We start from the raw sequence: 144,179 nt of genomic DNA, 5'->3' as shown, positions 1-144,179 counted from the left end.
AAAAAGAAAATAATATTAAGAGCTAACAGTTAAGAAAAGCCTTACTCTGTGTCAGACACTATTGTAAGCACATTAACTGTTCAACATACTTGTCAAACACAACAATCTTAGGAAATAGATCTTACTCATATTCCCATTTTAGAAATGAAAAAAAATACAAGGCACAGAAGCCTAAGAAACTTATCTAAGGTCACATAGGTAGTAATTAGCAATGTCAGTATTCTTAATCACTGCACTATCTTGCCTTATACAGGTTAAAACACTGTATGTACGTAAATCATTACTATTATTTGGAAGAAATTAGCCTGGGAAGTTTCCATGTTATTGTGATTTAATAACTATTCAGAGGTGGGTTTTCTTTTAAAAAGTAGTATCTTTCAGACACAGAAACTTTCAGGAACTATTCATGCTATTTGGTACTTTGAACCAATGACTTCAATTCTCTGATTTCAAATACTTCTATTACCTAGATCCAAATTAACTTTTACAATGGTTCCAGTTATTCTGGATGATTGACAAAAATATTTCAGCTTTTACAGCTGCATACAGTGTCTGTCTCTGTTATGCTCCCCCCAAAAAAGAAATGTCCATATGCTGATGTCTTTACTATCAGTAGAGTCAGTAAATGATCTACACAGAGTTCACATGAGAGCTGTAGAGTTGGATAAGATATGATCACATCATCTAAAATACATGCAGGGTCTGCTTTTGCAGCTGTAAATCAAAAAGACAACACTTGTGCAGCCGGTTTCTCCTTGCAAGAGCATCTCTAAATTTCATGTTAAAATTATAAGCTGCTTTCTCAAGGTGATTAGAAAATCAAATTTTGGTGAATCCCAATGTTTACCCAAGGTATCCCCAGCCCAGGTTGGAAAGTTGCATATTAAGTTTTTTCTCTCCTTTCCCTTGGCCTTCCCTGCCAAAGAATGTGTCAACTTTTTGCTAAAGGAAGCACTCAAGGGAGAGAGGTTCTTTCCTCCAGGCTATTCAGTCCCCTGTGTCTGATATCGTACAGAGTGATAATTATTGGTGGAAATCTGTTAGGTGAAGTTTGTGCATTGGGCAGCTTTGTACAAGGAATAGGAAATGAAATTACCACTTCATTTCAGATAAATATCAAGTTGTCACCAAGCAGGCAACAATTAATGCCAACTTCAGATACGAACTAGTGGCTTCCTGGGAGCATGCTGGCTTTAGATGTAAGTTAAGAAGTGTGCTGAGATGGGCAAAGAAACTAAGCTGGCCAGAAAATGCTTTCTCCTCTTGCAAGATAATATCAGAAATTCCATGGTTTGAGTTTCACTCCTTAGTTTAAGACTTTGCTAGGTTGAGTTGCAATTAATCTAAGGAAAGGAGACATTTTAAATCTCATCAATTCTTTGTATCTTATTTGCATGAGTTTCAGATCCTGTCCTGTGAGTATGTCTCAGGAATGGAAAGAAAGAATAAAAACACACCCCAGGAAGGAGAGATGATCGACAGAAGCTTAGAAAGAACCTAATGTTGCTCAAGTCCTGCCTTGCAGTGTCATCTCTGACTGCTCAGTGTCTCACTGGGACACTTAGTCACTGAACCAAAGGGAAATCTGAGAGGCCTGGCCACCCCACAGGAGGAATTGGACAGAATTCTTTCACAAAAAGGAAATCACAGCAGGCCGCTAGTCAAGAGGGGGGAAGGGAGGCCACAGTGACATTGTATCATCATACGCCCTCATGTTTGATCAACCATAGTGGAGTAATTGCATTCAGCAAAGCACCAACTTCAAGGTGGTAAAGGAAGAAAAATGCAATGCAATAGAAATAGAGGAACAAGTTGCCACTATCCTTTGAAAATCCAGTGAGGGCAAGTGTATAGACACACAAAACAACAGCAATTCATTTAAAAAAATTTTGTTAATGTTTACTTATTTTCAAGAGACAACACAAGCAGGGGAGGGCAGAGAGAGAGAGACACAGAATCTGAAACAGGCTCCAGGCTCTCAGCTGTCAGCACAGAGTCCGATGAGGGGCTAGAACCCATGAACCGTGAGATCATGACCTGAGCTTAACCAACTGAGCCACCCAGGTGCTCCCAAGCAACAGCAATTCAAAGCAACATGTCTGTTCACACAGGTTACTAACACAAAGGCACAATAAGTTTTATCCTCACTAGTTCCTGACTCAGTCGGCTAGTCGATCCTATTTATAAGATGTCTAATATTCACTTATGTGCTGTTCCTCTCAAGAATCTCATGATATGAGTTTCCAGGTGAGCCTAATGTTTCTGTTTTCACTCTCTAAAGACTGCCCTGATGATTTTTTTTTTCCAGGAGCTTGAAAAATAAAGTTAGCCATCAAAATAATTAGCACCAATTATTCATCATCTTACCCTAAACAGCCCTGAAATTTTTCTAAGAAGAATTTGAATAGAAAAGTAAAGCATGCCTTAAGCTTATGAAATAAAAGAACGAGGGTAGATAATTGACTTATCAGATTGCAGTTGTCACAATTCATTGGTGATGGATACAGCAATCTCTCAAAATGCAGACTTGTAAAACAGAAACCATTAAAAGCTGTGTAGCATTTTACAGATTAACTCTTGATAATCTCACAACCAACCCATAAAGGAGACAAGACTCGTACTGATGATGTGACAGATGATGAAATTTGGGGGAGCTTGTGTTTTTTCTCTTCTTCCTCAACTCTCTTTTATGAAAGTTTTCAAATAAAGTCAAAAGAAGAGTACAGGGCACACCACCTAGATTGCACCATTGTTAATATTTTGCTAACTTTGCCTTATTTCTACATACATAAAAATATTTCTCTTTTGCTGAGCCATTTGAAAATAAGTTGTAGAGGCGCCTGGGTGGCTCTGTCAGTTAAGAATCTGATCTCGGTTCAGGTCATCATCTCATGGCTCATGAGTTAGAGCACTGAATGGGACTCCGTGCTGACAGCTCAGGCCTGGAGCCTGTTCCGGATTCTGTGTCTCCCTCTCTCTCTGCTCCTCTCCCACTCACACTCCATCTCTCTCTCTCTCTCTCTCAAAATTAATAAACATTAAAATGTGCATTTATATATATGAAAATAAGTTGCAAACATCATAAACTTTATCCCTAAATATTTCCAAATTCATTGGTTAAAAAAATAACAGTTTTCTTTTATAGCCATAATATCATTCTCACCCTGAGAAAATTAGAAATTATTGCCCAATATTACCTAATATTTGGACTATGTCCAAATTTCCTCAATTGTCCCCTTAAAGGTCTGTTTTGGGTTTTGTTTTTCATTATTATAGCTCACATTCCATAAAAATCATCTTTTCATAGTAAACAATTTAGTGGTATTAGTATACATCATCATGAGGATCTAATTCTATATTTTTGTCCCTTCAAGGAAATCCCTTACCTGTTAGCAGTCACACTCCATTCTCTCCTACCCCCAGCCCCTGCCTAGTACTAATCTCCTTTCTGTTTCTGTGGATGTGCCTAGTCTGGACATTCCATATAAACAGAATCATGTAACAGGTGGCCTCTATAGTTGGCTTCTTTCAAGGTTGATTTATGTGGTAGAATGTATCAGCACTCCATTTCTTTTCAGAGCTGAATGATACACCATTGTATGGATATACTGTTTGTGTATCCATGGAATGCACATTTGGGTTGATTCTAGTTTCTGCCTTTTATGAATAATGGTGCTATGAACACAAATGTGGATATATATTTTCAACTCCCTTGAGTCTAGGCCTAGGAGTCCAATACTGGGACATATTGTAACTATTGTTTACATTCTGAGGAACTTCCAAAATATTTTCTAAAGTAGCCGAACCATTTTACATTCCTACCAGTGATATGTGAGCATTCCAGTTTCTCCACATCTTCACCAACACTTGTGATTGTGATCATAACATCTGTAAAGTGGTAGTGCATTGTGGTTCTGATGCACATTTACCCAATGAGGATGATGCTGAGAATCTTTTCCTGCACTTACTGACCATTTATATATCTTTGGAGAACTGTCTATTCAAATCCTTTGCTCGTTTTAAAATCAGGTTATTTTATTTTATTCTTGAGTTGTGAGTGGTCTTTGCCTACTCTGGATTTCAAAGCCTTATCAGATTCATGATCTGCAAATATTTTCTCCCATTTTGTGAGTTGCAGTTTCACTTTCTTGATTCTATTCCCTGAAGCACAAAATTTTCAATTTTCATGACATTCAATGAGCCTATTTTTTCTTTTGTTATTTGTCCTTTTGGTGTCACACTTAAGCAATGACTGCCCAATTCAAGGTCACAGACATTTGCCTCAATACTTTCCTTTAAGATCTTCATAGTTTTTGCTCTTCTGTCTAGGTCTAGGATAAATTTTGGATCAATTTTTGTACACAGTGTGGAGTAGGGGTCAGACTTCATTTTTTTTTTTTTTGCACATGGATATTCAGTAGTGTCAGCATTATTTGTTGAGAAGACTATTCTTTCCCCAGTGAATTCTCTTGGCACCCTTGTCAAAAAGCAGTTGACCATTAATGTGTGAGTTTCTCAACTCTCACTCCTATTCATTGATCTCTATGTCTAAACATATGCTAATTGTATGCTAGTCTTCATTATTGTAGCTTTGCAGTAAGTTCTGAAATTGTATACGTGTATGTCCTGTGTCCTCCAACTTTCCTCTTCTCTTTAACATTGTTTTGGCTTTTCTGAGTCCCCTGCATTTCCAAATGAATTTTAATATCAGCTTGTCAGTTGCTAGGGGTGTTGAGAGAGACTGTGTTTCCTATGTCGAAAACTTGCAGAGTGACTTTTAGAGGATAGCCAATAAGTTTTCCTAAGCAAAGAGGTTTTTCAAGGACAATCACTTTTAACTATTTTAATTGTTTCAGAGACTAAATGTGGGGTATTTATTCTCATTTTTTAAAGAACTTCATTCATTTTGAAGGAAAAATGCATTAAATACATGCAAAACTGAATTTCAAAGGGTGTTCATGAATAAAGATGCGTGCAGCCCAGTGATCTACAGCACTCTTACCAAGAACTAGTGCTCTTTAATCAGCAACTTTTTTATTTTTTTAAAAAAAAGATCATTTTGCATGGGATTTTTTTTTCCTTTTGAAGAAATCTGATTGCCAATTATTAAAGAGAGTACTACATAGCTCCAACAGTTAAGTGAGAAATAGACTGAAAGATAAGTTTTCAGCGAATGAAAATTCAAACTGCAACAACCTCACTTCAATCTGTTAGTGTAAGCTCTTAAAATGTGACTTTATAGGAGCCTGATTGCCTGGGATTTCAGTTAGCAATGCTGTCAAAGAAAAAAATTTAAATATGCTTCCTTATGAGTTTGGTGCCAAACCCTTGCAACTGATTATTTTTTCCCCTGCTTTTTCTCCTCCTCAATGCCTCCTCATCACTCACTTCCATCTCCTCCTCACTGACTGCTTCCTTTTTTTGTTTTGTTTTTTCCAGGGAATTTTAAGTACAGATTTTTTTTAAGTATCTTAAAATAAAATTAAAATACATGATTACTTGGGGCGCCTGGGTGGCTCAGTCAGTTAAGCGTGTGATTTCAGCTCAGGTCATGATCTCACGGCTCGTGAGTTTGAGCCCCATCTTGGGCTCTGTGCTAACAGCTCAGAACCCGGAGCCTGCTTTGGATTCTGTATCTCCTTCTTTCTCTACCCCTCCTCAGCTCATGCCCTCTCTCTCTGTCTCTCAAAAATAAATAAACATTAAAAAATTTTTAAAAATACATGATTGCTTAAGTAATTGATTTTCTTACATCGAGGTCACTGTGAACTCATTCTACAACAAATTCTTGGGTTCTATCCTAAGAAAGTGGCAGGGGTTGGGAGTTTGTGCAGATCAATTCAGGTGAGTATGTACATGAATACTGAGATACAATGCTCTCCACCCTCTACTCACTGTACAAGGCAGACTTAGGCATACAACTTCCTAATAATAAAAACATTGTTTGGTGTTTCTAAGACAAATTCATCTTCAACAGGACTCAAACTTGCTTAGACAAATTATATGGTTCTCTAAGACAAATACTAACTATGTAATAGAAGAAATATTCCTCAAATATATAAATATATATAATATATGTCATAGATGTGATATATATATCATATATATATATCATAAATGTGAACTGTGTCAGCTGCAAAATCTCTTATAAAATAGCTACTTCATAGATTATATGAGACAAAGTTTAACCTCAACATAGCAACTTTCAATCATTCGGTTTCTGAGTCACCTATTTACTTACCTCTACTGTTAGAGTCGCTCTTCAGAAGAGGAAACTCATTTTATCATGACTATATAGGAAATGGATGTAGTGAAGTAAATCTAGTAAGAAAACTCAAGTGTCATATTCCAAAACAAATACAAATGATATTTTTCTTATCTAGTATTTTGAATTCTCTGATCCACCAGCCTCCCGTGTATTATCCTAAATTGCCACAAGATGAACATATGTGGATTTAATGTGTTTGGGCTTCAAAAGGGAACATATGTTAAGTCAAATAACGACTCACACACAGATACATTCACCCTCACTCAGTTTACTAAAAGATTTAACTGGCTAGTTTAGGTGCACTTTCTGAGAATATCTTGTTTAGTCTAGTTTGAAACAACCCAAGCCTGAGCTTTCCTTGCTATAAAATCCTGGTGAAAAATTATTATAATAAAGTACACTTTTCTAAAGAATTGGGATTTTAATGCTTCCAAACTTTTAAACTCTATGATAGTAGCTGGTAGTGGTTTTGAAGCTTAAAAAAAATTTTTTTTTTTTAAATTTATTTCTGAGAGAGACAGAGTGAGCAGGGGAAGGTCAGATAGAGAGGGAGATACAGAATCTGAAACAGACTCCAGGCTCTGAGCTAGCTGTCAGCACAGAGCCCAACACGGGGCTCGAACCCACGAACCATGAGATCATGACCTGAGCCGAAGTCAAACGCTTAACCGACTGAGCCACCCAGGTGCCCCAAAGTTGTTTTTTTTTTTTTTTAACTCCGACCACATAAAATAGAGAGAGAGAGAGAGAGAGAGTGTGTGTGTGTGTGTGTGTGTGTGTGTGTGTGTGTGTGAAATGACAGTTGTTAATGGAAAGGTACTTACCCTGACTACATGCTAGGCATTCTGAGATTTTCTATTCTATTTCTTTAATTTTGTAAAAATGCTGAGTAATCCACCCAACTGATTTCACAACTAAATGATGATTCCCACCCTACAGTTTGATAAACACTGTTCAGAGAAAGACAATCCTATCACAACAGAGTAATCCAAGAATCAGACTTCAGTTTGTGGTCTGATAACCCCAGGTTTGACTCAGCTGTTACCTCACTTGGAGTGACAGAGAAGGCTTCTATTCTCTGCTGTTGTCTTTCTTCCATAATAGTCTTACACGTCACGTATTGCAGGAAAACACAAACGTGCAAAGAGATAACACTGAGCAATCCTGTAGCGTCAGTCACAGGCTTTTTAAAAAAATCTCTCGTCTTCAACATTACAATCTGTAAAATTGGTGATTATGTAATCAGCAATCAAGACAAGGGCAAATACTAAAGGAGACATAGACCCACAAGAGCAAAATACGTATAGTGTTAACATTCTCCAAACTGTCTCTCTCTAGACTCATTTCTTATCCTCTGTCCTCTGTAATGTCAATTTTTTGCTCCGTGGGTAGAATACGGTTGCCTTCTTTGCCCTAATGTCTGCTTTTTTCCCAGAAAGTTGCTTTTCTCTTAGACTCATGGCAGCCTTCCATACAGTCTCTCCCCATCCTTCCCTAGCACTCACTGAATAATGGAAGCTCTTTTATTCAATCCAGGGCACTAGCTCTCACTTGACTCCTCACCCACTAATCAATCACTCATTGCCCAAGGATTCCCAGTAAACTCTGGCTCCCCTTCCTCCCCAGCCAGCACATCTTTCCAGCTTTCATCCAACAAAGGCCCATGATTAAATAGCCAACCTAGATAATAATAACACAAAACAAAAGATGGATTAAAAAATTTTACATTACAGACGAAATCATAATCTATTGGGTACATATTAGTCACTGTATCTACCTAGCATAAAACAAAGGTTTTATTTTAGTTGTCCAGGGAGTAGGTGAAATTAATTGAGCCACAGGGAATTTCCTGCCCTGGCTCTGGCTGGAGGAAAATTCCCTTTGGTAATCTCATTCTTTCTATTTAAACTGCACACCCCACCTTGCTAGTGAGGCTACGTCATTTCCAATCTTCCATCTCTTCACTTGTGGTTTTTGTTAATTACTTTTTCTTTTCCTACAATGACTCTCTTTTCCTGTTATTCATGGCCAAACTAAATGCGAAATAGACTCGTAACCCAGAATGGAGCAGAACTAGACCATCAGCTTGTGTTTAAAAATGTTATCTTTCTGGATGTCATATTTTATTATGTCATTACATCTTAAAAAGATGGACTATGTAACATTTCATATCAGGTGAGAAACCTCAACAGAGAAGTCACCCACTTCACCTATTTGACTTTATTATTTTTTCACTGATTTTAATTAAAAGATGGCCACATATAATTTCTCTTAATATTATATAAAAATATAGAAATAAGGGGCACCCAGGTGGCTCAGTTGGTTGAGCGTCCCACTGTTGGTTCCAGCTCAGGTCATGATCACACCATTTGGGAGCCACAGCCCTACATCGGGCTCTGTGCTGACAGTGCAGAGCCTGCTTGGGATTTAGGTCTCCCACTCTCTCTCCACCCCTCCCCAGCTTGCTCTCTCTCTCTCAAAAAAAATAAATACATAAATATAAAAGCATTAAAAATACATAGAAATAAAAGTGAAAATCAACTACCATCCCACCACCTAGAAATAATGACTGACAATTTACATATCCACAGAGCCATTTTTCTCGTATACATGTCACACACACACACACACATGCACAGAAACACACACACACAGGCACACACACATGCGTGCGCGCGCGCGCACACACACACACACACACTTGAATACAGTCAGAAAATCTCAAAACCAGCTGCCTTTGGGTGGTTGGACTTGAGAAAAATATTTTCTACTTTTTATACCTTTCTCTGCTTTCCACTACTTTTTAAATGTCCACCCATGGTTGAAGTCACAGTAAAAGAAAGCCAGAAACGAAAAAGCCTAACGGAGAAGCCGTGGGGTGGGGAGAGGTCAGGTGCCTGGCGGGGGAGGCTGCACTGGCCAGGCAGGGAAAGAAGCAAGGCTGGGGATGGGGAAGGGGTTGCAGAGGAACGAATTAGTTATTCCTAATTCCCAGCTCCTGTTGTGGTTCTCTCAGAACTTTGACACTCGGGCACTGTCAGAGTCCCTTTCCCATTTATATTTTCCAGGACTTAGTTTAGGACTTTCTGATAAAAAGAACATTACCTAGAGCTTTTGCCGATGTCAAGAAGTGAGGAATAATTTATACATATTTCCTTAACTTCTGCTATTTGGGTCATTATGAAAAATCCTGCTCATAGGATGCAGTTGGCAGGAAAGATGTGATTATTATCTGCATTCCCTCCATCAGGCTCATGGAGGAGGAAGTGCACACATCTCTGCAGGGCTAGGACGCACTCCCCATGGGCCACTATTTCAATCCAACTGTTAAATTACACTCTTTCGCCAAACCCAGGAAACACCCCTCTTTCCCTAATGAAGCATTTATCACCCTTTCCACACTGAATCTATGGCCTGTTCCCTCTCCTGCAACTTCATATCTCAGCCCCATCCATCTCTTCCCTTTGTTTTACTTTAGGAGGGAGGCTTGTTATATATTGCTTGTATAATGCTTTAATCATGGGTTATGGGTTGCTTTACAGCTCCCTGAATACCTCGGCCGAGTCTCTACATAAATAAAATTATTATTATTAAAATCAATTAATCAGAGGCACAATTCACTTTTCAGTCTGACATCCTGAAAGCCTACTGATGCAGAGAAGTCTTTTTGTTCGCGTTCAGTGTAACAACGTTTTGGGGAATCAATTATATAAAACATGGTACTGTAGAGTTCCTTAATTTGATTGTGATTTGTACCTACGTATGGATGCTTTTTGTTGACCTGTGAAGGATCAATTATCGATCAGCAGTGTAATAAGATAGGCTAGTGAGTAATTATGTTTAGGAGATGCTGGTGAGGAATGTCATAATTTGCAAGCTATTTCAATTCATACTCAGCAAAAGAAAGCTTGTTGTATAATTTGAATCTCTCATCCACATCAATTTCTTTTGATAGGGTCTCTCTGGAGTAGCTAATTACTTGATTTTTCTTTTTTCTTTTAGTAAACTTTGTATTGAAGCACACATGACGGACATACAGAAAAGTGCACAAGTCACAAGTGTACAATAATTTTCTCAAAGGAAACACAAGACAGGTGCCACCAAGATCAAGCTATAGAACACCACCATTCTTCAGAGGCCCCTCATACCACATCCCATTTATTGCCCTTACTCAAAATCCTGACTCCCGTCTTCCAATTAGTTTTGTCCATTTTGGAACTTTCTGTACATGCAATAACACAGGATGTATTCTGTGTCTGCCCAGTGATCTGGCTTTTATGGGATTTAAGTTTTCTATTTATAATTTATGAAGTAACAGCCATAAGGCAGGAAACATATTAAGGGCAAGGGCTATAAAGCCCTATTAGAGACAATTTTCTGCCCTTGACAGTCTTTCAGATTGAGGGGGGTGGGGGTAGGCTGGGAGGGCACACACCTGTGCACAGGTGGTGGCAGGTGCCTATTAGTGGTTCTGTGAAAGAAAGCATTGGGGTTCCAAGTAAACAGGGTTCAGTCCCATTGGGGTTCAATAGATAGGTTAAAAAGACTCCCCAGGCATCTGTCTTCATACCTGTTATACCATTCTCTAAGGTCTTGAAGAAAGAGTAGGAAGGCAGAACAGCGTTGTTTGGACAAATGCTAGAGGGGCTTCCTGGGTTTCTGCTGGGGTCCTTCCCATTCAGCCCTTTCCATCCTCACTTCTTTTTTAGTGTTTCCACCCTGCCTTCCTCTATTCTCCCTTTCTCTAAACTCTCCCCTCTTCCTTGCCCCCCTCCCAACAGAATCTGCGGGCTGCCCCCCACACCGGGAGAGGGGGACATCTGTTCTGGATCCTGACTGACCCTTGCTTCCAAGGTGAGAGGGGACAAAGGACTGAATGTTCTGTCCACACACCATCCCAAGTGAGCTTCCTTAGGCTTAGTGGGCTTGCAGCACTCCTGGTGCCCGTGGACCGAGAAGGTGGAAAGGATCGATAAAGAGAAGGCTAGCTGTGGGCGCAGGATAGACACAAGGGATGAGCAGAACCATTTCAATCAATTATTTATGGTTTCCCACTCAAGCCCTATGGTCAATCGAATTGAGTTTGGCTCACTTAATATTTATTGTGCTCCTTGTACCACCGCCAAGTACTATTCAATTTTGGGTATTGAGGTAGAGTGGATAGAGCTCTGTTTGGTTTTGGCTCCGGCAAATATATTCTTCTCTCTGAAAACCCAAAAGGTGGTTTGTGGTGATTGCCCATCCACTGAGAGGATGCTGCCCCTCTGTCTCCTGCCAGAGGGATGCTCCCAGTTCGATGTCAATAGGAGACCATTTAAAACACCAGCAAGGGACCTGGACCTCCTGCTTCATCATCATGCCAAGAATTCCCAGCCTGTATTTTCTTTTTCATCTGGTTCCAACAGGGTTGGGTTTTGTATTTTACCCACTGGCTGCTTAAATTGGAGACTTGGCTGAAAATGAACTGGCTGAAGTTCAGTCCAGGCAAGATGAATGCCCTGGGTTGGTAAACTATAGAAACTGGAAGAGATAGTCCTGGTCCCTCTTACATGGGTTTTTCCACAGGGAGATGTTACTGTTCCAGAGGACAGAATGCGACTGTCATTTGGCAAGTGTTAGGTTATGTTAAGAGGCAGAGTACTGAGATGGTGAACATCAAAGAGCTTTGGATGAAACCATCTGACTTTAAATCCTGGCTGTATCAACAAGTTGGGTGACTGTAGGCAAGTTGCTTAAACTGAAGCCTGTTCTCCAGTGTGTCGCTTGGGATGGTAATGCAGGCCTTGTAGGTTGGAGTCAGTGAGGTTATGTGTGGAAGGGCTTGGTGCAGAGTCTGGGACAATTCCTCAGGTGAGTTGTGTCTACATCTCTTCTGGGTGGGATTCTGTTTTTAATTTTTTATATTTTTTACAGTTTTTAAAATCAAGTTATAATTGACTTATATTAGTTTCAGGAGAAAAACATAATGATTTGATACTTGTGTATGTTGCAAAATGATCACAATACATCTAGTTAACATCCATCACCACACAGTTACAAAATTTTTTTCTTGTGATGAGAACTTTCAAGATCTACTCTCAGTAACTTTCAAATATGCAATATAGTAGGATTAACTATAGCTGGTAGGCTGTACATACCACCAATCTGTTCTCTGTATCAATGAGATTTTGGAATTTTTAGATTCCACATATAAATGAGATCACATGGTATTTGCCTTTCTCTGTCTGACTTATTTCACTTAGCATAATGTCCTCAAGGTCCATCCGTGTTGTTGGAAAAAGCAAGATTTCATTCTTTTTTTTCATGACCAAATAATATTCCATTGTGTATATGTGTGTGGGTTATATATAAATATATACATATATATCACATTTTCTTCATCCATTCCTCCATTAATAGACACTTAAGTTGTTTCCATATCTTGGCTCTTATAAATAATGCTACAATGAACATGGAGGTGAATACATCTTTTCAAGTTAGTGTTTTTGTTGCTTTCAGACAAATACCCAGAAGTGGGATTGTTGGATCCTATTGTAGTTTTAATTTTTCGAGAAACCTCCATACTGTTTTTCATAATGGCTTCACCAATTTCCATTCCCACCAACAATACACAGGGGTTCTCTTTCTCCACATCCTTGCTAACATTTTTTTATCTCTTGTCTTTTTGATAATAGCCAGTCTAAGAGGTGTGAGGTGATAGTTCATTATGGTTTTAATTGCATTTCCCTGATAACTAGTGATATTGAGACTCTTCTCATGTGCCTGTTGGCCATCTGTATGTCTTCTTTGGTAAAATGTCTATTCAGGTCCTCTGCCTATTTTAGTCAGACTGTTTTGTTGTTGTTGTTGTTGTTTGCTATTGAGTTGTAGAAGTTCTGTATTTTTTGGATATTAATTCCTAATTAGATATCAATTTGCAAATATTTTCTCCCATTCTATATGTTGCCTTTTCATCTTGTTGATTGTTTCCTTTGCTGTGCATTAGCTTTTTAGTTTGATGTAGTCCCACTTTTTAATTTTTGCCTCTGGTGTCAAATCCAAAAAATCATCACCAAGACCAATGTCAGGGAGCTTACGACCTATGTTTTCTTCTAGGATTTCTATGGTTTCAGGTCTTACATTAAAGACTTACTCCATTTTGAGTTAGTTTTTTGGGTCTGGTGTAAGGTAGTAGTCCAGTTTCATTCTTTTGCATGTGGCTGTCTAATTTCCCCAGCAGCATTTATTGAGGATACTGTACTTTTCTCATTGTATGGTATTGTTTTAAAACCACAGGATGCTCTGGTGCTAAAAACAGAAGCTTGCTGATGTTGGGGCCCTATTGATAAAAGGCAGATTTTTTGAAGGAGTCCGATTTCAGGTCCAGTTGGAGTTTACATTTCAGAAAAGATATGGTTGAAACTCAAGAAATGTAGCCTCTAGCTGTACATCTGATGAACAAATCTTTTGGAAAGCCTAAGGATCGCCTCTACACTAGATAGTATGTGTGAGAACCTTCTGGGCTCACTGAGACATTACCACCAGGAGCCAGACTCTAACTTTTTTAGGGGTGTTCCCAAAAATGAATGTCCTTTTGCTTCTTCAAACTGAGAATTCCAATACAAATCAGAAATCATAACTAATATGGCTCTAAAGTTATAATGGCAGGAAAAAAAAACACCTGAGACCAAAACAATTGATTTCTCTTTTCTTTGTAGATGTCACATCCTCAATAGGTCAGGAAATCCTGTTAGCTCTACCATAAAAATATAACTAGAATATACCTATTTCTCATCAGGTTAATGAGGGGTGGCCTATGTATTTTGCTAACTCTGTCCACCATTTGTTTCTGGAAAGAGCTTCCAGAGGCTTTCTCTGGAATTCTTGACAATTCTAGTTTAACAGAAGCCCAGTGAGTTGACCTTTGGAATGCTGGGATAAAATCTTATCTTTCCAAAGTCTTTTATTCCTCTGCTGGAGAACAGCAAGACCACTGGTTTTTTACTTTATTTTATATTTCATTATGCTCACTTTACTAAAAACATATTTCTTAAAATAAAGTTTGCCTAATACAGTTTGTGTGCCTGACATCTGGGAATATCTAAAATACAACTAAAGTTTTATCCTTATGTATGGATGTAGTGGCCAATATATTTCTCTTATTTTGCAGCAGTTAATAGTCAATCGCCTGGATATAGTAATAATTAGGATTGTATCCATAAAATGATGTGACCATTTTTTAAGATGTTTGTTTATTTTTGAGAGAAAGACAGAGAGACAGAGTGCAAGGAAGGGAGGGGCAGAGAGAAGGAGACACAGAATCCGAAGCAGGCTCCAGGCTCTGAGCTGTCAACACAGAGCCTGATGCAGGGCTTGAACTTACAAATGGTGAGATCATGACCTGAGTCAGAGTTGGATGCTTAACTGACTGAGCCACCCAGGCACCGCTGATGTGACCATTTTTTAATTGTCAAATATGTTTTCGGGGTCCAGGAAGTGGAAGTATGATTTAGAAAGATAAAGATGGTAGTACACGCCATCTCCAGGCATTTATAAAATATGACATGTGCATGGAGGAGGGCACTTGTGGGGATGAGCACTGTGTGTTATATGGAAACCAACTTGACAATAAACTATTAAAAAACAATAATAATAAAAATATGACACATGCAGCAGGGTTCACATTCAGTGTGCTGCAATTTCTCCTCTTAGTAATACCTCGATTGAGCTTTTGTAACATTACCAGGCATTGGTTTTCACTTTATGTACGGGATTTCTCCATGGAGATGGGTCCATAACATGAAGGCAACCAATATAGAAAATGACAGGCAATGCCTTTATTCTTGCAGTTTAATGAATGCTGTGACAACCAGTTGGCACTGGCTGTGGTGAAGAGGAAGCGTCTGTGGGGAACTGCAGGTTGTAAGCAGTGAGTTCCAACTCCTGGGGTCCAACATATCAAAACCTGAAGCTCTCTTTGCAGTATCACTGGAGATATATCCCAAGGAGAGCAAGCAACTCCGAAAATTGAGTTGCTTAGTCTAACAAGCAAGAGAAATTGATCATGGTAAAAGTCATAATTTTTAATGCATTTCAAATTTCTAGAAAACGGTTTTCCCAGTTTTGAGAAAATAATCCTCAAGCGTATCCCAGCTAGATGTTCTCAGTGCCCTGAGTTCTTTAAGGAATTTAAGTTTCCTTCCTTCCTTCAGGGGTGATTCACGGAGCCTCAACAGGGTGTCGGGTTCAGTGGTGAATGAGATGAAATCAGGAGGCAGCACGGACAGACAGTAAGCAAACCCTGAGACACAGGGTGGGTAGGTGAGGGCGAAGCGGGGTGTCACTACAGACAGGGGCGTCAGGGAAGGCTGCTCTGACTTCTGAACTGACACCTAAATGTAGGGAGTGATGGAGACCCATGGAAAGAATGTTCTAGGCCAGGTGGAGAGAGGGAGCAAAGACCTGAAACAAAAGTCTGTTTGCTGTGCTGGAGAGAGCACCAGAGGAGGTGGTGGGAGCAGAGGGAAGAGGGAAAGTAGGGGAGGTGAGTGAGTGAGTGGGTGTTAGCAGGGGGCCCATCCCTGAGGATTCTCCATTCTATCAAACCAAAGTCCCTTGTACATACAAATCTTTCTTTCTTTCTTTCTTTCTTTCTTTCTTTCTTTCTTTCTTTCTTTCTTTCTTTCTTTCTTTCTTTCTGTCTGTCTGTCTGTCTTTCTGACTTTCTGTCTTTTTCTTTCTTTCTTTCTTCCTTTCTTCCTTTCTTTCTTTCTTTCTTTCTTTCTTTCTTTCTTTCTTTCTTCTTTCTTTCTTTCTTTCTTTCGAGGGAGAAAGAGAGAGTGCACATGAGCAGGGGAGGGGCAGAGAGAGAGAGGGAGACATAAAACCCAAAGCAGGCTCCAGGTTCTAAGCTGTTAGCACAGAGCCCAATGCAGGGCTTGAACCCACAAACACAAGATCATAACATTGAACACTCAACTGACTGAGCCATCTAGGTGCCCCAACAAATATTTCTTAGTGGCCGTTTTATTCTCTTGTAATAAAATCTGTAGATAATATAATCTTTACTCATAATTTTTAAATATTAAAATAATACCCTAACTCCAGGAAGAAGTAGAGGGCCTTCAATAAAATAATTATGTCCCAGCCATTGCAGAAATTCTAATGCATTAGTAAGTGCCTTGCACCTACATAAAATCACTGTGAACCTGACAGTGCACAGATACCAGTGTGCTGGCAACTCAATAGCATAATGTTGCTGTCTGTATATGTTCTGAAAAGGTGACTTGATTTTGAGGACTAGTGTTTTGTGTTCTTGGATAATCAGGTACAGGGTAAAAACTAGTTAGTGTTTATATATAATATGGAGTTGGGCTCTAAGCTTAGGTCATTTTGGAGACATTTCATTACTTTGAAACATCTTGCTGCAAACAGGACAATTTTGCATTGTGTGACACTGTTCTGAGTCTTGTCTCAACATCTGGCACTCTGGTCCCCACCCACTAAATGCCAGCGGCACCTCCACATACCTCCCATAAGCCTCCCCATGGACAGTACCCTTGCCTTGGAAACCACTAGGGTAGAGCATGACAGGAGCTTTGGGTTTTGTGAGGAGGTGGGAGTTTGGAGCGTTCCTGCAGTCCTGCGCTGTCCACAGAAGTCCATACGGTGATGCAAATGTTCCGTATTTGCCGTCCAGTAACACAGCCGCTGGCCGCAGGCAGCGTTCAGACACTTGAAATGCAGCTAATGCAAGTGAGGAACTGAATTTGTCATTTTATTTAATTTTAATTTATTTAAATGTAAACAGGCACTTGTGACTAGTGGCTGCTGTGATGGACAGAACAGCTCTAGGTTATAAACATAGATTCCTAACAACCGGTTTCTTCTTTTGTTGTTATACCTCCCTTGCCTTATTTTCATAATCATTTCTCTTTTTTCTTTAATTTTGAGAAAGAGGAAGAGAGCATGGGTGGGGGAGAAGAGCAGAGAGAAGGAGAGAGAGGGTCTTTTTTTTTTAAGTTTATTTTGAGAGAAAGAGAAAGAGTGCACAAGCAGGGGAGGGGCAGAGAGGAGAGACAGAATCACAAGCAGGCTTCACGCCATCCCCATCAGTGCAGAGCCCGATGTAGGGCTCAAACCCACAAACTGTGAGATCATGACATGAGCTGAGATCAAAAGTAGGACACCTAACCAACTGAGCCCCCTAGGCGCCCCAAGAGAGTAACTTAAGCAGGGCTTCACACCCAGCACAGAGCCTGACATGGGGCTCGATCTCACAACTATGAGACCTGAGCTGAAATCAAGAGTTGATCGTTCATCCAACTGAGCCACCCAGGCACTCCTCATTTCCTTTTGATTCTACTGATTTATCCACACCTTGCACCTTCACCTACCGAAGGGTTAAGCAAGTAACACGTAATGGGGCCTTCCTGAAACTCTGTCTGGCTACAGATGTGAGGGAGGCTCCCCACTCCTGCCACCCATGCCTCTTGCCAAATATGGACTAGCAGTGAGCCGGCCTCTCCAAACACAGACTGTCTGAACACAGAAGTGCATCCCACCTGTAAGCACAGTCACCCAAGGGGCTATAGAGTTCCAGGACATGAGGTTTAAGTAACAGGGAAAAGGAAGATAAAGCTAAAGGGGCCAAGAGAGAAAGCTGACACTAGAGGACAATTGACCCTGGGTGGAGTGGGGGACATGCTTAAGAAATGTTACCGCAGGGGCACCTGGGTGGTTCAGTCTGTTAAGCGTCTGACTTAGGCTTAGGTCATGATCTCCTGGTTTGTGAGTTTGAGCCCCATGTCGGGCTCTGTGTTGACAGTTCAGAGCTTGGAGCCTGCTTCGGATTCTGTGTCTCCCTGTCTGCCCACCCCCTTCTTGTGCTCTGTCTCTCTCAAACAAAACAAAAAAAGAAGAAGGAAGGAAGGAAGGAAGGAAGGAAGGAAGGAAGGAAGGAAGGAAGGAAGGAAAGAAGGCAGGAAAGAAGGAAGGAAGGAAGGAAAGAAGGAAGGAAGAAAGAAATGGTACCATATCATCAAAGCAGCGGACAAAGGCATCTCATGACAGTTACCCTGAACCGAGTGGTGTGATCCCTGTTAGGTGAGGCTCCCCTGTCAGCCAGCCCCCTCCTTCAGTCTCTTTGAAGAAGAAAGCATTCCTTGCTTCCAGGCTTGGCTTCCACATCCTCCCCCTTAGAATCGTACCCATTCTTCAGTGCCCAGGCCACACACTGCTGCCTCCCCCATGTGCTGTCCCCACACATTGTAGGGTCTCTATTTCGTGCAGCTTCATGAATCGCCGCCCTGCTCCTCTGCTTTGTGTGCCTCTATCCCAGCACTTACCTCAACCAGGTGAAAGGAGGCCTCCCCTTTCACCTCTGAGTGGACAAACCCCTCAGCACTTTCGTCAGTCAGGACATGCCATGGTGTGCGCATCCTGGTCCTGTCCCCCTCACTACATGGAGCTCTGTGCAGGCAAGGATGGGGTCCCACTCCTTGCGTACCCCCTGCACAGCGCCTAGCCCAGGTGGGTGTGTGATGAAGATCTGTGTGCAGGAATCTAGCTCCTTTCCTCCCTTAATGAAAGAGTCCTCGTGTGAGAGGCATAATAACCCTCCAAAGATGTCCACATCCTATTTACCAAAACCTGTGCATATGCTGCCTTACACGGCGAACGCATCTTTGCAGATACCATTACGAATCTTGAGATGGGGAGACTGTCCTGGAATATGTGGGTGAGCCCAACGTGATCACAAAGGTTCTTCTGAAGGACGGGATGGGGCAGGCAGGAGAAGGAGAAGGGGATGACTGACGAGGAGGTCAGAGTCAGAGAGGGATTTGAAGATGCCAGGCCATTGGCTCTGGAAACAAAAGAAAGTGGCAAAGTAAGGAATGAATGCAGGTGGCTTCTAGAACCTGTAAGAGTCAAGGAAACAGATTCTCTCCAAGAGCTTTCAGGAGGAACTCACGCTGGCCAATAGGTAAACTGTAGCCCAGTAAGACCCATTTTGGACTTCTTACCTCCAGAACTGTAAGATGATAGATCTGTGCTGTTTTAAGCTACACTTGTGATTTGTTACAGCTGCGATGGGAAGCTAATACATTGTGTCTGCTCTTCAGCCATCAGGGGCCTCTCCCTCCCGGGCAGGTGAGCACCTGGACTGCCGTAAGGAATACTAGTTTGAACCTCGTCAACGCCCTTTCAGCAACAAGGTGTGTCTGCTCACATAACCTTCCAAGTCTTTTAAAATGTCTGTACAGGGTCAGAGGCCACATCCCACCCTACCACCACTGAGGTCAGGGTTTGGCCCAAAGGGAGGAGAAGGCACTTGAGAATGAGTTTGTATTTAATACATTGATAACCCCAGAATTATTTCCCTACTGTGTGGGCAGAGGTGGCACTGCCCTAGCATAGGCCAGGAAGGTGCCAGGGAGCAGGCAGCTTCCTGCAGAAGGGCTGGGACCCCCTCTGCATTGCTTTCAGGCTGTCACAGACTTGATGTGCAGCCAGCAAGTCCCAGACTATCCCTCGTCAGTTCTCCAGTATCGCCTGTCCAGCGGCCATCTTTCCTGCTGGTGTGTGAGCCTTGTCTGAGTCTGAGTTTGTCTTGTTTGCTGCTGCACCTCCAGGCCCAGCACAGTGCCACATGCTCTGTACCCCTGTGTGGAGTGAGTGAAGCCACCACCAGCTGTATTGCCTAGGAGGAAAGAGCCATCAGAAGCAGCATTCGTGGGTGTCTCAGGAAGGAAGAGAAATGGGGTCCTTTATCTGGAATGTACCCCTCAAGCCATCACAATCTGCCCTTCATCGCTTTTCAATCTTTGTGACTGGACAGAGTTTATACTTCTTCCATTTGACATTCTCACTGGCATCCATCACCCAAATTTCTCTGGTGTCTACCTTGGCCTTCCTTTCTTTTTACCGTTCCTCTCTGCAGGATTTCGTCCATGGTCAGGACTTCAGCTGCCATCCATAAACTGATGAAAAATCTACCCCAAATCTATTCTAGCTCAGAATGTCTCCAGAGACACTCAGAATCTTTGAGGAGCCTGACTGTTGTAGGGACAAGTCTAACAATAGGTAGAATAAACTTGAACAATACAAAGTAATAGATGACAAGGCCCTGGGGCACCTGTGTGGCTTAGTTGGTTAAGCATCTGACTTCTGCTCAGGTCATGATCTCACAGTTCATGGGATTGAGCCCCGTGTCAGGCTCTGTGCTGACAGCTCAGACCCTGGACCCTGCTTCAGATTCTGTGTCTCCCTCTCTCTCTCTGCCCCTTCCCTGCTCATGTTCTTTCCAAGACAATCTTAAACAATCACTTGTTTAAGTCAAATGGTTTTCTGGTTTTGTCACCTGAAAAGATGCACATATCACCTTGATTTGTCAAACCAGTCCTCACTTGATATTGGTTGCTTTAATTCTGTATCTCATTTAGGCTTCTGTGGATATGAACACCAACTGTCAATAAGCATCCTCACTTCAAAATCCTTCATCGGGGTGCCTGGGTGGTTCAGTCAGTTAAGTGTCCAACCCTTGATTTAGGCTGCAGTCATGATCTCATGGGTTTGTGAGTCTGAGCCCAGTGTCCAGCTCTGCAGCATCAGTGCGGAAGTTGGGGGGGAGGAGTCTCATTCTCTCTCTCTCTTTTTCTCTCTCAGCTCCTCTCCCTATCCCCACTCTCTCAAATAAATAAATAAACTTAAAAAAAATCTGTCATCAAACAATGAGCCAGAAATGTAGTCTCTTCACCTGATATAAGAACAGGTAGAGGAAAATTCTAAAGGAATCGAATCATCTGGACTGATTACGTGTCCTCCATACAAAGCGCTACCTCTGCCCCAAGCACAACATTTTTTGGATGGCTACTGTGTCACTGTAAGAAGGTAAGGTGAATTACCGTTCCTCATCATCCAGCATGTACTCTGGATTATGGTTTCCTGGGACTTCTTGTACTCAGCAATAAATATTCAGTAGACTTGATTATAAAGATACTGTCTGTATGCAACATCCTGAATTTATCAAGAACATGGCTGGATGATTCCTAAAGTAAGTAAGTGACTGTGTCAGATGGAGAAACCCTCTGTGATGGGGGCCCCTGTCTTTTTTTTTTTTTAATGCTCATGTGGGCTATTACTTGTTTATGTCAGTTATTTTCCACCTATATATATTTTTTTCTCTCCTGCCCATTGATAATTCAATTTCACTGCTGCTGACACTGATTTGCAACCGGAGTAATTATCAAATGCCACGAATGCCCCATTTACCCCATCGAGCACATTTACAAACACGAGCCCTAACCTAAGCCCCAGCCTCCACTGAGCAATCCTCACCCATGAAGATACTGCTATTGACTTGTCCTGCTATGGGCTTAATATTTTAATCAATGCACTTCTAGATGTATTAGTTTATAAAAACCAGTTTGGGCAAGACTTTTTTTCAGATGACTTTATTTTGAAAAAGACATGCAATGATTCTTTTTGTTCACTAAGTCTGTGAATTTACAGATACAAGACTAGGATGTTCAGGACATAATTTTCAAACCCTTGCTGTGTTCTTAATAAGTCCGTCATGTTGTCTCAGCGTCACAAATCATAGATTTTTAAAGTAGCATGTCATGCTCGATGCATTTTCTTCCTCTCCTTGTCAGCATTTAAGACAGATTCCCATGACAACTGAACCCCACTGACTGCTCATGACTTACAAGAAGACTGAAAACCCAGCAGAGATTGATTACAGGGGAGATACTCCAGCAGGAGCCCCACACCTGACCCAAGAGCATTTCCAATGGGAAGGAGACACATGTGGCTTGAGCCAGTCAGCAACCCCCACCCCTTCCCCATGTAGGAACTTCTGGATTGTACCTCCTCTCTGAGCTATTCAATGGCAAAGCTTCTAATGAGGAACAGACTGGGTCCTCACCACAAACATGTTGGGGCCCCTGGGAATACAATATCATGCAAATATGCTGACTCTGCATTTGGCAAAGGTAAACGAAGAGACCCTGAAATTGAAATCTAAGTGCCTATATTCCCACTAACTAGGATTCCAAGGTTTATTTATCTCAAGGACTCAATCTGTGACATCTGTAGTTTCTAGAGAACACAGTATTGAAAATATATTGACCAGCCCAGCCTCATCAAAATTATAGCCATGATATAATGGGGTACAGTATGGCTTGGGTTTGAAACCTGGCTCTGTATCTTATTAGCAATACCTTGAAAATACCTTTTCTTGAGAGATGGGAGTGTCCCTGTCACAGGCTTGTCTCCACCAGTTTTTAATTGGAGTATAATTAAAATACAATTTTATATTAGTTTCAGAAGTGCAATATATTGATTCAACAATTCTGTACATCACTCAATGCTCGCCACAGTTAAGTGTAGTCAACATCATCACCGTACAACGTTATTACAATATTACTGACTATATTTCCTATGCTGTACTTCTCATCCCCATGACCTATCTATTTTACAAGTGAAGGTCTGTGCTTCTTGATCTCCTTTTAGAGGGAATACCTCAACCCCTTCAAAGCATTGGTTTCTTCATAGATCAAATCTTCATAGATTAAAAGGAAGAACAGTATCTCCCTTGCAGGGTTGGTAAAAATGTAGCAGAATTTTATTTTTAATGGGAAATGTAAACCTAGGGTTTTCTTTTCCCCTCTTTTTGATTTTTGCCTTTTCTTTGTCTTGCAATCATGAGTAAAACCACTGTAAACAATCCAATACAGTTGTGTTTGCTTTGTTTTATTGGATAAAGGTTTTCATTTCTCTTGAATAAAATCTTAGGAGAGTTGCTGGGTTGTGTGTAAGTGTGCTTTCAACGTTTTACAAAACTGGCAAAAGGTTTTCCTAAGCAGCTGTACCATTTGGCATTCTGAGCACCATCAACAAGAGAGTTCTTTCTGGTCGCTCTGCATCCTTGCTAGCACTTGGTACTTTCAGTTTGTTGTCTTCCATTTGTTTGCTATCTTTAGCTAATCTGATTTTTGCTTAATGGTATCTCAGCATTGTTGTTGTTGTTGTTGTTTTTTAGTGTTTATTCTATTTTTGAGAGTGAGAGAGAGAGAGATAGAGAGAGAGAGAGACAGAGCACAAGCATGGAAGGGGCAGAGAGAGGGGGAGACACAGAATCTGAAGCAGGCTCCAGGCTCCCAGCTGTCAGCACAGAGCCCGATGCAGAGCTCAAACTCAAAAACCATGAGATCACATGATCTGAGCTGAAGTCAGACGCTCAACTGACTGAGCGACCCAGGTGCCCCTCACCATTGTTTTAACATGTATTTTTCTACTGGTTACTAATGTTAAGTATCTTTCATGTGTTTTCTACCCTCTTTATATATTTTTTGATAAGGTGTCTGTTGAAATCTTTTGTCAAATTTTTAATGGATTGTTTATTTTATTGAGTTTTGTGAGTTCTTTTTATATTCTGGATAACCATCCTTGTGTGTTTTGCCAATACGATATCCTAGTCTGCTGCTTGTGTTTTTAATTTCTTAACAGAAAATAGAAAACATAAGACATTCAAAGAAGACACTTATTTTTTGAAGAAGAAAAATTTTAATTTTGAGGAAGAATGACTTAATCATTTTTCCTTATGTTTTGTGATTTTTGTATCCTAATAAATCTTTGCCTAACCTATGATTGCAAAGACTTCTTCATGTTTCCTTGGAGAAATGTTTATGTTTCAAATTTAGATTTACAATACATTTTGAGTTAATTTTTACATATGATTCAACCTATGTGTCAAGGTTCTTGTGTGTGTGTGTGTGTGTGTGTGTATGTGTACTGACATCCAGTTGTGCCCATAAAATTAACTGAAAAGACTATCCTTTCTTCACTGAATTATTTTGGCTCCTCTGTCAAACCTCTATTAATATCCACTAACTACCTATCATCTATCTATAATCAATCTATAATATATTTATAATATATACCATGTGTATTTCTGGAGTTTCTATTATTCTTTATTGACCTATGTGTATATACTTTCAGTAATAATCCACTATTATTCATTCATTCATACATTTTCAATTTTATTTTTAAATAATCTCTCTGCTCACCATGGGGCTTGAACTCCCAACTCCAAGATCATGAGCTCCAACTGAGCCAGCCAGGTGCTCCAACCATACCCCACTATCTTAAATTACTGTAGCTTTAGGGGTGCCGGGGTGCCTCAGTTTGTTATGTGTCCTACTCTTGATATCAGCTCTGGTCATGATCTCACGGTTCATGAGTTCAAAGTCCTGCATCAGGTTCTGTGCTGACAGTGCAGAGCCTATTTAGGATTCTCTGTCTCCCTCTTTCTTTGACCCTCCCCTGCTTTCTCTTTTTCTCCTTCTCTCTCAAAATAAATAAACTTTAAAAAATAAATAAAAATAAAAACACTGTAGCTTTATATTTAGTCTTGAAATCTGTTGATGTAAATTCTCCAATTTTTTCTCCTTTTTGAAAAATTGTTGGGATGCCTGGGTGGCTCAGTCAGTTGAGCATGTGACTTTGGCTCAGGTCATGATCTCACATTTTGTGGGTCCAAGCCCCACATTGGGATCTGTGCTGAATAGCTTAGAGCCTGGAGCCTAATTCAGAGTCTATGTCTCTTTGTCTCTGCCCATCCCCCATTTGCACTGTCTCTCAAAAAAATAAACATTAAAACAATTTTTAAAATAAAAATTCTAATTTCTTTGTATTTCCATATAAATTTTATAATTAGCTTTGTCAATTTTTTCAACAAAATCCTGCTGGGATTTTGAATGTTACTGGATTGAATTTATATATTAATTTGGGGAGAAGTGACATCTTACCAGTGTTGAGTCTTTCAATTTATGAACATAAGTATACAGTTGGCCCTTGAACAGCACAGGTTTGAACTGTATCCACTTATATGTTGATTTTTTTTTCAATAAATACAGCACAGTTCTGTAAATGTATTATCTCTTCCTTATGATTTTCTGAATAACATTTTCCCCTAGCTTATTCATTGTAAGAATATAGCATATAATTTTTTAACATACAAATTATATGTTATTCAACTGCTTATGTTATTGGTAAGGCTTTGAGTCAATGGTAAGCTATTTAGTAGGTAAGTTTTTAGGAAGTCAAAAGTTATACATGAATTTTAGACTGTTAAATTCACTTATGAGCTCTAGAAGATTTTTTGTAGATGCTTTGGGATTTCCTGCATAAGAGGTCTCTGCAAATACTGACAGTTTTATTTCTTCTTTTTCAATCTGCATGATTTTTATTTCTTTTTCCTCTATTATTTCATGGGCTAGAAACTCCGTGCATTTATTTATCAGGATTATATTTAATAGAAATGATGACAGTATATCTTACAGGAGTGGTGAAGGTAGACATCTTTGCCTTATTTGTGATGTTAAGGAGAAAGCATTAGATCTTTCAACATTAAGTATGATATTAGTTGTAGGTTTTTCACAAGTGTCCTTGACAAGTAGAGAAAGTTGTCTTTAATTTCTCATTTACATGGAGATTTTAAAAAAATCACTAATGGAGGGGCGCCTGGGTGGCTTAGTCGGTTAAGCGTCCGACTTTCGCTTAGGTCATGATCTCGCGGTTCGTGGGTTCGAGCCCCGCGTCGGGCTCTGTGCTGACTGCCAGCTCAGAGCCTGGAGCCTGTTTCAGTCTGTGACTCCCTCTCTCTCTGACCCTCCCCTGCTCACGCTGTCTCTCTCTATCTCTCCCAGAAATAAATAAAAACATTTAAAAAAAAATCACTAATGGGTGTTGGATTTTGTCAAATGATTTTCTGCCACTATTAAAATAATCATGTGATTTTCTTTAATCTACTAACATGATGAATTATACTGATTGATTTTTGAATGTTAAGTCAGTTTTGTATTCCTTGGAAAACTCCACTTGGTTATGCTGTATTAATATTTTTATATATTTACTGGCTTTGATTCATGAATATTTTGCTAAGAATTTTTGTGTTTCTCAATAAGGGGTATTAGTCTGCAAATTTCCTGTTATGTCTTTGGTTTTAGTATCAGAATTATGCTGGCCTTCTAAAATGAGTTGAAAAGTATTCTTATTATGCCTTCTTTTTTTCTGAAAGAATTTATACAGAATAGAAATTTGTGTACTATTTCTCCCTTAAATAGTCACTACAGTTATTAGTGAAAGATATGGCTCTTCAGGTTATTTATTTCTTCTCAAGTTGTGGTTGTCTACGTTTTATAAGGAATTGATCCACTTCATTTAAATAATCAATTTTATGGGCAAAGAATTGTTTATAATATTCTCTTTTATCCTTTTCATGTCTGTGGAATCAGTGGTGATCTCTTTTCTTAACGTAATTTATGTCTCCTCTCTTTTTTCTTGGTTAGCTTGACTAGAAGTTTATCAATTATGATGATCTCCCCTCCATGGTAAACAGGTTTTTTTCCTGTTTCTTTCCTCCAGCCACAGTGCCCCTTAAGACTACTGGATTTGATGCCTTTCCACCAGTGGTTTATGCATTTTTTTTCATACAGAGAAAGGAGAGTGACACATGACGAAGGTTTCATACCTTTCCACAGCAGCTGTTTGTCCCCACCCCAGGTTTGCACAATGAAGGAGGATTTCTTCAGTCTCTCGTTCCCCAGTCTTTCTTGTGAACACTTGGAGAAGAGCATGTGAATGCATGTAAATTGTTCTTGTGTCTACATCTCCCAGGAATTCTATATTCTCATACCAGGCCACATTCAATCTTTAGTAATTTGTCAGAAGTTTTAGCTGAATTCTTACCAGCTTATATGACACCCAGCATCTGGCCCAGGTAAGCATATGCTTGTGTCCTGTTTTTCTTTGATTTCAAGTCACCTATCTTTCTTTAGATTTCAAACTAGTTGGTTATTCGCTACCTCAGCTATTTGATGGGCTCAAAATAAGTCATGATTTTGCACTTTTTCCTGTTATAAGGTTGGGAAAGCTCTTTCTGACTTTCTACATTCTAAATAGAAACTAAAAGTCCCATTACACAGCTTTTAGTCTAGCAGATAGATTTTTTTCAATACTCATCAGGGTGAAGCATCACATGCATTTCTCATTCACATCTGAGGGACAACTATATATACTCATGGTCCTACACCAGAATTATGTCAACTCTCCTGCTCTCTGTTGCAATACAGCCAAAGGGCTCTGAGCCATCTGGATATCACATAAAACAATGTTGGTGTACTGTATTGATGATATGGTATTAATTGGGCCAACTGAGAAAGAAGCTGCAAGGAATCTGGATGTCACAGTATGACAACACATGTCGTCCACGTGCTGGCTGAGAAATCCTCATGAAGGTTCAGAAGGTTTCCACATCAGTGAAGTTTCAGGGGTCTGGTGGTCTGAAACATGATGTACCATCCCTTCCAGAATAAAGGTAAAGCTATCACACTTGCATCTCCTATTGCTAACAGGGAAACACAATGCTTCATAGGCTTCTTCAGGTTCTGGTGACAACATACACTATCTGGAGGAGGGCTGCTATTTTTGCAAAGGGGAGCAGAGCAAGAAAAAGGACTGTAGAGGATCTAGGCAAGCAGTACAAGCAGCCATGCCTCCTGGGCCGTACAACCCAGAATCCCAGGATCAGACAGATCTGTGTGGATGCTGTGTGGAGTCTGGATGAGAGAGAAGGATGCTGTGTGGAGCCTCTGGCAAGCTCCAATAGCACAGTGCCCTTTGGAGCTCAAGCAAATAACTCTTGGCATGCTACAGTGCCTTGGTAGAAGCTGAGCATTACACCATGGGACATCATGTGTCACATGACCAAAATTACTCATTATGATGAAGTGTGTAACTCTCAGACCTACCAATCCACATGCAGCTATCCATTTTAAAATTGAAGAGATACACTGAGGATCAATTTCAAATAGGTACATCTATTCAAATAGATGAATAGGTTCTCTATTCAAATAGAGAACATCTGCAGGAACAGGTGGCCCAGATCTACCATGGCACCAATGTCTCTCCTTCAGCTGATACCTATGGCTTCACGGGGTGTTTCCCCCACAATCAACTCATGGAGAAGGAAAAAGGCTGGCTTTGTTTCATGGATGGGTGAACTCTGTATGTAGGTGCTAAGTTGAAAATGGACTGTTGTTGTACTAGAGCCCTACTAAGTGGAACTGAAAGACACTAGTAAGTGGACAGTTTTGAGTGGTAACACACTTCAAGTGGAGAGAGAAGTAGCCCCAGGGAAGGTTAGTCAGACTCAGGGGCAACGGTGAATGGCTTGGCTGGTGGGTCAGATATCCACAAGAAACAAGACTAAAAAATCAGGAACAAGGAGGTCTTGTTTCCTTGTGGAAAAGGCAGGTAGAGGCACATATGAGAGTGGGCATGGACTATGGGATCTCCTGCATCCAGATACAGAGGATGCACTAAATCACCGAGTGGTAAGAATGGGGTCAGAAGACACAAGCCAGCTTTTGTCCCCAGCTACTTCAGTGCTTGCACAATGGGTTCAGAGATTCAGCCTATGCTCACGGGCCTAATAAATATGGGTGGAGGGAAAGGAGAGGAATCCTAAGAAGCTGAGTTTAAAATAGAAGGGGCTGAGTTAATCTTGAATTTCACAGTTTCTACCACCAACAGAAGTGAGGGCTCAAAAGCGAAGTGACTTTCAAAATAAACAGATGATAGATAGATGATAGATAGATAGATGATAGATAGATAGATAGATAGATAGATAGATAGATAGATAGAAAGGGAGGAAGGGAGGAAAGAAAGGAAGGAAGGAAGAAAGAAGGGAAGGAAGGAAGGAAGGGAGGGAGGGAGGAGGGGAAAAGGGAGGGAGGAAGGAAAAAGGGAGGGACGGAGGGAGGGAGAGAGGGAAGGCAGGCGGGCAAGCATCTGATACTTTTTGCTTGAGTTTGTCATACATAAGATATGTGTGAATTCCTCGTCTGGAGGGATGGGTTTGAATCTTACATTCTCATACTCCTTTCTTAACAACTTCTAAGTTCAGCTAACTTTGTGATTTCCACTTGGTATCCTTTAAATTTACTCTAATGCCAACCCATTAGTAGGAAACTGCCTCTTTTAGATGATCTTCTCCAAAACATGGCTGTTGCATGTAGCAGACTGTTACAGGAAATTTATGGGTTCCAAAAAATAGTCACATTTTGAATTGTAAAGCAATAACTTAAAATTTCTCCTTGGCTATATCACCCATACAGTGGCCCAGCTTTAGGATTTTGTTGGCCCAGCTTTTGTTGGGTGTCTAGGTGGCTCAGTTGGTTGAACATCTGACTCTTGATTACGGCTTAGGTCATGATCCCAGGGTCATGGGATTGAGCCCTGCATCAGGCTCCATGTGAGCATAGCGCCTGCTTAAGATTCTCTCTCCCTCCCCTTCTGCCCCACCCTCCTGCTCACATGCATGCACACATGCACACTTTCTCTCTCTCTCTAGAAAACAAAACCAGAACCAAAACAAAACAAAAAAACCCAAACAAACAAACAAAAAACCCCATCCCTCTTGTGTATGTCCTTGCCCTGATAGCTCAGGAGCATAAATAAATTCTTTTTCTATGCAGAAGAGTTGAGTCATGTTTCTGCTGCCTTACTTCCTCCAAAGAACTATCAGGGTCTCATCCTCTACCCTTTCAGCTTCATCTTTTCTGTCTTTTCCTCCAAGTTGCTCATCAATGTATTTTCTTCCCTAAGTGGCATTCCAGTGTCAGCTTTTCAGTGAATACATTTTTTCATCCAAACTACATAAGCATTAGAGATGATATATGTGAATTATCTATTACAGTGCCAGGCACATAAATGTTCAGTTGGTAGTTATTATTAAAATCACATTATTTTTTATTTTATTTTTTTTAATGTTTTATTTATTTCTAGGAGAGAGAGACAGCGTGAGCAGGGGAGGGTCAGAGAGAGAGGGAGTCACAGACTGAAACAGGCTCCAGGTTCTGAGCTGGCAGTCAGCACAGAGCCCGACGCGGGGCTCGAACCCACGAACCGCGAGATCATGACCTAAGTGAAAGTCGGACGCTTAACCGACTAAGCCACCCAGGCGCCCCAATCGCATAGTTTTTTAATAGTGAAAAGCAAAAGAGGAAAAAAATTCTATCTTAAAGGGCAATATGTGTCCAGTAATCCCTGTAACTTTTGTCTTCATCTCCTTTATTCAGGTAGCTCTTAGTTATTGCGTGATGAGGATGGAACCATATTTATACTTTTATGACTGTCTCGCTAATGAGCGCCATTGGTCACAATTGCAAGTAAGAGGAAACCAAGGCAAACCAATCCAAAGCTTGAGCCACAACACCAAGCATGTCCTCTTCTGAGTGGTATTCAGTGGTAGGTTTATCAAGATTACAATAATAAATATATAAGATGGATGGATATTTCCAGAAAAAAATAGGTACTAATAACCAGTAGTCCATATTTAGATCCATTTAAAAGGAACTTTATATATAATGGAGACATTCTGCATACAATCTTATTTCTGAAATGGAGAGAAAGCAAATGTATCGTAATAGGAATAGCTTTTCAACGATGGGCTTTCGGAATTTAATTAGCATATTTAATCTGTGAACTCAGTATTTTAGAGGCCATTTTGTTGAGGCTGTGCATGGCATACATTGTTATAATTAAATCTATGACCCACTCATGCCTTGTCTGTCATTTTTCTTTTTATAATACTGCAATGGTCATTTGAAAATTTAGGTTAAAATTTCACTAAATAAATTTTAATTGTATCATGAATCTTATCTTCCCATAGAAAAGACTGACCAAAAGTTACTTAGAGTTTACTAGCAACTCCCCGAGGAGTGAGTTCCCTTCTTAAGGGGTCTGAATGCTCCTGCACAGGAGCTCAGGCCAGTGAATAGGAAGAGGTAACTATACTTCCTTCGTACGCACATTTCCCTTATACACTTTCATTTGGATACTGACAACCCTATGGTTTCTATCTCCAGCCTGAACTCCACACTTATTTACTTACCTCCATGACATCTCCTCTTAAGATACCTAATAAAAATTTCCAATTTACCATATTCACACCACCCCCTGTTCTTTTCTCCCCTCCACTCTTTCAGAAGTTCAGGTCAAAAACCCTGGAGTCATCCATGACTCTTTCATAATTAATACCCAATTAATTAGCGAGTCCTTTTTATATCCTGAATCTGACAACTTCTCACCACCTCCACTGTTAATACTCTTGTGTGAGCCACCATTCTCTCTCACTTGGATCATTTTGATAGCCTTCTAACTGTTCTTTCTGTTTCCATCCTCCTCTCCTCTAAGGCCTATTAACAATGTAGCATCCAGTGGTCCTTTTCAAAATCTAACCAAATTATGGGACTCCCTGCTCAAAACTCTCCCATCTCACACAGAGTAAGAACCAAGTCCTTCAATGCCCTGCAAGGCTACACATGACATGGTAATCACCTCTGAACCCACCTCCCACCACAGCTGCCTTTGCTCCCTGTGCTCCAAGGACACTGGCCTCCTTTGAAGCCAGGGCTCCTGTGCTTTGGAAGAAGGGTGGAGGAGACAGAACACCAACAGTTTCTGCTACACCAATTCAAATTTTGAGATGGCATAAAATATATTCCAGCTGCATTCCATAATAGTATTTTCAGCCTATTATGTTCTGTGTAGGGATTTAAAGTATGTTTGCATATTCTTTGCTACCCTTTCTATCAAAAGAGGTGGATCTAATTCCCTTCCCTTTAAATACAAGCCAGCCTTAATCACAATCCTGCAAAGCAATGCTATCAGGAAGGGGAGAGAGCTCACAGAGGGACCATGTGTGGGTGTTCTATGTGAGAGCCACCAGCCAGCATCAGTCTCCAGACATCAGTGAGCCAGCCTTCATGTGACTGCGACTCTGCTCAAGTTGCCCTAGGAGACATTGCGTGGAGCCGAGCCCTGCCCATACCACAGATCCATGAGCAGAACAAATGACTGATGTTTTTAAGGCCATGAAGTTTGGAGTGGTTTGTTATCCAGCCATAGATTAACTGGAACATCTCATTTCTGTGCCATTTATGGTTCATATTTCTATAAGTTGGTATCTATTTCACTGCCTTCCTCCTCTCCCCCTTCAATTTCTTTTATGTCTTCCTCTCTTTAATGTTTCTTTTGTTCTTTCTCCCATTTTATTATCATGATAAGCATTTTTAAACAAGGAGGGCTATTAAGAGACATATTGGCCACACACATTTAAGAATTGGTTTTTGATGCAATGTCTTTGATTTTTTTGTTTTGATGCAATGTCTTTGAGATACTACTTTTCATGATGTTGATGTGGTTTCAATTTCAACTTCTTGTATATAAATTATTTTTTTAAACGTTGTCATTCTAAACATTTTTCATGAAGCTCCAATCTTAAGTCCTACCAATCACATTTCACAGGCTGTCGTGAGCACCACTGGTCTCCACCTGACCTGTCCTTTTTTCCCTAGGGTAAAAGACACAATGAGGGGTTTTCTTTAAATTACAAGAATATAGCAACCAGAAGTATAAAGGCCACAAATTTACTTACAGAGACCATCTCTGAACGCTGCTAACTGGCGATTTTATGACTGCCTGCAATTTCTGTAGTGAACGTGTGTTCCTTTTATAATAAAGACTGATCCCATAATAATATAGAGTAGCATTATGAAAAATATGCATTTTCTCTTTGGGGTGGAGGTCTTTTCACATTCTCTCCTTAATTTCTTTCTGGTTTAACCCAGACCTCTGATCATGAAGGAAATTGAGACAACCATGCATGGAGGTGTGGACAGTACTGTCTTCCATTCAATGGTTCCAAAGTTTTACCCGTCCCTAAGCTGGGGGCTTCTGTCATGCTCCTCCTAATTCTAGTGGTATGAGCAAATTTTTTTATTGATATGTTTCACTTCTCCCATATAACTTTTTGTTAAAATATCACAATAAAAAAAAATGCAATTAGATCTTAGATCTACTTATTCCTTTCTCTGTCGGTCAGCTTAATTATTGTTTTTACATTCAGAGGCATTTGTAGCAGCTGCCTGTTTTATCTCTAGAGACACGTGGCTCTTTCTTCTGTCTTTCCATCCCCTGGGTGACAAGGCTTCAGTCAGTCAGTGTTGTTCAATTAAAAAAGGCTGATGTAGGAAGTAGCAGGGGTTTTTCTTTCAGCTTCCTTCCTCCTGGATGTCTATGGGGTTGGTACAGTTCAATTCTTCCGAGGCTCTCTTCATTCCCAGCTGGATGAGTCCCATGCATTAGGATGGCTGAACGCTCAGACCCAGAGGAAGTGAACCCAAAAGGGCTCTGAAATTCCACAGCACACCTGAGCCAGAGCAGTGCCCCTATTATTTTAAGAGTTGGCCCAAAGTGATGAAATCATGTGTTTTTGAATTAACGTTCTCCACAGATAAGACTCTAAGTGTGTCTGATTTTTCCTTTTGGGATCAGATGCTAAATGGGACTTAGCTGATATCTCACTGCTGCTTCATATACTAGAGGGAATGTGGTGTATATGAACAGTGAAGAATTGTTATTTGGAAAAAAAATAAAGTTAACTACAGCTCTGTGGCGAATTGAGGAGCAATAGTTACGGTCACCTTCTATATGTTTTCTTTCAGCTCATTTCCAGACAGTTTCTTCCTCCCCATGTCAGGGACACGACTTTAAGAACTAAGACCTCTAACTTACTGAACAGTCCTGCTTTGACAAGCGCTGCATTTATACTTGGCTGTAAGTCAGATCTCTAACTTTGATGCAACCACCTACTTCACACTTCATTTGACTAAGCACTCCAATGGCAACATGTTCAAAATTGAACTCATGATCTTCCTCAAGCCACAGATCTAATCCTTCCCCCAAGATTTCCTCTCTCATGGAATGACTCTACTGATGCTGAGAGCACCTGTTGTCCAGGCCAGACATCTGACTCCTTGGACCACAGCCGGTACTTGGTATTTTTTGGATGAATTTGAATATTCATATGGGAAATGTCATTAAATTAGAGGCTCAGCCCCTTCAAAGACCAATGAAATAGTTTGTGGCTCATCCAAAACCCAAGCAAATCTTCAATGTCTCTAAAATCCAGACTCTTTGCTCATGCCAAAGCTACCACTATTTACTCAAACAGTTGAATGCCTTCTAAAATTCCCATCATTACTGTGCATCAACATGCAGTTAAATGAATGAATTGATTATAATTTTCTTTGCTCTACCAAATTTCTACTTCTCATACTGTGCTTCATGAATGTGTCACTGCTGGAAAATGAACACTAACTGTGTATTCAGGCCACTTAATAGCAAATTTGAGTGAAATGTTGGTATCTTGATAGGAAAGATTTCTTTGAGCTCTACTAAGCATTTTTGAAAGCAAAATGTGTCAGCAGACTGAAATTACATGCAAAATTATCTGAACGATTTACATATGATAGACAGTCCCACTCTGTAGCAGATGAAGCTTTCAAAATGTAGGGGAGGAAGCCGAATAATATCAACCTCTGCGCTAATTACTTCCAAGTCTTTGCTCATGGCTGAAGGCATAAAATGCAAACAATTATGATACTCAACAGTGTGCATGTTCAGCTAACTCTGGAGGACACTATGACAACCCAAACTGCATACCTGGGGGCGACTGCTGCATTTCAACTACTCTTTTTGAGACTTAGTACTTGATGCGATAAGGGATGCACTATTCTTGGATTTGATGCATTACTTTTCTTTGCACAGTATAAACAGGGGTGCACGCCTTGAAGAGACCAAAGAGGTGGCTTCTTACACCGGAGCTTTCCAAGCTCCAGACCACCTTAATTGCATCAAACAGTTGTCAGTTAACTAAATCCATTAGAGGTACACCACTAATTGCTCAACTATCACACCTTGTGGGAAAACAGTGTATGTCACTTGCTCTCTGATTTGGTCACTTTCAGCTCATGCTTTCCACTATTCAACAAAATCCTGAAAAACAAGTAATGAAATCTGGGTATGAACTAGAGCCCAGCTGATAAGTCTTTCAATTAAAAAAAAAAAAAAAATCCAAGGTACTGTGTCCATTTGAATAATTCCAAAATTTCCAACGAGAGATTTTCCTTAGGTATGGTTAGGTAAGAGTACCTCTTTCCTTTTTGGTTGGACTGTTTCTACATTCCTTCACTTACCTCTTTCTTAGGCCACAAATATGTCATAATAGCAACAGCCAACATTTGCTGAGCACTTACTATGCCATGTACCTTATTTAGATCACAGTTCCTCAACCTCAGCACTACTGACATCTTGAACCAGGTAATTCTGTTGTGGGACATGCACGTAAGATGTTTATCAGCACTCCATTCCTCTATCCTCCACCCATCTCAGAGTTGTGACAACCAAAAATCTTTCCACAAATTGCTAAATATTCATTCCATGGTGAGGAAAAACTGCCCACAGTTGAGAATTACTGCCTCAGATATATCAATTTATTTAATCCTCCAAACTATTGTGGGAGGTAAATTCTACCCTCCACTGTACAGGTGAGAAAACAGAGGCACAGACAGATTCAACAACTTGCCTAAAGTCACACAGCCTGTAGAAATACAGCTGGTGTTTGATCCAAGGTAGTCTGACTCCAGAGCCCCAACTCTTAACTGCTGCCCTAGAGCTCAACCCCCTTCTGACCTTAGGGCTTAATAAGAAGAGGCTTGTTGGATCAGAGTCCTTTCCAGGGTTATTGAAAAGGAATTGCTTCTGCAATGAAGACTGGTTCACAGATTGAAAGTAACTTGAACATAAGAGGGGGGCACCTGGGTGTCTCAGTCAGTTAAGCTTCCAACTTTGGCTCAGGTCATGGTCTCATGGCTTAGGAGTTTGAGTTCCACGTTGGCATCTGTGCTGACGGCTCAGAGCCTGGAGCCTGCTTCAGATTTTGTGCCTCTCTCTTTCTCTCTCAAAAATAAACATTTTAAAAAATTAAAAAAAAAAAAAAAGAGAGGAGGAGGGAAGAAGGCCTAAGATCCCCACCTAACTAGGTATACCTGGGTCACAGTCATTCAAAGAAAATATTCTTCAAATATATGGTCACCCATGTATAAAAACTCTAAAAACCTACAGCATTGTAACTTTCTCCTTCTACCACCTAAATCATTTTTAGATCTAGGCAGAATAAATGCTGAGCATAATTTAAGTGCCTTCTCTCTCTCTTTTTTTTTTTTTTTTACAAATAATGCAACAAAACATTATATAACAGTGATTTCCTGATAAATTTCAACATAGTATATTTCATGTTTTATTATGTTTGGTGTTAGAAATGAAGATGTTTATGAAGTGTATATTAAAATTAGGGTTGAAAAAAGTTACATTTTTTTGTGATGAAAATTTTTACGATTTACTCTTAGCAACTCTCAAATATGCAACACAGGATTATTGACTGTAGTTGCCATACTATACATTGTATCTCCATGACTTATTTATTTAATGACTGGAAGTTTGTACTTCTTGACTCCCCTCACCCATTTCGCAACCCCCCACCTCCACAATGCCCTTTCCACCTAGCCGTCAGTCTGTTCTCTGTATCTAGGAGTTCGGTTTCATTTTAGCTTTTTCATTTCACATAAAAAAATCCTAAGAGTATTTGTCTTACTCTAACTTTTTTCACTTAGTTTAATACCCTTAAGATACCTTAATATCTGCATAGCTGAAAATAACAAGGTTTCATCCTTTTTATAACTGAGTCATATTCCATCACACATATGTACCACATCTTCTTTATCCATTCATCCATCGATGGACACTCAGGTTGTTGCATATTGTGGCTACTTTAAATAATGCTGCAGTGAACACTGGGGTGCACAGACCTTTTCAAATTAGTTTTTCATTTTCTTCAGATAAATGCTCAGAAGTAGAATTGCTGGATCTTATGGCGGCTCTATTTTTAGTTTGTTGAGGAAAGTCCATATTGTTTTCCACAGTGGCTGCACTGATTCACACTCCTGAAGCACCTCCTCTCTTAATGGAAATAACTGGCCCACCAGCCAGCCCAATTCTCCTCATTAGACACCTTCCTGTAATTGGAGATTCATATCTTCCAATTATAGAATTCATTTGCAGATGACCCTTGTTAAAATGCTAAAATCCATATTAAGCTCTATTAGCCTTCATTTAAATAAATTAATCAAATTAGTTAGTCATTTAGCCATTAGAAAGTGAATTATGAACAGAGTAGGTCTTATGGTCCAGTCAGGAGCAGGGAAAATCTGGTTACAAGGTCTTCTGCAGGGAAGCCACATGTGGGGACGATAGCACTGTGTGGAGCAGGTACAGGACAGGCAAGGTGCTGGGCAGGGGTTGGGTGGCCAGCAGTGAGGAGGAGGCATGGAGAGTCACTTACATTCTTCTAAGTTGTACTCTGCCTCCTTTCCGCCCTCCACTGCAGTTCCCAATTTGACAATTTCTTCCCCTCTGACATTCCAGAGTTCTTCTCTCAAAATGCAGATTGGGCCCAGCCTATCCAAGAAGGCTGCACAGCAGACCTGCCACTTTCCAGCAAACCATGAGGGGCTGAACTCTCCCCCACCGCTCCTCCTCAAATCAGCTACCCAAGCTGATTTCTACTTCAATGATACATGGATTTCTTTGTGCAGGAAACCTAAGCCTGAATTTGCAATGCACATGGCTTTCCCTTGGTCCTGGTTTCTCCAAACATCTTCCAGAACACAAAATGTCACCACCTTCTATGGGACATCTCAGGTAAAGTGGATGTTATCCTTTGGGAGGCAAACAGGAAATCCATTCCTTCTCTCCCTTTTATTACCTCCAAACAAATGCAAGAACAGAACTGCTTATTTTCTTTGATTCAGAATGTGGCAGACAGTAACCACATGAAAAGGTTTCCTATCTGGCAGTGACTATTTTGAGAATTTTTCTTTAAAAAAGGAAGGGAAGAATAAAATGCCCCTGAAATGTAAACTGGGCTCTGTAATCAAGCACTTTAATCTGCTCAGAACAATTTTCAAGTATTCAACTAACAGAAAGCTTCTTCAAAATATGAACAGACAAGAAAACCAGACCCAAGGTTCATTAACTGATATAACAGGAAAAAGTTTTATTGTGGAACTCTTAAAGGCCAGTGACTTTAAAAAAAAGATAAGAAAACCATTATGTGGATTAAAAAGCTAGGCTGGGTGGTTAATTGTCAAGAGTAACCAGAAAAACCCCACGCGAGCAGACTGCATTTATCAAGCAGGCCTGGGGATGGAAAGTTGGCCTAAATCTGATCAAACTACCTTGTGCCTTTTGAGAATATCAGGGTGAAGGATAAGCATATACAAGCTTGGATTAAAAAAAAAAACCTTCTATTTATTATATTCTGCAACTATGATCTTTTAAAACGGTGGCCTTAGGAAAATCTGCTTTGGCAAGCAACCGCAGAGGCTCCTGTGGAGAGGAAGTGAAAAGACTGGGCTTATATACAAGGGCTGCTGGCACGTTCAAAGCGCAGGGGATAGTTCACAGAGCAAAATGTAGTCCTAAGTAAATGGGTTTCAGGCAATTTCAGTGTTAAGATAACATCATTAAGAGTAGAACAGATTGTGCTCAAACCCTGCTGTTTATAATTAACACGTTGCTTCCAAATACTCCAGGGTCCCTGGTAAATAGTCTTCTGCTCACATCCACCCAGACCAATCAGAGTATTTTCATTAGATTCCATGCTGGGCCAGCACCTGTCTGGACAAATCCAATAGAGCCAAAGAACTCCTCTCCCTGGCCAGCTAAGTAGTTGGATGAACACAGCTTGGCTTAGTCATTGTCACAGTGTCCATATGGCTTTGAAGCTTGTTTTCACAAGAAATCATACAAGTATTTTATTATGTCAAAGTTCACCGTCCTATAAACAAAAATAGATAATATGTTAGCATCTTCACCCCCTAGACTGCTCAGCTTTGTATGTACGGTTCTGGGAGGCACATGCAAAATTATACACAACTAATGCTAACCAATCCTATAGTGCTATGAAAAGCACCAAGACAGGAATGGCATTAATTTTATAAAATGTCACTAGGAAGAAGGTTTCTTTGAAAAGTTTCCTCCCCCCACCCCAACCCCATGCATAAAGTTTGCTTTTCTGAGGGAAAAAAGAAAAAAGGAAATGAAGTTAGAACCATCCAACAATCTCTATTTCAATTATCCTACAGAAAGTTAAGATTTCATTTGAAAACTATTTGCTTTTTGTCTAATAACCAGAATAAAGTAATTAGAGATGCAAAAGTATTTAAATCTTCTCTGCTTCTGAACACTGTTTATCTTCCAAAACACCTGTTTTATCATTACATTATGCATAGCTCATCTGTCCTCATTTGTAGTTTTCATTCTTTTCAGTCTTTCAACACTTGGTGACCTGCGTGCATATTGTAACTAAATCTGTATGATCCAACAATATGATACAACAAACAGACGATGTGAATGTATATTTTTGTACTCCGATGGCAGGCAGAATAAAATAGCAGAGGGGCAGAGACATATAATTATTTTCCTTTCTCCAAACTCATTCTTCACCATAAATATTCAGACTTGGAGGTTTATTATTTGAATAAATGGTCAAAATAATTAGATATAATGATCTAGCAATAAGTGTAAAATTAAAGCCTTGAAGTATTCAGTTCTGCAAAAATAATCATCCATGTGAGAACAGCCTTTTCAAGATTCAGTAATTACATGCTCTTATTTATTAAACCATCATCAATTAATGTTTTTGTCTATCATTTTGTAACACTTTCTAAAAAAGTTTCTAAGCAAATGACTGACATATCAAATATTGTTTGAAATCTGGAATGGGGAACTGCGGATGCTGCTTGTGAAAACACATTTAAAAATAGCTCAAATGAGATGCTATGGCTATTGTGGCATCTCATGTAGGACCAAAGAATACCTTAATTTTTTCCTTACAATGGTGCCTCTGAAGATACTAGACCTTTCCAAGTGGCATAAAAACCTGCCAGGACAATCCTGTTATCATTCACAGTAATAAAGAAACTACAAATAGTTACTATAATTTAAAAAAAAATCTCAGGCATAAAGACCTGAGTTGTATGGATATTATATCATCCTCTATATTATTTTTATGTTTTTCTTCTAATTCCAGGACTTCCCAAATTTACTGGCAACAAGGTATCACTAACCTTTTTTTTCCCTCAAATCATTAAGTACAAACTTCCAGTTGGACAAAACTGTCGAAAAAATATAAATCATCCTGGTCGAAAATCAGATCCTTTTTAGAAGATGTTGGGAGGAGACAGACATAAATGGCTATTTCTAACCAGAGGCAAAAAGGTAAGGGGAATTTGTTCATTTTCTCCAGGCACATATCCCCACAGTAACTTTTTTGGGTCTTAATCTTATAAACCAAAAGTGACAAGGTAAAGTGGCCTTAATGTTAAGTTTTATTGTTTTGGGCTTTGGGATTTTTCGACATTGAGTGGGAAATGATTAGAAGAAGCTAAGGTTAAAACATTTAAAACTGAAAACTACTGGATTAGAAGGTATTATGTGATAGAATATGGGATAGTCGTACAAAACAACCAATATGAAGATATATCTACAAATACTAAGAAGGAAAAGGGCAGAATTGCAACTCAGTACTGAAAACTCAGGACAAGCATCTGTATAATGGACTAGGACCAGAAGAAAACACAAACAAATGAAATACTGTGATTTGTTAGTGGCAGGACTCCTGTATTTTACTCAGTCTAGATGTATAACTTTAGCATAATTTGTAGAAAAGTTTTATTTGCTAGAACGAATGGACTGACTTAAAAACACTACACTATTTGAGTGCATCCATTCATAAAAGTGTCACTACATCCCATTTGTCTGCTTTGTCACTGGGATGTATTCAAGCAAACTGAATAACACCTTTAAGACTTTTGGACTTTTTCAAGACAATAAATTACTCAGGAATTGAACACATAAGATCATTCCTTTAAGAAACATTTACTGAGCCTAGTCGCTCAGCTGGTTAAGTCACTTGATTTCAATTTGACTTTTTCAAAAAAAAATTTTTTTAATGTTTTATTTATTTCTGAGAGAGAGAGAGAGAGAGAGACAGCGTGAGCAGGGGAGGTCAGAGAGAGAGAGATACAGAATCTGAAACAGGCTACAGGCTATGAGTTAGCAGTCAGCACAGAGCCCGACGTGGGGCTTGAACCCACGAAGCGTGAGATCATGACCTGAGCCGAGGCCTTAACCGACTGAGCCACCCAGGCGCCCCGATTTCAATTTGACTCTTGATTTCAACTCCAGTCATGATCTCACAGTCATGAGATCGTGTCCAACATCGGGCTCTGCACTGACAGTGTACAGCCTGCTTGGGATTCTCTGTCTCCTCTCTCTCTCTCTGCCCCTCCCTCATTCACTCTCTCAAATTAAACAAACTTTTAAAAAAATGCTTAATCTTAGAAAGAAAAAGAAACATTTACTGCTCAAGATGTATAAATGTCTTTCTCCATCATCTCTCCATCTCCCAATGTAAATAGGTGACTTGCTTACTGATCCCCACATATATTATTCTAGGAAATGGAAGAATTTCAAAGAATAACTACCAGGACATCAAAAATTATGTCACACATTCCAAAGATTACAGGACTTGGAGACACAATTCACTGTAAAGAATGCTTTAACTGACAAAGAGAGTTATGTTCTTTGTATGTACTTTCTCTGGGTTTTCATGGTTTCAGGTGCATATTAAATTTATATAAATATGATTTTAAGATTTTGGATAGTTGTACAAGAGCTACTTGTTCTCTTAGAACCAAAATTAATTATTTTCCTTCTTTTTAAAAATTTTGATGTTTTTAATTTAGTTTTTGAGAGAGAGAGAGAGAGAGAAAGCAGGGGACAGGCAGAGAGAGAGGGTGACAGGCTGACGGCAGTGAGCCTGATGCAGGGCTCAAACTCACCAACTGTGAGATCAACTATGAGATGAACACCCAGGTACCCCAGAGAAGTAAGCATATAGAAAAAATAGGATAAACATAAATAATATCAGTGACAATTTACCTAGGAGTAATTAATTCCTTTTTTTCCCAAGTTTTTATTGAATTTCCAGTCAGTTAACACAGAGTATAATATTAGCTTCCGCAGACAATACAGTGATTCAACACTTACATCCAACACTCAGTGCTCAACACAAGTGTGCCCTCCTTAATCTCCATTGCTATGTCTCTCATCCCTCTCCTCTCCTGCCTGCTGGTGCCCATCAGTTTGTTTTCTATAGTTAAGAGCCTGTTTCTTAGTTTTCCTTTTTTTTTTCCCCTAGGAATATTCCTTCCTAAATCAGAATTCAGAACACTCTTACAGAAGTTAGTTACACTGCATATGTCTGAAGATTTAATTTTGCCTTTATCCTTTTATTTCACTTTGTTGATTCTTTTACTACCCTGAAATACTTTTTTTCTCATGGGATGCTATTTTCTTTCTTTTTACTTTTGTGGGCAGTTTGAATTTTTAGTTTGGTTCTTCTGACAACTTGCCACCAGACAACTTTAAGTTTCAATCCTGTTATCTTGTATTGTCTTCCCAAGGACTGTGTTAAGAAAGAAACTTAAAACTACCATTCACATTAAGAACATCCTAATGACAATATTTAATAAGCTTCTCATCAGCTGTCTTCTCCCATATTCTACTTCCATATTTACTACTTCCTTTAAAGCTTCTGACGACTTCTCTGTTCAAACTTTCTCACTGTTCCTTGGTCAATAAAGTTCTCTATGTCTTCTCTCTCTCCCATTCATGTTTTTCTCTTCTGGGTTTAAATCTGCCCCCCCCCCCCCGCCCCCCGAAGGACCTTGCCTCTTCTTGAGCTCTTTCCAATGAGGTTAGACTCCAGGTAGTCCTGTTGGGTGGGGTCGGTGTCCTGGTACCAAAAGCTCTGCTCCTCTGAGACTCAGATCATTCCATTTACCACCTTGTATGGCCCTGCCACTATCTCTTAGTCACTGAAAATGCAGCACCCAGTTCAGTCCTCCTCTCCATTCCAAGATCTGTATCAGTCTTAGTGACTTCACTGCACACCTGTCTTCCTTGCCTTCAATGGCATTTTCTTTTTTGAGGAAAATTTTTAATGTTTATTTTTGAAGAGACAGAGCACAAGCTGGGGAGGGGCAGAGAAAAAGGGAGACACAGAATCCAAAGCAGGCTCTAGGGTCTGAGCTGTCAGCACAGAGCGTGAGGTGGAGTTGGAACTCACAAACTGTGAGATCATGGCCTGAGCCAAAGTCAGACACTTAACTGACTGAGCCACCCAGGCACCCTAGTGACATTCTTTTCTACTCTTAGATCATACTCAGAAATATTCTGCCTCTAAAAACATAAATTCAGGCATTCTATCCTCTGATCCCCAAGCTCTTTTTTTAAGCTATCTGGAACACCTTAAAACAGTTCACAAGCCCCCGTACTTTGTCTTGATCTACAAATACTTTGTATTACATGCTAGGCACTGAACTACTGGCTCTCTACTGGCTTCACTTCCTTCCTTCCCTTCCTAGATCAGACTCCATGGAATGTTACTTCGAGCACTCACTCGCTGGCATCCACCAAATTCACCTGGCAAAACCCCAATCCTTTGTGATTTCAACAATGCCCCTTTGCTCTCCCAGTACCTGGGACATATGGAATGCTACTGGAGAGGATCACAAGTTTCACAGATCAGTGCCACTGTAAATTCAAGCTCAGGAACCTTAAATGGGCCCTCAATATTCCCAGCAAGTTTGCTTTTCCTGGTAGCACTTTCTTTTATTCCCTATGGCAGCTATTTCAAATACCCACGTTCCTCACAGATTTCCATAACTTCTGTCCTTAGTCTCAAATTTGCCTCCTTCCTTACTTGCAAAAGAGAAGACATAAGAATACCCTCAACTTCTGGCCACCAAATTTTCAAACTCAGCTCCATCTGAATCTACTTTTTCCTTATGCTATAATGCAAAAAGAGTCCCCTCTTTCATCCAGGGCTACTTCTTTCAACTCATTTCTAAATCCCACGTGGATATACCATTTCAAGGACTTGAGGCTTTAAATTAATCTCTCTATCCTTCGTATCATTGATTCTCTTCTATCACCCCTTTCCCATAAGCATTTAACAAACGTTTAAACAATAATAACCCTCTCACATTGTTAGTAGATAACAATCCTCTCTCTAAACAAAACAAAACAACAAACCTAGAATATAGGCTCATGAGGATGGGGTATAGTAGATCTGTTATACTTGTTGCTATATCCCAAAGCCTAGCACAGTGATTATAATGGGCAACACGATAAATGTTAAGTGAACAATGAATTAAAACCATTCTATTTGCTGCATCAATTTCTTCTAAATACTATAATCTCTGACTTCTAACCCACTGTATTCCTGTAGGTATTCTTGATAAAGCTACAAATGACTGTTTTATCATTAAAACAGATGCTTGATTTCCTGGTAGTAATTGCCAGTTTTGACCATCACTCCCTTCCCGTAGGTTTTCCTACTTTTCTTGTGTATATAACTCCATATGTAACTGCTTTATCCACTTGATATACTGTCTCAATAGTATTTTTATGTTTTTACCCTTCAAAAGTATGATTTTTAATAACTGTACATTGCTTTTTAAAAATAAGAATGTACAATAAATTAGCGATCCATTCTCTTGTTTTGGACATTTAGGTTGTGTCCTCTGATCTAATCATTCATTCTCTACCACAGGTGTCAGCATCAAACATACCTACCTCTTCTTTGGTAACTATCCTTGAGATCTCCTATCTCCACCATACCTCAGTTTGGAATGAAACTCTGTCTCTTTAGCTCCCTTTTTGTTGCTGTGCCAAAACACAGGCCCGGAATGGTTCCTTTTCATCTGAGGTTTTACTGCTAATCACTATAGGAAAATATGCACTGCTTTTATATTTCACACATACTAAGTTTAAAGCATTGTTTTTAAGTTTGAGGTAAGACAGTAACTGACATAGTTTCTGCGTTGAGCTTTGTGGACTTACATGGTAGAAAGAAAAAAATCTAATTATTGAATTAAGTAATTAATTAAAACTATGATAAGTATCAGAAGAGAAGAATGAGACCAGTTTACCTAAGTGTGATTGGAGTGGGGGGGGGAGGGCGGATGATGGTGGTTTAAGAACACTTTTCATTTAAATTGACATTACAGGTTAAGCAGCAGTTAGCAAGATAAAGGAGAGGAGGAGTTGGAAAGTGCTGCGTTTCCAAAGATGGAAAGCATAATGGTGAATAGGAAGAACTAATTAAAAGTCAGCTGGGTTAAAATGCAAATACCAAGGGGAGCAGTGTTTGTACCAGACGTGGCCTGGGCAGCACAGTGACATGGCAAGGGCCAAAGCACTGGGGTCTTGTAGGCTATTTTAAAAATTCCTGTTTTTTTTTTTTTTTTTACCCCAAGAGTCATGGGAAATTATTGAAGACTTTTTTTTCTTTAAGTATAATTGATGTACAATGTTACATTAGTTTCAGGAGTACAAGATATTGATTCAACAATTCTACCCAAGATTCAGTGCATACACAGTAAGTGAAGTCACCATCCATCACCAAACATTACTGCCATCTTAATGACTATATTTCCTGTGCTATTATTTTTCATCTCTACAAATTATTTTGTAACTAGAAGTTTGTACTCCTTAACCCCCTTTATGTATTTCATCTATCTCCCCAACTACTTCCTCTCTGGCCACCACCAATTTGTTGTCTGTATTTATAAGTTTGTTTGCTTTTTAGGGGCGCCTGGGTGGCTCAGTCGGTTAAGCGTCCATGTTCAGCTCAGGTCATGATCTCGCGGTTTGTGGATTCGAGCCCCACATCAGGCTCTGTGCTGACAGCTAGGAGCCTAGAGCCTGCTTCAGATTCTGTGTCTCTCTCTCTCTCTCTGCCCTTTCCCTACTTGTACTCTGTCTCTGTCTCTGTCTCTGTCTCTCAAAAATAAACATTAAAAAAAATTTTTTTAAGTACTTTTTAGATTCCACATATAAGTGAATTTATATGGTATTTGTCTTTCTCTTCCTGACTTAATTTCACTTGGCATTATACCCTCTAGACCCACCCATGTTGTTGCAAATGGCAAGATCTCATCTTTTTTAAGACTGAGTAATATTCCATTGCATATTACCACATCTTTATCCATTCATCTATCAGTGGACACTTGGGTTGCCTCCATGTCTTGGCTACTGAAAATAATGCTGCAATAAGCAGAGTGGTGCATATATCTTTACTAATTAGAGAGGTTTTTTCATAAGGAGTTAATATCCAAAATATATAAAGAAGTTATATCATTAAACACCAAAAAAATCCAATCCAATTAAAACGTAGGCAGAGGATTAAAAGATGGATTTTTTAAAAAGATTAAAAGATTTAAAAATGAGCAGATTTGAACACTTTTCCAAAGAAGACATATAGATGGCCAACAGACAGGTGAAAAGATGCTCCACTAACAATCAGAGAAACACAAATCAAAACCACAATGAGGTATCACCTCACAGTGGTCAGAATGGCTAGTATCAAAAATACAGGTAACAAGTGTTGGCAAGGGTTTGGAGAAAAGGGAATCCTCATGCACTGTTGGTGGGAAGGTAAACTGGTGTGGCCACTATGGAAAACAGTGCAGAGGCTCCTCATAAAAAGATTATCCAGTAACTGCACTATGCGGTATTTACCCAAAGAAAACAAAAACACTAATTCAAAAAGATATACTGAAGACTTTTTAAGTAGGAGGGTGACATTAAATTTTTATAAGATAATTCTGGCTATAGTGTGGACAACAAAATATAAGGGGATAAGAGTAGACAGAAGACCAATTAGGAGGCTACTAGAGAAAAGACAATGGTGGCTTGGTCTAGAGGGGTAACAGTCAGTAAACGTGAATGAATCTGAGGTATGTAGGAGGGACTTGGTAATCAACATAACTAATGCTTGGAAGCTGGAAGTGTGGGAGACAGGAGTGTCAAGAATGACTGCCAGGTCTGAAGCCAGCACCTCAGGCCAACAGCACATGGCCGACTGCAGTGCTAACTACTGAAACAGGGGTCCTGGAGGGAAGCTGGATCTTTCCTTTTTGGTTGGCAGGCAGAAGCAGAGGTTAGAAATCCCAAGTTCAGTTTTGGAAATGTATTGATATAGCAAAGAAACATCCAATAAAGGTCAAGAATATCAGGAAAAAAAGGTCTGGCCTTTAAAAACCGGGGAGTTATTAATACAGAGATGGTTGTTTAAGTCATGAGTGTAGCTAAAATTGCCTAAGGAAGAAGTATGATATGAAAAGAGAAAAGAGCCAAGCCTCAGGGACCAGCTAGATTTAAAGGTCAGGTGGAAAGGATAAACTGGAAAAAGAGCCTTAGAAAAAAACCACCAAAGAATAAAGAGGAAAACCAGAAAACTGGAATCACAGGCTCTAAGAAAAAAGAGTTTTAAAAGAGTGGTCAACAGTGTTAGATGCCACTGAGAAGAAATTCTCATTTTGAGAGACATACTTTCTTCCCTAGAACTTCTCGAAGTACTCATAATTAGTTTCATCCATTTTGTACGTGAAAGGCCCTGAAATACTCGAGATGGTTACCAAATCCTTCCTAAGGCTTTTTTCTCTCATAACCTGTCCCTTAGGGATGTGACATGGTTCCTCATTCCACCACTTTCCTTCTGCCTTCTCCCCTTAACACCGGCACGTCCCATTTGTCAAAGCCCCTCTTAAAACGCCAAGCACAGGAAAGTACACCAGATTTGTTTTGCCTATGGCAATGCACAGTAGACCTATTACCTCCCTTGAATGAGACACCAGCTAAAATGCTTAGGACTTAAGCCAGATTTCTCCCACCTCGTTTAAGTACATTTGAGGGGGTTTTTTGTAGCCAATTATCCATTAAATCCTACCTTGCTGCTATGGGATCATTATTCCAGTCTTGTAAGGTTTTTCAGAATCTTGCTTTTTGCCATCTAACAAATTAGCTAATTCTCCCGATTAGGTGTCATGTGTAAATTTGATGAGAGGTTCACTGTACAGTGAAACTTATTCATTCTTGGCACTTAAATGATCTTCTCTTGCTTAAATGACTGATGACATTACATTAGGAAGAACATTAATTTTTATATTTAGTATATCATTTACATAATTCAAGACATTTTACATTAATGATTATCCTGTGCTTACCTAGCAATAGCTCTGATGAAATCTAGAGATACTGTGCATTTGTATTTTGGTCCATCAAGCTGATCGTCATGGCCAACCAGGGTTAACAGCTGAAGGGTCACTAGAGAGGTAATCTAAAAATAAGAAAACATTTTTGAGATGTTTTATCAAGATTACATTATGCCCTCATTTCTAAAACATTTTATAGTTCCTTTGGTGAAGACATATAACTGAATTCATAAGAAAACCTGCAAAGAACGTAACTGTGAATTTGTATACAGATATTTGTACATATACTTAAAAGTCCTGGTTAAACCAACAATAAGCTTTAAGGATTCCACTAGAGACAGCTTTGTTTCATTAATGACACACAATTGCTAACCTTTAAAATATATAAATAAAGCACACTCCTTCTCTACTCAGAATTTTATGGAGTTTCTATCTTAATATCTCAGAATATCAAATCTGTACTGCCTTGAGAATTGAGCACTTATAATGTGGATGTGGGTCTTTTAAAGTTTGGTAGCATGTTAAACGGGAGATAAATACATTCTTCAGGCCTAGGCTTAGTCTTGCTTTAAAACTGATCACCAGTTGGGTAGTCAGAAAAACACCAGAAGGATTAGTACTGGCAGAAACAAAAATGCGTTCTGACAGATCAAATCAAAATATAAGATAACATCACAATCATAAGGCCAACAAAAGTATTAAGTATGATAAAAATCCAAGAGAAAAAGCTGATCCAAGAGCTGAAATACTTTGAGCAGCCCATTCTTTTCTCCCAATTTCTTATTCTCATCTCCTGGACAATAGGAGAAGTCGTCAGCAATGGCAACAAGAAAAGATTTGGAAACTTGCTTTGTGGCAAGAGAAGGGATAAGAGTTTTTAAAACCTGTAATACCTAATGACAAGTCTTAGGAATTAAAAATACTTAGCTTGAGATTAAAACTTTGCAGATGCTCAGTAAACATTCTATGAGTGATCAAAAACAGTAATAGCAGAAATTATTTGCTCGGTACCACGTATTCTATACACAGTATCTCACTTATTCCTCATAACCTTAGAACTTGGACACTGTTACACTCACTTTATTGATGAGCCTTAGAGGTGTTAATAAGCAACTTTCCCCAGAGCTGGTAGGTGACTTAGCAAGAATTCAAATCTAGAGTCCCTGCTCATCCTACTACACTATATAGACTAAAGTCTCTGCCCATTACAATTTTTAAGAGAAAAGTGTTATGCAGTGTTCAGTCAGCTGCCACTGCTTTAATAACAAGTTAAAAAATGAACAGATGGTAGATACCACAGTATTTTATATACAGAAAGTTCTATATTTAGCAAATATGAAGGATTTCTGCTAATTAGAAAAATATTTTGTGTTAAAATATCAAAATATGAAGCTCTGTATTCAAAGAGTTAAGACTTTAATTTCTAATTCAATATCACAAATTAGGCTATGTCTAAAACATTTTTTTATAGATGATCTGTGTGTTGAAAAAGTTCTGCATTCTGTAGCTGTTATATGCTGTTTTACAAGTCTACTAGATCAAGCTTATTTACATGGCTGAAATCTTACATACTCCATTTTTTATCTATTTCATCTATCAAAATTGGCAAAAGGAATTAAAACTCTCCCATTACAAGAAGTTTGTCCTTTTTGTAGTTGTTAATTTTTGCTTTATGGTTTTGAACCTGTTACTAAATGTATACACTTAAAAACTGTATTTTGCTGGCAAATTAAACCTTTTCGTTACCATCTAATGGTCACTTTGTTCAGTAATGTCTTTGACTTACAATGTATTTTTTCTAATATTAATATACCTATATCAACATTCTTTTAGGTGATGTGTTTTCCTTTTAGACCATCTTCGTATGGTCTAAAATTTATTTTCTTTTTCTTTGAAGTTTATTTATTTATTTTGAGAGACAGAGAGAACATGAGCAGAGTAGGGGCAGAGAGAAGGGCAGAGATGTAGAATCCTTCTGATAGTGTGGAGCCTGATGCAGGGCTTGAACTCATAAACTGTGAGATCATGACCCTGAGCTGAAATCAAACACTGTATGCTTAACTAACTGAGCCACCCAGGCACCCTTCAAATTTTTAATTTTCTTAGTTTTAGACAGTTCTCATATAAACAACATGTAGTGTGATTATCCAGTCTGACAATCTCTACCATTTAGACTGTATGCTCCATTTGCCTTTACTGTAACGATATTCTAAAATTTTTACTTCTACCATTATGTCAACCTTTCTTTCTTCTTTTCAAAATTTTTAAACTCTTTTCATGTTTATTTATTTTTTTAAGAGAGCAAACATGAGCAGGGGAGGGGTAGGGAGAGAAGGGGACAGAGGATCCGAAGCAGGCTCCATGCTGAGAGCAGCAAGCCCAATCAAGAGCTTGAACTCACAAACCATGAGATCATGACCTGAGCCGAAGTTGCATGCTTAACCAACAGAACCACCCAGGCGCCCTATGTCAACCTTTCTATTTGTTCTTCCTCTATGTGTATTTCTTGTCTTTTATTGAACTAAATTATAATACTCTCCCATTCTATTGTTTGCTCTACTATACTGAAAGTATATACTCCAATTCTAATTTGTTTTGATTTCTTCTTTAGCTCCAAAGTTATTTTAGAATTCTTTTTTTTTTTTTTTTAATGCTTATTTTCTTTTATTCAGAGAGACAGAGTGTGAGAGGAAGAGAGAATCCCAAGCAGGCTTGGCACTGTCAGCATTTGTGAGATCATGACCTGAGACAAAAACAGAGAGTCATATACTTAACCAATTGAGCCACCAAGTGCCCAAGAATTCTTTAATTTCCAAGTCATTAAGTTTTTCTAGTATTTTTAAATTGGGGGTTTTTCTTGAGGGGGTTTGCTGGAAATCACAGGATATGGTCTTGGTGCTAGCAAGCCTTTGACATTTGTTCAGACAGTTGGTTTCTCCAGGAGGAAAGAAGAGTACACAGGGACCTAAATGTCACTGTGACAAAGAGTGGAACTGACCACAGTAGTCACCCTACCTGTCCAGCCTGCCAGGCCCCTTTCCCCTTTTTCCTCAGAATGTCTCCAGATGACGGCAACTGAGCACAAAACATGCCCAGAAAATATACTGACCTCACACCAGGAAAACAAGACAGGATGAGATAAAAGTCTTCTCTCTTACACAAGTACCTACATGATACATCCTTCATTTTGCTTCCTTGCCTGCAAAACCTAAAATATTTACAATGTGGCTCTTTACTGAAAAAGTCTGCCAACCCTTGCATTAGAAAACTGCTAGGTTCTGATGATTAATTTAACCAATGTGGAAATCAAGATGCTCACTGACTTGCCCGAAGTGATAATGACTGGACAGAGCCAGAAACTCAATTGGCTAGGATTTGTTTTCCTAACTACAACTCCAAAACTTTTGAAAAGCATGTAAGTGCTTTCTGCCTTGAATCAGTTTTACTTTTCCTTGTATCTTCACTGGATGAGGTAAAAGTCTAATACAACTCATTTAATGTTAGCTCTCTTAGCTGTGATCACAGTTTAGTTATGATTTTCTTAGTAACATTATTCATGCGTATGAACAAAGTTAATGAAAGGTAAAAAAAAAGTTTCATGTTATTCAAAATTTTTACAAAAGATAAGAGTTTCCATTTGCCTAGTTTAGGAGTTAAGTTCACTGAAACAAAAATTATTAAAATTAAGTTGGTTGTTTAAAACATGTGAAATAGTGATATGCCAATCAAACGAGGCCATGTATAAAGTACTTAGCACAGGGCCTGGGACACAGTATTGAGTAATATGAGGTATTATTAATATTGTTACTACCTATTAGCATTATTTTTCAACTTCAAATTTAATGAGTTTATTTTCTAACAGCCCATTCATTTAGTTAAAACTTACTATATTACTGGGCGCCTGGGTGGCTCAGTTGGTTAAGTGTCCGACTTCAGCTCACGTCATGATGTCATGGTTCATGGGTTCAAGCCCTGTGTCGGGCTCTGTGCTGACAGCTCAAAGCCTGGAGCCTGCTTCGGATTCTGTGTCACCCTCTGTCTCAGCCCCTCCCCCACTCATGCTATGTTTCTCTCTGTCTCAATAATAAACATAAAAACAAATTAAAAACTTACTATATTATTTAAAACCACTGAATTTCCTATAGCTTACTAAAAAATATACCATGCTTGACTTGCTTAGAAAACAAAATTTAAAACTATCTTCAGATTAAAAACATAACCAATTAAAAATTATATGGCCAAATATAGAGAAAATTAAGGACTGTGAGAACAGTTTTGAAGAAATTACCCAAAATGCAGACTAAAGGGATACAAAGAAGGAAAATATGAAAGAGGTTAAAAAATAGAGAAGACAAAGGTCATATTCCTAATCAAAAATCTAGAAGGAAAAGAAAGGTGGACAATATGGGGCACAAGCAGTATCTGAAGAGATAATGGATGGAAATTCATTTGAGGAGATGAAAAAACACTAAAGCACAGAATTAAAGAGTTAAATAAACTCAACGGAGGAAGAATCAAAAGAAATCTACACCTAGACACATCACAGTGAAAGCATAGCACACTGAAGATAAGAGAAGTTCTTAAAAGTAGCTAGAGAAGACGGGGGCGCCTGGGTGGCTCAGTTGCTTGAACATCTGACTCTTGATTACGGCTCTGGTCGTGATCTCATGGTTTGTGAGATTGAGCCCCACATGCTTGGGATTCTCTTTCTCTCTGCCTCTCTCCTGCTTTCTTTCTCTCTCTCAAAGTAAATAAAATGAACTTTAAAAAAATAGCTAAGGAAGAAAACACATTATCTTCCAACAAGTGGCAGTTGAACCTACAGATTTCTTAAGAATGATGAAAGCCATAAAACAGTGAAAAGATATCTTCAATACATGGTGAAAAATAACTAACTCAGAACTGTATACCCAGAAAACAATCTTTTAATATTGAGGATGAATTAAGAACAGTTCCAAACAGAACAACCAAATGTTTACTACCAAAAGATCCCTACTTAAGGAAATTCCTAAAATGTACCTCCAGGTAAAGGGAAGTGATTCCACTAAAAGGTCTGAAATGCAAGAGGGAATGAAGAATAAAGAGAGTAGAAAATGTAATGGTAAATCTAGATGAATTTGCCTGCAGAAATGGTAATAATGTATTATGGATAGAAAAGTAAGATCAGGGCCTCTGGGTGGCTCAGTCAGTTGAACATCCAGCTCCTGATTTCAGCTCAGGTCATGATCTTGTGGTTCATGGGATCAGGCCCCGAGTCAGGCTCTACACTGATAATGCGGAACCCGCGTGGGATTCTCTCTCTGGTCCCTTCCCTGCTCATGCTCTCTATCTATCAAATATATAACATGAAAAATAATTAATTAACTAATAAAAATAAGAATTAAGTGCACAATACCAGTAATATGTAAATTGGGAGTATGAAAAATGAAGTTAAAATGTTCTAAGTTTTCATGGTATCTGAGTAAAGTAAAAGTACTTATTAAATTCTGACCTAAGTATGAACATTATAATTTTTAGAATAACAACTAAGAGAACAGAAACAAGAGTATGTACTTCTAAATTAGTAGAGAGGAAAAACTGAATTATAAAAATAATCCAAAAGAAAATAAGAAACAAAAATAGGTAGTTGAAACAGAAAATATAAAATCATAGATATAAACAAAATTACATTAGTAATTATAAGTAAGGTAATTGCTGCAAATAAAAAACAAAGATTGACTGATAGAAAAAAATAAATCCAACTATCTACTATTTAGGAGAGATATCTCTAAAACAGAAGAATATGGAAAAGTTAAAAGTCAAAGGACAGAATGAGATACATCAAATACTAACTAAAAAGAAAAACGAAGGTATATCAACACAGATAAAACATGATTTTAAAAGCAATTTAAAGAAAGGTTCACTTAATAATGAGAATATGCAGGCCCTGCGTGCTTGTATCTCTTACAAGATGACTTGCTTGAGATCTCTACTATGAAGGGATGAGACACAGAACAAGATCAGCAGCCTAGGAATAATGGGGCATCTGGGGAAAGAGTAAATACTACTGAAATCAAGACAAACTCATTATTTTCCTATTCTGGAAGCAGGTAGGAATCATGATGAGAAAGTAGGCCTGAAATTTCATGGATATATAGAAAAGAGTTAACATAGTTTCCTGTGGCAAAATATATTCATTAACTTCAATCTTTTCTATTTTTCTGTAAGGGATTTTCATTTGCTAAAGTAGGTTAGTAATAGCCATTTGAAACTCACACATTTATTATTATTCCTTATTATTAAACACAAGTTTCTTTGGAACTTTTCTTTTAAAATAGAAAAAAAAATTTATTACCTTTTTCTGCCAGTGGCATCTCCTTATATTTCTTACAACTTCTACATTCTTATGATTCAAATACTCTCATATACTTAATCCTTTAACTCCAATTGTATGCTAAATTACGTACATATTTTTTCAAAAAGAAACACAAAAATCTGTCTTTATTACTTTTATCACATAAGTTATCAACAAATTTCCATAGGCAGTAAGTTGAGCCAGATAGCCCCTTAAAATCATTACCAGAATTCCATGGATAATCATGTAAATTGTGCAAAGGAAACAGTATCACTTTAAGATGTAGCAGTCAAGGGGCGCCTAGGTGGCTTAGTCAGTTGGGCGTCTGACTTCGGCTCAGGTCATGATCGCAAGGTTCCTGAGCTCGAGCCCCACATTGGGCTCTGCTGACAGCTAGCTCGGAGCCTGGAGCCTATTTCAGATTCTTTGTCTCCCTCTTTCTCTGACCCTCCCCTGCTCACGCTGTCTCTCTCTCTCAGAAATAAATTAAAAAAAAAAAAAAAAAATTAAAAAAAAAAGATGTAGCAGTCAAAAGTCATTTCCAAACTGTTAATAAGATGACAGTTCAACTTTGGGAGGAGAGGAAGGTATGATTTAGGAAAAGCCAATACACCAAAAAAACCCAAAACCAAAATGAAGCAATTAGATTAGGATGTGATTTTTTAAATTAAAAATTACTAATTTCAGAGTTTTTTTTTATTCCTTGACCTTACCATAAGAACAAAAAGGACAGAGTTTAAGAGAACATTACAGGGGTGCCTGGGTGGCTCAGTCGGTTAAGCGTCCGACTTCGGCTCAGGTCATGATCTCACGGTTTGTGGGTTCGAGTCCCGCGTCAGGTTCTGTGCTGACAGCTAGCTCAGAGCCTAGAGCCTGTTTCAGATTCTATATCTCTCACTCTCTCTGACCCTACCCTGCTCACACTCTCTCTCTCTCTCAGAAATAAATAAAACATTAAGAAATTTTTTAAAAAAAGAGAACATTACATAAAGCAGCATACAAATGTACCAACAATTTAACAGTACTCTGACAGTCTATTAAAATATTACTAGAGTAAAACTGACAAAAATCATGTACAAAGATTAACTTGTGGGGTGAACATTTTGAATCTCAAACATGTGAACTTTGCCTAAATGAAAACTCGCAGAAAAGAATACATGAAACTTTGGAAAATTATTTCTATATATATGTTAAGTTCAAGAACATCCATCTTCCTCCTTTTAAGAATTAGCCAATTCTTAAAAATTATCTAATATTTCCAATTGGAGATTCACAAAACTCTTGAGGGCTTGCTCTAGGTATTGTGCATTCGAAGATAAACAGGATCACGGAAAATACTGATTTACTTCCTTGCACTACTTTAAAATGTGCATGACAACACAGTGAAATAGGACCTCCAGATTGGCACTAATACTTAGGGATTGATATGGTTGGTGGGAATATGGCATAAGCCTCTAGACAGTGAAGGTACTCAGGACCAGATGCACTATAGTGTCTCAGTTTTGTGCGTATGCATGTGCTTGCGTGAGGTGGAGATGGGATCAGTCTTTCCTATCTGCTGCAGCAACCAATCCTGTTGTTAGAGTCATTCCCATTGTTAAGGCCCCATATGCAAGAAGTGGTTCTGAGTGAGGCTCTGTGTCTAGCAAAGAAGAATAAACTAGAATATGCTGTGGTCAATAAAATTAATGTCTTAAAAGGTTTTAATCTCTATTGGGGGATAAACTTGCTAAATAATAATGGTAAAACATACTTGAATATTCTGAAAAAAAATTTTGCACTAATTTACAGTAGACTTCTATGCAACTGAACTTAGCAATTACCCTTGAATATATATATTTTTTAATTTTTTTTTTTTTTTTTTGAGAGAGAGAGCGCACGAGCAGGGTAGGGGCAGAGAGGGAAAGAATCCCAAACAGACCCCATACTGTCAGTGCAGAAACTAACACCTGAATTCACGAACCAGGAGATCATGACCTGAGCCGAAAACCAAGAGTTGGATGCTTAACTGCATGAGCCACCCAGGTGCCCCTACTCTTGAATATATTTTATAAACAAATACTAACCATGAGCCTAGAAAGTAGGGCTGGAAAAAACATGTAAAAAAAATAAAAATACAGGAGAACCTCTAGTCCAGACAAGATGGCATCGATTCATATTTACCATCCTCCCCAGGACAGCTCTCCACCCTGGAAATCATCTAAGAGGCAAGCAAAAGAGGAGTCTGAAAGGTGGAAAGAGGAAGGCAGACTGTTTACGGACCCAAGACTAGAGGAACAACATAAAAGCTCAGGGAGTCCTGTGACTCTCCAACCCAAAAACACAAAGTAACCCACACCTTGCTTCCCCCAACTGCCAATCCAGAACAGAAAGCTCCCCGGGTAGGCTTATTTCTCCCTAACTGGAACAGGAATCCTGGCCCCACAAAACTGGCAATTTTGAGTTCTATGTCTCAAAAAACTATTCTTCATGAATAAAGCAGAAATAAAGACCTTCTCAGATGAAGGAAAACTAAAGAATCTGTCACTAGCAGACCTACCTTTAAACCATGGTTAAAGGAAGTTCTTCAAACAAAAAAAGGGAAAGAGAAAAGGAACCCTGAGCACCAAGAAATAAGACAGAACAATGGAAAGAGCAGAAATACGATAAACAGACTATCTCCTCATGAGTTTTCTCTATCATATCTAGTTAAAAATTATTCCACCAACCTGATACTCAAGACAGTAATATTTAAAAAGGGACAAAGAAAGGGGATCTAACTGGAAGTAAGGTTAACATACTTCACTGGAAGTGGTAAAACACTGACATCACTTATAAAACTAAACATACAATTATGAGGTCACCAGCAATTGCACCATTGGACATTTATCCCAGAGAACTGCATGTTCATACAAAACCTGTACATGAATGCTCACAGTAGCTTTATTTGTAACAGCCCAAAACCAAACTATACAAAACAAAACAAAGAATGGAAAAGAGTCCAGATGTCCTTCAATGAGTGAATAGGTAAAATGTGGTACATCAATATCAAGGACTATTACTCAGCAAGAAGAAAAAGAATGAACCACGATACTTGTGAAAACTTGGATGAATCTCAAAGAAGTTAATTATGCTGAGTGAAAAAAGCCAATCTCAAAATATTATACTATAGAATTCTGTTTCTACATGGATGGACCTTGAAGGTGTTATGCTGAGCAAAATAAGTCAGGCAGAGAAGGACAAATATCATGTTTGCACGTATAGGAGGATTAGGAGGAACTTGACGGAGGAACAAGGGGGAGAAGAAGGGTGGAAATGGTGGGGGAAAGGGAGAGAGGCAAACCATGAGAGACTCTTGAATGCTGACAAAAACTGAGGACTGATGGATGTGGGGGGGAGGAGGGATGGGCATGGAGGAGGACACTTGTGGGGATGAGCACTGAGTATTATGTGGAAACTAATTTGACAATAAACTATTTGTAAAAAAATAAATAAATAAAAAAAATAAACTATTAAAAAAAATAATAAATAAATAGTCCATCTCCTAAAAAAAAAAAGAATTCTGTTTCTAAAAATTCTTAAATGCATATAACTTTTGAGATGGAGATTAGTGGTTGCCAGGGATTGATAGAGGGGGTGGGAAGGAGGCTGGTATAATTATAAAAACAGGGGTCCTTGTGGTGATGTCATTGGTCTGTATCTTGTCTGTGGTGGTGGATATACAAACGCACACATGGGATAAAATTTCACATAAGCAAGTATATGGGAAAAATAAATACATGTAAATACATATATATTTACAAAATATATATATATGTAAAAGTGGGAAACTTGAGTAAGATCAGTAGATTGTGTCAATGTCAATCTCCTGGTTGTGGCACTAGTTTTATAAGACGTTGCCTTTGGGGGAAAGTGAATAAACCGCACACAGGAAAAGAGAGCACATTTGACTTCTCACAATTACATATGAGTCCACAATTACCCAATTAACTCCAAAAAACGGTTGAATTAAAAAAATAAATACAGAAGATCCAATAAAATAAATATACATGAAAAAAATTATAACTACATATGGTGAAAAAGTTAACTAGATTTACTGTAGTGATTTCACAATATATGCAAATCTCAATTCATTGTGTTACACACCTAAGACTAAGATAATGTTGAATGACAATTATAACAATAAAAACACATATACATACATACGCTAATACACAAAACACGGAGAGCTTTGAGAAAGACCTTATAAATTGCCTGAATAAATTTGTTCTGAAAATGTTTAAGTACCTATGAAGTTAAATATCTACTTAGAGAAATAAAAACATCTTTGACTCATATTTACAGGGATCTAAACAAAATTGATAAAATATTGCTTAAAATGGGCAAATAAGATATGTTAATTATTTCAAGGCTGATATGGTGAGGCTATCTGGATTTTTAAAAGCATAGAGATCACAGATTTTCTTATTGAAAGCCAGATGATTAGTTATGACTTGTGGTTCAGCAGTAAAGGATTTATAGCTGCTGGTTTCATGCCCTGAGTCCATAAAAGCCTCATAAAGTTGCTATAAACCTGTGGCTTGTACAGCTTACTTCTCTAGACATAGAATTATAACAGTAAAGCTGTTATTATGTAAATCCCAACTTGGGATTTACATTTTCCCAAATTTTACTTTTTATTTCTATTTCTTAAAACTGTGAAGGTTTTTCAGTTGTGTGGGGGCTATAGAAACCAAATGTTTCAAACTTACTAAAAACTAAAATGTTTCAATATAAAAATGACTACACAATAAAATTCTGAGCTAATCCATCAGTACTGAAAACCTTGGAGATCAATGCCTCATTTTACGGATGAGAAAACAGATATCATAAAAAGATGAATGACATTATCAGCCCCTGGTCAGTCACCCCAAACAAATATGTAGGAGCACGTTAGCAGATGTTCGAAATTATTTACTCTAAAAGTCCCAATGAAAAAGAATACATACAACACCTATACCATGCTGGAGGTTTATTTTAAAAAAAATTTAGAGTTCCAAAAATAAATTTTAAATTAAGCATCTTTAACATATTAAGAATTTTAATACACTAAGTCTTAAGAATCTTTAACATATTAAAAATGTTTAGCCAAAACAATGCCTCACTTTGGGTGTTGATGAATATGACAATGTGATCTGTCAAGGGTATTAACTACTGTACTAAAGACCCCAGTCAATGCTTTTATCTTTTCTTCTAGTGTCCTTCAAAATTCCTGAGAATGACACAGATGTAACCTGGCATTCCTTCCTTCCTTCAGGATCTAGCAGAGGTTATGGACAAAACTTGAGTAGGGGGAAAAAAAAGCCATGGGACTGGTTAATATTAGATATCATGGGTAATTAGTGATATGGGGACTGGAACTTATTACTGAGTCCAAGCTCTATAGATCTGATATAGCACTGATAGATTATAGATACAGACACTGTGGTAAGCACTTTAATTTCTTCAGTCCTCACAAGAACCCCACCATGAGTTAGGTACTATACATAAACCTCTTTTCCAGATGAGGGAACAACTCAAAGAGATCAGTAAATGTTCAAAGTCACTGAGCCAACAGTTATAAGTGCACCACTGAATTTGAATACCATCTGAACCTAATGCCCATATTTCTTATACTACCCCCAAAAGGGAGCTACAGAACACAGCGAAGAGATAACTTTGTTGGGAGAGACTCAGGAAAGCTTTATGGAGGAGGGGAGTAAAATGATAATTCAGGAAGCACTACATACTGAAAGGAGGTCCTGTGAGTATGCCGGAAGTTAGAAACCCAGCAGGAAAAACACTGCAAACAAAACACAGACCTTAATGAAACTGTAGCAAAAAGGATTAAAGAAATATCTCAACATAGGCAAATGTCCTGCCCTAGGGATACAGGTAATAGCCTTGAGAATTACTATTCAATAATCATGTGAACAAAATTATCAGATGTGAGGGGTGTGATTCACTAAAGTAAAATATTAAGTAAACTTTATTAACCTAATGAAATGTTAACTTTTCATAAATCAGACTACACATTATATTAGACATAAAATCACTGCTTTTAAGGCTTAATTTTTGAAAGATAATTTAAGGTGGGGGAAAAAGCATGATTTCTTAAAATCTGAAATTAGGTAACTTTAAAAATGGTATCCCAATGCAAAATTTCTTATACATTTGTGGATTAAAGATCATTACAGAAAAATTTATGACATCAAATCATACAAAACATGTAACAGTGGAAAAAATTAAGTTAGGATAATCATTAAACTTTTAAAAATCAAAAGTAATAGAAAGGTCTTTCCTAAAACAATGAAATCATTCTCAAGAAGTATCATTTTATTTTTTTTATTTAAAATTTTTAAATGTTTTATTTATTTCTGAGACAGAGAGAGACAGACAGACAGACAGTGTTGAGCAGGGTAGGGTCAGAGAGAGAGGGAGACACAGAATTGGAAGCAGCCTACAGGCTCTGAGCCAGCTGTCAGCACAGAGCCCAACGCAGGGCTCAAACCCATGAACCGTGTGATCATAACCTGAGCTGAAGTCGGATGCTTATCCGACTGAGCCACCCAGGCATCCCAAGAAGTATCATTTTAATTATTTAAGTAAGTTTAAATTTTTGTATGGAAATTATTTACCCCCCTTTTTGGTTTCTATTACCTATTAAAGCATATTGTTTTGCCAATAATTCCTAGACTTTAGGAGAATATATACTGTTTTCGACAGCTTCTTGTCTATTGTGTCAAGCTCACATTCAGATGAATGAAATTCAAATGAATATGAAAGTGGCCTAGGGAGTTGATTCTTCCAAGTCAGGATTTGGATTTTGTGCCAGGAAATACAGAATAAAGTTAAAAAAAAAAAAAAAAAAGCTGTATTAGAAGTCAGGATCTAGCTGAGGGTATGAGCTTTGGGAATGAGTTAATATTGGTGTTAAGTTTTAGTCATGTGTTGCCACTGATGTTTTTCCTCAAAATAAAATTTCTGGTTTTCAGCTCTTGGCTTAAAAATGAACAAAGGGCACCTGGGTGGCTCAGCTGGTTAAGTATCCGACTTCAGTCATGGTTTGGTCATGATCTTGCAGTTTGTGACTTCAAGCCCCACGTTGGGCTCTGTGCTGACAGCTCAGAGCCTGAAGACTCTGTCTCTCTCTCTCTCTCTCTGCCCCTCCCCTGCTCATGCTCTCTCTCTCTCTCAAAATAAACATTAAAAAAATTTTTTTGAATGAACAAAACTTCTAAAATTCTGAAGCATCCTGCAATCAAAAGGGAATGTTATTTCCCTAGTATTTCTGCATTAGAAACATACCATAATTAAAGAATTTTATTTTACTTTAGCTTAAAATAATCAATCTGCCTAATTCAAATGCCAAAGTATACAGTTTTTTCCTGTGAATAGCACCTATGTCATGATGGAGGCATTCACAGAGAAAAATTAAAAGTGAAAACCTCCTTGCACTTGGATAATTTTGAATTAACATCTTAAATAGGGTCATGCAATATTTACTTAATTAATCTTTGCTCCGTATACTATTATGTTCTTTGTTCTCATCCATGTAGGGGATGAGCTGATTATTTATGTCTTAACAAGAGGAGTTCATGCACCACAGTGAGGATGTTTTTTCTTAATCTGAGAGGCAGTCACTAACAAGCTTCAGCTGGAAGTGCTTGATGTTAAAACAGTGTGAACCTGCTCCTGGGCTAATAAACTGTGTTCTTTCTGGCAACAAAAGGAAATCAATTTACAACTGTAATTAATTTTTAACATGCTCATTATTTTTATACTCTCATAGGTTGATATCTATGTCAATTGATTTGTGAAATACCCCGTCCTGTTTGTCCTGGAGGAGCTTTGTAACTTGAAACATATTAAATTATTTAAATAAGAGAACTTAACATGTGATATGTTAATGCATGAGGTTCACACAACCCAACAAGCACCACATTTGATCTGATTTCAGGTGACGTGATAGTTCATGAGCATGTGGCATACATCAAGAGAGTTCAACTGACAGTTCTCCACACACGAGGCAGAGCTGATGACTGTGAGGCAATGGAAGCAATAGGCAAATGCTGTCAAAGCTGTTCAACCTAAAATCATCATCTCTGGAAATTCACCTTTGAATTTTTTATTTAAATTTTTTATTTAAAAAAAAAACAAAGGTAGGGAGTAGACTATTAGTCTTCGATTTTGCTCAGATAAACAAAAACTGACGTGTATGTTTTTACATAGAGGAACTAAAGATAATGCCTATAATCCCTAGAATTTAATTAGCACACAGATGACTGCCAATCTTTAGTCTCTAAGATGTAACTGCAAGCTTAGGAGAATGGGAAACCACTCATTCAATGAGTGAATCTCATGTTCGAGGCACTGTCCAAGAGACACAGAAATGAAAAGACAAGGCCTTTGCAACCTCAAAGAATTCAAGGTATCAGAGAAGACAAACGCATAATAAAATGGTAATGACATAATATGAGAGGGATGCTAGTGATATGTATAAACACAACTATATGGTTGTAGAGAAGACAATGAGGTAATAGGGAGGGAGGCAAAATGTGGATTCATTGAGAATGGCATTTAGGGGTATGCAAAACAAAGCATAGAAGAGAGCTCAGCAGTGGTAGGGGGATAGCACAAGTAACAATGTAAAGGAAAAATTGGCTGTGCTTTCGGAGAGGAAACAGCTTACTGTGAATGGTGTAGAGGGCAATAAAGGAAGAGGCAGAAAATGGGACCAGTTTGTGAAGAACCTTACAGGAAATGCTATAGAATGGAGAACTGATTTTACAGATAATGTAACTCATTTAAAAAGTACAAGCAGAGGGGTGCCTGGGTGACTCGGTTGGTTAAGTGTGTGACTTTGGCTCAGGTCATGATCTCACAGCTTGTGAGTGTGAGCCCAGTATTGGGTTCTGTGCTGACAGCTTGGGGCCTGGATCCTGCCTCGGATTCTGTGTCTCCCTCCCTCTCTCTCTCTCTGCCCCTCACCCACTTGTGCTCTGTCTCTCTCTGTCTCTGTCTCTCTGTCTCTCTCTCTCTCACACACACACACTAAATAAGTAAATACATTAAAAATTTTTTTTTAAAGTGTAAGCAGAAAAACAAGATCAAATTTACTTAAGATTTATGCTGACGACCATATGGAAGTTAAATTTAAAAGTACTTGGTGACAAGGAGACCAGTTAAGACAATGGTGCAATAGTCTAGGAGATAATGAAAATATGGATGTAAGGCGACTGGCAATGGGGAAAGAAAGGAATACATCCAAGAGCCATCTGTATTTAGGAGGAAAAAGAGACTGGACTTGGTGACCAAGTAAATGGAGACAAAAGCATTCAGAGATGATTTCTCCATTGAACTAAAAAATATCTGTATGATCTTTGTTTTTCTAGCACCTAATATTGTGCTTACCACAAAGTATGTGCTTTGTTAAAGGCTGAATAAATAAATGATTGGTTCTGAAATCTAGGTAAGGCTGAAAAAACCAAGTGGTTTAGAGAACAATTTTTGTTTTGGATATATCAATGTGTGATGGCCATAGCACATCGACTATGAGTGTCTAGTTGGCAATCTGGGTCCACAGCTAGCTAGAAATACAGAACTGAAAAGACATCAGCAGACACACAGCATCTTAAGTTAAGGGAGCAGATAAGACAGTTCTGGGTAAATTTATTTCCCTTTCCGATTCCAAACTATCAGGGCATGACTACTCTCAATTTTGAGAATCCAACTCTATCACATTCAGAGCATCCAAGGTGAGGGAGCAATTAGGTTCTATGGATGACTTGGCACTGAGAATCCCAATTTCTCACCTAGCGGAAAGGACAAGGACTTTTCTGCAGCACCAGCTGCTGAAATATGCCTTTTTATGGGCAGGTAAGGCCAACGTCCTCCAAAAGACTCCCAATTAATTGCAAGCTGACAAGGAATCAAGACGATTTCTCATTGGAAACCCCCTTAAGCATCAACACTTCTTCTAATCATCTTTTTATAAAAGTATTTTAAAATGTAGGACACATTTCCATGATGTAGATTTTTCCAAATCTATCTCCTAGCCTATTCTTACTGAAACTCCTTTCCTCATTAAGACAAACTACTCATAAAGCTCTAATTAAGGTATGCATTTACCTATATAGTCACTGTATTAACAGTACAGGTTCTCTTAAATAGGCACGTGCAGGCACATTTCCATACATTCCTTTGCATTTTCAGCAAAAAATTCTGCCAAGTCAAATAAAATTTATTGGTGTTGAATATATCTGCCCCCAAAAAGTGAACAAAGGGTATACATTTAGTATAGTTATTAGAAGCACTACTGAGCTTTAAGCAAAGTAGTTATAAAATATTGCCTACAAAAATTAGGTACCAATATATTATTTTACTCAAAAGGTGAAAGCATAATTTATGCAATTTTTTTTTTATCCCTTAGGCAGTATTTTACAGGTCACCCTTAAGCAATGGTTCCATTTTTCTACAGTTCAATAAAAATGACTACTGCTGGGCTGATATATTCACAAAGGCAAAGTGGCTACACTGAAGAAATTTAATACCAGATTTAGGGAAGACACGAGAAGAGCAGCATAGGGGTAAACACTGTTCTTTTACAGATAACAAGAAATTCAACCTTTACCCCTGGGCCAATAGAGTAAAATATACTGTGCCTTTTTTTTTTTTTTTAATCTTTGGTAATGATTAGTATTAGTATTCCTTACCACAAAGGTAACTCTTGTGAAATATGAAACATTCCTAAATAGTTTTTAAAAAAATCTCCGGAAAGAAGCACATACGACAGAGGGGCCTGATGGCAGAATAATAATACACCCACATCAGGAGACAAAGCATCATGGCAGTCAGGCTCTTCACGGCTAGAGAAGAGCCCGCCTCTGTCACACAGCGCCCTGCTGACCTATACCGTGTTTACAATGAAATGTCCCACAATCTCGGTTGTGGCTTAAAAAAACATAGTAAGATTATTAGAAAATGTTAGCATTCAAGATATTTTCTGTGATTTATATAATTTATCTTATTAGCATCAAGTATTTAAGTTGGATACCACAGAGACACTGGAATGCCATTACAAGCCAAATGAAGCACAAATCACCAAAGAATAGCTTTTCACATTTTCTAATACTCTACTATGCAGAGAATCTATTTTGAGGGAATTTTGTTCACCAATTTTAATATATAGAAACAGAAAATAATCATACTTAAACCACTTCATATGAATATATTAAGCTAGATTTTAGGATGTTACTCTTTATATTTATGAGGTTCAAATTCTTATCCATCCATCAAATTCTTAATACTATCCATGGGATAGTATTTCATCAACTATGATTTCTGATGCTAGGGGAATAGCTAGCATCTAATAAATGTTATTACTTTTCCTGTAAAAATCTATATCAAACAACTACAATATGAAATATGCAAACTAATTTTTTAAGGTAAAGAGGTTTTATAAGTAAAGTCTATGAAATCAGTTTATTTGGTTAAAGTAGTTTTGGTTAAAAGTTTATAAAAATAGTTCAAAATATTGTATATAAAAGAGAGACCTAATAGTATAATTTTTAATTATGAAGTATTTGATATACATCCATTTGTCTTTTTAAGAGCCATTTAGTTTATAATAAGCCAAATGTAATACACTGCTTATTTGTCCATAACAAGTTTCAAGTCTTAACTGAGATTGTTTGATACCAATAAACACAACTAGCTGAGTTTAATTTACTTACAACTAAATTTAGTTGGATATTAACAAAATTTAATTATGACACAGGTATAAAACAATCATGTTCCACAACGCTAAGTTCAAGGTATGTCAAAAGAAAAGATTCAACCAACAGGTTTGTTAATTTTTTTTTAATGTTTATTTTTGAGAGAGAGAGACAAAGCACAAGCAGGGGGGGCAGAAAGAGAAAGACTGAGACACAGAATCCGAAGCAGGCTCCAAGCTCGGAACTGTCAGCACAGAATCCAATGCAGGACTAGAACTCATGAACCATGAGATCATGACCTGAGCCAAAGTTGGACTCTTAACCAATTGAGTCACCTAGGCGCCCCTTAATTTTACTTGGAAGAAGACATTTAAATACCTGTATTATTGAATAACAGGGACTACTGAAGTGAAAAATGCTAATTTATATTTAGGTATTCGTTTTCACTTTAAGTATTTAAGTATTAGTTCCTTCATTCAGCATATATGTCCTCCCAGTATATACACATACAGGTCATCAAGTCTAGCGCGAGCTAGAATCTGGCAACTGCACCATATACAAATGAAGGGCAGAGGAAGCTACAGACGGACTAGAAAGCCATGTGGATGGAACCCAAGGGTGTTATGCTAAGTGAAATAAGTCAGGCAGAGAAGGGCAAATACCATATGTTTTCACTTATAAGTGGATCAGGAGAAACTTAACAGAGGACCATGGGGGAGGAGAAGGGGAAAAATAGTGGGGGGAGGGAGAGAGGCAAACCATGAGAGACTCTTGAATACTGAGAACTGAGGGCTGATGGGGTGGGGGGGAGGGGAAGGGGGGTGATGGGCAGGAGGGCACTTGTTGGGATGAGCACTGGGTGTTATATGGAAACCAACTTGACAATAAACTATGAAAGAAAAAAAAAAGAAAGTCCTGAGGGCAGGAACAGCATTTTCTTCACATTTGTATTCTCTTTTTAACACAGTGCCTGGAGGGGCGCCTGGGTGGCACAGTCGGTTGGGTGTCCCACTTAGGCTCAGGTCATGATCTCACAGTTTGTGGGTTTGAGCCCTGCATTGAGCTCTGTGCTGACAGCTAGCTCAGAGCCTGAAGCCTGTTTCAGATTCTGTATCTCCCTCTCTCTGACCCTACCCCGCTAGGGCGCGCGTGTTCTCTCTCTCTCTCTCAGAAATAAATGAAACATTAAAAAAAAATTAAAAATAAAAAACAAAAACACAGTGCCTGGAACAAAGCAGGCCCTCAATAAGAATCTGTTAAATGAAATTTTAAGCAAAGAAAAACACAATTCCAACTACGTTAAAAAGATAAACACTAACTTTCAATTTGAAACTTGAATTAAAGTAGGTTAGATTAAAAAATAATTTTTTAACATTTATTTATATTTGAGAGACAGAGAGAGACAGAGCACAAGCAGGAGAAGGGGAGAGAGAGAACAAGACATAGTATCTGAAGCAGCCTCCAGGCTCCGAGCTTTCTGCACAGAGCCCGATGCGGGGCTCAAACCCACGAACTGCGAGATCATGACCTGAGCCGACGTCGGAGGTTTAACCGACTGAGCCACCGAGGCGCCAGAGTTAGATGAAAATTTTTATTTAAAAAATTTTTTCTTTTAATGTTTCTTTTTGAAGGAGAGAGGGAGAGAGAGAGAGAGAGCGCGCGCGAACGTGTGCGAGCATGAGCGGGGGAGGGGCAGAGAGGGAGACACAGAATCCGAAGCAGGCTCCAGGCTCAAAACTGTCAGCACAGGGCCCGAAGCAGGGCTTGAACTCACGAGCACTGAGATCATGACCCCAGCCAAAATCGGATGCTGAACCAACTGAGCCACCCAGGTGCCCCTAAAATTTTTATTTTTAAATGTTTTTGAAATAAATAATAAAATCCCTTTTATACTTTAAAAAAGCAGAAAATTCCACAAATTTACTGTACATCTACCTATATTTGAAGAAAAATGCCAAAAATCTGTTTTTGGTTGAATAAAAGGTTAGCAGTCCTAATAAGTACTGCAAAAACATCTTCCAGCTATGATAAATTAGAGGTGAAGCATCTGCTTCAGAAAACTCGCACTGGTAAAATGACCAAATTATCATTCTGCATTCTGACTTATAATGATTTGGAAATTAGCAAAATTATTAGTTTAAATACATCCTGTATAGCTTATAAGCCAACAACTAAATCAGTAGAAAGTATAAAGTTATGTAAATGCTATTGCAATTAATGCAACCTCTGCGGGGAAAGATCAAGTTGATTCATGACCAAAAAATTCAACTGATGTAGAAATACATAGTCCAAAGATATTCCAATACGTGTATGGTATCATGACGTGAGTTCAAAAAGCAGAGAGAGTAGAAATGGAAATGTTTATTTTTAAAAAAATTTACCTGTATACTTTGCTCAAAATTTTTCTTTTTTAGACTCTTAAAAGTGATAATAAATTTATAAGGACATTTTAATTTAATTTTTTCCTTATCGAATTATGCACACCTAAACAGAAAGCCATTCAGAAAATAGATACTAATTACTAAAAAAATTCAATTTGTCAGTATGGTACATAGAATTTTTTAAAATTTTTTTCATTTTTAATTTTTTTTAACATTTGTTCATTTTTGAGAGACAGAGCGTGAGTGGGGGAGGAGCAGAGAAAAAGGGAGACAATCTGAAGCAGGCTCCAGGCTCTGAGCTGTCAGCACAAAGCCTAATGTGGGGCTCGAACCTACGAATCACAAGATCATGACCTGAGTTGGACATTTGACAGACTGAGCCACCTCGATGCCCCTGGACTACTTAAAGGAACAATGTATGTTCCTTTTCATATCTCTGGGCTACTTCTTGACATTAGAGTGCACTGTTTCTTATAATATAGCAATATAGTAATTCTTTTACAACTCATGAGTTGTGGAATTACAGTGAACTATTTTTAAAAATAATTTTTCAAAATGCTGAGTGATCAAATACCAATGATAATATGTAATATATGTAAAATTAAATACCCTTTATTTTTTAAAGATAATTTTCCTGTTTAAAAGTCACTTTATAAACCTGTACTAATAATTTTAGAAATACACTCTTCCTCTGGGAAAAGAGCAGGCAATATGGCTTAATATTTTAAAATAAGTGATACACATGACTACAATCTTGAAGAACCATATTCCCAGTATCTTCACCTCACTATAAGATTATGGAGGATGTGGGCAAGGATGTGTAAGAGAGGACAGAAGTATCAAAAGTTTGAAAAAGATCATGCAAAAAATTTCCAAATATGGTTACCATTTTTCAACAAGGAAAAAAGAAGGTAAAGAAGCATAACTGTTTTTAATATGATTCTGGAAAAAAAGACAATTCAATAGTATGTTTTCTAAAGTTGATAAGTGACTTTCAATAACATATCTGATCAAATTAAAACTTGAAAGTAATAGCTATAAGCTTGACCACTTCCTGCATGGAAATGGTATAATGTATCCATTCTAGCCAGGCTGACAATGAAGAATGAGAACATCAGAAGTAATGACCTGCCATTCACCAAGCTCAGATACATATACAAGAGCTACATTTGTTTTAGGTGAGTGAAATTTTTTAAATGATCCATGACCTTGACTATAAGATTATATTAAATTGCATAAGGCTAAACTTATCTTGAAAGTCTCAGAAAAATTTAAAACCATATTTCAATTTGATAAATTTGAGCATTAACCTATCGTAAAATGTTATATGTGCTAACATTCTTTTACTTATGAGATTAAAAAATTAATGAACAGGATTTTACCTAAAACTTCATAAAGAACATATTCAGAAGAATAACAACTACAATATTACTGCTACTAATACTATTATAAATTTGATTATCATTCTTAACTGGAATTTTAACAACTTTAAAGTTCCTTAACTTACTATTTTTTATAGCTTTTTTTAAAAGAATAGATTTAAGTAACTTAAAATACTGCAATGGAAATAAAATTTCACTTCAAGAAATTGTGAACGTATGTGCCACATTTGATCAATTTTTTTAATAGGAGTAAAATCAAGCCTCCCCTTTTTTTAAAAAAATTAATTTGTATTTATTTTTTTTGATAGAGAGAGCAAGCAGAGGAGGGGCAGAGACAGGGAGACAAAGCATCCAAAGCAGGGTCTGTGCTGACAGCACAGAGCCCAATATGGGGCTCAAACTCACCAACTGTGAGATCATGACCTGAGCTGAAGTTAGGTGCTTAACTGAATGAGCCACCCAGATGCCCCTTGATCAATTTCCTGTATGTAAAAAGTTATAATTATGTGATATGTAACAGCACATTACTATAAAATAAATCCTTAAAGGATAAAGAATAAGTGAGTAGAAAAATACATTATTATCTCATAGAGACACATTATAGCGAAAAGAAAAGAACTTATTTCCAAGTGGAAAATACTTATGCAACACAATTTTTTACCAACTGTATTTACATTTTAATGAACGTGTACACATATGTGCACATACACACATATATTTCATTATACATCAGGCAATCGTTTTTTTTCTAATAAACCAGTGTGTGAAATTAAAGCTTTCTCTATACATGAAGCAGTTTTCCTAGTTCATCTTAAAGCCAGAATGCAGCAATACTGCCATCTAGTGTCCATACCAAGGAGCACTGCCAATACAAATGTCCTATTTATTTAGAAAATTAAGTGTGCACAGGTAAATTGTCATTCCTGTGGGCAAGAGTACAGTTGATGAATGAAAGGAGAAAATACAAAAGGACCCTGGGAGTTAATGGAAAGGGAAAAAAATAAGCATGTGGGACAATTACCCTTTTTCTGAATATGATTTCAGCCACATTTTGTTCTTAAACAGAGTGTGTTACTGGACTTCCCTGGATACTTTATTGACCAAGCTCCTATCATTTTCCCTTAAATCTCTAGTCTAACTGAACTTTACTCGTTGGAAGTAAGATGTCCGCTTTATCTCTTACTTTTTATTTACCATTTTCTCATTTTTGTACAATAAACATGTATCACTTACGTAAACTAGAATTAAAGAAAAAACAATCCTACTCATTCTCCACAGCCCAGCTCCATTTTGTGCCTTCTCTGTGAAGTCGTCTTTCTCTCATCCGGCCCTATCCTCTCTGCTCTAAAATTCTCAGCAGCACTATCAAGCATCCATTTACAGCCTTACAGCATTATTGTTATGTATATGTTTTACCCCTCCCAGAATAAATTATAAGCTCTTTGAAAGGAAAAAAAAAACCATTTATTATCCTTCTTTCCATCCCCAACAAAGGTAATTTTTGGGCATCTATGAAGTGCAATCACATGTGATGCAAATGCCTTCCTTTTCTGTTTAGAACTGTCTACCTCGCTTCTCTAGACTTTGGTACATAAAAATTATTCATTGTGTCATATTTAGAATATCATTTAACCTCGGTAAGGCTGTTTCCTATAATAAAGTTCATAATACCTGCTTTCTGTTTCACAGTTATTGCCAGAGCAAAAACAAAACAAAAATGTCATATAGTGTATGTAGAAAGCTATTAACAAAATGTAAGTCTGATTAAAAAGCAATTTCAGGAGCACCTGGGTGGCTTAGTTGATTAGGGGTCTGACTTTGGCTCAGGGCATGATCTCACGATTTGTATGTTCAAGCCCCATGTTGGGCTCTGTGCTGACAGCTCGGAGCCTGGAGCCTGCTTTATATTCTGTGTCTCCCTCTCTCTCTGCTCCTCCCCTGTTCGTGTTCTATCTCTCAAGAATAAATAAACATTGAAAAAAATTTTTTAAGTAATTTCAGACAAAGCTTTTTAAAAGATATATATGAAAAAAATCCCTGTAATACAGATTAAAACTGAATTAGATTTTTTAAATTAACAGCATTAAGGCTACCAATCTACCTACCTATTACTTACATAACTTAATAACCAACTAGAATACCTTTCTTCAAGAACACAATAAATGTAGATAAGAATTTTCTATAAATTCTGACATATAAAAATTATCTAACTTTAGGGTTGAGAATGTTAAGAACGTATCTGTTTTTGGTTCTCAAAGTCTTCTTTAAATGAAAACTTAAAAGTTACCACCATACAAAAATGTTATTATTTTATATATTTTTCAACCTAAAAACATACACATATAACAAAATGCTCATTGAAAATTCCAGGGTGAGTGCTTTTCATTAATACTAATCACATCATTCATTTGCTTTATCTTCTAGGCATTCACACCATGTTGTAAGAACTGTTCTTATGTACTAATTAAGAAATCTATTGTGACCATATATTTAATAAATAAGTTTTTCTTAAAATGTCAACCAAAATAAAAACCTTAATGACTTTATTTTGTTTTTCTTATTTCATATTTTTAGGCTAGTGCTGCCATCTAGTGAAAATTCTGAGAACGTAACCATTCTGGGAATTTTTTTTTTTAAATCATACTGTGGGGGCACCTGGTTGGCTTGGCTCACGCCACAATCTCATGGTTCATCAGACTGAGCCCCACATCACACTGTGTGCTGAAACACAGAGCCTCCTGGGATTCTCTCTCTTTTCTCTGCCCCTGCCCTGCTCATGCTTGTGCTTGGTCTCTAAATAAATAAATAAATAAACATTTTTTTTAACAAATCATACTGTCAACTAATATCTATATGAGGAGTAAGGATATTATAACTTTCCTACAAATACATTTTTAAAAATTGTCTTCATTAGATTATATTTCTACATTATAATTCTTCAAATTAATCATGAAGCCACTTATTTAATCACCAAGATAATTATAATCATTTAATTTAAAAATTCCTTTATTGAGGGGCATCTGGGTGGCTCAGTCAGTTAAGCATCCAATTCTTGATTTCAACTCAGGTTATGGTCTCATGGTTTATGAGTTTGAGCCACACATCAGGGCTATCAGCACAGAGCCTGCTTGGGATTCTTTTCTCCCTCTCTGCCCCTCTCCTGCTCATTATTTATTAAAAAAAAAATAAACACACACAAAACATCCCTTTATTGAAAAAAGAAAACATCCAAAACATCAAGCTGTTTTTGTCATCAAGTTATACCTATAAATAAAAGAAAATTCAGGGATACCCTCAAAGATGCTATATTTGGAAATTTCAAGTACTTACCAAGAACAAAGTTCATACCAGTTAAAATGGTAACATATGCTGACTAAAAATCTAAATGCCTGGAACTATACCAACTATACTACTGGAAGAATTCCATAAAAATAAAGATGACAGATAATAACCTATTAGTAAGCTTACCTGGGAAAAGATGTTTGCGGTTGGAGCAACTCTGCTGTCCACAATACTATACAATATTGCTAATAACCTGTCGAGTGGAAATGGTTTTGGGCCAAGAAGATGATTGCTTGTCTGTAACAATAAAAGAACACGGATTTTATTTTTACAGAAGAGCATTCACTTTCTGCACTACAAATTCCTTGTAACAATACACATATACTGTTCCCCAAAGACCTTAACAACTCTAACTTCCAGTCTCTACATTAAAATCTTAGCTGATATGATCATGAATTATCTTTCAACTTTTCCTTCAAGGTTTTCTGACTTAGCATAAAACTAACAAGTCATCCATCTCAGTCCTGAACGTCCTGAAGATCATATCTATTTTGCTGCTGTAACTACATGTTCAGGGAGTTATCCAAGTCATTTGTCAAAACAGTGCAAATCTAAAACCAGGGTCTAGGTCCTAAGTCCTAGACAGAACTTACTCCTTACTTCTCACTATTTATTCCTCTGTGTTCCATCACCAGGAAAACACATTTGTTCCATATAAGTAATTCTAAAAAATTAGTTATAGTAAATACTAGCTTAGAAAACTAATAAAATATTTAGTAATTTATAAGCTGTCAGCCTGAAACAACCTAAACTTTAAAACTGAAAAATTGCAACATGTTCATACTTGTGTACAAATTCACATGATACAATACTTGTTATTAAAAAACTTAAGTGCTCAGGGTGACTGGGTGGCTCAGTTGGTTGAGAGTCTGACTCTGGCTCAGGTCATGATCTCACAGTTCACAAGTTTGCCCCGCATTGAGCTCTGCGCTGATAGCTCAGAGCCTGGAGCCTGCTTCAGATTCTGTGTCTCCCTCTCTCTTTGCCCCTCTCCTGCTAATATTCTCTCCCCTCCCCCCCCCACCTCTCTCCTCTTTCTCAAAAATAAATAAACATGAAAAAAGAAAAAAGAAAAGTCAAGTACTCAAGGTCCACTCAGTAAGATAATTTTAGTAGCACTGCTAGAATTTAAGTATCTATATTAAGCAATGAAAAATAAATGGAAATCTTTATTTACATGCAAGAGAATAATTATTTCTTTAAAGAAGAACGACTAAAAAGATGCCTACACAGAGTTTACAAAATGTTTATTCCAGCTGTTTATATCTAAAAAATAGTTCAGAAATCATTTTCCAGGTCTTAAATTTTATATCCTTTCTCATTAAATACTTCAAATACTTAGAAAAGTACGGAGGCCAATATAACAATGTACCCAGCACCAAATTTTATCAAACCCTGACATTATGCAATATGTGCAAAGAAATAAAACATCAGATCACATTACAGATAAACTGAAGCTCCCTTACACCCCTCTCACATCTCATTTTCTCCCTAGAAGGAACCACAATCCAGAATTTGGTGTTTTTGCCACTTTCATTACAGATTTTACACCAGTGTTACATATGTATTCATAAATAATATATAGCACTATCTGCAACATCTAATCTCATATAAATACTATTTTGGACTATCACTCTACCAAGCTGCTTTTCTCCAACATGTTTTTGCAATTTATCCATATTGATATATGTGTCTCTAATTCTATTTTTTAAAAATTGTTTTAATGTTTATTTTTGAGAAAGAGAGAGTGACAGATTGTGAGAGGTGGAGGAGCCGAGAGAGAGGGACACACAGAATCCAAAGGAGACTCCAGGTTCTGAACTGTCAGCACAAAGCCTGACACAGGGCTTGAACTCACGAATTGTGAGATCATGACCTAAGCCAAAGTCAGATGCTCAACCAACTGAGCCACCCACGTGCCCCACTCTAATCCCATTTATAAACTACCCAACAGAATTCCATTTGATGACAAATCACTATCTGCTTCTAAAAATTCATCATTATCCTTCATCACAAATAATAATGTGATGGACAATCTTGTACATTTCCCCTTGTGTACATATGTGAGTCTCCCTAAATGGAATTGCTAAATTAAAGGAAAGGGCACAGACAATGCGGTGTGCTCACCAACGTTTTGTTCTCAGGCACACAGGAAGACTACATTTCTCAGTATCATACTTCCTGCAGTTAGATGAATACGGGTGACTATGATGTAACTGACTTCAGCCTAGCCTTTCAAACCTTTAATCTTCTTTTAGTCCTTTAATCTTCTTACCCTTTGGTGGCAACTTTGGAAATCACCATGTTTTACTTGGCATCACTATAAAAGAAGGCCATCCAACTCATACTCCATTGTGTCAGGAATAACACATAAATCTTTGTCATGTAAAGCCGCTGAGGATTCGGGGGTTTGTTTTTTACTACAGCATAGCCTGGTCTATCCTGACAAATACAAAGTACAGTCACATATGAACTTTAATTATTGCCAACCTACAGAATATGCCGGCTCCTATTCTTCTACAGCAACATTTGAAAGCATGAGAATTTTTTTTTTAGTTTTGCCAATCCAAGAGCATGAAATATCAGCTATGGTTTAAAGATTCATTTCTCTCACTAGTGAATGAGGCTGATGATCATGTCAGCTTTGTTAGACATTCAGGTTCCTTTTTGTGTCATTTACCCACTTGTCAATTGGATTTTTGCCTTTTTGTTACTGGCCTGTATAGTAATTCTTTAAAAAATTCTAGATACGAATCATTTGATAGTTGTATGAGATTAATAAGAGTGGTTAACATCATGGTAGGCTTTCGAGTCAGAAAGTCCTGAAACTGCATGCTGGTTCTACAACATTAACTAGATAACCTTATGCCAGTTACTGAATTAATTTCTCTTTAATTGTTACTTAGTTTCCTCACCTAGAAAATGAAGAGAATCATAGAAACCACATTCAACAGGTCACTGTGAGAACTAAAGTAAGATCAAACACAGAGCCTCACCATATTTGGATTATAAATGCTCAAAAGCTTTTAATACAGTCATCATGATACACCTGTTTATGTGTTCTTTTTCTTTTCTAGATAACTGCCCTGAAAACAGGAAATGTTTTATTCACCTTTTTATCCCTAGCACTTCGGATCATTAAATAAATGAATGGATGAATGAACAATGAATAAATCAATGAAATGATGTTCAAGAAAGAAAGGAAAAAATAAAGGAAAATATTGAGATACCTAAATGGAATAAGTATCCCTGTCCTCATTAACACTTAGAAGTGACTTGATATTAAGTAAAAAGTTCCTAAATTCCAGAAGTAGTGGGAATCATGTGGGAGGCAACTCAGCCTAAGAATTGCATTGTGAATACCTACTTCTTTGATTTTCACTTTTTAAATTTTCTGATTATAAAACACATATCCAATTTAAAATTAAAGTGTTCTGTGGCACGTAAGGCATATGATAATTTATCTTCCTCACTGAACTGGTTTTGTGTGCTATAAATGCAAGGTGGCTTCTCACCTAGAGGGGAAGACAAAGTCTGAGAAATGCCTACAAATTCACTGTAGAGCTCAAGAAGGAAGGTCTGTAAGAATAGAAGAATCAAAAAAGGAAATCAAATCAATTATTGAGGAGTTAAATGGCATCAAACTTGGTGTCAAGTTACATAAAGAAAAATAGAGACAGAAACTTAATATGGATATCTATACCCCCCCAAAAAAACCCAGAAAACAATTCAAAGAAGGGGGGGAAGGGGACTATGAATGAGGAGAGGGGGAAAACTTTTGTTTTTCTATGTAAGCTAACTGGCAAGTAATCTGGCGTCATGCATATGCATTTGTTGAATTAAAAAGTAAAATCTTAAAAAAAAAGTGTCAACTGAGTACACACAGAAAGAATACACAATTGAAGATATGTAATATTTTCAAAACAACTGTTATAATAATTATTCATGTGGTTTGCTTTTTAAAGTTTGATGCCTGATTAGATTGAGAGCTTCAGGAGGGCAGACACAATACCTGTTCTGTTCTCTGTTATATCCATAGCATCCAGCAGAGTGCTTGGCATAAAATAAACCTTCAATCACAACTTCAGGAGGAGAGGGAACAAAAATATAAACTAACAACTGTAAAGTTTAAGCTCAGAATTTAAAACGACATGAACCAAAGACAAAAGAGGCTATTATAAAATTCAAATCAATAAGAGTAACATCAGAAGAACTAGAGTTTAGTGGTGTCTGGGGGGCTCAGTCGGTTAAGAATCTGATTCTTGATTTCGGCTCAGGTCATGATCTCACGGTTTGCTGTTCAGGTCCTGTGTTGGGCTCTGCACAGATGGTATGGAGCCTGTTTGGAATTCTTTCTCTCTCCCTCTCTCTGCCCCTCCCCCACTCATGCTCACTTGCCTGCAGGTATACTCTCTCTCAAAAGAATAAATTAACACGAAGAAGAAGGAGAAAAAGAGAAGAAAAGAAGGAGGAGGAGGAGGAGGAGGAGAAGAAAGAAAGAAAGAAAGAAAGAAAGAAACAAACAAACAAACAAACAAAGAAACAAAGAAACAAAGAAAGAAAGAAAGAAAGAATTAGCAGTAGTAATAGTAGACTTCCTTTACAACTACAGGCATCTTCATGAGGTCTTTGCTCATACGGTTCCCTCTGTCAAGACCATCCTCTCTTGGACTTGCACAAATCTACTCATTCCAAAGGGGCGGTCTGAGTGCAAGTTCTTCACAGTCCTCACTGATGACCAGCACTCATACATCTTCCACCTCAAAATTTTTAAATGTTTTTCTCTGTCTAAAGAATTGGCCTGAAATTCTGTCTTGTATTCATTCTTCAATTTTCTTCATTCTATTTATTCATTTATAAATACCCAGCAAATAACCAATTCCTGAGATACAGAAATGAAGAGATGAGCTTCCTTCCCTTAAGAAACTGGTGAGTGACAAAATTCCTCCACAATCTGGCTTCAAATGACTTGTCTCTGAAATTCACCAGATACTTTAGCCAATAAGATTTCATTATTTCTTTTACACCCCATACTTTTTTTACCTCTGCTTCTTGACTACAATCATTTCCTCATGTGGAATGCCCTCCTCTCCCATCTTTGCACATCCAGACCTCACCATTCTTGAGCACCCATTCATATGCAAGGCCTACCACAAATCCTTCCTTGACTACCCCAGCTGTAAGTACTCTCTCATATCAATCCTTTATGACCCAAAGCAACTACACACATAAGAAAGAGCGTACAAAATCAATGGTATGCCTATAGTGGAAAGCCTAATCAGAGATGTCTCAGTGAGCAGACAATACCAGAAGAATTTTTCTGTGCCAAGCAAATATATTTGGTAAGGAAATTTTCCTGTGAAACGCTGACTCTGTGTGAAGAGAGGAATAAAATCTTTCCTGAGAATTTCAATAGAAAATAGGGCTTAATGCTGATGGGGGGAGGGGGAGTATAATTCACAGTACCCACAGTTATAAAAAGATGTTATTTTTCAAAAGACATATGTGATATAGAACCACTTGTCATAAAAAAATCTGAAGATAATGTTTGGTTGTGGATATAAATACAATACATGTAGCAAAACCTGGTATGAAGGATTCCATTGCCTCCAAGACAGCAATCCCCCACCCCCATCCCACCCAAGGAGGGAGGGATTAATAAAGATGGTGGTCCGATTATGAGGGCTGAACTACTCTTTCACTTAGTTTTTTCCAGCATTTTCTTATGAAAAATGTCAAATATAATGTTGAAAGAAATCTTCCATGAACCTCTAAGGCCCTTGGAAGAGTCCACCATTAACGGTAACCTATGTGCTTACCTTCTCGTCGCTCCATACTCCACCCCTTTACCCATCATTATTCTTTCTTGGGCATTCCAGAGACTGCTGCCAACAGCATGCAGCCCTCCGAAGGCTTCCGTGGCAGATCAAAGGTTAGAGCTCAACATTTGTACAGTTTTTCTTTCGATGTGAAATTGACTTACAACGAAATGCACCAATCTTAAGTGAACATTTGCTGAATTTTAACAAATGCGAACGTATGTGTGGCCTACACCCAAATATCAAGTTGTACAACAAGAACCCCTAGAAAACCTCTGTGCCCCTTCCTGCTCAACCCCCATCTCAGCCTCTACAGAAGCAACCGATGTGCTATTTCCATGGTAGACTAGTTTGCTCGTCCTGGAATCCCACAGCGCCTGCTTTTCTCAAGGAGACTCCCCTCGCTCAGTGCTGTGTTCCTGGGATTCACTCTATTGGCTGTGCTAGGAATGTGTTAGGTTTATTGCTGAGTATCACTCCACTTGCAGGAAATGTGCCACCCTTTGCTTATCCACTTTCCATTATCCAGATAATGGATATCTGGGCTCCAGCTCATATCCCCAATAAGGTGGGTGAGTTCTAGTGCTCTTAAATGCCTGCACAGAAGTAAATGTAAAACCTTTCTAAAGAACACACTTCAGGCTTCAAAAATTCCAAATGATGAAGTTCAGCCAACAATTAAAAATAATAAAATGACCAGGAACAAGGCATTTTGTTAGCAAAGACAGAAAATGGAAAATCAGTAGACCAACAAGTCCTTCTAACACTGGAATATAAGAGAGAACATACAATATTTTTATGTTAAAGAAAAATATCACTAGGAAAAATAAAAGTCATCAGACTTGAAATAAACCAAGGAAATGTCTAAGAATTATAAATAAAATATACCGGAATCACAAAGATGATGTAAACACAAGAGACAAAGCCAAAGAGAAAGTCAAAACACAGAACTAAAGAGATCAGCCAGAACACAGCATAGAGACCAAGGGTAATGAAGAATGAGAAAGACTGAATAAACAGAGGACAGAGTGGGAAGGTCTAACCTACATCTAATCAGTGTCTCAGGAAGACAAGTTAGAGAGAATGAGGACAAGGCACTATTTGAAGAGTTAATTCATCAGAATTGAATAAAGGTATCCTTATTTAAATTCAATTAACAAAACAAACCCCAAGTAAAAACTTAAATCCCAGACTGACCTCAGTGAACCAGGAAAAAAAAAAATAAAACTACAGGAAAAGAAGTTCTCTTCTAGCTAGAGAAAAACACAGATATTAACAAAGGAATAACAGACTAACAGTGGATTTTTCAGCAGCAACAATAAAGCCAGAAGACGGCAAAACAATGCCCTCAAAGTCCTGAGAGAACACTATCAGTTCAGGAGTGTGTACTGAGAAAAACTGCTTTTGAGAACAGGAGTGAGAAACAAAACTCAGAGCTTCTGTGATGCAAAGTTTACAGGCTGAACTTCTCCATCCTTTGCCAAGAAAAGCAGCAGTGGTTTAAATGTACAGAGTGGAACAAGCGATCTGAGTAGGCCCAATGCTCCTTCTGCCAATTTCAATCTGGCCCCACACCCCTACCTTCCTAGTGCTCAGGACCTCTAATTCCTAAACTGTTCCAGACTCCTCGGGTCAAATCTGCTTGCTTTTGGACTTAGGTGGCAACCTTCTCTGGAGGCTTAGTCACCTGTGTGTGTACCTATTAACGCAGTTCCAAACCGTGCAGGTCTCTTATCTACCCTTTATCTGTCCATTCACCTTCTGTATTTCTTCAGTGTCATTCTCATGGGTGTGTCAAAGGGGAAAAGAGGAAAACCAACTGTGGTTAGTTAAAAATTCCAGGGTAATCTTTGTCATCTACGAATTCTCTATAAAAACTTGTCAACTCACTTTTATCTCTAATATCAGCTCGCTGGAATGTGCCTTCAACACTATATTCAATATAACAAAATATGGAACCTTACCATTAAGTAACTTCTTACATCCAAATGACTAATAAAAGCACACAGTCATTCACTTCCTATCATACCCTGATTTCATGAGTTCTTCCCAACAGAGATATTAAAATGTAAGTACCTTTTCATGCTTCTTTAGGAAGTTGGTTTTCTTGATTTTCCCATGATGCTGCAATTAAGGAAAATAACTGTTAAGATGGAAAAAAAAAGGTGATACTCCATAAAAACAGAAAATGTAATTTAAAACATGGCACATATAATACTTATTTCATATCTTAGGCTTTCTTATTTACTTCCACCTAAAATAACGTATTTTAGGCTACTTTGACTTAGATTTAGAGTGTACACAAGACAACTTCTGTATGTAAAGAAAAGGTGTTAAAATAGTGATACTTCCTAAAAAAACTTAATATATTGGCTCAGTACAGCATTATTGGTTTCTATAAAAACAAAACTTCCAAAGATAAATGGGTTTTTATTCATCCCTTAAGGCAGGCTGTCAATTCACATAAGAAACACTGACTGAGGACATTTAGTTAAGCACATGGGATTCAATAGTCCTTTGCTTTCATGAAACTAAAGACTAGTGGGAAGATAAACAAAACAACAAATAAAAATTTATTACAAATACATTTAATAATAAATAAAATTATACATATTTTTTCAAAAAGAAAAAAATTCCAAAATGGAATTTCTCCAACTAATATACATGCAGAAGAGGCTTCTGAATGGTCTGCATGTCAATGTATGGAGTACACAGCACCCTTAGAACTATTCCCATCTCTCACACTTTAAACAAAACCTTATTTATATGTATTGTTAAACCTAGAATTATTACCTAAGGTATACCTGAACTCTTCTGTGAAACTACGTACTTTTCCCATACTGATTATGACCTTAATTTAAAGCCTTTTTTTAGTAAGCTCTCTTTTTATTCCTTTTTTTTTTTTTTTTAAAGAGAGAGAGTACAAGTGGGGGAGAAAGACAAAGGGAAAGGAGGGAGAGAGAGAAAATCCCAAGCAAGTTCCACACTCAGCCCAGAGCCCGATGTGGGGCTCAATCCCACAGACCCTTGGGATCATGACCTGAGCTAGAATCAGGAGTTGGATGCTCAACTGACTGAGCCACAAAGGCATCCCACATAGTTAGCAATCTCTTATTCTAATCTCTACCCCTGAGAAATTACAAGTGTTGAGAAATTTCAAAATATTCCCGGAATCTTCAAAAACAAAGTAAAAAGAAATAATTATTACCTTAAGAAAGAACCTCTTGTCAGTTCTTGCTGGATTGTATGAAGCAAGGTAAGCAGCAATTAAAATAAACTTGGAATAATATGGAAGTTCCACATGAGTATATGCTGAGAGCCCTACAGAACAAAAAACTTTCATGAAGGCATTGAATAGGCTACCGCTAAGTTTCTCTTATCTTTTCTCACTTATGTTTTTTGACTTCCATATGGTGTTCTCTTGTACAAATGACCTATTCCCTAAGCTTAAAGTGTCATATAATGATGGTGGCAGCAGTGGTAGGAAACATCACTGTTAGTCATATGCTTGCTCATTCTATTATTTTTGCTGAGCTCCTTCTATTCTGAACTCTAAATCCTACTCATTCTGCCCTTCAAAGCCACATTTTCCATTAAGCATTCCCTGATGCCTTCCTATCAAACCAGAGTAGAAAATCTGTCCCTAATATGAATTCTAACTTTGAGTATTTAACTCATGGCCTGTGTAACTTTATACCTTGTATTAATAGTTAATTATATACATAAATTATATTTCTTACCAAGCTATACTGTTTGCTGAAGGAACTGTATCTAGTATGTTTTTATAGATATCCCTATAGTATGCTGCACAAAGGAAAAAAACTAAATGAGCAGATAAATAAAACAAGAGAGCCAGGCAAATAGCATTGATGTGTACAGGAAAGGAAGGAATCTGCTAGTTACAGAATATCTAGTATGTGTCAGACACTGTGCTAGGTGCCTTACTTAGACATCTCTGAATCTTTGTAATAACTTAAAACTAGACATTCTACCCATTTTGGTTGAGGACACTGAGGTGGACTCAAGGTTGTACAATTAGGGAATAAAGCAGACCAATCATTACAGATTTTCTAATGCCAGCATCTATTTCTTTCCATTGGAACATACAACTGGTGCCATCACTTGTATGGCACCTAGAGCATTTAGAAACCAAAAGAGACAAAACAGAATTGCAACACCACTTAATTTTACACCACCTCAACAACATCTAGACAGTGATCTATTTTTTAAAATATTTTCGATACGTGCTTAATTATAAGTAAAAGTTCTTCTATGGAGATAAATCCAAACTGATAAGTTTCTTTAAAGAAAACAAAAGCACAAAGTTTTTTAAACTTAACCAACAGAAATGCATCCCCCAAAGTGGGTTAACATAAAACTCATGAAGTACATATATACTGAGCTAAAACTGTGTCACACAACTCAACAAAAGCATTTAAAGAAATTAAACTGCTTGAGTTTTACAGGATATAATCCAACATTTAGAAAAGAGAAAGCTGATATTTGAATTATTTCCTCTCATTAAGTAGAGCTTCAGTTAAGAGAAAATCATTCATTCAAATATCACTGTAGCTTGTAGAGTCTTTTCTGTCACACTACTTACTGACTAATGCTAACTTTAGAATTAACATCAGTATCTTAGTTATCAGTAATCAATTAAAGACATGTCTCTGGTAACTGTCTCAACGTGTCCTTGGATACCTTTCAGTTGTGCTGGATCAGTGTCATCTTTCTGTAGCTTTTCCCACTGTGAACTGAAAGAAGACAGAAGAGTAATAATGGTTTGAAAATACATGAAATCAATATATTGGACTTAAGAGAGTTCTAGAAAAAACTAAAAATTTTTGATTTAAGAAAACAATTTCTTTACAAATAACATATATATGCAATAATATACCTGTGCCTCAATGAAATCACTGAGCGCATATTAGAATATAAACTTACATATCAACACCTAGATGTTAGTTTTAATTTTTTTTAATTTTTTAAAGTTTATTTATTTATTGGGGGGGCAGGGGCAGAGAGAGAGGGATAAAGAATCGCAAGCAGGCTTCACGCTGTGAGCACAGAACCGAACACAGGACTCGAACTCATGAACTGTGAAGCTGAAATCAAGAGTAGGACGCTTAACCAACTGAGCCACCCAGGCGCCCCAATACTCAGGTGTTAATTTTTAATCTCTTTTCCTGATCATAATTTTAAAGCTATCAGAAAGTACGAATAAATAAATAACATCACCTACCCTTCAGTATAACTCCCCATGTTTCAGTTAGCATATCAGATGCAACTGTTATACACTACTTCTAACTCTGTAACAATCTCTTAAAATAAGTACCATTTCACCAGAAAATTGAGGTCCACCCAGGACCAAGGTTAAGTTGCCCAAGGACAGGGGCGCCTGGGTGGCTTAGTCAGTTAAGCGTCCGACTTTCACTTAGGTCATGATCTCGCAGTTCGTGGGTTCGAGCCCCGCGTCGGGCTCTGTGCTGCCAGCTCAGAGCCTGGAGCCTGTTTCAGAGTCTGTAACTCCCTCTCTCTCTGACCCTCCCCTGCTCACGCTGTCTCTCTCTCTCTCTCTCTCCTAGAAATAAATAAAACATTAAAAAAAAAAAATCAAAAAAAAAAAAAAAAGTTGCCGAAGGACACCCAGCCAGTCAGTAATGGAGCTAAGACCTGAATCCTTGTAGAATGCCTGCAAAGCTCACGCCATTTCCACTGCCTCCTCTGACCTTACTTGCAATTAAAACTATTAAACAGCCTCAAATATTATTAAGAATATAAAGTAAGGATATGACAAGTCAAATTCATTAGGAAATACACTATAGTGTAGTAAAAAGACGCCCTGAGAGACAGAAGTTTTAGCTGTATGACCTTGAATAAATCAATATACTTCTCACCAAAATATAAGGCAGTTAGATGCAGTGATCTGTAAGGACCCTCTCAAACTCATTAACTCAGCTCAAAATACTAATTTAAAAATAAATGCCAGATCAGAACGAAATATCCCAAATTTAACTGTACTTCTCCAAATCTGCAAGCAGAGCTGAAAATTATGGAGATACAGGCGTACTTCATTTTATCATGCCTCACTTTGCTGTGTTTTGCAGATGGTGCATTTTTTACAAATTGAAGATTTGTGGCAACCCTGCATCAATCAAGTCTACTGGCACCAATTTTCCAACAGCAACTGCTCACTCCATGTCTCTGTGTCACATTTTGGTAGTTCTCATACTATTTTAAATTTGTTCATCACTATTATTTGCAATGATGATCTGTGATCAGTGATCTTTGATGTTACTGCTTTAACTGTTTTAGGAGTTCAAAACATATGCCCATATAAGATGGGAAACTTAAACGCTCCAATGACTGACCATTTCCCCATCTCTCCCTCTCCTTGGGCCTTCTTATTCCCTAAGACACAGTAATATTGAAATTAGGCCAATTAATAACCCTACAATGGCCTCTGAGTATTCAAGTGAAAGGAAAAGTCACATCTCTCACTTTAAATCAAAAGTCAGAAATGATTAAGGTCAGTGAGGAAGTCCTGTCAAAAGCCAAGATAGGCTGGAAGCTAGGCCTCTTGCACCAAACAGCCATATTTTGAACATAAAGGAAAAGTTCTTAAAGGAAACTCAAACTGCTACCCCCAGTAAACACATAAATGATAAGAAAGCAAAAGAGCATTACTGCTGTCTGGACAAAGTATTAGTGGTCTGGGCAAAGATTAAGTCAGCCACAACACTCCCTTCAGCCAAAGCCTAATCCAGAGCAAAGTCCAACTCTCTTCAATTCTATGGAGGCTGAAAGGAATGAGGAAGCTACAGAAGAAAAGTCTGAAGCTGGCAGAGGTTGGTTCACAAGGTTTAAGGAAAGAGGACAGAGGACATCTCCATAACATACAAGAGCAGGGTGAAGCAGACGGTGCCAATGTAGAAACTGCAGTAGCTGTCTACAAGATCAAGCTGAGATCATTAATGAAGGCGGCTACACTAAACAAGAGATTTTCAGTGCAGGTGAAACAACCTTCTCCTGCAAGATGCCGCCATCTGGGACTTTCATAGCTAGAGAGTTGACTCTCTGGTTAGGGGCTAATGTAGCTGGTAACTTTAAGTTGAAGCCAATGCTCAATGACTGTTCCAAAAATCCTAAGGCCCTTAAAAATTATGCTCAATCTACTCTGCCTATGCTCTGTCAATGGAATAACAATCCTGGATGGCAGCACATTTATTTACAGCATGGTTTACTGAGTATGTTAAGCCCACTGTTGAGACCGACTCCTCAGAAAAGATTCCTTTCAACATGTGACTGACTGCTCATTAACAAAATATCAACAAGAACAAGAGTTTGGAAGAAGCTGATTCCAACCCTCATGATCAGCTTTGAGGGGTTCAAGACCTCAGTGGAAGAAATAACTGCAGACGGGATGGAAACAGCACGAGAACTAGGATGTTAAGTGGAGCCTGAGGATGGGGCTGCATGGCCATAATCTCATGAACTTTAATGGATGAGGAGTTGCTTGTGATGCATGAGTAGTTTCCTGAGATGGAATCTACTTCTGGTGAAGATGCTAGGAAGATTTTTGAAATGACATCAAAGGATTTAGAATTCTATATAAACTTAGTTGATAAGGCAGCAACAGGGTTTAAGAGGACTGACTGATTCTGAAAGTTCTACTGTGGGTAAAATGCTATCAAACAGCACTGTCAACAAAATGGCAGCAAATTACATCGCTGTCTTAAGAAACTGCCACAGCTACCCCAACTTTCAGCAACCACCAGTCAGCAGCCATCAACATCAAGTCAAGACCCTCCACCAGCAAAAAATTAAAACTCACTGAAAGTTCAGATGATGGTTAGCAATATTTAGCAGTAACATATTTTTTATAAAGGTATGTACATTGGTTGGTTTGTTTGTTTTTAGATAATGCTATTGCACTCTTAATAGATAGTAGTATAGGATAAACTAACTTATATACGTACAAGGAAACCAAAGAAACTCATTTGGCTCACTTTACTGCGTTATTTTTTTATTGCAGTAGACTGGAACAGAAGCTGCAACGTCTCCAAGGTACACCTGCACAATAATATGGGAAATTCCAACAGGCTACCAGTAACCTATGTGGACAGCAGACCCAGTACAGCAAGCTGACTTTCAAAATAGATCACTTCTGCCACCTATGGCTCAATAATGCTTCACAGGTTATAAGGCATTTTCATTACTTCTTATAAAAGCCAAGAAAGATAAATTTTATCATTTACATTGTTATAACCCAGACTTTGAGATAGTTTAAATTGATAAGATTTTTTTTATATGGCAAGTACCCCTGTAATGTTAAACTTTCAAAGGACAACCAAGTGAAAAAATGACCATCTTTAATGAAAAAAGAGGAAACTAACATTTACCAAGTGTCTTCTATGAACCCAGCTCTTAAAATATTCCACTTATCATTCATGAGTTTATAAAGCAGACAGGATCACTTCTTTTTTTTCCTTTCTGTTTTTCTTTTTTTAAATAAATGACGAAACTCAAAGTCAGAGAAGTTAATCTAAGGCTACAAAGTGGAACCAGTTTAAACTTAGATCTGACTAAAAAGTTTATCCATGTTTTAAATAAATGTTTATGAATTACCAATTTCCAGAGGTGATTCAGAGTCAGAGTAGTTGGTTAATTAGGTCAAATAGGCTAGAATTTTAAGAAGAACCAGGGAACAAGGTTAGAGTCTTTTTCATAATTTGTCCATACTGCTTATAAAAGCTGTACAACCAACATGTACTCCCAGCATCAGCCTGGTGAGTCAGGACCTACCCTTCCAGGACTTTATTCTTTATTCTGCTTATCCAAATTATTTAATCTCAATTAGGAAATATAAAATATGTGATTTTTTAAAATTTATTTTAAAATATTTAAATTTTTACATGTGTGAAGGGTCAGGGATAGTGGGAAAAATATAGATGAGTCACACCTTGAAGCAATGTGAATGCTTTCAAATGGACCAGTAGGTATCACCACTGAGAATGCCATTTCCCTACCATCCTATGGAAAATCTCACTGGTCCTTTATATCGCACTGCAAGAAAAAAACGGAACTTAAGGGCATTCCATATGATTGGACTACAAAGGTAGCCAGGTGGAACAAAAATGCAAACTGTCCTAACTACCAAAAATTTTTTCAAAGACAAATAACTGCATAAATAAATTCAGCAAATTAACATGACAAAGTTAATATAACATATACATTTCGTATCAATAAATACAAATGAATGTAATTCACCCATTAAAGAAAAGGGTTTTCAAACTGCCTCAGCAAAGGGCATCTAGGTGGCTCAGTCGGTAAAGTTTCTGGATCTTGGTTTTGGCTCAGGTCATGATTCCAAGTCCCTGGGATCAAGCCCTGCATCCAGCTATGCACTGACAGTACAGAGCCTGAGCCTGCTTGAGATTCTCTCTCTCTCCTTCTCTCTCTGCTCCTCCTCCCCACCAAAAAAATAAATAAACATTTAAAACAAAACAAAATGTCTCATCGAGGGAGGAGGTTAGATTAGCAAATTATCTCTGTGCTCTATCTTTCTGGGAAAAAAACACATTATAGGTTATATATTAATTGCAAAGGGAAAGAAGTGCCTTTGCATACATCAAGATTTATGTGCATACACATGCATATTTTTTAAGATAATATTTTATTTTTAAGTTTATTTATTTTGAAAGAGAAAGTGTATGCATGTGTGCGCATGTGAGGGGGAGGGGCAGAAGGGAGGGGCAGAAAAAGAGAGAGAGAATCCCAAGCAGGCTCCACACTGTCAGCTCAGAGCCCCACACAGGGCTCAATCTCACAAACAGTGAGATCATAAACTCAGCCAAAATCAAAGTCAGACACTTAATTGACTGAGCTATCCAAGCACTCCCAAAAATTATATAATGTTTTTAGGAAAAAGAGTAAACAAGGTAAGGGTGGATATGAGACTTCTTTGAATATATGTTTTGAAAAATATAGTTATACTTCTGGGGGCACCTGCGTAGCTTAGTTAGTTAAGCATCCAACTTTGGCTCAAGTCATGATCTCATGATTTGTGAATTTAAGCCGTGAATTGGGCTTTCTGCAGTCAGCACAGAGCCTGCTTCAGATCCTCTGTCTCCGTCTCTGTCTGCCTTTCCACTACTCACGCATTCTCTCTCTCAAGAATAAACATCTGAACACACACACACACACACACACACACACACACACAATTGTACTTCTGACTTATTGACACCCATGTGTTACCTGTACGGCAATCAGTAAACCACTCTACTTTTCCCTCTCTTTCCCTTCTCTTTCTATGATTTAACTTTGTAACTGTGTTATTTCTTCCCTATCAGACAGAACATGTAATATTCATAATAGTCATTTACCCTTGTTTTCATCTTTTAGTTCTGAGCTAAGATTAACTGAATTCAGTGCTCATCATCAACCCTTTTGCTAAAGTTTCCCCAGTCATGCCTGTTGCACACCCTTTTCAGTAGAAGACTCTTGGGAAAGTGTTTATGAGCAGTATTCCTAGAGTTCTTACATGTTTACAATGGTTTCTAGAGCCCTGCTACTTGAACAATAGGTTGGCTGGATACAAAATTCCTTGCCTTACACTTCCTTTCTTGTTAAGTTTCTTGAAAATGTTGCTCCCCTGTTGTTTCTCTTCATTAGATTCACTGCCCTTTTTAAGTAGCTGACCTTTCTGCCTAGATTCTCAGAAATAGTTGGTTTTTTTGTTTGTTTGTTTGTTTGTTTTAGAGCTAAAAACACAAGAAAGTCTCTGCAGTAGGCTCAGTACAAGTCCCTAAAGATATCCATGCCCCAAATGCTGGTACCTGAGAATATGACCTTACATGGTAAAAGAGACTTTGCACAGTGACTGAGTTAAGGATCCTGAGATGGATAGATTATTCTGGATTGTCTGGGTAGGCCCAATGAAATCACAATTTAAGAGGAAGACAAGAGGTTCAAAGAGAAGTCTGGCTTTGAAGTCAGAGCAAGGAACACAGGCCAAGGAATGCAGGTAGCCTCTAAATGATAGACAAGGCAAAGACACAGGTACTCCCCAAAAGCCTCCAGAAGGAACAGAAACAGAGCCCTGTGCACCCATATTAGATTTCTGAAATCCAGAAATATAATACATGTACATTTTTAAGCTACTAGTTTGTGGTAATTTGTTACAGATTAATAGACTAGGGTAGTCTCCGAATTGACCATTCTGGGTCAAATGAAAAGATGAACTCTGTAATCTGTGGAACCAGGTCTTCTTTTACTTCTGGAAAGTCTTCTTCGGTTACAGTTTTAGATCTGTGTTCAAATCCACTGTTTTCTTTAGGAACTCCAATTATACACATATCGAATCTTTGCCGTCACATTTATGCATTCTAAATTATTTTTACCTATTTAGTTTTGTCGTCTTGGTTGTTTTCATTTCTGTCTTCAATACCCTTTATTAATTCTCGGTTGAATCTACTCTCCTTGGATATCTTAAAATTCCATTTTCATTTGAGGAGATTAAATATCAAGTTCTCTCCACTTTGATATGTCCAATGTATTTGCTTGAATCTGAAAACAGATGATATACTACGAATGCAGGGGTGAGGGTCTGGGATGGCTTAATAGATTTTTTAATTCTAAAATGCTTTCTTCTGTAAGAATAATGAAGTGCAGTGCCATTCTGAGGGGGAGAGATTGGCTTATCTCCTGATTTTGTCACTCTCTTCTTATTTGATGGTGGGGTGGCGGGGTTCCCTAATCTCTATCCCCCACTTCTTTCTTGACTACCTACTCTTCAGGGGATGCCCTGCCCTTTCAAACCACCTCTCTGTCTCCCCTCAAAAACAGTACTTCCCTAAGAGAGCCATGATAATTCTTGTCATACATGCTCTTAAAACACTTAAAGTCTTCAGTAGCTAGTGCTCTAACCCTTCAGGTCCCACTCGTTCTCAGTATTTACCCACTCAGGACTGGACTCTCAATTAAAGGTGATTTCATCTGTCTTTCACCACTACTAGTGAGCCCATCTCCTATTCCCTATGTCTTCTCCTTGCAGTTACTGCTTAAGGGTGTATTTCAGCATGAACTCCAGAGCTGGCTCTGCTGGCCTCAGTTGTTTCATTAGTTACATATAAATGGAAGTTTGTAGTCAACTCTGAAGACTCCCAGTTATGGTGCAGGCAAAGATTAAAAGTGATTTTATTTGCTCTCCTTATTGTTCTTATGGAGAAAACTGGATTTACGTGGCCATCACTATCCTATGAGAAACTCTTAAGTCCTTCCATTATTACATAAAAATCATTTTAAGCATCCAAATTTTTCTACCTTTAAGAGAGCACATAACAAGCTTTCCATTCTGGGACTTCCGAAAATCCTCATCAAATGACATTTATTTAAAATGTTCTATTTATTTTTGAGAGAGAGAGAGAAAGAGAGAGAGAAAGAGCGAGAGAGAGCGAGCATGAGCAGGGGAGGGACACAGAGAGAGGGAGACACAGAATCTGAAGCAGGCTCCAGGTTCTGAGCTGTTGGAGCAGAGCCCGACACGGGGCTCAAACTCCAAAGTCTGATGCTTAACAAGTGAGCCACCCAGGTGCCCCTCAAATAACTTTTATTGAAAAGAAATAACAGTATGTTTGTAATTTTTATATTTTTCAGAAACTATTACATTTCTACCTTAATTTCAGTCTAATTGGCTAATTAAATGAGCAAAGTTAGTAAAGAAAAGGAGTTACAGACTAAGATATTTATGGGAGAAAAATGATAACACAATTGACCAGAAAGTGAGAAAAGCAGACAGTGTTGATGTTTTTAAATTTCCTATACTGCTTTGTAACTGAGGCTTAATCTATCACTTAAGACTTTATTATTCACAAATCATTTTCACACACAAGATTATTTAAATCTTGTAAGGATTGTTAAGAGGAGAAAACTGAGGCCTAGAGTCCTAGTGACTGAGATCACACAAGGCAGAATATGGCTGAGATGAAATTAAAACTCAGTTCCTCCCCCTGCACTAAATGCCACCACGTTTCCTGCTTCATTACTATGAAATTTTAATACAGACAAATGTAGACTTATGACTTAATTTATACATTGCTTTAATAATCAAATTTTCATTATACTATTCAAATATCTAACACAAATATAAGAAACAAAGCTGAAGTTCATTTTCCTGTAGATTTCTAGACTTAAAAAAATTACTAATTCTGAGACATATGTCTTGCTTCAAACTGTGTAACATACTGGTTAAAAATTGTTTGCTCTTCCCAAAATAAGAAGAAATGATTCAAAACTCATGAATATTTTCCTAATTGTGAAGAAGGTAAATGAAAATATATATATACTGTAGTAGACAAAATATCCAAACTAAAGATAAAGAAATATTATATCCATATTAAATAGAAAATTACCTTGATATTTCCCGGAGATAAACAGTCTGCATGGCTTTCTTCAAATGAGGTTCAATATTTCTCCAGAGTTTGCGAGTATCACGTTCATTTGCTACCCCAAATGAGAGAAAATCACAAAAATTCAGATCTTACAGAAATTTTTTTCAAAACAAATATTCATAAGTAAAATTACATAGGTACCTTCTCCTTTAACCACAGGTTCACAATATTTAGGAAAATTAAGTACTGCCTGTAAATAAAGGGGAATAAAAGAAAAAAGGCATTATTTTCCAAGTATAATTTTCATTAGAATTTAGGCAATTTTATTTCAATATAATTACTCAAAAAGTTTTATAGTTTATTCCAGTAATAAAACAGAATGTATCAAAAAAGATAGTAAAACAACATGTAAAATACTCCTTAATTGGCTAAATATTGCTAATGTATTAGCCTCTAGATATAAAGCAATATAGCAAAGCATAATTTGTCATTTTATCACATAATTATGTCACAAAGGACATAATAAAATACTACTAGCCCAAAAAATTAACCTGTTATTTTCCAGGTTTGAACATTCTCACACATCAAACATCATCTCATCCACTACAATTCAAAATTATGTGATTGGAAACACTACCTGAGGCTATTATAAATTTAAATTCTTGGCATCATGCCAGGCATACTAGATTACAATCTCTAAGAATGAGATCCATGAATCCATGTTTTAACAATCTCTCCAGAAACTCTATGTATTACAAAGTCTGAGAAGCACTAATCATTATTACTTAACAGTTTTCCGTGAATTAACACTGGAATTCTTTTTTTTTTTTTTTTATTTCTAGGAGAGAGAGAGAGAGAGAGACAGCGTGAGCAGGGGAGGGTCAGAGAGATAGGGAGTCACAGACTGAAACAGGCTCCAGGCTCTGAGCTGGCAGTCAGCACAGAGCCCGATGTGGAGCTCGAACCCACGAACCGCGAGATCATGACCCAAGCGAAAGTCGGACCCTTAACCGACTAAGCCACCCAGGCGCCACTAACACTGGCATTCTACTGTGAGGTAGTTCAAGCAAAGTGACAAAAAAAATGCTGCTGCCGTTTATTAGTATTAATTTGAGGAGCTGCCTGGATGGCTGTCAGTTAAGCATCGGCTTAGGTCATGATCTCAAAGTTCATGGGTTCAAGCCCCACTTCGGGCTCTATGCTGACAGCTCAGAGCCTGGAGGCTGCTTCAGATTCTGTATCTCTGCTCTCTCTGCCCCTCCCCCACTTGCACTCTATCTCCCTCTCTCAAAAATAAACATTAAAAATGTTTTCTTAATATTAATTTGAATACAAGTATTTCATACTAAAATGATTCGATAATGAAGTCTGGAGAAAGATATACATAAACGCAGAACTATAAACCTCAAATCCAGAAGATAACAGAGAGCTAAGAACTAATCCTTGAAACAGTTTTTCCTATTTTACTCCACAAAGTGCAACTGTTTAGGACAGAAAAATATTTCAAACTTTATTAATATCAAGTATAGAGAGGTCAACTCTCTTAACTTAGTTCCAGGTTTTCAGATCTAAACACTGCTTAGTAACACTAATAGGTCATAATGTTAGTAGGAACTGATAAACAATTTGGCTAACAGCTTTTTTTTTTTTGGCAAAAACATTAAAATATATGTTTAAGCATTTACAAATAGTGGTAAAAAGGTAATAAAGATAATTTTAAGAGACTTGTTTCCCGTTTTACTTTAAGTTAAGTACTTACCCCATGTCATTCTTCAAGAACTTGCTGAGTATAAAAACTATATGATTATAATGGGACACTTTAATTGTCCAAATGCAATCTCTATATTAAGTCTATAAATCTTAGCCCATAATAACATGGAATTTCACAAACAAAATCATATGTTCAAATACAAAATACTTCTTACAACTTTGGCTATCAACTTTCAAATGTGCTCTCCAATATTATACCCATTTCTCCTATATTAATCCCCAAATATAAGCAAGTTCTCACATCCCTATAGTAATATTACTTAGAGCAAAATCTAACTTCAGGCCCACTGGTATTTTAAACTGTCCTCCCAGCCACCCAGAGAATAGAAACAAAAAGGCTGCTAATAAAATCACAAAAATTATTTCAAAGCCCAAGCAGAAATAATGTTTAAATGATTATTTGACATAATAAATTTTTACTTCCACTGAACATTCCCCTCATTTTAATTTCCCCAATATTCCTTAACTTTTAAGCATATCTTCTACTCTTAACTGGTTGCATTAATAAGAAGGGGGGGGGGAGACAGATGCATAATTTTGTTAAGAAATGACCATGTGCTCAGCAAATATTATGCTCATAATTGTAACAAGAGAAGCATACTTATCAAGAGTTAGTTATGGCCACTTGTTATCTCACTCACTCCTGACAATTGCACATTTATGATGCCCACTTGTCAACCCAGAAACCAAAATATAATTTGCTTACAGGCATGCACAGACTCCACTGCCTGAATTTATGATCATGGATATGTGAGATGTTCTGGGAACTTACTTCTTTTTTTATTTTTTCTTAAATAGTTTATTGTCAAGTTGGTTTAAACACCCCATGCTCATCCCAAAAAGTGCCATGCCCATCACCCTCCCTTCCGTCTCCCCCACTCCCATTAGCCCTCAGTTTGTTCTTGGCATTCAAGAGTCTCTCACAGTTTGTCTCCCTCCGTCTCCCCCACTATTTTTCCCCTTCTTCTCCCACATCGTCCTCCATTAACTTCCTCCTAATCCACCTATACATGCAAACATATGGTGACTGTCCTTCTCTGCCTGACTTATTTCGCTCAGCATAACACCCTCGAGTTCCATCCATGTTGCTACACATGGCCAGATTTCATTCTTTCTCATTGCCATGTAGTATTCCATTGTATAAATATATCACATCTTCTTGATCCATTCATCAGTTGATGGACACTTAGGCTCTTTCCATGTTTTGGCTACTGTTGAGAGTGCTGCTATGAACGTTGGGGTACATGTGCCCCTATGCATCAGCATTCCTGTATCCCTTGGGTAAATTCCTAGCAGTGCTATTGCTGGGTCATAGGGGAGTTCTAGTGTTAATTTTTTGAGGAACCTCCATACTGTTTTCCAGAGTGGTTGCACCAGCTTACATTCCCACCAACAGTGTAGGAGGGTGCCCATTTCTCCACATCCTTGCCAGCATCTAGAGTCTCCTGATTTGGGGAACTTACTTCTAAACCAATAAAGGCACAATGTCATCAAAGCCTGAACCAGGTGAAACTGAGAGACTATTTTCCCTTATACTGCAGAAAAAAAACTTGCATTGCTTTAAGAGGCAAAACAATCTATTATGAATAATGATTAGGTTGCCCTAAGACAGAGACAGGCAATTTAGGACACTTCAAACTCTCCCTCAGTGAGATTTTCAGCAAAACTTCATTACTGCATTTGAAATTACTTGTTAGAAAATGATCTGATACATGTATATTGTAGTAAGCAAAATTCTAAGACAGCCCCTCATATACACACATACATTCTCTCAGTTATTCAATCAAATGCTATTTTAGGTACTGTTGTGAAAGAATTTTGTAGATGCAATTAAAGTCCCAAAGATTGTACTATTTATGGGAGAGTTAAAATGAAGAGATAATCAGATGAGTCTGACCTAATCACACAAACTCTTCAAAAGCAGAAAGTGTTCTCTGGCCAGGCACAGAAATCAGAGACTGGGTGTATGAGAAGGAGTCAACAAACCCTTGCTAGCTGGTGGATGGAAAGTTGTGTGGCAAAAAGTACACGTGCTCTCTAGGAAGCCTGAGAGAGACTTGGCTGACAGCTAGCAGGACAGCTCTGAATCTCATTCTTAGAGCCAAAAAGAAGTGCATTCTGTCAAGTCTGAATGAGCTTGGAAACTTTTTTCCCCAAAACCTCAAGCTGAGAATAGTTTAGCCAAAACTTTAATTTCATCTGTGATGTCCTGAGCAGAGAAGCCAGCAACAGTTCCTGGATTTCTGACCTACAGAACTATGAGCGAATCAATGTTTATTGTTTTAAGCCACTAAATTTGCAGTAACGTGTTATGCAGCAATAGAAAGCTAATACACATGTTGAAGTATAAATGTAAAAAATATTCCAATATTCCAAGGCCAAGTAGAAATAATGTCTGAACTCTTTTGCTTTTTTTATAAATACCCACATTTTATCTCTGAAACATTAAAAGGAACAAAAATCAGAACTGAAAACATTTGTATTAACATTAAATTAATCAAGCAATGAGGTCTTACCATGTGCCAGGTTTTACTATTCTAAGTGCTCTACGTTCTCTATATGATCATTCATTTAATCCTCTGAATGATCCTATGAGGTAGACAGTATTATTATCATCCCCATCTTACAGAAGTTACAGTATACTCCAACCTCTGACTTCTCCTTCTCTGATCAGTTACAGAAAACTCTCTGCTTTAAAGTGCTTATGTGATTAGGTGATACCCACCTTGGTAATCACAGTATCTTAAAAATAGGATAATCTGAAGCTAGACAGATATAAAAAAATGATTAAGTTGAAATTCAGATGAGAAGCAAGATATTTACAAGGTTTTAAAGTACATCCCCACAAAACACATATTACAAAGGAAAAAAGAAAAACCTCTTAATCAAATGATCAAAGTGAACATTATCACTGACAAAATAACATGAAATCCTGCAATACATGATAGGATGCAAGTAAACAAAGCATCATTTCTATGATATTCCTGTCAGATGCATAACCTGAATCTGATAAGCCAATATTAGACAAATCCAAACTGAAGGTGATTCTACAAAACTGTCCTACCATCCTCAAAAGTCTCAAGGTCATGAAAGTCAAAGACTGAACAACTGTTCCAGATGAATGTTCAAGAAACATAACAACTAGGGGCGCCTGGGTGGCTTAGTCGGTTAAGCGTCCGACTTTTGCTTAGGTCATGATCTCGCGGTTCGTGGGTTCAAGCCCCGCGTTGGGCTCTGTGCTGATTGCCAGCTCAGAGCCTGGAGCCTGTTTCAGAGTCTGTCACTCCCTCTCTCTCTGACCTTCCCCTGCTCACGCTGTCTCTCTCTCTCTTTCTCTCTCTCTCTCTCACCTAGAAATAAATAAAACATTAAAAAAATTAAAAAATAAATAAATAAAAAATGTTTACTTATATTTTGGAGAGAGAGGCAGAGAATGAGAGAGAGGGAGACACAGAATCCAAAGCAGGCTCCAGGCTCTGAGCTGTCANGACTCCCTCTCTCTCTGACCCTCCCCTGCTCACACTGTCTCTCTCTCTCTCCTAGAAATAAATAAAACATAAAAAAAAAAAAAATTAAAAAAAAACAAAAAACAAAAAAAACATAACTAAATGCAATATGTGATTCTAAACTGGACTCTTTTGCTCTGAAGCACATTATTGTGACAACTGTCAAATAGTGAATAGGGTCTGATGATCAGGTTGTGGCAAGGAATCCATTTTCACATTCTGATAGTTGCACTGCAGTTATGTGGAAAAATGTCTTTCTAGGATATGCACACTGAAGTATTTGGGGTGATGGCCATTAGGTCACAAACTTAATCTCAGATGATTTGGGGAGAAAAGAGAAAAGTTCTTTTTAATGTACTTGCAATTTTTCTGTAAATCAGAAATTGCTTTCGAAATTCTTAAATAAATTCTGAAACTATCCAATACTTCCATGATCTTGTAAATACTCTAACAAAATAATGAAAGCAAGCTATTAACATGTCAGTGCTACTGAATATGGTTTTGATACAAAAAGAGTCCTCAATTATTCAAGGCCAAAAATAAAGGTACCCTGTAAAGGCCCAATTGGGAAAACCAGCTAAATACCACTTCTTGCTTGCCCTGTCTAGAGACAATTATTTAACATCCATTTAACAGGAATGAATATCTCAAAATGTTGAGCAAATGTAGATAAAAAGGAATGCATTCTATTTGTTTCCATTGAGATAAAGTTCCACAACAGGCAAAACTAACCTTTTAACGTTAGAAGCAAAGATAGTGATTATCTCTGGGGAGCGAAGAAGAGGTAGTGATTTGGAGGAAGCATGAAGTGGACTCCTTGGATGTTGGTAGTTTTCTACTTTTTGACCTGGCTCTATTTACACATGTGTTTTCATTTTGTGACAATTCACTAAGATACATATGTATGGTTTCTGTGCTTTTCTATATGTATGCTACACTTTCATCAAAAAGTTAAGAAAATACGAAGAAAAACAAACCTAACTAGGTTTTTACAAGCACTTTAATAGAGAGTATTTCATTTTACACTCATAAAAATTATATGAGGCATGTATTCTTGGTCTGTTCCCACCCCACTACTTTAGAAATGAGGAAACTGAAGTACACAAAATTACATACATAACATACTGGTAGGCAGCAGAGCTAAGGTATTTCAATATTAAGTCCTCTGCTCATTTTACCATATTTACTTCAATTATCTGGCACTCTCTTCTTAGTCACTGTGTCACTAGTCAACACCACAACCCACAGGGCCAAACCACACAAAATAACAACAAAAACGGCCTCAGAAACTTGGAATTGCACTCTAAAAGATTACTAAGCTTTGCCTAAGCAATTAATTTTTCTGAGTCATCTCTAAGTAAACTCTAATATTTAGGGAGAAAAAAGTTTAAAATATACTAAGTTTACTGTGTGACAGATTTGTTTTAACAAAACTATGCAAGAAAATTTTAGAAAATGAACCATTCTGTGTCTGACACTTATATAGGAGTATAAAAATAACTTCTTCAATCAATCCTTTTAAAAAATATAATTACTATTTTTAGGAATATCATTAAGGATTGTCAAAGAAGACAAACCTAAATGAATATTTTAAGTAGTACTTTACTTTTTCCTGTCTTGTGATACCTACAGACCTAGCCTCCAAAAAAATAATATTTAAATAATTTCTAGGGGCACCTGGGTGGCTTAGTCGGTTAAGTGTCCAACTTTCGCTTAGGTCATGATCTCGTGGTTCGTGGGTTCGAGCCCCGCGTCGGGCTCTGTGCTGACTGCCAGCTCGGAGCCTGGAGCCTGTTTCAGTCTGTGACTCCCTCTCTCTCTGACCCTCCCCTGCTCATGCTGTCTCTCTCTCTCCTAGAAATAAATAAAACATTAAAAAAATAAAATAAAACCTTTTAAAATAAATAAAATAAATAAATAAATAATTTCTAAAGCAAATTCAAAAGCATATACATAGAAAATATGCCTGAAAAGAATCTTTTGCAGGTGATTTGTTAAACTTTCAATAAATGTGCCATTTACAACCTGTGAAACAAATAATTATATCCACTTGAAGGAAAATCTATCTTTATTATGCTATAGAGCATAATTTATTATATGAAGGAAAAAATTATTTATTATACATACGGAGAAAAATAAGAACACTGCTATTTTTTCTCCAGTGCTTACAGATCATTTCTTATATCTGCTAGTATTACTAGTAGTAGTTAAAGCTTAAACCATACTTCAATTTTATGAACAGGATATAACAATAACAACAACAACAAAAACCCTATAACCTCACCCCTAAATAATTTCTCAGCGAAACCTAAGGACAAATTAAAATACCATATTCAAATATAATTTGTTTTATATTTTATTTCTCTAGAAATAGTTCCTTAAATAATTCTTCCTTCTTACACTTTATGATTTACTTTGAAATGGCTGCAGGCACTGATTCCCACAGGATTCAAGGATATCTAGGTCATGGTAAACATGGTAAACAGGTTACCCACAAGATGGTAGAGGAGTATTTCTTCCCAACTAAGGACCATGTACTGACCCTCTCTCCTTTCCGTAAGCCCCTCTGTTGTCATTTCCTTTGGGCACCAGGCATCCAAGACATGTAATTGCTGGAGAGATGTTAGTGATGAGCTTGAACTAGAACAGCTCGCCTTTTGTTTTTTCCCTACGCAGAAGATGCTTGAAATCTACATCTAAATCAGAAAAAGCCTAAAATCTAAAAGTCAGAAAAACATACTAAATGTGAACACAGTTTTAAATGGTCATCTTCTTCTACATTGTCTTGAACACACATTCAAACCCATACTGAATCCCTCTATGTGATTCTTTTCAGAGCAAAGAGTAAAACAAAGAAAATGTGCTAAAATTTATAGAATCTGTTCCTTTCAAAGTAACTGCGTTTCAGTCTTAGATATATTACTACTTTTTCTAAATGCAGATAAAATCTTAATATTAATGGAAGGTTGCTAAAAGTGAAACCGGATATTCTTGTCTCCTCCCTTTCACATCTAGACAATTAAAAAGTAGAAAGATCAAAGAAAAATTAAATATGATCACTTCCCAAATTGCCTGTAAAATATGAACAGCTTTTATACTCTTTTAAGTGTCTTAAGTAATCTTTTATGTAAATATTAAAAAGCAATCCTGTATATAAATATTACTAAGTCAAGGTGAGTGCCTCATGAAAGACCTGTAATTAGGGCTTCTATCCTCAAGTTCATCTAGATGCCAGACCACTCTCACTACATACACAAAACCTGAAACAAATCTGTTACAAAAAATTAAAAGACATTAAATTGCTTATTCAGCTTTTATACCTCCTTTTATACTTCTCTTCATTTTGATTTTAATGAAGTTTTACATTTTCTGCAATTAGAAAAAAGAGAAAGAAGGGGCGCCTGGGTGGCTTAGTCGGTTAAGCGTCCGACTTTCGCTTAGGTCATGATCTCGCGGTTCGTGGGTTCGAGCCCCGCGTCGGGCTCTGTGCTGACTGCCGGCTCAGAGCCTGGAGCCTGTTTCAGTCTGTGACTCCCTCTCTCTCTGTCCCTCCCCTGCTCATGCTGTCTGTCTCTCTCCTAGAAATAAATAAAACATTAAAAAAAAAAATTTAAAAAAAAAAAAAAAAATAAAAAAAAAAAAAAAAAGAAAAAAGAGAAAGAAGGGAACAAAAAAACACTCCTAAGGAAAAGTAAGAAGATATAACTATAGATGAATGAAGATTTTCTGCTCAGGTTGCATTTTGTACTAAGACACAGGCTTCCGCCTACTTACGTTAGCCTCAAAAGGCCATATCCAAATTTCCAGAATAAATTTTCAGCTCCTAGTGTACCTCACACCACTTCTACATGGAAAAACATTAAAAGGTTTTCTTTTTTTTTTTTTTTTTAAGTAAAATGTTCACTCACCAGATGTCTGAGCTCTTTCAAATCTCGGCAGACAGTATAGAAAACTCCAAGAAGAATATTAATATAAGCAGCATAGAAATCAGCCGAATACTCTGGAGGATGATCATGTGACAAGATCTTCTGAAGGTTCCCTGTTCAAAAGACACAAATGAACTTAAGGACGAACCCAGCACCCCAGTTATATCTTCTAGCATTCTATAACAAAGGAATAAACAATAAATACGCAGGCTCAGCAAATATCAAGGAATAAGAAAAAGATTAGGAGAGTAACACAACTTTTCAAACTAAAGTAAGAGAATTAGGAATCTAATGTTCTTAAAAAATTACAAAGTGTTGCTTAAGACAAATATTAAACAATGACATCCAAGAAAATCTCAACAACCTCTGCAAGCAAAATCAGTACCAAAGGCGAAAAATAATACATATTCTATTCATTTTTCTGCCATACTCTGATTTCTCTTCATATCGTATAAATCTTTTGCCTTTTACTATTTATTTTTCTGTCTAATAAGTACAGTAGAAAAAACAAGGGGTACTATATAAATGACCACCAAACTGGAAAATTAAGTTTTCTTCCTAAAACTTTGGTATCTTTATTTTTCTTCTCTTATATCTTAAACTCTTTATTCAATATCACATGTTCAGAGTCCTAAAGTTTAGTTTATCCTGCTAGAAATACCATATTGTAGAAGCACAGTTAAAGTTAAACAGAAACAACCACCCACTATTCAAAATCTCCCAGGTATAGTACTGGGAATCAATTAGTCATTCGTTCCTTACTACACTTCTCTCTGACTCCTTGGTGCAATGGTCTCTTTAGACTCCTCAGTTAGGATTTCTTTGATTGTGACCAATACTTTAAACCTAGTTCCACAGGTTCAGGATCTTTGCAATACTTACAAGTAAAGAGAAACTTAGATAGAGCTATATTAAGGAGCTCTTTTTTAGATAAGGCTATTGACCAAAAAACCAAAACACAGCAGCACATTTCAAAGCCCAGTTACATGCATGGAATATTATCTTGAAAGGATTCTGTATGGGAGACTATTACTAGATGCATTTTTCTATCACAACTACTGAAAAAAAAATACACAAAGTCCAAAACTTGACTTTGGAGTCTATGTATTTTTACATTCTAATAGGACATTTTAAATTTAACGTTACTAAGGTTTTTAAAACTATGCATGGGAAAATATTCGATACAAGGAAAATTTCTAAAAGGTGTCTTAAAACTCAGAACTAAAAATATCTGTACATACAAGATGCTAAATAACTGGCTAGAAAGAAGAAAGGAGAAGAGAAGGAAAGAGAAAGGATGGATAGTGAGACATATGCATACACACAGGGGGAAAAGATGGTCTACAGATGTATGGATGAGGAAATCTGGAAAACAGGTCTCCAGCTCAGACTGCATTCCTAAGCTCCTCCAGACCATCTCTTCCTAGATACCCCTTATTGGTGACCCTCGGCACCTCACGTGAAAGTTGATTAGATGCTACCACTGGCCCAATCTTGACAAAAGTCTTAAGAAGAATGAGAGATCTCACTGTGTTGCTGTAAAAGTAGACCAACTGCTTAGTTAGACTACAGACAAAATTAGAGTTCAAGTCTACATTATGGAAGCTCTAATTGCCTGAGGGTATTCAAACTTCTGGAAAAATCCATCTCTAATGGAAAGCTGAAAACAGTGCACAAACAGGTAGTAAATAAAGGGAAGGAGAAACCACTTGATTGGTCTCCTCTTCTCTTAAAATTTCACTATCAAAAGTATAATTTAACACACAAAAAACAACCATTTCTAACTTGAAGAGGAACTTCAGCTTCTAGCCATGAAAAAGTTAAGAGTCCAGAAATACTCTCCTGTAATAAACTAAAAATGGACAAAATGTAGAAAAACACTATTTTCAGACATCAAACAATAGGCAATAAAGGACTGTGATACCTGAGAAAAAGGAAACAAATGAGCCATCAGCCACGCTAGACTTTCTAACAAGAGGTAATTTTAGAACTGCAGAACAGGAAAAGTTTCAAAAGGAGCCATTAATCTCAATGAATTGGGAAGACAAAGATCAGAGTAGAGCAAACTAAGGTTGCTAGAATTTGCAGGATAGAGTACTAGAGAGAAAAGAGTTATGGAGAGAAAGAGCTCCAGAAGTCTCCATAGTGGCTCCCCTTCACTCTTGTCTGAATACCAATCTGTATACACACCAAGTAAAACCCCATAGGCCAAGCAAGAACAACTTCCAGAGTAAAACAATTAGTGGAGAGTTGTCAGTCAATTATCAGTGCTCACACAGAACTATAAATCATTCATACTGCCACCAGTCAGAATGAAGAAACATGTGCTTTCAGTAAAGATCCCAGAAGGGCTATGTCTTAGAAGTAGAGCTAAAATAACCATTGGAATAAAGGCTACTCTAGAGCATACCTCCAAAAAAGCTTAAAAATAACCTTAAAAGAGGCAGATACATTTTCAAGAAACTTAAGTCTTTCCTAGAAAAGTGTCCAACACACAGCAATGAAAAACACAGCATTCTTCAATCAAAAATTACTAAATACACAATTAATACCCATAATAGGTAAAAATCAGTCAACATCAATAAACCCAAAATGAAAAAGGTTATGGAATCAATAAACAAGAATATTAAGACAACTATTGTAAACATGCTCATAATCTCAAAAAGAAAACAAAAGCATAATCTGTTTTTGACATCTGTAATGAAAAATTCCACTGGATGGGATCTAACTGCAGCTTAGACACTTATACGAAAAAAGTCAGTGAGCTTAAAGACATAGAGAAAAAAATATCCCAGATGAAACACAAAGAAGAAAGGTTTATAATTTAAATAAGTAAAAAGATTCAGTGAGACAATATCAAGGGATCTAGCATACATGTAATGCAATCTCAGGAAAAGGCAAGGAAAGGAGGTGGGGGGAACAAAGAAAATATTTGAAGAAATAAGGACTGAAAATTTTCCAAAGTTGATGAAACTGTACAGTCATATATCCAAGAAGCTCAATATATCTCAAGCAGGATAAACAATAAAAGATTTTTTTATTTTTTATTTTTAATATTTTTTTATTTATTTCTAGGAGAGAGAGAGACAGCGTGAGCAGGGGAGGGTCAGAGAGAGAGGGAGACACAGACTCTGAAATAGGCTCCAGGCTCCAAGCTGGCAGTCAGCACAGAGCCCGACGCGGGGCTCGAACCCACGAACCGCGAGATCATGACCTAAGCGAAAGTCGGACGCTTAACCGACTAAGCCACCCAGGCGCCCCAAAGATTTTTTATTTCGTTCAAGTCCAAATAATAATTTAATATGGGGTTTATAATAAATGTATAAGTAAAACATAAGACAACAACAGCACAAAGGTTGTGAGGTGGGAAACTATAAATCGCTGGGATTTTTAGATTGTTTACTGGAGCATAACTTATCCTGAATGATACAGTAACCAAACCATATCAAAAACCTGATAAAGTGAATTATAATCCACCAGAAGGGAGAAAAAAATGCTTTACCAAAAGATAAGTAGTCTGTATGTGGTAGAGATCGGAAAACAAGAATTCCAAACTGGGCCTCTAGACATTACTGCTGAGAGGAAAGGGCATCTTGAGCTTGAAACCCCATTCTTACAGATGGTATGTGTACCAAGTTATGATTGGATAACATTAGCCACTAAGATTATTCCTATGTTCCTATTCCATGCTTACTCTAATTTGGCTTATCAATTAATGTTCCCTTTTTGAATGACTTTTTGTGTAATTACTGGGCTTTGCTTTTTAAAAAAATCTTGATATACAGAAGGCTCTAAATTAAATAATCAGATTATACATGGCTCCATAATTACTTTTCAAAAACCTATTAACCTACGCTCTCTGAAATTGGCACAATCACTGTAATTAAATACATCCTCAAATTCTCTCCATCAATGAGCCTTCATATCTTTACTTTCTAAAATTTTAAATAAAATTCTATAGTTCCTTATACCATACTTTAATACTTCAATAAGACACAGATAACCAGCTTTTTAAAAAATACTTTTCTTAAATTCTAAATTATTTTTCAGTACAGGACACCTGGATGGCTCAGTTGGTTAAGCATCTGACTTCAGCTCAGGTCATGATCTCATTTTCTGTGAGTTCAAGCTCTGCGTCACTCTGTGCTGACAGCTTGGAGCCTGGAGCCTGCTTCAGATTCTGTGTCTCTCTCTCTCGTTGCCCCTAGCCCACTCACGTTCTGTCTCTGTCTCTCAAAAAATGAATAAATGTTTAAAAAAATTTTTTTAATCTTTAATTTTTCAGTACTTAAATCTAACACGGGCCATGAAAGAAGTTAATTGAACAGTGATGACACAGGTACAAAGGAATTTTTTTAATGAAATTCTTTGATTAATTCCTTTTCTTCCTACCCTCCTCTCTTCCCTATTTTGCAATTTTCATGGAAGAGAAACTATTGAATATAAGGGCTCCTTTCATCTATTCTGGGTTCCTTTTTTCTATCTCAGTTAATTAGCTAATGCAAGGTGTTATTTGATTGCTGTTCTTGTGAAAACAGAAAAAAATGTGTTTATCTTAACAATGAATGTTTGCAGCTGATTAGTTCAGAGGCTAGTGTTAATGAGGCCAAGGTCAAGAAATGCTATTTTTTCATACCCTGCTAACCACTTTATGCTTCACATTTATAAACTCTGAGTCAGAAGTATCTTGTTTGCACAGTGACAACACAATACTAATCTACAAAACTATTCAGCAACACAAAAAGCTACCATGTTCTTCCAAAGACAAAAATAATTAAGATCTATGAAATTTAAGATTAAATACAAACCAAAAGAAATAAGCACAAGGCCTAGTAGTTGGTACTGTAAGAGAAATAATAATGAAAAATGAGATTTACAAAGTCAAAAGATACATTCCACATAACACTTAACCCAAGTACATGGTAAATAAAGATTTTATACAATTTAAATGTGCTCTGCCCACCTAGTCTGATGCTTACTTTGTATGGATGTTACAATCTTAATATATACATCTTACTATACTGACTAAAAAATGTGAAAATACACCATTAACACAAATAGGTGAGAAATACTCATTCAAAACTTTTTAATAACTATATAAGAATAATCTCTCATGGTTCCAAAATAAAACCTCTATAAGTACATACACATTTTTGAGATTGGCAATCTGAAGACAATAAGACATCAAAATATTCCTATTTGAAATATGCAAGCTTAATCTTTCAGAGAACAAGAAGTATTTTAGTGAATATCATTTGTCAAAACAAAGTTTTAAAATTTACCTATGCTGTAATCAGGGAAATACAAGACAAATGGCTCAAAGCACCCCGTATTTGGACGAAACTTTTCCCAAACAATTTCACTGAGAAAGAGAACAGTCACATTTCTGTCAGTCTGTAAAAGAAAGAAAAATAAAAGCAACTTTGCATTTAAAAATCTTAATCAGAGCAGCAATTCCATTTGAATTTTTCTTTCAAATAAATCCAGCAAAGTTACAACATATAACAAATTATTTGCATATTAATAGATCTTATTTCAAAACCCTAATCAAGGAGTTCATCCACTTGCAAATCTTCATACATAAATACTTAGAATTTCCATAAAACTTTTAGGTTAATGGACATTTCGGTTACCCATGAATGCTAGGACAGTCACACAAGGGTTTATTTCATAGAAATTAAGAAACACATTTGCTTAATAATAAAGATCTTTTTATAGGAATTTTTACTGAAATCATTAGCTTTCCATCAATAAGCAAAAAACATACAACTTAACATCTCTCATCATTAAAATAGCTACAGCAACCCTGAGAGGAAATAAGAGTTGAAGGAAAACAGAAATGCCATCCCACAGAACCACAAAATTAGGATATTTTGTTTTTTTAAGGTTATGTTCATAAAAATTATTGAGCAAAATATGAATACACATTAAAAACATTAAGTATACACATAAAACACTGATGTGATGACTGTTTAGAATGTATTACCCATACACAAAAACAAACACTAAGAATACAAGCTCAACATTTATGCTGTCCTCCAGAATAGCCACAAATGTCCTATGCATGCTAGTTTGAATTAATCTGTAGACAGACTTCTGCATTTTCAACACAAATTTTAATTTTTCCCCATGCTTTTTTTGACATCCCCCAAGGTGACAGCAGGCATGATAGCTGTTTTGTTCTGCAACTATACTTAGGATCCAATCACATAAATTATTCTATACTCTGATAGTGGTTTACTATTTATTGATTCCTAATTTATACATAATCTTATATTCCAATTTGGATTACTTAGAAAAACATTCTTTTGGCTAAAAAAGAAGACTGAGTTCAATAAATTCATAATTCCACAAAAATCTAGCATCTTTATGAAAAAGAGGAAAAGATTACTACTTTCAAATGTTTTTTATCTTATAAACTCTTTAAGTTTTAAGAATCCTTGAATTTACTTCTATGGGGATAAAAAAAGGATGCTCTAAATACAATCCTGAATGCAAAGCATTAAAGTTGTTTTGCTTTAAAAAATGATTATCTAAAAGCATTTGATAAAATCAGTTCAAAAATAGAGAGGCCTAAAAAATAGAAGATATTTATCCACCTAAAAGTATTATAAGTTGCTAGTGTTCTCAACTGTTAAAGTACCTTCAATATACAATATCATAACTTAATTTTACTCATATACATTAACACAGAAAACATGAAATGCCTTTACTGTATTTCTCCTAAATGAAATACATTTTTAAAAATCAACCATGTTTCCAGCAGTATCAAAGCAACACTTCCCTTTTCTGGTAAGGTTGAGATTACTGTGAATCTTTTAATTTTCTTCAGTTTCCATAATTACAACTAAGAAAATGGAGGGGGTAAAGGACTAACTCTGAAGAAGGGATGCACAATGACCATGACTGGGCATGAGGGGGAAACTGAGGTAAGCTATGGTGTAAGAGCAGAGGACAGCAAGAATGTACTTGGAAACCAGACAAGGAATCCCAGGGCAATGAGGACAGTGGATGAAGTCATACAAATAATCCACAAATGCAACACAACAAAACAATAAAAAGAAGTGAAGAAGAAGGCATCTAATCAAAGAAGATGAGTTGCCGGTCTCAGTAGTAAAGTGCCAAGAGTTAATCAAACTAGCAAAGGCTAGACTGTAGCAAATAAATTTCCAGGATAGGCTACCAAGAGCTACACTAATTCTCTTCCTGTCTTCTGACATCTCACCCCTGCCCAATACTATTACTAAAAGTGAATTTTAGGGGTGCCTGGGTGGCTCAGTTGGTTAAGTAACCAACTTCAGCTCAGGTCATGATCTCATGGTTTGTGAGTTCGAGCCCCGCATCGGGCTCTCTGTTGTCAGCACAGAGCCTGCCTGGTTTCCTCTGCCTCCCTCTCTCTCTGCCCCTCCCCTGCTTACACTCTCTCTCTCAAATATAAATAAAAACATTACAAAAATAAAAAAATAAAATAAAAATAAAAGTGAAGTTTAGGAATTGACCTTAGGCACATAATGATTTCAGTGGCACTTGGAAAGCCTCTCTTAACTTCTGACTGTTTCTCAAATTTCAGTAATATGTTCAGTAAATGTTCAACTTTTCAAAGGTGGAAATGCTGTAAACACGGTCTCTCCAAATATTAACTTTTATTATAATGTTACCTAATACTTAAATAAAGACATAAAACTAGGTAGGTATAAGCTATTTATGCTCTAAGCACTTATAGAATTATAAAAGAAAAATAAATTTGTTAGTTAAATACAAAACTACAAAATCAATAAAATTTAAACAGTGATTGAATATGATTAACAATGCTGTTTTGCTCAAACTAAATCTTTGCTTACTTCATACTTATGGTACAAATAAGCAACAGCCACAGTTCTTTTGAGGTTAGCTTTCCTATACCCAATTTTCTTTATTCAAACTACTGTAAAACCCTGCTTTTGCCATATTATTATTAGGTTTGACCTGACACATATGCATGTTAAGTTCATCCCTATTCTCTTCTTATTACTCCACAACAATTAGAGTAGTATTACTACTATTCAGCACCAACACAATTATAAATTCAAATACAAAGCTGGTTCGGACACTGACTAGCCAAGAGATAGACTCCAGATTACCCAAAACAGACCTACCTTTAGACTACTAATTCTGTAGATTACTCAAAAGAAAATTTTAAAATTCTTACAGAAAGTTTAAAGTCTAGGCCCCCACCAACTACTTCAGCAAACAACTAAAAGCTTTTAAAAGAGCAAGGTTAGTCATTTCACAATTAGAAATAAAAAGCGAAAATAAAGAAAGAATAAATGCTACCAAGTCACAAACTGCTTTTAGTTTGGAAAAATGTTCAATAACATTCATAATAAAGAAGTGCAAGTTAAATTATGTTAAGATTCGTCTCTCACCTGTCAGATTGGCAAAAGGAAAATATCTGACAAGACAATCAATTGATTAGGTCATAGGGTGAAAAGACTCATACATTACTTACCAATTCTTGTAACCTAAGAAACCCAGGCAAAAGATTTGCTTCCATATCTCTTAGATATTCTGCTTTGTCTAGAACCTAATTTAAAAAAAAAAATACAGTGTCAAAATCAATTTACAAAGCCTTCTACAAAACATTTACATAATATACTGCACAATTCAAGATGTGAATTTTCTATGTTAAAAAGAAAAATTGTAACCTAGGAATTAATTTTCAAACGGTATTTACATTTGTAGAAGACATTCAAATAGGCCAAATTAGTAAAATAAAAAATAGACTACTTATATCATATTTTAACCGAAGTTTCTAAACAGAAAATGAATCACAGTTACATTAAACAGGTTTCTTTTATAGGTATATTATCAGTACTCTAAGGATATCTTACTAGGTATACAAGAAACACAACTGGATGCATTTTTTATTCTATTTGATAAAAGTTACATTTTGTTCAGTTATGATAACACTATTAGGATTATATTATATATATATTATTTTAAAAGACATAATATACATAGTATATGTAGATCTAGCACATATTCATGGATATATGATATAGAGAGAATGTATATATATATTTATGGATAACATAACACAGGAAACAATGAAGGGATAAAGATAAAGGGTCACACAGGTGTGACCACATGTTAATAATACTTGAAGCTGGATGATGGGTTCACTAGAGTATATTACACTATTCTCTTTATATGTTTGAAATTTTGATAAAACATGTTAAAAAAAGTTACTTCAAGAAGTCATCCATTAGTCCATAAAAACAAAAATCAAGGTCTTCAAAGCATTGTCTAAAATATTGAATCTATTTAATCTAACCTTTGTTTTTACTTTTTGTTTTACTTTTTGTTTTTTCTATCCACCTCCACTTTTCTCCTCTACCATCTTGCTGGATTATGTTAAAGCGAACCCCAGACATAACTATTCCATCCATAAATATGTTATATGTAGATCTAAGATACGAAGACTTTTTTTAAAAAACATAACCTCAGTATCATTATCATGCCTAAAAAATTTAACAATACTCCTTAATGTCATCTAATAACTAGTACTCATATTTCCCCATTTGTCCCACAAATGTCTCCTTAGAGTTCACTTATTTGATTCAGGATCCAAAAAGGTTCATAAGTTGAATCTTATCATATTTGGTTTGTCTTCTAGTCAATTTTAAATTAGTAACATTTCCCCTGACTCTTCATTTGTTTGTTTGTTTTGTTGTTATATATTCAATGAAGTAAAGAGGTCATCTGTTGTGTAGAATTTTCCATATTCTGAATTGGATGACTGCATCTCTGTAGTGTCATTTAACATGTTCCTATATCCCCTATATTTCCTGTAAAATAGTTGATAAATCTAGAGGTCTGATCAGATTCAGGTTCAACTTTTGGGCAAGAATACTTCACAAATAGTGCTCTATATTTCTTACTGAATCACATCAGCAGAAACACAATACCTGACTCTCTTTTTCTGACATTAAGATTGATTGACAGTTTCAGGTATTCTCAGCCTGATCCATCCATTATAAAGTTCCCCAGCAGCCTTTCAGCAAATGATTTCAATTGATTATCCCTGCCTATGTATTAGGGACTGCAAAACTATAATTTTCTAAGATTCTTTCTTCACTTATTGAAGGATGTTTTTCTAGAAAGAATTTTTCCTCATCTGTTACTTAGTTACTCAGAAATAAAGTTCACAGAGGACAGAAGGGATATATGCTTGATTCTTTCCTTTTATCTACCAACTTCCAAAATAAGTTTGTGCCTCTGTGGTTGCTGTAACACATCATCACACAAACGTGGTGGCTTGAAACAGACTAAAAATTTATTCTCTCACAGATCTGGAAGCTGTAAGTCTGAAATCAGTTTCATGGGGCCCAAATCAAGGTTTCTGAAGGGCCACACTCCCTCCAACAGCTCTAGGGTACAATCCATTCTTTGCCTCTTCCAGCTTCTGGCAGTTGCCAGTATTCTTTGGCTTGTGGCTGCAACACTTCTCACTTACTTTGCGTGTGTGTGGTTTAATCAAATCCTCCTACACAAACATTTGTGACTGCATTTTGGGCTCACCCAGATAAACCTGATACATTTCCCCATCTCTAGATCCTTAACTTAATCACATTTCCAAAGGCTCTTTTTCCAAGGGGCCATTTATAGGTTCTAGGGATTAGGACCTGATATCCTCAGAGGCCATTATTCAGCCTAGTCCTAGCAAATGAAATTCTCATGGTAACCAATGAGCTGAGGTTTTGTGGTTTTTATCTGCTTGTTTAGTATCATTACGAATGCATGGATTTTAACACATCTGTTGTGCTTCCATCTACTGAATTGATCGTTCTTTTCGATGGCCAAACCGTACCATGTTTGGCCACTGGAAGCCTCTTCAAAGTAGCTTCTGGGTCCTTTTTGTCTCCGCAGCTTTGAAATGTAACTGACATATAACACTGCAAAATTTACAGAACACGATGTGTCAATCTGATATAATTATATACTGCAAAAGGATTTCCACCATAACTTTGGCTGACATTTCCATCACTTCACATAATTATTTCTTTTTCATGGCAAGGCCATTTAAGATTTATTCTACTCTCTTAGCAACATTCAAGTATATATAACACAGTATAGCATTAACTATAATCACCATGTTGTACATTAGATTCTCTAGAACTTATTCATCTTATAACTAGAAGTTTGTATTCTTTGACCAACATCTCTCCATTTCCTTTACCCCACAGTCCCTAGTAACCATTTTACTTTGCTCCTATGAGTTTGGCTTTTTAGATTCCACATATAATTGTCTCTGCCTGACTTAGTTCACACAGCATAATGCCCTCAAGGTCCATCCATGTTGTCACAAACGGCAGGATTTCTTTCTTTCTCATGGCTGAACAATATTCCATTGTGTGTGTATGTATACATATATACACATATAGATATGTACACATACACATATATGTATATGTACACATATGTACATATATGTACGCATACACATATATATGTATACACACACACACACACAAACATCTTCTTTATCCATTCATCCACTGAAGGCCACTTAGGATGTTTCTATGACTTGGCTATTGTGAATAAAACTGCAATGAACATAGGAGTGCAGATATCTCTTTGACACCCTGATTTCATCTCCTTCATCTATATACCCAGAAGTGGGATTGTGGAATCATATGGCAGTTCTATTTTTAATGTTTTAAGGAACATTTATACTGTTTTTCTTTTTTTTTTTAATTTTTTGATGTTTTATTTATTTCTGAGAGAGAGAGAGACAGCGTGAGCAGGGGAGGGTCAGAGAGAGAGAGGGAGACACAGAATCCGAAACAGGCTCTGAGCTAGTTGTCAGCACAGAGCCTGATGTGGGGCTCGAACCCATGAACGGTGAGATCATGACCCGAGCCAAAGTCAGACGCTTAACCGACTGAGCCACCCAGGCACCCCTATACTGTTTTTCTCATAGTGGCTATACCAATTAACCTTCCCAAGAACAGTGCACAATGGTTCCCTTTTCTCCACATTCTCACCAATACTTATCTCTTGTCTTTTGAATGACAGGCATTCTAACAGGTTTGAAGTGATATTTCATGGTTTTGATTTGCACTTCCTTGATAATTAGTGATGTTGAGCACCTTTTCATGTACCTGTTGACCATCTGTATGTCTTCTTTGGAAAAATGTCTATTCAGGTCTTCTGCCCATTTTCTAACCAGATTTTTTATTTTTTTACTATGGAGTTCTATGAGTTCTTTATTTATTGGATATTAATCCCTTGTTCAGCAGATGATTGCAAGCATTTTCTCTCATTCTCTAGAATGCCTTTATTTTGGTGATTATTTCTTTTGCTGTGCATAAGTGTTTTAGTTCAATGTAGTCCCACTTATTCTCGCTTCTGTTGCTTACACTCTTGGTATCATATTTTATTTTTTTTTTTTAATTTTTTTAATTTTAATTTTTTTATTTTTATTAAATGTTTTATTTATTTCTAGGAGAGAGAGAGAGAGACCGCGTGAGCAGGGGAGGGTCAGAGAGAGAGGGAGTCACAGACTGAAACAGGCTCCAGGCTCCGAGCTGGCAGTCAGCACAGAGCCCGACGCAGGGCTCGAACCCTCAAACCGCGAGATCATGACCTAAGCGAAAGTCGGACGCCCAACCGACTAAGCCACCCAGACGCCCCACTTGGTATCATATTTTAAAAGCTGTTGCCAAGACCATTGTCAAGGAACATTTCCTCTATTTTCCCCCCCTAGGAGTGTCATGGTTTCAGGTTTTATACTTAAATCTTTAATTCATTTCAAGTTAATTTTTGTGCACGGTGTAAGACAAGGGTCTAACTTCACTCTTCTGCAGGTGGTTATCCAGTTTTCCCATCACCATTTACTGAAAACACTAGCCTTTCTTCAATGAGCACTCTTGGCTCCCTTGCCAGATATTAGCTGACTTTATATATATGGGAAGGTTTATTTCTGTGTTCTCAATTCTGTTATATTGGCCAATGTGTCCACTTTTATCCCAGTACCATACTGTTTTACTATACCTTTTCAGTATAGTTTGAAATTAAGAAGTATAATGTCCCAAGTTTTTTTTTTTCTTTCCCAGCTTTGCTTTGGCTATTCCATCTTCTGTGATTCCATACAAATTTTAAGATCGTTTTCTCTATCTCTGAGAAAAATGTCATTGGAATTTTGATAGGGATTGCACTGATTCCTATAGATGGCTTTGGGTACTACAAACATTTTAACAATATTAATTCTTTCAATACATGAGCTTCTGTGTCTTTTTGAAATGACCCTAATTGTAGATGAAGTTTCCTAGCTTTCTATTATAGCAAAATGTTCTAGATTTATCTTGTACATTTTCTTCTCAGAACTGAAGTAAAGAAAGTTGGGGTCTTTTTTAAAAAACATTTACACTTTATTAATAAATCCTACTGGAAATTATAATCATTTAAATTAGGAATAAAATTAAAATGCAAAGAATGTGATATTGTTTCCCTAAGTAGTCCCAATTGTTTTGTAACTGTTTTATTAATTAATAGACAGCCTGTAATCAACTTAAGATATTTCATTCCTAATTAGACAAAATAAAGCTAAAATTATTTATTGCTAAAAAGATATAAATTAGTTTCTCTACTATGCAATTATGCAATTTCCCCATCAATCTCCATTTAAATAACTCTCTCATCCAGGACACAGATTAATACAAATAAATGGTCTGTTTTTATGCCCATTTTAATGCAAAACACAAGGCTGAAGCTGTAAATTAATAGTTCATTCTTCTAATTTAATTTAGTTAACCCACTCTAATTAATGATCCTTCTTCAAAAGCAATTATCAGATAACTAATATTCAGAGAAGTAAAAACTTTAATTCAGATTTAAACATTTATCTTAATAATTTACACAAAAGCATTCTAATAGACTCTTGATTTGCAACCCGGTTTATTGACTAGAAAATATTTTCAGCCACCTTTCTTTATTTCTTAAGTATTGAATCTTACCAATTCATATATTAGAAGGCTAAACAGTCTATAGATGTACTCTTAAAATGTTCCACACTAAGCACCTGCAAACTTTTTCACACTTAATGTTTAGTCAATTAATAAGTACTTACTAAATACCTACTTTTATCCGTTGAATCTGAAAATATGAGTAGGGTCCTACTTATTTGTCAAGGCCATTCCTAAAATTATTTTTTTAAGTTTTATTTAAGTAATCCCTACACCCAATATGGGGCTTGAACTCACAACCCTGAGATCAAGAGTTTGCATGCTCTTCCAACTGAGCCAGCCAGCTGTCCCTGTTCCTACAATACCGATTTTTTCCTCCTACCTAAAGACATTCAGCTTTGCAACTCTCCTTGTTGTCATCCACATGTACTGAGGTCATTTCCTCTCATTCTTTAAATATTACAGTTTCTTACTAATACGTCTCTAATATAACTCCTATATTTTTTGGATATTTCAAAACCCACATTAATGACCCCCTTCTGATATGGACTCTTAATTCATTAAATTCCTCACCACTAGTGATTTTGTCTCCTACCTTATCTCACTGAAAGACCAACTTATTTCTTAGAACATCGGTTTCGGGGGTATATATGATCTGTGGCCCTCTGGGGCTGCGAAGGATGGTCTCTGATACCCTTTCAAAAGGTTGGCAAGGTCAAAAGTATTTTCATAATAATACTGAAATATTATTTGCCTTCTTCACCATGTTGATATTTGCATTGATGGTGCAAGTAATGGCGGGTTAAACTAGAGTTGCTTTAGCATAAATCAACATAATGTTGTGAAACTGTATCAGCTGTATTCTTCACTATGCACTTGCATTTTAAAAGAAATTAGATTTCCACCTCTGAGAAGATGGAGTAGATATCTTTTTCCTATTCCTCTTGAGTAAAACTAAGAATCTCGAATATTATATATAAAACAAACAGGGTTCTATAGGCAGAGAGAAGGCAGACCCACTTGGGACCTCAAGAATGGAGGAATGACCAATTCACCTCAGAGAGTATATCTTTTTGCCGCACACAGCCCCATATGCGGAGTTGAAGAAGCCAGCAACACAGAAAGTCTAATGAAAATAAACCAAAAAAAACCCCATCAAAACCCTGCTCTCCCTAGTCATAGGACCAAAAAAGAGAGAGGCTAGCAAGACTGCCATAACTGCAACTTTCCCAAGTTTTCTCTATACATCACTGACTTCTCTGTCCTCATTTGTTTTTCATCTCCTCGTTTATTTTTCCTCACCTCCTCATCCCATAACCAATGGGTTGTCTCACGACTCAGGCATTTGACTCGCCTCTTTTCTAACTCACTCACCCTCTTGGTGAGCTAATAGCCCCACAACTTTAAGAACTACAACCTGTAGGGGCATCTTGGTGGCTCAGTTGAGTGTCCAACTCTTAACTGGGCTCAGGTCATGTTCTCACAGTTCGTGGGTTCAAGCCCCAGACTGGGCTCTGTGCTGACACTGTAGAGCCTGCTTGGGATTCTCTTTCTCTCTCTCTCTCTCTCTCTGATCCTCCCCTGCTCTTTCTCTCTCAAAAAATTTAAAAAAAAAAAACAACACTACTACCTCTATTCTCACAACTCCAAAATTGTATCTCCACTATGGACCACTCTTGACCCAAGACTCCAGTGTCCAAGTGCCAAATGAACACCTGTACTTGATTTAACATGCCCAAAGCCAAACTCCTCATCACTCCTTCCCTACCCAACAAGACCTCATCTGCTGTAGTTTCCTCCACTAAGATAATGACAACTCCATCCTTTCAAGTGCACAAAAACTTCTGAGTCATCCTTAACTTTGTTCTTTCTCTCCTCCTCTATATTCAATCTATCAGAAAATTCTGTCAAAATATATCCAGACCCCTTCTTACCACATCAACTGCTACCAGCCTGCTCTAAGCCAACTTGTTTTGCCTAGATTATCATAAATGCCTCAGAACCAGCTATAGTAGTTTCCTACAGCGGCCATAAGAAAGCACTACCAACAGGGTGACTTCAACAACACAAATTTATTATCTCACAGTTCCAGAAGCTAGAAGTCCAAGATCAAGGTATTGGCAGGGCCATGCTTCCTCCAAAGGTGCTAGAGGAGGAACTGTTCCAGATTTCTCTCCTGGTTTCTGGCAGTCCCTTGGCCTGTGGCAGCATACCTCCAATCTTTATGTGGCATCCTCCCTATGTGCGTGTCTTATCTCCAAATTTCCTCTTTTTATAAGGACACCAGTCATACTAAATTAGGGACCCAAACCACTTAACTTCATCTTAATTAGAACTGCCATGACCCTATTTCCAAATAAGGCCACATTCTGAGGTACTACGGTTGAGAACTTCAGCATGTGAATTTTTGGAGGAAACAATTCAACCCGTAATGCTAGTCTGCATGCTTCTATGCTTGCACCCTTCATTAGATTCTCAACATTACCAATCTCCCCCTTACTTAAACTAGCCCAACCACAATGGCCTCCTTGGTGTTCTCTGAATACACAAAGCATGTTCCAGCCTTTGTACTCTTATGTTCATCTCTTTGCCTGAATACTCTTTTTTCACATATCTTCATGGCTTTCTCCTCACTTCTTTCAGGTTTTAGCTCAGTTATCATCATCTCAGTGAGATCTTCTCTATTTAGAAAAATTAATTGATTCTTCTTTACTCTATTAGCTTATTATATCCGACATACTACTATTAACTTACTTTTCATCTATCTTCCTCAACTACACTATAAACTGCAGGAGGGCAAGGGACTCTAATTTGTACCATGTTCTAGCTCCAGTATTTAAAACAGTGCCTGGCATATGGGAAATGCTGAATAATTACTTGCTGAGTAAATAAATGAATGAAATGAAAATGTGGAAGGAACTATTTTATACATTTCAGGAGATGCAAGAATCCATAAGATTTGGTCTCTTCAGTGAGTTTACAACTTAGCAGTTTTGATAAGGCATTATATTAAAACTTAATTCCAATTCCAGAGGTAATCATTTTTTTAAAAAGGATTAAAGTATTATAAAAAATCCACTAAAATAAAAATAGTATACACTTTCAGGTGTCTGCTAATCATTTTCACATTAATGTAACAACTAACAGTTCAAACTTAGCCAAACAAAAATCAAGTGATTCATCTTTTCTCACAAACCTACTCCAGACATAGCTGAAGAATTTGACAGTCGCTGTCTCTTCCATTATTCCTTTCTGCATCTTCTGCCCCAAGTCTAATCCGGGCCCAAATTTCCTCTAGTTGAAACAGCTATAAGAGCCTGAAAACCATTCTTTTAGACCTGAGTCTGTCATCACCGTTCCCTCTCCATCTATTTAGCCTGCTTTCCATGTTAAACATATTTGCTGCTCTAAAATCAGCACTACCTCCTCACTGTCCAGTACATGAAATAAAGCACTTTAGTAGAGTTTTCAAGACACTCTTTTTTCTGCCTCCCCTACCTCCCTAGCTTTTTTCTCCTTTCATACATTATTACCCACTAAACCTAGACTATTTGCATTCCCTAGCTTCCACTGATCTGCATGCCTTTCCTTACATAATTCCTAACATCTAAATTCCCCTTCTTCAGTTTCATCCTATAATCCCCTAACTATCCTTTTAGGTCTATCTCTAATGCTATCGCCTCATGAAGCTGTACCATATATGCCTTCATCAGTACTCTGCATCTCATGGTTATCACTTATCACACTCACGCATGATCAAACGTAGTATATGTCACAACTCCTCCATTACACTGAAGTTCCCTTTGGATAAAAAAATACATCTAAAACATTTCTGTATCCCAAAAGCCCCTTACACAGTGCACCATACACAATGAGACTCAAAACAAATATACAGGAATTGACCTAATAAAGAAACCAACTTTCAAATAGATGGTATAAGGAAATTAAATTACTTACAATATATACAGTCTGATCCTTGAGACTTTCAGCTTTGGTTACTTGTTTAAACAAGCGAACAAAATCATTAAATGTTTCACAGGTTATGTGGGTAGAACATTGATCTTCTGAAGAACTAAGATGATTCAATTTGTTTAAAATTTGTTCCAAGAGCAGCCTCAAGGTAAAACATTCAACACAATTCACAAAGACATGTGGGAGCTGAAAACAAAAACAAAAACAAAACAAGCAAAAAAAGTGTAAACATAAGAGAAAACACGCATATCCAGTAACAGCTCTGCTGGATGTTCTCCACTTGTCCTTCTCATCTACTCCCCCCACTCCCCGGCCGTTCCCCAACCTGCTCTGTGCCCCAGGAGGCTAGCCACTATAGACGGTATCATCCAGACTCTCGTATTTTCTGGCTCCAGTTGGATTCAGCCAATGAGAAGAACCAGGAGCCCGAAGGAAGTGGTAACAGAGAGAAAATGAATATTCCCTTGCCTCACACCCACAGTTCTATCATGGCTACATTCTTCTACCAAAGGTCACAGCTCTAGTGGAGCAGCTCCTCATCTAAAGCGACAGCTCTTGCTGTGATCTGGTAACAGCTCCCTCCTGTGGTCCACTCAGATCTAGGGAAGGCAAAAGCTCTCAGTGCTTTACCATCCCTTATTGATTCCCTTAACATTTCTTCAATCTCTGTATAATAGTATCTTCATTAAACTCACTTCAATTATTTGAGTTTGCCATTTGTTTCCTATAGGGATTCAGAGCAAATCTGTGCTTCCCTCTAAAGAATTCTTACCAAAAAAACCTAATATGTGTTAAAATTCTTAGTAGGAATTTCATACTAATTTTAAGATAATATTCTAATGATGAACAAACCTAAATAAAAAAGAATTTTAAGAGTTTAAAACCACAGTAATCCTCCTATGAGGATTAAGCTAGCTCTTCATTCAAAAATCAAAATGGAGGTAATTCCAGAAGTAACAAGGAAACAAAGACTTGCTTAAAAGTACAGTCTGTTCTCAAAATAAAATCACAAAATCAGTATTGATCATTTTGAGGAAGATAACTTTTGGCATCTGGCACAAATAATGGGACGTATAACTATTTTTAGTGATGTTCCACAAATCTCACCCAAGAAGGAAGCCTTTCTTTATCTTTCAGAGTAACAATGTAACTAAGGCTACCTTACACTTCTTATAAGGCTTCTTTTACCCTATTCCCTTGCAAACTAGAGTCCAAAATATCTCAAACAAAAATTAGTCTGAAATGCCTGGGTGGCTCAGTCAGTTGAGCGCCCAACTCTTGATTTTGGCCCAGGTCATGATCCCAGGGTTATTCTTACCTCTAAAGTTTTCAACAAAGTTTGTGTTACATAGGTCTTTCCACTGGCAGTATGTCCATAAATAAAAATTGATGGGAAGCTGAAATGATGTCTCTAGGAGAAAAAAAGACAAGTATTAGTCTGCACATTAAAAAAAAAAAAACAGAAAATAAACAATTATCTACTCATGAGAAAGTTTTTCATGGTCAAGTAAAATATTCAGTCCAAATTACTTCAACAGTTACCATACACTGGATCCATGTTCACACTCTGAACTTAACTTGAATTCAATCCTAAGCACTTTCTCTATATAGAAATTGAAATGTCTAGGGCACCTCAGTCATTTAAGTGTCGACTCTTGATTTCAGCTCAGGTCATGATCTCATAGTTGTGAGATCAAGCCCTGCATCAAGCTCCATGCTGGGCATGGAGCCTGCTTGGGAATCTCTCTCCCTCTCTGCCCCTCCCCTGCTCATACTCTCTCTCTCTCTCAGAAAAAAAGAAATTAAAATTTCTGAAAAACTATATTTGGCATATTTAGTATGTGTTACATATCTACATGCTATATATACAGTATATATTTATATTTTTTATTATTGTGCAGGTTCATTATATAAGAACTCTTATATTTTCAAATTTATAGGAGATTTCAGAGATTTTTCAAGGATAACTTTGACCATCCTTCATTTTTATCTTACCTCTTTAAAGAATCCATTCCCACAGTCTGCAAATTCACTGTACATTGCAGAGCTTTGAACCTAAGCATATATAATCACAAAGGTGGAAGGAATTTCAAGAGTCCCCTGTTCTTAAGAAAATTTACAGGGTACTTTTAAATTATGCATACTACATTTATCCTGGCCTAAATGTACACATTTCATCAAATAAAACAACGATAAAATCTAGGAAAAAAACCATATTAATATTGTTAAATGTAATTTGCAGTAAAAAGCAAAGGTCAAAACCTTTTCTGTGATCAACACCAAACCCATACCAGTCATCTCTATTGGCCAATTTTTTTTTTTTTTTGGAGGACTGTTTCTAGTTGGAGTGATCTGGGTTTATCATTTCCAAGGAAGGAATGCATAAAGCATAACCAATAAAGTATTTCAGTGATGATAGGGATAACTCGAACTGAAAGCTTTATAACCAGAATACTGAGGATGCAGTCATTGATCTCTTACTTCCCTAACTACTGTGCACCTTTAGAAGGGTGGTACTTTTCCATACTTCACAGACTCAGACTGCCATCCGGCATTCTTTGTTGGATACAAGTACTTAAGAAAGCAAACCAAGGGGCACCTGGGTGGCTCAGTCAGCTAAGCTAAGCACTGACTTCAGCTCAGGTCATGATCTCACAGTTCGTGGGTTCGAGCCCAGCGTCGGGCTCTGGGCTGACAGCCAGCTCAGAGCCTGGAGCCTGTTCCGGATTCTGTGCTCTCTCTCTGACCCTCCCCTGTTCATGCTGTCTCTCCCTCTCTCAGAAATAAATAAAAAAACATTTTAAAAAATGTTTTAAAAAGCAAACCAGAAGATGGTTGAGGGGGAGGGTAACGAATGAGTCTAAGCCTAAACTCTCATTTATGCTCCTCACAGATTAGACCCAAGTCTGATTAACTTAACTCCATGTCTAATTAATAATGCTGAAGCAAAAGGCTCACCACAGGCCACCAGAAAATAAAAGGAGATTAAGTTCTGAACTGGTGACTACTTACCTCCTAACTAACTGTTCATTCAAAGTCAACACTTGCCTCCCTCTTCTCTCTGGCATCACCTGAACTGCTGGTCAACAATTCTAGAGTGAGATCTCAAGGCTTTGGCAATTCTGGAAAAGCTGCTCAAGTCTTAAAGCTGAGGGCTGCCTTGGCCCTCACGGGTCTTGCAAACCACCACGTATATCCACGCTTCATTTACACCTATTACCTCAATGAAACGTGCCAACTTACATTTGAAAAAATAACACTGCAAACACTCCTGTCGTATAAAGTCTTGCTCAGCTGAGGTAAGATACTAAGCAACTTCCAGCGGCTACTTTGGGCTAAGCATCTCAAAAGCGTGCCGTGTGTAAACGAACACGTCCTGGGCCAACGTCCTGCGGTGCTTGCTGCCTGTGCCGTTATCTTTTAAAGGGGCTAATAAGTTACTTTGGGTATAGGAGTTGAATAGACCTACACTAACCCCTGTTCTCAATGCAAAAACTTGGAGTACTACCCCCCAATCCAAACACGAACCCCCCCCAAAAATTAGAACATGTCGCAAGACCACGGAAATGTTTGCCTCCTGGATTTGGAAGAGAAAAGGCAGTTTGACCACAATACCTCTCCAAACAGGGACTGCAAGGTGGACACTTGGGACTCGCGACAAAGCACCATGTTTTCCAAGTGAGGCATTCCGGCGAGTACCACAGGGCAGCGCCAGCCAGCTCCAGCTCCACCACCCGACCAACACTCTCACCTCCGCCCGCGGTCCAGGCTCCCGCCGGAAACCAGACTTGCGAGGTTGTGGGCGGGGCCGGCGTGCCCGTGCGTCGACCTGACGGCAGCGCGCATGCGAAGCGTCGCTCCGGCCCCATCTTCCAAGATCCGAGGGGTGGAGCTGTCTTTTCCCCTGTCGTGGGGAGGATTGGCTTGCTTACCGTTGGTGTTTGCACGCCTCCAGTGCAGGTTTTTGCCAACCACAGGCCAGGAGAGCTCTCGGGGAAGGACGAACAGAAAACCGGCTGGAAGGAACTACGGGCACTGCGGATTCCTAATGACCCGCGAGCCCGGAGCTTTGATTTCTTTTTTTTTTTTTTTTTTTGGGTCTGCAAAACCCCTGAGTCCCAGGAGCTCTCGTTCCGTAGGCGCAGTCCCGGAAAAGAAGGCAGGCATGGACCTGAGGCCCCTCTCCTAACGGGAATGAGGAAGGCGGACTGAGATAATCAGTAGTAGACTTTTTTCCCCCATCACGGTGTCAAAATTCGGGGTCTCCAGTGCAAGAAAGAGTGAAATGGGGTTGAACATACAACTCGGAATTACTAGTCTTCATGCAAGCCTGAAACGATATCTGGACATGCCTTTCCCTCCTGAAAGGGGGAAGATCTAAGGTGTGTTGGTGAGGATGCCAGGAATAACAGTAATGCTACCTTCAGTGTAAAGCTTTAGCTTGTATTTTTTTCGAGGAGCGCCTAGTAGAAACCAGATACTGGAAGATTCTGGAAATAAAAAGATACAGAAGTAAACAGAAATATGGGGGAAGAAAACTTGGAGTCCTAAACCCCCTAGGTCGGGGCAACTGACTCAACTACTTAAGAACAGAGAGACACCTTGGAAAAGTTTAACCATTCATTTTGAACTTCAACTTTCTTTTCATAAAATAGGGATAATAATAGGGTATTGCTAGGAGTAAAAGATTATCTACTTAAGGGGTACCTGGGTGGTGCAGTTGGTTAAGCCTCGGACTCTTGGTTCAGGCTTAGGTCATCATGGGGGGCGCTGGCATAGATTCTCCCACTTAAGATTTTCTGCCCGCCCTCCTCCTCCCGTCCCTCCCCTGCTCCCGCGCTATCTCAAAAATAAACGTGTTTTTTTTTTTTAAAGGATATATACTTGGTGCCTGGTGTATAGGATTAATTGCAGACATCATGGTCAGAATCTTGTGATGGCCAAAAGAATCTTTAGTTACTTACTCTTTAGTTTTTAAATGATTTGTTTATCAAACATAAATGTTTTAGTCCTCAAGTATTGGATGACAAAATGTGCTTTCAAGTTATTGTTTTTCAATCCTATTCTGAAGTCTAATATGCATTGCGATGTACTGGCATCCCAGGACTAGTAAAATATAAATTCATTGTATAAAAAGTAATCAGGCAGGAAAAATCTAATGGTTGCTGAACTTAGCCATGGCATCAGATAAACTAGAAGAAAGCCCTAATGTAGATGGAAAACTTCATTTTTGTTTTTTGTTAGAGCAATAATCTAACTTTATGAAAATTGTCATCCTCCTCTGATTCTTGTCATTTTCCCTTTCACCAGATCTTCACCCTGTAGAAGACCGTGTAGAACCTGTACCTCTCCTTACCTCGCTGCTTTGCTCACTTCATCTGCTTCTCTTCTTTAATAGTTTATTTTTGAGAGAGAGAGGGAGGGAGAGAATGAGTGGGGGAGGGGCAGAGAGAGAGGGAGACAGAATCCCAAGCAGGCTCCAGGCTTTGAGCTCTCAGCACAAAGCCAGACACCGGGCTCGAACTCACAAGCCATGAAGTCATGACCTGAGCTGAAGTCAGATGCTTAGCCAACTGAGCCACCCACATGCCTCTATCTGCTTTTCTTAAATCTTGCCCTCCTTTGGCCATACATACTGTGCTTTCTCTGGAACATACTGGGCATGCTTCAACTTCTTGTGCCTGAACTTGCTGTTCCTTCTAGACAATTTGCTCAACCTTTATTCCTGTGGCTCACTTCCCAACTCAAGTTTCTGCTCATATCACCTTACCTAAGGGGCCTTCTTTGACCCCTGAAGTCTCTGCTTTTCTCACATCCCCTTTTTTTCTTTATTTTTATTCACAGTACTTATTAAATATATTTTTTACTTGTTTATTGTCCATCTCTCGCACTAAAATGTAAGGTCACTGAGGAACTTAACATAAAAAAGTTCCTTGTGCAGAGTGGAAACTCAATAAATAATTATTAAATTAATTAATGACTTATTCCAAATGACTAGCATGAGTTCTAGCACAGAGCAGATGTTTAGCCACATTTGCTTAATGAAATTAACTATTAAAGAAAACTTCTTGCTAAAGTAAAACACACCAAAAAAGCCCCAAATGTCTTAGTTTTAGTTTCAAAAATGCTTTCTGTGCCTCAAAATACAGCATCCCATCTTTACTCAGCAGTGTGACTATCATAGTTTTCACTACTTTGAAGACTTAAAAGAAAGTGTAAATAGTTGTCCAAAAAATAAACAAGCATATAAATAAATAAAATTGGGTTAGAATCTAGGCAGCTTATTCTGAAATGAAGCTACCGTTAGGTCCTTTGGCCATTTACTGGTAAGGAAGTTTGAACGTGAAGGACCAGCATGGTCTTAATGGTTGAATGATATATGGGGCCTGATGGCCCAGTTGGAAGAGCATGTGACTCTTGATGTCAGGGTAAGTTTGAGCTCCATGTTGGGTATAGAGATAATTAAAAGAAAGAAATTGGGTAATATATCCCCAGTACCATATTATACTTTTGTAAAAGTCCCTCCAGGTGGATCAGGACATTGTCTAGGATATTATCTGAAAATAAATCAAATGTTGGCTTTTTCCCAAAATATATTTTAAGGACATAAAGTACTGATTAAATAATAATTACCTATATTTATATTTATATTAGGAGGAAATAGGAAGTAGATTTGAAAGCAATGTCATACTTAGGCAGATTGCTGTATTTTATGTACCTTCTGTAACATTAACTTACTATAAATCTCTCTAGTTCAATCTAAGCATGATGTCTGCCTCTTCCGCACCTTCCATTGACTACCTGTGATAGGCAGAATAATGGCCTCCTGAAGATAGCCACGACCTAACTCCAGGACCCGTGAGTATGTTAGATTACATGGCAAAGGGGAATTAAAGTTGCAGGAGGAATGAAGGTTATCAACTGACCTTGACATGGGGCAATTAGACTGTATTATGCAGGTGGGTCCAATATAATTATAAGAGTCAATATTAGTAGAAAAGGTAAGCAGAAGGAGAATGAGAGATGTGGCAATGTTTAAAAAAACTTGGACTGATGTTGTTGGCTCAGGTCATAATCTCAGGGTTCAGGAGTTCAAGCCCCACATTGGGTCCTCTGCTGTCCTCACAGAGATTCTCTGTCTGCCCTCCTCTCTGCCCTTCCCCTGTGCGGTCTCCCTCTCTCTCTCTCTCTCTCCCCCCCATATTTTAAAATATAAATATTTTTTATAAAAAAAAAAAAAATAGAAACAGCAAAGGGAAAGAAAATGAATTCTTCCTGAAAACCTCCAGAAAGTAAGGCAGCCTTGCTGAAACCTTGATGTTAGCTCAGTGAGACCCATTTCAGACTCTCACTTCCAGAACTATCAGAAAAGTAATTTGTGTGGTAATTTGTTACAGCAGCAGTAGAAAACTAATGCACCACCTGTTACATTACATTAGAGTTCGTTCTGATCTTTCTGCTGCATTAAAATTTATATACACTCTACTCATTAGTACTCATACTGGTTAGTCTTCAGAGTAATCATGTTTGGAAATAATTCAGGGATATTAAAATGGTTAGAAAGGAACCTCATAGATTTTAAGAGTGAGGATCATAACACGAGATACCCTGAAGTATTATAACTTTTTTATTGCATCAAAATTATGAAACAATTCTGTTCAAATTACATCAAACAGGGGCACCTGGGTGGCTCAGTCGGTTAAGCGTCCAACTTCAGCTCAGGTCATGATCTCACAGTTCGTGGGTTTGAGCCCCGCATTGGGTTCTGTGCTGACAGCTCAGAGCCTGGAGCCTGTTTCAGATTCTGTGTCTCCCTCTCTCTCTGCCCCTCCCCCACTCGTGCTCTCTCTCTGTCTCAAAAATAAATAAAAAACAAAAAAAGTTAAAAAAAATTACATCAAACATAATATGCAATAAATGGTAGAAATTCAAGGAAAAGTTGACAAGTCTATGACTATCGCAGGAGATTTCAACAGAATCTCTCTAAACTACTGTTAGATTAAGCAGACAAAAATAATAGGGACACAGGAGGTTTGAAAAAGATAATTAACAAACTTGATTTACCAGCATATATAAAACCATGCAACCAAATAAAGAATTCACCTTTCTAAGCACACACAGCACATTTACTTAAGTTGACCACCGTGTTCCAGGGCATGGCAAATCTAAACAAATTTTAAAGTGTTAGAATTATAAAGATCTCATTGCAATGTGATAAAAATAGACATTAATAACTAAAAAATAAAAAATGTCCATAAGTTTGGGAATGTAAAAACATACTTTTCACTCAAAGAAATACCAGACTTAGGGGCACCTGGGTGGCTTAGTTAGTTGAGTTACCGACTTCAGCTCAGGTCATGATCTCGCTGCTCGTGGGTTCAAGCCCTGTGTCGGGCTCTGTGCTGACAGCTCAGAGCCTGGAGCCTGCCTCAGATTTTGTTTCTCCCCCTCTCTCTGACCCTTCCCTGCTCACGCTGTCTCTCTCTCTCAGAAATAAATTAAAAGCATTAAAAAAAAGTTTTTTAAAAGAAAAGAAATACCAGACTTAAAAATGTTTGCCTATTGCAAAAAAATAATTCATAGCAAAACTTGAGGAATGCGATGAAAGCAATATTGAGAGGGAAATGGAAACTTAAAAACTGGACATTAATGCTAGCAGTCAATTTTAAGTGGTAAGACTTAAGAATAAACTCAAAAGGGGCTCCTGGTGGCTCGGCTGGGTAAGCGTCCAACTCTTGATTTGAGCTCAGGTCATGATTTCATGGTTCATGGGATTATGCCCTGCATTGGGCTCTGTGCTGACAACACAGAGCCTGCTTGGTGTTCTTCCTCTCCCTCTCTCTGCTCCTCCCCTGCTCATGTGTGCTCTCTCTCTCTCAGTCTCTCTCTCTCTCAAAATAAATAAATAAAACTTAAAAAAAATAAAATAAAAAATAAAGAAAAAGTTTTTTTTTTTTAAAAAAGAAGAAACCCAAAAGTGTAGAAGGGAGGAAAAAATAAAGATAAAAATGAAAACTTATGAAATACACAGCAAATATCAGTGAGGAAGAAACAATAAAGCGATAAGTTTGGTTTTGAGAAAAAGTAACAAAATAGTCCATGAAGACAAAAATTAATAATAGTATGAGTAGAAAATTCTATGTAAATATACAGTTAAAATTACAGAGAATACTATAGAAAATACTACTGAAGGAGAATGCTATTGAAAAACTTGATGCTACCAAATTTGAAACCCTAGTCCAATAGTCTGAATGTTTGTGTACCCCCACCACACACACACACACACACACACACACACACACAATTCTTATGCTAAATCATAATGCCCAATGTGATGGTACTAGAAGATGGAGCCTTTGGGGGGTGATTAGGTCATGAGGGTGGACCTCTCCAGATAGGATGAGTGTTTTTATTAAAGACCCATAGAAATCCTAACTTCTTTCACCCTGTGAGGATATAGTTTTAAAAAAAAAAATTGTCCACTATGAACCAGGAAGAGAGCTGTCACCTGATATGACCATGCTGGCACTTTGCTCTTAGATTTCTCAGCCTCCAGAACTATGAGAAATAAATCTCTGTTGTTAATATGCCCCCCAGTCAGTGGTTTCTTATTTATAGCAATTTAATTCGACCAAGACTGCTGTTTCATACTTTTGTTGTTTTTTTCAACATTTTTATTCCTCCCTCATCTCTTGGCCTTTCCTGTGGATTTGCAATTCAGAGGTGGTCTGTCTCCACATTCTAGCCTCTTCTCCAGAGACAGAATACTGCTTTTTTGTTACTTGCTGCTTGCTTGTCTGATCAGAGAGTGTGAGGAGTATTCTCTGCTGTCTTGTCCTGCTTCAGTCTTGGGCTGGCCCTGGAACTTAGGAGTGTTGTTTTTTTCTCTCTCTCAGAAAACTTGCCCTTCCTTCTGTGGCTAAACTCTGCAGTGTGTATCTGGGGGATCTTATATGGGAGGGCTTTGCTGCTCCACTCCTAACTTCTCTAATTGCCTTATTGGCTTATTCGTTCTTTAGTAGGGTGTTCTTTAACCTCCATGTTTTTGGAGGTTTTCCAGACTTCTTCCTGTGATTGATTTCAAGTTTCAAAGCATTGTGATCTGAAAGTGTGCATGGTATGATCTCAATTGTTTTATATTTATTGAGGGCTGCTTTACGTCCCAGTATGTGATCTATCTTGGAGAATGTGCCATGCGCACTTGAGACGAAAGTGAATTCCATAGCCTCAGGATGTAGAGTTCTAAATATATCTGTCAAATCTACCAGGTCCAATGTGTCATTTAAGTCCATTGTGTCTTTATTGATTTTCTGTCTAGTTGATCTGTCCATTGCTGTAAGTGGAGTATTAAAGTCCCCTGCTATTAGCTCATTCTCATCTATAAGAGTGTTTCTGTTTGTGATTAATTGTTTTATGTACTTAGGTGCTTCCATATTTGGTGTGTAGACATTTATAATTGTTAGCTCTTCCTGATGGATAGACCCTTTAATATTATATAATGTCCTTTTTCATCCCTTGTTACTGTCTTTACTTTAAAGTCCAGTTTGTCTGATATAAGGATAGCTACTCCAGCTTTTTTTTTTACTTCCTGTAGCATGATAGATATTTCTCCATCCCCTTACTTTCAATCTGAAGGTGTCCTCCAGTCTAAAAAGAGTTTCTTGTAGACAGCAAATAGATGGATTTTGTTTTTTTTAATCCATTCTGCTACCCTATGTCTTTTAATTGGGGCATTTAGTCCATTTACATTTAGTATTATTACTGAAAAATATGGGTTTAGAGTCATCGTGTCCTTTATGGGATTCATGGTTGTGGTGGTGTCTCTAGTATCTTGTGTTCCTTGCAACATTTCCCTCAGAGGGTCCCCCTCAGGCTTTCTTGTAGGGCTGGTTTAGTGGTGACAAATTCTTTCAACTTTTGTTTATTTGGAAAGACTTTTATCTCTCCTATTCTGAATGACAGGCTTGCTGGATAGAGGATTCTTGGCTGCATATTTTTTCTGTTCATCACATTGAAGATTTCCTGCCATTCCTTTCTGGCCTGCCAAGTTTCAGTAGATAGGTCTGTCACCACTCTGATAGGTTTTCCTTTGTATGTTAGGGCCCTTTTATCCCTAGCTGCTTTCAGGATTCTCTCTTTTTCCTTATATTTTGCCAGCTTCACTATGATATGTCGTGCAGAATATCAATTCAAGTTACGTCTGAGGAGCATTCTCTGTGCCTCTTGGATTTCAATGTCTGTTACCTTCCCCAGATTGGAGAAGTTCTCTGCTATAATTTGTTCAAGGACTCCTTCAGTGCCTTTCCCTCTCTCTTCCTCTCCTGGAATTCCTATGACATGGATATTATTCCGTTTGATTGTGTCACTGAGCTCTCGAACTCTCCTTTTGTGTTCCTGTATCAGTTTATCTCTCTTTTTCTCGTCTTCTTCTTTTTCTATAATTGTGTCTTCTAAATCACTTATTCTCCTTTCTGCCTCTTCAGTCCGTGCATTGGATGCCTCTATTTTATTTTGCATCTCATTTATAGCATTTATTAATTCATCACAACTATTTTTAAGCTCTATAGTTTTTGTAGCAATAGTTTCTCTGATGTCTTCCATGCCTTTTTCAAGCCCAGCGATTAATTTTATGACTATTGTTCTAAATTCTTGTTCAGTCATTTTGCTCATATCTGTTTTGAGCAGTTCTTTAGCTGTCAGTTCTTCCTGGAATTTCTTTGGAGGAGATTTCTTTCGTTTCATCATTTTGGTTCGCTTTCTATCTCTTGTTAGTTTTAAAAGCTTGTTAAGCACTCTGCACATGTGAGTGCTGCTGTACCAAAGAAGGCTCTTTGTCCAGGGCCTGTCCGTTCAGAAAGTGTTCTTTGAATGATATCTCTTGGGTCTCTCTTATTGAGACCTTGGTTATTGTATTTTCCTACTTGTAGTGGTATTTGGGACTCTCCACCATGTGTACTTTGGCTTGTTTCTTGAGGTAGACGCTGTAAGGTTTTCTCAGCAGACTCTGTCTCCTTTTCCTCCCAAACTCCTGGATTCTGTAAGGGTTCCTATGGCTTCAAGCCTTCTTTGTGTGAGATATGGGGGTGAGTGAAATGTACGGAGCTCCCTACTTCTCCACCATCTTTCCCTCTTAGTTTATCCAGCTTTCCTGGAGTAATACTTCTTTCAGATTTTTACCATCTAGATTATAGTGGAATTCAACTAGTTTTATTTTAAATCCAAGCTCCTTTTTACTTTTTCTGCCTTTGGTGAAACTTTCATCTGAAAGCATTTTCATCATTGACTCAGTCTGTATTTTCTAGGAAACCAAACCTAACACACCTATTTTAAGTTCAAGCTCCAGTGCTGGGAATCTCACCCAATTTTCTCAACAAAAACTTTCTAATCTCACAAGTCTCATAGTATTCATTACTTTATACTTGTATAGCCTCTGAAACTCTCAACTTGGATTATGGATGTTTGTGCTTATGGTTTTGGGGGGAACCAAATGGATTAAAATATCTGATTCATTTATTTATTCTTTCATTCACTGTGCTCGCTTCAGCAGCACATATATTCCTTCATTCATTAATCTAGCATTTGAGTGGAGTGACATGCTGGAGTGCCAGAGATGCAGTGTGACCAAGAGAGACATTGTACCCCATGCAAAATTTACAATCTAGTGGGAAAGACAGTGATGCTGTAATTAGAAGCTTACATCCTACAAATGCCAAGTCTCAGTAAATAATATAATCCTTATAGAATGAATAAATGAGTGGTTGAATAAATGTGTGAATAATAGTCTCCTGCACAACTTTCCCCTCTCTTCTTAAAAACAAAAACAAAAACAAAAAAACTTTGTTTTTCAAGTAGGCTTCACACTCAGCGCAAAGTCCAACATGGGACTTGACTCAAAACTCTGAGTTCAAAGACCTGAGCTGTGATCAAGAATTGGACACTAAACCAACCAAGCCCCCTAGGTGCCTCATCTCTAGAGGCATTTAGCTTAAAATATAAAGCTTCTTATGGTCCCTATCACATATATTTTTATATTACATTTAGCCTAAAATATTATATTTTTTATATTACATTTAGCCTAAAATATAAAGCTTCTTATAGTCCCTATCACATTATTTGAGAATTCCACTGAATATAGCCCCAGGAAATATTTTTCACAAAATTTCTTTGATAAGTGATTAAAAAGTATCTCTTCCTATGTGTTGGATACTCATTATAAGACCACAGTTTTCAGTGCTTCTTACTCTCAGAGAGCTACTAATATATGTTAGAAGTCTTTTTTAATATTCCATTGTCAATTCCATTGAATTGGACAAATATTTTGAAATTTACCTCAACTCAAATTTATTTCAGTAGGATAATGTTTAAAATTATACCACAAAAGAAATAGAAAGTAATAAAATATATAATGAAACTATATTCAAAGAAACTTGTATAGTAAAATATAAGAAAATCCAATATCAGAGTGAAATTAAATCAATATTAAATAGAAAAAGCAATTCAGTTAACTTTTCCACTGCAATAGCCAGATCCATTATTTTTACATTACTTCTTTTTAAATTTTCAGTGTTGCATTTCTAAGGACAGTTTATTGGACAGGCTAATTTAACACTTCTTAAATGACATTATATTCACTTTAGTGAATATTCATGAGTACATTCTTATTCAAAAGATAAATAGGCTGTAGTGTTAAACAGATGAGTTAGAATCATGGCTCCAACACTTATTAAATGTGACCTTAGTCACATATTAGTTTTCTTGTCCTTGTTTCCTCCTCCATCAAGTGGGGAGAAATAGGGGCGCCTGGGTGGCTTAGTCGGTTAAGCGTCCGACTTTCACTTAGGTCATGATCTCGCGGTTCGTGGGTTCGAGCCCCGCGTCGGGCTCTGTGCTGACTGCCAGCTCAGAGCCTGGAGCCTGTTTCAGTCTGTGACTCCCTCTCTCTCTGACCCTCCCCTGCTCACGCTGTCTCTCTCTCTCCTAGAAATAAATAAAAGATATTAAAAAAAAAAAAAGTGAGGAGAAATAAAAAATTCTACCTCACAAGGCTGACATCTCTATCTCCAGAAAGAGATGATTCCTACCCACGTTGAACTTCCTCAGCAGCCTGACTGTCCTACATTAGAATGTAGGCACAATAATGGAAGGTAAGGATTTTGCTGGTTTTGTTCCATACTGAATCTCTAGATCCTGGGACAGTGACTAGCACCTATGGTGCTAGTTAATACGGTCAAGTAAAAGGGGTCACCAAAGTGACTCAATCAGTCAAGCATCTGACTTTGGCTCAGGTCATGATCTCACAGTTTGTGAGTTCAAGCCCATCAGGCTCTGTGCTGACAGCTTGTAGGCTGGAGCCTGCTTCAGATTCTGTGTCTCCCTCTCTCTCGGCCCTCCTCTGCTCACACTCTGTGTCTCTCTTTCTCTCAAAAATAAACATTGAAAAAAATTTTTAAATATATGGGTCAAGTAAATGCATTTGCTGAGTTTACACAGTGTCCAGCATATGACAACTACCCAATAAATATCATTATGATTATAATTTTTTCATTGATTAATTAGCCTAACAAAAACCAAACTTTTTTTTTAAGGATAGACATAGTATTCCTCCTACCTTTCCCCCCCCCAAACTTCTCGTTCTTGCCCTGGTGTACCTACAGTCATTCTAACTCAGTATGTTGGCACTACATTCTTCCAGTTGCCTAAGCCAATGATTTGAAAATACTGTTTATTTCCCTTTTTTCTTAATACCTCATAAATATATCATAAATCCTGGCTCTGTGTTCAAAATATTGTTGTGAAACACTTCTCCATGGGTCTCTCGCATTTCTGTTTATCTTGTGAGCAAGATACTGGCTTTCATTGTCTAAAGACTATGTCTTCTAAGAAGTGTGTCTAACAAACAGCTTTGGAAAATAGAGATAATGTCTTTCTCTGGAGCAAAAAACAGGCAAGCTTTCTGCTTGTAAAGATAATATCTCCCTCAGGACCAAAGAGCAGGCATGTTTACTGCCCATTATAAAAGAATCAGGTTCCCCAAGCTCAGGGTTCCCTTCTATGTAACAAAACCCACTGCATGTATAGTTGTTGTCTGGTCTTTGTTGTGTTACCTTTTGGGAATTGGAGCTTGGGCAATTCACACAAAAATTCTGATACTGGAGCATAGAATTAAAAGTGTGTGTCATAGAAGTCTTTCTAGAGGAAATGATATCTGATGTGAATACTGAAATATAAGTAGGAGTTAGGCAGGTGAATAAGAAGAATGTGTAAAGGTTCAATGTGCAAAATAGGGACAGCTGGGTGGCTCAGTCAGTTAGGCGTCCAACTTCAGCTCAGGTCATCATCTCACAGTCCGTGAGTTTTAGCCACATGTCAGGCTCTGTGCCAACAGCTCAGAGTCTGGAGCCTGTTTCAGATTCTGTGCCTCCTTCTCTCTCTCTCTCTCTGCCTCTCCCCCGCTCATTCTCTCTCTTTCTCTCTCTCTCTCTTTCTGTCTCTCAAAAATAAACATTAATTTTTTTTAACTTCAATGTGCAAAACAGATGAAAACATTAGAAAAGTTGCAGATGCTTCAGCAGAGCCAGAGTATTGGGTAAGATAGAGGGAAGGAAATGGAAGAAAGAGTCTAGGGGAGAAAGTACAAAAAAACTTTAGAGAGGTTAGAATATCCTGGGCACTAAAGGTCATGTATGCCATACATGGGGCTTAGACATGATCTTTAAGATTATGGGGAGCCAGGGGCGCCTGGGTGGCTTAGTCGGTTAAGCGTCTGACTTTCGCTTAGGTCATGATCTCGCGGTTCGTGGGTTCGAGCCCCGCATCGGGCTCTGTGCTGACTGCCAGCTCAGAGCCTGGAGCCTGTTTCAGATTCTGTGTTTCCCTCTCTCTCTGATCTCTCTGATCCTGCTTACGCTGTCTCTCTCTCTCTCTCTCTCTCTCTCCTAGAAATAAATAAAAATATTAAAAAAAATTTAAAAAAAAAAAAAAGATTATGGGGAGCCACTGAAGGATTTTAAGCATGGACATTTGCACCTTGGAAAGATCCCAGTGGCAGCAATATTGAGAAGATTGAAACAGGCAGGAATGAAAACAGAGAGATACTTTTTAAAAAAATTTTTTTAATGTTTATTTATTTTTAAGAGAGAGAGAGGTACAGAGCATGAGCATGAGCAGAAGAGGGGCAGATAGAGAGAGGAGGACAGAGAATCTGAAGAAGGCTGCAGGCTCCATCCATAAAACATGGACATGTTTTAAATCTCTGATATAGTAAACTGGCTTAGAATTTTTAAGGAATTCAAACAGGAAATGATAAAAGCAAGGTTGGATTAAGGAATCAAATCTTGCAAAAATTATGACATTTCCAAGCCTCCCCCATGCATATTTCAAAAAAATGGTGTTAAACCATAAAAATGTTTGTAAGGAAATTCAGTTATGTTCTGAATCATATTGAGTATAATCTGTGGTTTTTTTTTTTTTTTTGATCTATCAAACACTAAATTCCTTCCAATTTTTGTCTTGGTTTTTTGTTTGTTTTTGATTCCCAAGGTTTTAGAGAAATCATTTTACAAATATCAGGGGAGACTTCCTCCTGCTTGTTGAGGTATGAATTAATTACATGGTTTGAAAGACTCAACATTAAGTGACAAAAATCAGTCAAAGGGTTTTTTAAAGTGTTTTTTCATTTCTTTTTGACATTTTTATTACATAATTGGATATTATCTGTATGCTAGTTTCTCAGTTCTCTATTTGTGATGTTTCTTTCTTGGAACTGTCCCATAATTCTAATAATGAATGCCTCTTCTATCACAGGGATAGTTGATATAATAATGTCTACTTACAGTTAAACATTGTGGACATGATCTCATCACTGCTTCCCCTGGGGGTTGGAGGTGGGATGGAATGCAAATTAAGTGCCTCTTTTTTTATATATATCTGAGATGATTGACAGTTAAAATATGTAAGTACAACTTTTCCTTTCTTATACTCAGAGGTGGGCTTCCTCTGTTGTCTACTAAAAATATTACAAAGTCAAAAGTATGTAAAAATTTTCTTGACCAAGGAAGATAAGAAGATTCTGAAGAACATCTAATGTTTTCATGCCTTCCTCTTTTATAACATATCAATTATTTCTTGGGAACAGGACAGGGCAGATGTTGGTCTTTCAGTTCCCATTTATTGGGTTCATCTTTTTCTTGGACAAGTGTAGAATCTTACATGACAAGTAGCCAAGAGTCGTGGCCAGCAAGGTGAGAGTTTCTGAGGGTTTCCTGGGACCCCATATTTTGCTAGTGCCTTAATTATTCAATGAAGCTATCTATTAGATAACCCAACACCAGGAAGAGGAATGAAGATAAATAAACAGATTTGAGAGCTATTCAGATGGTAGAGTTGAAAGACTTGTTTGGTTAAAGAAAGAGAGAAGACAAGAATGGCTGCTAGGATGCTGAATGGAGGTGGTGGCCATCACTGAGATTAAAAATACTGGGCAGAACAATTTGGGGAGTAGTGGGAAGATGAGTTCTGCTTCGGGCAGGCAGATTTTGAGGATCCTGGAAGACAACCAAATAGTGATGACCAATTGGCTAACTGGTTCTAGAGTTTGGGAAAACCATTGGAGCTAAACACTCAGATCTGAAATTCACTAACATTTAAATGGTTTTTAAATTCACATAGGAGCACCTGGGTGGCTAAGTTGGTTAAGCCTCCGACTTCGGCTCAGGTCATGATCTCACGGTTCGTGGGTTCGGGCCCCGCATCGTGCTCTGTGCTGACAGCCAACTCAGAGCCTGGAGCCTGTTTCAGATTCTGTGTCTCCCTCTCTCTCTGACCCTCCCCTGCTCACGCTCTCTCTCTCTCTCTCTCAGAAATAAATAAAAAAAAACATTAAAAGATTTTTTAAAAAATTCATGTGAAAAGTGAAGTCACTCAAGGAGAGTGGACAGAATGAGAAGGTAAAAGAAGAGGAATGTGGAAATCTGAAAAAAAGTCAACATTCAGAAATGACAAAAGAAATAGATTAGAAGATTGATAAGACAACCAGAGAGAATGGAAGAAAATTAGGAGTGAGGAAAGAGGTATCATGAAACTAAGAAAATTTCAAGAAAGGAAATGATAAGCAGTGTTAAATACTGCAGAAGACAAAGGAAATATATATTGGGATCATATCAAATATGCTGTTCTATAGATTGTCTTTTTCCTTATAGGATATTGCAAATATTTTTTCACATCAGTAACTAAAGATCTGCTTTATAATTTTAAATAGCTACAATGTAGCTGCTACATAGAATTCAGTTATGTGGGTACATTTATTTCAGAAATCATCAGCTGAACCTCGACATTATTTCTAATTTTTGCTTTTATAAAAATTTCTGTGAATATCTTTGTATATAGACTATGACATGGGTTCAAATATTTCCTTAGGGTGAAGTCCTCGAATTGGAATTATTGGGTCAAATCTCTATAGATTTTGAAGATTTTCTTTTATATATTTACCAAACTGCCTTCTACTACTTTGCTCCATTTAACTAAATCTGGACTTCTGGATTAAACCAAGGATATGGGAAGAGGGCAGTGTGGTCAAAAGCCAGTAATGTCACCTGATTCTGGGCAAAAGGAAATGGACATGCTTTCTAGCGAAAAGCATCTATTAGCAGGGTCTCCATTGAATGAGATCTACCAATCCTCCTGCTAATGCAGGATAAACTCCTGGGCTAACCAAAGGGAAGAAGGCAGGCATGCCCTCTGCATTCTTGTACAGTATGGGCAGAAACAGAGGAGCATTCTATGAGCCTGAGGCTGCACCATCTGGAGAGAGCATGCCAAATTAGGAAAATCCCTCAATTGAGAAGGATTGTCAAGTAGAGTGATGTGTTTCTGGCTCTGGGATGAATTCTTTGGGTTTTGTAGGCAGCTGCAGCTGTAGGGTAGAGAAAGAGAAGCCAGAGGAAGAGAAGCCAGAGGACTGATAGAAAAATCCTGGTGGGATCCACAAAACTTCCCCACAGGGCTGAGTAAATGGTAAAGGAAAAGCTAGAGATATTTTTAGAGAAAGAAAACTTCTTGGAAGGTCAAGGAGGAGGGAAGAAAGCTATGAGGAAGATAATGGGTGAGAAGGCCTGGGAATGGGGAAATTCAACTCCCTTTCAAGATCAGGGTCTTTACCCTTGCTTTCCAAACTCACAGCCTCACAGTCCCTGAAGGTGAGGGTGACCCACCGGCTTCTCCCCACCCATCCAGATCTGGTGCAGTCCTGCAAATATGGCCATTCGGGAGCCAGAGGATTGCTGCTCTGGTTGGGTCTGTTGAGGCTGGAGGAGGACAGTGCCGAGCTTGGACGTCCATGCCCTCCCGCCTGGACCCCTGAGTTGCTGATGCTCACAGAAAGGAGAACCCCATTTACCAGGCTTATTTTTGGGTCTTCTGGCTAAACCATGAGAGCTCACTACATCTCCCTGCTGATAGCCTTTAGATTAGAAGGCCAAGTCTAACTGGAATGCAGCCCGAAATGGGCATGAGGGGGTCAGACATTAAGGGAGCAGTCTAGGCCTTGGGCGACTCTACCCTGGCAGAAGCCCTTCCTTGTCACAGAGGATAGAGGACCTCAGCACACCGTTGAAAGACAATTCAGTTACAGGTGGCTTCCCTCACCTCTGCAGCTACTCTTCTCTGCCTCTAGATGTCGCCCTTAGAGTCAGAATAACAAATCGTGGCTCCCTGAGAGCACAACACTCAGGAAAGAACTCAATCTACCGTGCCTCTCAGGCTGGATGACAAACCCTAATTGGTAGAACTTAGACACATCCAACCCTAGAATTGAAGGGTTGTGGAGGTGGAAATGGGGGCAAATCATTGCCTTCTCTTTTCTTATGTCAGATATGTGGGGAGACGGGGAGATTAGGGGCTGGAATTATGGCACAATTGAATTACCTGAAAAAGATGCTTAACTCTTTGTTCCTGGGCAACGAACTAGTTTGGGTTGGTAGCTACTTCGTACAGTCCCCAAAGCTGTATTGTCTTACTGGCCCAAGATCTCCAAGGTGCTGGGCATCTGGGTTCTCAGAAAGCTCATTGTAAACTGCCAACATCTGAATAAGCATTTTCTAGAAACCAAGGAATCTGCAGTTGCCCCATTGAGAAATTAATTCTCACGCTTGCCTACTAAAAAGGGTACAGGGAGGAGGCTGATGTCTCTTTGCTGCAACTTCATTGTGTGGCCTACAGTGGCATAGATTTCTATGGTGTGGAGGAAGAATTAGGACACTCAGGTCCTTGCTTGGTGCCCTTGGCTTGTGAATGTCCCCCAGTAAGGCATATTCCTTACCATGTCACGTGATATTGTAGATTTCACCTTTATCCACCTCACCACACTGCAGAAAAGTGACAACAAACAGATCATAAAAACAGCCCAAGAAAAAAGTCAGATATGTAGCCAGTAACCACCTCTAGACTCATTGTAGATTCCTACTCAATAACAAAAACCGAAAGAGGAAGAACATATACAAAGAGCTGAGAGAAAATATCTATCTCAAATTGTGTGCCCAAATAACCTCCTATCAAGAATGACAGCCAAATAAAATAATAAATCTATTATGATAAATAGGAACTAGAAAGTTTGTCTATGGTTAAATTATATGTAAAAGTTTTACTTCAAAAAGACAAAAGTATATCAAAAGGAAAGTCAGAAAATGCAAGAATCAATATTAAGGAAAGAGTGGTAAATGTAGATGAATCTAAAACATTGCAAATAAATGATAATGATGATGATGAAAGTGATAGTGTCTAATTTGAAGTGTTGAAAAAGGACAGAACTAAAAACATAAGTCACGAATGGCAGGCAAAGTGGTGGGGAGTTGTTTGTAGTGTAAGTGTTCCAAAGACCTTTTTCAGAGGTCTTTAAGATATTATCTTCAGACTTTGACATACATTTTCCTTTACATACATAAATTGTATAAATCGCATCTTAACAAAACTTCTTTCAAAAGGGAAAAACAAAATGTACATCTGAAAATTTTGGAGTGTATACAGTAAAAATCTTCCCTTAATTCCATCATTTATACTCCCCAGATGGACTTTTTGTTTACTCAACATGCACACACATGTACACAAGTATAATCAATGTTTTCAAACAAGAAGTTTACTCTTCAACTTGCTTTTTCACTTAGAAATAAGCATGGATAGTGTTGTAGTTCAGTGTTGCAATTCACACACATACACATATACCTCATTCTGTTTAACTGACACATACTATTTTATTATTTGTAGGTACTATAATTTTTAAAATTCCACTGATTTATAGTTTTGTGGCTTTGTTGTTACCACTATTATTTCAGTGTCACAGTATGTATCCTTATACATATTTCTGACAATTTGTGTGATTATTTCTGTAGGGTAGACTCCTAGAAACAGATCAAAGGCTGCATGTAACTTTAATTTTGACAAAGATTACTCTCCAATCCACAGCCCAACAATGTCTGAGAATGTCTGTTTTCCTGCACCATCCTCAACACCAGAAATTATAAACTTAAAAAATTTTTCCAATTTGATAAACAAAAATGAGTTTTAAAATTTATTTTTTTAAATTGCATTACCTTAGGGGCGCCTAGGTGGCTTAGTCGGTTAAGCGACCGACTTTCGCTTAGGTCATGATCTCGCGGTTTGTGGGTTCGGGCCCCGCATCGGGCTCTGTGCTGACTGCCAGCTCAGAGCCTGGAGCCTGTTTCAGTCTGTGTCTCCCTCTCTCTCTGGCCCTCCCCTGCTCACGCTGTCTCTCTCTCTCTCTCTCTCTCCTAGAAATAAATAAATAAATAAATAAATAAATAAATAAAATAAATTGCATTACCTTAAGCAATACATCACAGGAATCTACCCCCAAAACCAAGAGCACACTGTACACATTGTATTGTTAGCCAATTGGACAATAAATTATAATAAAAAAATAAATAAGTTGCAACACCCTTGATTGTTAATAAAGGTATCTTCTTGACGTACCTGAGTGGCTCAGTCCAATTCTTAATCCAGTTCTTAATCTCAGCTTAGGTCTTGATCTCAGGGTCTTGAGTCTAAGCTCCACATTGGGCTTCATGCTGGGCATGGAGCCTACTTAAAAGAGTAAATAAATAAAGGTATCTTCTTTTATTGGCTGTTTACTTTTGTGAATTGACTATGCATTTCCTTTACTTGCTTTTATTGTCTTTTACTTTTATTCAAGTTTATATTTTTTAAGTCTTTGTGGGGGGAATAATCAATATACAATAAACTGTACGTATTTAAAGTGATTTAAATGTATAATTTGAGACATTTTGACATAGTATGTACTTGTGAAACCATCAACACAAGCAAATAATGAATTTTTCCATCACCCCAAAAAGTTTCCTCATATTTCTTTATAATTCCATCCTCCTGCACTTCCACCCCAAACCAGCCCCTGCTGGTGATCTGTTTTCTATCACTATAGATTAGTTTGCAATCTGTAGAATTTTATTTAAGTGGGATCAGGCAGTATGTACTGGCTATTTTTGTCTGGCTTTTTTCATTTAGCATAATTATTCTGGATTCATGCTTGGTGGTGCTCATAAGAGCTCTATCTGTATTCTAAATATGAGTCTTTTGTTATATATAATTAAAAGATGTTCTTAGAGTTCTGTCTATATTTTAGTGTGGATTATTTTGCTTTATAATCTGATTCTTAGGTTTGAATTTACAATTAAAAGACCTCCCCCATTCCACAATTATATTATGTTGTTTATTTTTAATGTTTTATTTATTACTGAGAGAGAGAGAGACAGTGTAAGCAGGGGAGGGTCAGAGAGAAAGGGAGATACAGAAACTGAAGCAGGCTCCAGGCTCTGAGCTAGCTGTCAGCAAACCCACGAACTGTGAGATCATGACCTGAGCCGAAGATGGACACTTAACCCACTGAGCCACCAGACACCCCCATTCCACAATTATAAAAACACTCAAGAATTTCCTAGTACTTCTTTTTTGGAACTACATTAAATTTATAGATTAACTTGAGGTACGTATAATTTGATACGTTATGATCCAGGAACATATATTTCTCCATTTACCCATGATTTCCCTTATGTCATTCAGTAAGGCTTTATTTATAGTTTTTAAATATAAGCTTCTCCATTCCTTTTGCCCTACCATGAAGCTGGGTGTTCGTCCAATCAGGAAGCCCTTCATATGTATTGCTCCTCTTCCACAGTACTTTCCACAGACACCTATGACCCATTCAAGTTGTGGAATGATATCCGGAGTCTACTGGTGGCTTCTCCCTAAGGAACATCCTATGACGTCCTGGAAAACCCTTTCTAGTGCCTAGGAAGCCCTTCCTAAATTCTGATATACAATTACTGAGGTTCATCCTTCACACTTTTTTGTTGTTGTTCTCAAAGACATAACTCTACGTGAGTGGTGTCAGTTGTGGAGGATTGCTATACTTATGGAAGATTGTTCAGGGCACTTGATACATGCTTATGCTGCTATTTGCAGTCAGCCCAGCAGCAAGGAGCACAGATCTACTCAGTTCTCAAAACCTTCCCATTCCCACACTTAGTCCGTGCCCCCACACCCGAGCCCAAGCCAGAGGTCACAGATAGATCAAGGGCCTCAGGTATAAACAAATGTAATTTAACTATTTGTTTTGTTTTATGTGAAGTCACCCACAGGCTCTCGAATGCCCTACCTCTATTCTTGTCCTATCAGGTCATCCCAAAATGTTCTGAGAAGAGATTCTTCCTCATCAAGAAAAAAGAGTAAAATAGAAGGCTAAGACAGAAATGTGAACATGTGAAAAAGCATAAAATATAAAGAATAAAAAATATAAATCAAACTGTAGGTATCAGGAATGGGATGGAAATATATCTAAAAAGGGATTTAAAAAAGGTGACAGAGAGAAAGATGTTGGAAAATTAATTATGGCAAATATGAATCTACACACTCAGGTGTGCAAAATCATTACCTCACATTATTTTTTTTTTTAATCTGATTTAATAGGACTTTGGTCCCAGTTTCCATGACCAGGCTGACAGAAAGTTTAATCTCAATCATGTTGGAAACTTCTGCTCCCACCCAATCCTATGAATTGCTCCAGGGAATTTATAAAATATTGTGGGTGGCACCTCCCATTTTCAGTCCCCCCTGATTACCACTAATATTACCATTGTTGCTTGCTAGACATTTGCAGGGCTCTTTTACTTCTTTGAGCATGTGAAATTTCGTCTATGCTAGTGACTGTCTAAGCTCAGGCTGCTATAACAAAATATCATAGACCGGGTGACTTTAAGAACAAATTTCTTTTTCCTCACAGTTCTGGAGGCTGGAAAGACCCAGATCAAGCTTGAAAGATTTGGT

At 37.7% G+C, this 144,179-nt stretch overlaps 1 protein-coding gene across 1 annotated transcript; it reads right to left on the bottom strand.

Moving 5' to 3' along the window:
- Window positions 1-38,244: 38,244 nt before the first annotated feature.
- On the bottom strand, window positions 38,245-123,595 carry ORC5 (origin recognition complex subunit 5). The gene is made up of 14 exons (XM_039224460.1): window positions 123,447-123,595; window positions 121,150-121,242; window positions 119,817-120,017; window positions 110,402-110,476; window positions 107,196-107,307; window positions 101,896-102,026; window positions 92,913-92,961; window positions 92,733-92,823; window positions 84,019-84,071; window positions 82,526-82,638; window positions 81,394-81,441; window positions 73,625-73,735; window positions 48,358-48,470; window positions 38,245-39,056 (listed from the first exon to the last, which is right to left on the bottom strand). Exons 1-14 carry the CDS (start codon window positions 123,516-123,518, stop codon window positions 39,011-39,013), a joined length of 1,308 nt encoding a protein of 435 aa, XP_039080391.1. The 5' UTR covers window positions 123,519-123,595; the 3' UTR covers window positions 38,245-39,010.
- Between the last annotated feature and the right edge of the window lie 20,584 nt (window positions 123,596-144,179).

The sequence above is a fragment of the Hyaena hyaena genome, unplaced genomic scaffold, assembly GCF_003009895.1.
Source record: "Hyaena hyaena isolate Hyena2069 unplaced genomic scaffold, ASM300989v1 scaffold_1643, whole genome shotgun sequence".
In the NCBI taxonomy this organism is placed as follows: Eukaryota; Metazoa; Chordata; class Mammalia; order Carnivora; family Hyaenidae; genus Hyaena; species Hyaena hyaena.
Note: the sequence above shows the minus strand (reverse complement) of the source record. Positions and strands in the feature narration are given on the sequence as shown.

What these genes read in the sequence shown, in the direction of transcription:
- ORC5 (XM_039224460.1), bottom strand. Translation starts at nt 123,518, where the DNA reads ATGCCTCACTTGGAAAACATGGTGCTTTGTCGCGAGTCCCAAGTGTCC. An exon ending in AGGATCAGACTGTATATATT is followed by an intron (nt 110,477 to 119,816) that starts GTAAGTAATTTA and finishes TTTTTAAATTAG; the next exon opens with GTTCTAGACAAAGCAGAATA. An exon ending in TATCTCCGGGAAATATCAAG is followed by an intron (nt 84,072 to 92,732) that starts GTAATTTTCTAT and finishes GTCTTCTTTCAG; the next exon opens with TTCACAGTGGGAAAAGCTAC.